Raw genomic sequence first — 117295 nt, 5'->3', positions numbered from 1 at the left:
TCAGTGTTGTTCCCACACATTGTATAGAGCAAATTCTGTGAAAGGTGTAAATGCTTGTAAACTGTAGCAATTTCTATTGTTTTGTATATATAATGTATTAATAAAAATGTAAGCTGTATGTATTTTTTCTATGTCTGTACTGTTTTCAAAATTGTTTATAAAGGTTCTATTTTATACGAGGATTGTGTCAGCCTGTATTTTCAATTTGCTTGAATATCAAAAACATTCATATACGTAGCTTCTACAGAAGGCCATATGAGGCCACACTGGTATTAAACTGGGCAGAGACACTTGTACCTTACTTTAGTTGCCAGTCAGGCAAGTAGAAACTGGGAGTAGAGACAGAACTAAAAAGATAAAGATAATTTATAATATTAATAATTTATTTTTTTCATATATAATGCTGTTCAGGATTTCATATTTTTTTGTTTAGTCATTCAGAAATTAGGTCTTCCGTTATATCGTGGAAAGGCTTTCCCAGCATATATGGGTTTGTAACATCACTATAGTTATCTAGCATAGGTAAATGCTTGTTATGTACTAACACTGATACTACAGTTTATACTTCACTTAATCATCAGCCTAGAATATTGTCTCTCTTTTTTAAAAAAACAAAAAACATTTATTTTTATTGGTTTTTAAGCAAGGAGGGGGAGGGGAGGGGAGGGGAGGGAGAGAACAGGAGGAGGGAGAAAAGGTGGGAGGTTCCCTGTCTGGGAGACCCATATGAGCGTTAAATAAAATTCAGGGCATGTTGTACATATTTCACATTTTATTCATTATTTCCATCAGAAAGGATCAGTCCTTCTATAATCAATCCAGGGCCACCATATTTTGCCAAATTTGTTGTGACAGCCCCTGGCTAAGTATGAGGCACAGTAAAGTAAGGCTCTGGTAAGGAGGCTCTGAAACTTGTACGTTATGGCTTCATAATAAAAAACTACCAAGTATACAGCATTGGAGGGAAAATGGGGGGGGGGGTAAAGTGTTTGGAGTGGTATGATGTAATAGTTTTCCAAAAATGCTGAATTTGGGACTTTGCCAAGTCACATGGAGATAGTCCATCATCTCAGTCTGGCATCTGAGACAGTTGCTGTTTCTGCCAAATCCATGCAATGTCACTGGTGTCAAATAGACCTGATGTATGAATTAGTATTGTATCAGTCTATTCCAGGAGTATATTTATTGATATAGATTGGTAGCTTTTATCTTCATTCAGGTCTCCCATTGTGTCCCACCAGAAGTGTTTTGGCCCCTAGAGGCGGCCTAGGGGATGCCTCCCCACCTTGCCCCTATGTGCTTAGGTTTTTTGCATTGGAGGGGGCCCCCTTCCTGCATGGAGGAGTTCTTGGAGCTGTTACCACTAGCCAGTAAATCTAGGTAATCATTGCATACTTACTTACACGAGGGCACCCACTCCGTTTAGAAGAAGGGAGGTTCCATTTAAACATTCGGAAAGGATTTTTTACAGTGAGAGCTGTGAGGTTCTGGAATTCCCTCCCCGAATCAGTCGTGCTGGCTGATACATTATATAACTTTAAGAAGGGGCTGGATGGATTCTTAGCAAGTGAGGGAATACAGGGTTATGGGAGATAGCTCTTAGTACTAGTTGATCCAGGGACTGGTCCGATTGCCATCTTGGAGTCAGGAAGGAATTTTTTCCCCTCTGTGGCAAATTAGAGAGGCTTCAGATGGGGTTTTTGCCTTCCTCTGGATCAACTAGTAGTTAGGCAGGTTATATATAGGCATTATGGTTGAACTTGATGGACGTATGTCTTTTTTCAACCCAACTTACTATGTTACTATGTTACTATGTTACTAATGGGTAATCGTTGCATTGTCTTTTTTAAAGCAGACCTCTGTGTTGGGTGAAAACACACGGAGCTACTAGTAGCAACTACTTGTCACAGCTACAAAATAGACAACGGTGATCATTTACTGATAACTGTCTCTATGTGTGTTTTATCAGAGGCAATTCTCATTATTGTCTATAGCAGGGTATTTTCTGGTGTTTAGTAGCCATGACAAGTAGCTGCTACTGAGTAGCTGCATGGTGTCTTCGCCCTTACAGGTGGGCTCTGGTTTCATCCATATTCCAGAGTTTGCAAGTCTCTGAATCTGAAGCAGGTCTGCTTCCAGAACAGGCATGAATATGGAAAAATATGGGGAAAAGAGAAAATAATTAAAGCTGTGTATGTAGGATGTAGATGTGTATGTAGGAAAATGCAGATTTTCATTTTGCTGCATAATATATATATATATATATATATATATATATATATATATATATATATATATATATATATATATATATATATATATATATTCAGAGGTTTCTTATATACATTCTAAAGTTGCTGTAATGTTAATGTAGACAATGTTAATGTTTCTGTAATGTTAATGTAAAGACAATTACTTGTAATTGGGTATAAACTTTATGTGGGTGGTAAACTTTTCACACTATGCTAATAATAAACTACAGTAATGCACAGTCACCTTCTTTCTAGGGTCTGGATGTAGAACCTTAGAAAGACTTTTTTTCTGTGCAGCTATAATAACAATTCTCCGGTTTCTTGGAGATTACCAAGATGTTTTGGTGCTTACTGAATAGCATCCAGATCCATAATTTTAGAGGAAATGTTAGGGAAAAAACTTTCACCACTTGCACTCAAATACAATGGAAGAATCCCATCAAGCATGACTAACAAGTGGAATCATGTCAAAAGGTGCGTGGTAGATAAATTTCATTTAAATCAAAGTGAGGTTTTCAAACCATTCATTGGCTAACAAGCATGTGTTTTCTTTCATGTGTAACCTGTGATGGAAATATCCCAGTTAGAATGATTAGTGAGGTGTGCAAAACCATCTTCCATTTAGTACATATTTTGGAAATACCATTGCAATTGTCTACTTACCAGTACATTGCCACAAATGAGCTGTCAGAATGTAGCTATAAGTAGAAGATGTTTGAAACTCAATATCTATGTACAAATAACAGCACAACACCTTTTAAAGAAAAATGTAGGTTATTAGCTAGTAAGTGGACCTTTGCTTTGCAATAATAAATGCCCTTTTCCCCTAAATTTCCCCTAATTTTAGTTAAGAAGGTTCCCGTCAACTAGTACAGGTATGGGATCCCTTATCCGGAAACCTGTTATCGAGAAAGTTCCAAATTACGGAAATGGCTTCTCCCATAGACTCCATTATAAGCAAATAATTCTAATTTTTAAAAATGATTTCCTTTTTCTCTGTTATTATTAAACAGTACCTTGTACTTGATCCCAACTAAGATATAATTAATCCTTATTGGAGGCAAAACAAGCCTATTGGGTTTATTCAATATTTAAATGATTTTTAGCAGATTTAAGTTATGGAGATCCCTTATCTGGAAAACCCCAGGTCCCGAGCATTCTGGATAACAGGTCCCATACCTGTATATCCATTGATTGGCTTCTTTCAGTCTAAAAAAGGTAACTTTCAAAAGCAACCCCTTTACCTGTCATTGGTTAACATATAATGGCAAATTGTGCAGAAAAAATGGTTAACAAGATTTATGGAAACCTGATCACACATACCTTTTATACCTGCATGGGTGGTATAAATGCCCTTTACACTTTCTGTTTTACACAGTGGTGTAATAATCAAGAACGCAGACCCAGTGGTATCTGGGACCCGGGGGGGGGGGGGCGTCAGAGTTTTCTTACTCTAATGTTGCATATAAATCCCCACTCCCTGCCAAATCCCAGGTAGGAGAGTGGGCAGGGAGAAGGTATCTATACGCAAGTGGGCAGGGGGAAGGAGCTGGGTAGGGTTTGCTACTCTGTGCTGGGCCCCTCTCTGGATTTTTTTGTGGGGTGGGGGGGCAAAGCAGAGAAGTTATGCCACTTCCAGCTAATCTCTTTTTCTTTATAATTTTTCCTTCTGCACACAAAATAATATTCCTATATGGTTATGAGGCTGTTTTCTTTTCTTGTTTGCTTATAGTAAGATTGTAAGATTTTTTTCTGGGGAGACAGCTGGGCCAAAACCAAGGGAAGGTATTAGCCTAGGATGCAACTTTTGTGGAAGTTGCCATGGGTTGGTGAAGACTAGGGGGCGGATAATAGCCTTGAGTAGTGATGAGCGAATTTCCCCCCTTTCGCTTCGCCATAAAATTTGCGTAACGGCGGAAAATTTGCAAAACGCATTTGCCACACATTTTTTTTTGTCGCCGTGTCTATTTTTCGTCGCCCACACTTTTTTTTACTCAACCGCGTCCTTTTTTTACACAACCGCGCCCTTTTTGGCACACCCAATTTAGCGCACGACAAAAAAAATTCCACAAGCCGAATTTTTCCGCTGCAAATTCTCACTGAAATTTCGCAAAAACAATTCACCAATGACGAAATGCGGAAATTCACTGCGAATCCATGCCTGGCAAAAAAACTAGCCTTGAGCACTCATATCCTTACACTGGTAGACAGACACCATCATTTGTAATTACAGAACATAACTTTTGTGTTATATAACTTCAGATTTATTGTTTATATATATATATATATATATATATATATATATCTGTATATATATACAGGTATGTATGTATATATATAATATACACAACGTAGCCAACGTAACTTATAATATATATATACCTTTAAAAGCATGGGCTGCATATGGGAAAAGCAGACTCACATATTTAAGAAATTTTTCAAATGCTGTTTATTACTCCTGATCCCAGAGCAAGCAGTCTGAGTATAAGGTTGCTGTTTGTTTTGATATGGAAACAGGACATTGCTTACTGAGATGTTAGCAAAAATATGTCATTTTTTTGTTTAGCTGACTTTTGGTCTTTCAATATTTTTTTCCCATGTATTTCTCATTATTTATGCACCATCATATTACATAGTGCATTACATACATTCACACTGTGGGGCTTACAGTCTAAGGTCCCTATCAGAATCATACACACTATGGTACCCACTGATCCATCATAATTTATTTTCAAATACTACCAGCCCCTGGTTTTACATGAAAGCAGGAAGAACATATCAACAAAGTCATCTGGTAAATCTCTTTAGAACTATTCAATACACTGGCAAAACTTCAACTGCAATTAATAATTACAATACTACTACACTACATATCTCATTCTTACTTTTCACACATGCCAGTGCATGCCAGTGTAAGTAAGCCAAACAGCCCACTAAAGTGTAGCCTTTTAATAGAACAACTGACAGATTTTGCAAGATCTGTATAGGAGCCACGCCATTGCTTTGGGTGAAACCAGACTAGCCACCCAAACATACTGCTTTGTGATGGCAACCATGTATTGAAAAGACAGGCCTGCAGGGAAATGTTAGCAAGCTGAACTGCATTCTGTCCAGTCGCACAATTGTTGTGAATACAACAACAACTTAAAAGTACTCTAAGCCACTGAGACGATGGCTGAGACATTAGTTTCTGGCAGCTATTTGACAAGCTAATTTGTCATACAACGCACATCCATAAATATGCACACATTTGTGTTAATGATAGCTTTTGTTCATTCCCATGGACATTACCAAGAAATATAAACAATTGTTCTGTCTCCAAATGTAACAAGACCAGAAGGATACACAGGTCACAGCGTACAATGATTTGATCCCAATTACCATCCATTATGGCTTCACCTGAAATCTGTCATTTTGTCAAGCTTTGTCTTTGTTAACTCACAGAGATTGCTCAATATTCTACATTCCAACACAACTTTTGCTGACAACCCCACTATAACTACCGTTTCGGTGCTGCACCAAATGCTTTTCCTTCATAGAATTTTTGACTGTGAATTATTTTAACATCTCACTTGCTCACAGGAAATAAAAAGGTTTGTTTTGTTGAAATGCAGATCACAAGTTGGATTCTAATACAGGTATGGGACCTATTCTCCAGAATGCTTGGGACCTAGCGTTTTCTGGTTAAGGTCTTTCAATAATTTAGATCTCCATACCTTATGTCTACTAAAAACATTCATTAAACCACTTAGTTGGGATAAAGTACAGTGCTGTCCAACTGGCGGTCCACGACCCCCTCTGTGTGCCGCCCCACCTGTCTGGCTGTTTTGATGGCTTACCTTTGTGTTAGCCATGTAAATGTTGTAAATGTTTATCAGTACTGAGATTCAGGGCAGGATTTCTGAATTGGGCGCCCCGAGGCCGCCCTCGTTCTGCTGCCCACCCACTTTAATTTTGCATGCGCACACCCGCTTTAGCTCACCGCCCCCCCCCCCCCCGTGCACCACTTCAGTCATATGAAGCAGTGGGCAGAGGACCCTGCGTGTCCGTTTCCGATGCGGCTGGGCGGCATGCCGTCCGTAAATTCCTGCCGCCCTAGGCATGGGCCTCGCAACTAATCTGGGCCTGCTAAGATTAACTGGCCCCCTGCATGGTTCACACCTGAGATTTAGGATGTAATTCCCCTGTATTGTTTCAACATGTAAACCCTTGTGTTGTTTACACCTTTTAGTTTCTGCATTGTTCACCTCCTGCAGTGTTCACACCTCAGGCTCAGACTCTAAGCACCCATATTGTTCACTTCTTCACACCTCAGACTCAGACTGTAGGAGCAGTGCCAGCATTGTGTGTATAGCAGGCAGTATAGTGCAGGCAGAGTATGGAATACACAGGCAGCATAAGGCAGGCAGAGTATGGCACACACAGGCAGCATAGGACAGGCAGAGTATGGCGCACACAGGTGGGGTAGGGGAGGCAGAGTATGGCAAATACAGGCAGCATAGTACAAACAGAGTATGACACACACAGGCAGCATAGGGCAGGCAGAGTATGGCACACACAGGCAGGGTAGGGCAGGTAGATTATGTGACACACGGGCAGCGAGAGTAGACAGAGTACTGCCTGTGTGTGCCATACTCTGCCTGCCCTATGTTGCATGTGGGAGGAGAACCTGGCAGGGGTTTGTTCTGGGAGTTTTTTAGCAGTTGGAAATAGCCATTAAATGGTCCCTAAGGTTTGTAATTATATGCTGGGGGTTGCTGTGCTATCCACAGTTGAGGAGAGGCATATGGATTTAAGGGTTTGTCTTAATATGACATAATATAATTCTTTCACATATGAATGATGGTTGATATCGCCGCAGTGAACACCAACAATTTGGGTTTTTGCTGCACTACCATAATTAATGTGGGCATGCTCTTAAAAGCTCTTGTGATAACATGGGTGTGGTATGAAGTGGGTGCAGTTTAAAAAAGGGGAGCGGTCAAAATTGGCTTCCATTAGTGGCCCTCCAGTATGTATGCTTAAAAAATTCTGGCCCTCGGCACCACAGAAGTTGGACAGCACTGCTCCAGATAGTATTTTTATTTGTCTTTCCTTTTATTGATGGTATCTGCTCTTCTAAAAAACTTTTAAAAAGAAGGTTGTTTTATTAAAATATTAGAATAATTTGAATCTGAAACATAAAACAGAGCTGGAGTTTCTCAGCCCAACACACAGTTTGTCATACATCTCCCATTTAAGTAAACAGGAGTGCAAAGTGCTTTTAAAAAGTACTGGTGCAGGATGTGGCATGTATGGCACAACCCTAAGAGTCTGAGTTATCAATAATTACAATTTTGGCAAAATTACAGTTGTAAATTCAAACTAAATTAGTGAATGCAGTGCTTAGCTATTTTTTCCACAATCAACTGCTATTTTTTAAGGAATACAATTTGAGATTTTCTGGAATTTGTAGCCATTCACAATTGATCAGCTTGCTTGAAAATGCATGGGAAAATGCACTTTAAACTTATTCCTCAATTGTTGTCATTCAACTTAACATAATTCTGATTTAGCCATGCATGAACTATTTGTATACATGCTGTGTTTTTTATTTATTTTTCACTTTAAGTATGTGAACAAATTCAAAAATAGGAATGTAATATATTTCATAGCCTTAATGTCTCTGTTTAATATAATTTAGATGTAGTAGCTACATTATGGTTTGCTTGTTTAGTCTGTGCTTGTTGCTGTTTCATCTTTTTAACATCCCTGGTGTAGATACTTCCATCAGTCAATTGTAAGCACTAGCAGGAACAAGAGAAAGAATGTGGATGTGTTACCTGTCCATACTGACGATCTGATACTGTATCTGCTGGCCAACTAACCCCTTTGTCACCTTCACATTATTTGATAAACATGTTTCTTCATTTTTGTTTGATGTCTATGGAATTCAGAACGTAGTCCAAATAAAGACAAAAGCATCCTTTTCTGAAAGAAATTACTTCCTTACTTCTTTTCCATTTGACAAAAAAAGGAAAAAACAAAATTAACCTTGCAAAAGACTAAATAGTTGCATGAGGGTACTTCGAAAACACAGCTAAAAACGAACTTAACGTCTTGTCATGTTTCATCAAAGTCAACTGATGGCCTAAACTGAGGATTCAAATTACAGGAGCCTTAAGAACAGTCATGGACATGGCATGGCAGGTTATGTGTTTAAGGGCTTTATCAGTAAACATGTTTTTAACAAACATTTTAGCAGATATATATTCCCTGGGATTTGGTGTGGGATTAAGCAGAAGGCTGTTTTATTAACAGTATTCTTATTTCAAGTCTTCTCCTTTAGTTTCATTTCTGGGCCTGTCAGGTCAAACTGGGTATGCCCGGTGCAGTGTGCCAATTCACCATTTGCTGAAAAGGTTGCCCCCCTCATGCATGGGGGGGGGGGGGGTTGTGCTCCTTGGTGCTTATTTACCCAGTACTTGCATTTGCACCAAGATGCAGAGTGCAGACATTTCTGTTCTACAGTAGACTGGAGGAACATGGCATCTTAAACCCCATTGAACCCTATACTTTTATGTCTTAATAATACTTAAGCTATGGGGCTGGTATTGCGTCTCCCTCAACCTGCCCACAGTGTCGGACTGGGACTCCAGGGGCCCACCAGAAAACCTTGGACCCTAGGCCCACTTTCCTTTTTCTCCTTTCCTCACCCAACCTCTATATTCTGCTAGTCTCTTTTATTTACATACTAGCATCTATTCTTTCATCTATTTCTCCTCTTACTTCCCATTCAAAAATAATGAATGACACTGAAACAGGCCAAATGGTCAGGAGCACAAGGGCCCATTTACACCTGGGCCCACCGGGAGTTTTCCTGGTATCCTGGTGGGCCAGTCCGACACTGCCTGCCCATCATGAATACAGTAAGGAATGTTCGGGCCCTTGTGCTCGAAAATTCATAGCTTGTATCTGTTTCATAAACTTTGCAGCCTAGCCTGCCAAACTTAAATGATTCCTATTGAATCAATAATACAAAATGGGATTCTTATAGACAGTCAGACATTCAATAGCACTATATACAGATTAGCCTAATTTAGACTGCACTTTTAGGGCTCTGGTACACGGGGAGATTAGTCGCCCGCGAGCAGGGAGTTTTGCCGCGGGCGACTAATCTCCCCGTGTACCAGAGCCCTTAAACGGTGTCCAGTTAACAGAAAGTGTCCCTATAGTTAAAGGGGTAGTTCACCTTTAACAAAGTATGATACAGACAATGATACAGACACAAAATGTAATTGGTCTTTGGAAAAAGATGGATAAGAGAGAGCATGTATAAAATGAAAAGACATTTTTAAAAAATGGCAATGAATTGCAGTGTCACAGAGCAATAGGTGTTTGACTTCCATCAATGAACTCTAAGGAGAATCCTGCAACCCTCAACTGCCTTATCTGCAATCCATTGGCCACCATGAAACCGAATGATACCACTGCAAAGCGTATCCCAAAAGAAGTACCCTCCATGTGCCACTAGCCCTAGCTAATTACAAGCCCTATAGGAAGGACACTACATTTGCATAAATCATTAATTATTCTGCTAGCGCTAAATAAAGAAGGAAACAAAAACATTTGTCCGTGCACTTATAATTGGAAAACACATCTCTAATGGTTTACATTTTTCACAGCACTAATGAGACTAAGAATGATTCTCAGTGTTCTTTTAAAACAGTTTCTTCTTTCAGGATCAAAGCCTTGGTGTAGAGAAATACTTTTTGGATCTTGAATCTGTATATTTTTCTTGACAGTGGTAATGATGTGAGATGACTCCTTTCACTGTGAAATTAATCAAATCTTTAAACTAGGATCTTGTTCTGCTTTGTTAATATTGGCTGCACTGATAGTATGATAAATATCACTGCTTCCCAACAACTGGGACTTTTTTTTCCACAAAACAAAAAACTTGAATTAATCAATGCTGTCTCTTTCAGGTACATTTCCTTTGGGACTAATCCATCTACAGACATTTGGTTTGAAGCTATTGTAATATGTGCAATTACAAAGTTCCTTCAGCTTTATTACCTTGTGACAGATATCATGAATTTTGCCAGCTGCTTGTGGCAGAGCAAGGGCTACTTTTGACTCCCTTTTATTTTAAAGCAGGACAATTCTGAAAATAACTATAACTAGTATAATAAATAACTATACCTTTTTGCTGGTATATCTATACTTGGTGCCTGCAAATATATAAAATAAGATGAAAATCACCTATTTGGCAACTGATAAAATACATTTTTACCCAGTGTGCCAGCCCAGATATCATTATGGACTGTATAGGCAGATATGGAGAGAAGTGCTGACTAAAATTAAATGCCGCACCCCAAGTTAGAGACCACTTAAGCCCAGATTTTGCTGAGCCTCATATTCATTCTGATCTCTAATTTATTACACTGAAGGCTTGTTCTTCACATGTACAATATGGACTTTTAAAGGATATAAACCATCTATAACATTTTCCTAGCCATTAGGATGCTGCTTGTGGTGCAGTTCTAGCTCCCCTATATATAGCATATTTCAGAACTGTCCAATTTATTACATGTAGTGGGCTAATTCATTTTTATGCAGTGTGCTTAAGGGCCAGATTATATTAATATGATGATGCATAAAATTAAGTTTGTGGAGCTCTAGAGCAGACTGAGGGCCATTAAAGGGATCCTGTCATAATTTTTATGGTGTACTTTCTATTTCTAAATGTCACTGTTTACATAGCAAATAATTTACTCTACTGTTTAAAATTTTATTCTTGAACCAACAAATGTATTTTTTTAGCTGTAATATTGGTATGTAGGCAGCCATCTCAGTGCATTGTGCCTGAGTCTGAGCTTTCAGAAGGAGCCAGTGCTTTACATTAGAACTGCTTTCAGGTAACCTATGGTTTCTCTTATTTCCATGTAACTGGAGGAGTCCCAAGCCGGACTTTGATTTCTTAATATTGAGTACTATTCTGATATCTGCTGGGAGCTGCAATCTTGCTACCTTCCCATTGTTATGCTGATCGACTGCTGGGGAAAGAATGGGAGGGGGGTGATATCACTCCAACTTGCAGCGCAGCAGTAAAGTGTTACTGAAGTGTTACTGCATGTTATCCTATGACAGCATTCCTTTCAAATCCTTTGGAGGGACATATTCGGCCCTCGGGCCTACAGTTTGACAGCCCTGGCATATTTTAATGCTTAATAATATATTAGAATATATTCAGAACCCATATGGGCATTCCTCTTCACTGAAAAATGTTCTCACGCAAGGTAGTATCCTAGTGAGCACTGCAATATTCTTTTCTGTCTCAGGAACTGATTTGCACATGTCTTAAGGGAAGAAGACATGCTGTCTACTACAATAGTGCATTTTTTTTAGCAAAGAGGAGCACCAACCTAACACATTGGCCCTCCCCAGTGAAAAGTAACATAGTTAAATAGCAGATAACAGATGAACTCTATATAATAGAATTGTTTTAGTATGAAATTACGTCTCCCATAGATGACAGAGCACCCGACATTACCTTTCCATCCCCACATATAAAGCTCTTTACATGCAGCAAACTTGTACAATCACATAAAAATGGTAAAAGCTGGTAGAATAAACAGGGCATAGGTACCAAAATTCAGGGACACCTTGATACCTAAAATACAGACCCAGTAAATCAGACCCAGTAACCAGTTCTACAGCATAACTACATTTTGCAACAGCCAAGTGCCTTTTTGACTGTATGTACCAGCTGGTAAAAACTTGAAATTCCTACTGCTCAAAATAACGAAAGGGGGAAAAAATATGACATTTAATATAATACACTACTTCAGTCATTTTCTCATAAATACTAATGGTATAGTTAGTTTGTTTTAAGATATTACTTCAGCAATAACTCAAATAGATTCATTGTTTTCTTTGCTTGGTAAAGTACTTTTATTAAAAGCATCTTCCATTGTCATTGTGATATTTGTCATCCACAGTTGGACAATCTTTATTCATTTATAAGCTCATTCGGGACATGGTTTTTCATCAGATGAGGAGGCTTTCCAGCCCACATGACATTTTGTATGTACAAAGTGTTCACTAACAAATCTCACTTATTGTAACAAAGCTCCTGTTAATGGCATCTGTAAATTCAAGACCACCTGTGGCTCCCAATTGAATGAGCTAAGAAGGCACTACAGTAGAAACAGCACCTGACCCAGTGTCATTGTCATATATTTAGTTGAAAGTATTGAAGCCTACACATCCATCAGCGTTTAATGGAAAAGTTTCACAGGCATTGTTTCAAATAAAAAACTGCTTATAAAATTCAAATACAGCACATCAACCAGCTGAGTTCCTCTTGGTCTATCTTTACAGGGCTATGCTAGAAAACAACCAAGAAATGTTCCTTTATGGCTTTTTTTTTTTAGCAAAACCCATATTTCAGTACTACTTATTAGTATTTTAGTACTTCATAAAGGAAATGTTATAGATAGAAAAAGTGAAATGGATATTGTAAAAAAAAAAAGTAATTCCAGAAATAATATTTGCAGGGAACATACTTTTAATAACATATAAAAAACACAGTAATGATAAGCAAGTATGTTTAGACTGCCTGGACTGAGATTCAAAATACGCATTTCAAGTGCTCAAAGAGCCCTGCACAGGACCAATGCAAAACATCTGTCTGCAGCTGTGTTCAGCTGCTCCTCTCTACCTTTGCCAACATATCTTTATTGGCATTTCAGGCCTGATGTTTAGAAATGTTAAAGTTTTGGTTATAACGGAATATAGCTTATCAACATTTATGTTTATAAATTAAAACCACAGTATAAAAGGAGAGGTCAACAAATTTGTCTCTTGACAAGAAAACTTCATCTGCTTTCAAGGATGTGTCCATCACTCGACCCCTATAACACTTTAGAGCCCTTGTGTACCACCACCACAATGCTTTTATAGTAAGCTCACCCCTTGCATGTATTATTCACAGTAATCTCTGTAACTCTTGCTAACAGGAAAAATAAGATGTCATCCTTACTCTCCTGGTACACAAAATCATTTCCTAAATTCATTCTTGGTAAGCCAAAGGAAAACTTTAGAGACTGTTCAGTCATCCACAACTTTTTTGCATAGACAAGATTTTTCTACTATACAGCACTGCTTACATAAAAAAAGATTTACATACATACATTTTTTGTCTGCTGATAGTAGTACTGCACATGCAGGTCCCGACCTGCAATCTGGGGATTCTGGCAAATGCCAGAAGGGCTGCTGTAAGATGCCATAGACAGTCACTATTCAATGGACTGGGGGGGGGGGTCGCTGTTTGGGCCACAGTGTAATTGAAATGCCAGGGCCTATTTTAAATCCAAGTCCAGCTCCATAATATATATATGGGCTACTGGAGCAAAGTACCCTCTGTGCAATACCACTGCTCACTGTATGGGCTGTCAACCACGGGGTGCAGTTAATTTAGACCAGGGGTCAGGATCCTTTTTGGCTGAGAGAGCCTTAAACAACACATATTTTAAAATTAATTGCGTGAGAGCCAAACAATATGTTTGGCCGCGGATGCTTCGGGGCAAGGTAGGGTGGGTCAAAAGGATGCCAGATGCGGATGCGATGCAGAGGAGGGCGTAGAACACGTCTTCTATCTGCCAAGCGAAGGAAACGCCCCCCGTTATTTTTTTTTTTATTAAAGATTTGGCAGCGAGCCAGATGCAGCCATCAAAAGAGCCACATTTGGCTCCCGAGCCATAGGTTCCCTACCCCTGATTTAGACCAACCTGTTAAATATTAGGAGGCTGTAAACTTTTAACTGACTGGTATAAAGCAGTTTGCTGTAGGCTGATGTAGAACTTATGCTGTGATACTGGTTGCATGATATTCAGTTGTGGAACTATAAAGGTAGTATAGCACTCCATTCTGGAAGCAGGTGAAAACTGTAATGGGTCTTTTTGCCACAGACAGGCTAATATAGCTTAACCTCTGACCAGCAAGACAAGAGTGTGCGTAACAGGACACCATACGCTGATTCCCAAGTCAGCAAGCAAAAGTGTCTGTATTACAAAGATTGTCAGTGACCTGCATCGAGTGTGTACATGCCAAGAAAATAATTTCAAGGTCATTTCCCAGCTATTTCTTTGGTGCAACACATCATAAATCAAGAGGCACATCTGGATGTCACCGCAAGTACAAAAGTCAGGACTGAGGAAGAGGAAAATCTTTTCAGCCGTTTCTGGAAAAACCACTCTGGAACAAATACGAAATGTAAAAATGACAAGAGAAATGTCATCCCAGTGTTTGTCAGGGTTTAACAATTTTATTCAAATTGTCCTATTTATTGATGCAATGTATATTTCAAAGAAGTACTGTTACCAAACTATACAAATCTCAAGATCAGATGGTCACAAGGAAATTGTTTCTGTGGCTAATAATCCCTATCCACTATTTTAGGATCCAGCTGAACCCTACCAAACCGAATCCAAATTAGACTAAGAAAGCTGTGAGAGCTGTGAGCGAATCACACAGTGAAAAAATTTCAACTTTTGTGTTTATGAGGAAAAAAGTCACTTGATTTTAATGATTCAGATTTGGTTCAGTCAGGCACTTGGATTGGGCTGAATATGAATCCTGCTTAAAAAAGGCAAATCCCGAACCAAACCCTGGATTTGATACATCCCTAATTCCTGAGTAGAGATGTAGCGAACTGTTCGTCGGCGAACTAATTTGCGCGAACATCGGGTGTTCGCAAGTTCGGAAGTTCGCGAACTTTTCGCGTATGTTCACAATTTGGGTTCGCGTGGCGTTTTTCCGCTGCGTTTTTTTTCGGCCTAAAACCGCTGCACAAGCCACACATTTGCGTTTTTCAGCAAATCCCGTTTCCATGAAGCTAAATAGTGCGAAATAGCAAAAAACGTCGCGTATTTCCGCTAGGTCTGGCAGCTGCCTTTGCGTATACATAGGAATAGCTTGCGGTTTTACGCAACGCAGTGTCAACAAAGTATTTTTCAGAGAAATTTTTGCCCTTGATCCCCCTCCTGCATGCCACTGTCCAGGTCGTGGCACCCTTTAAACAACTTTAAAATCAGTTTTCTGGCCAGAAATGGCTTTTCTAGGTTTTAAAGTTCGCCTTTCCATTGAAGTCTATGGGGTTCGCAAAGTTCACGAATATTCACACTTTTTGGCGTAAGTTCGCGAACGGGTTCACGAACTTTTTTTTTGAGGTGCGCTACATCCCTATTCCTGAGCTACAAATGTATCATCTACGTTATCCAACTTTTCATTCACTATGAAAAGCTGCTGGTCCAAAAATAGCCATGCGGCAGCAACATTTTTAAATTCTATAAAATCAATTCCATATTTCATCCCCTGGGGTGATTAAAGACATCTTCAATTCTTCACTCTTTGTGGGTAGATTTATTAAGAAAAATCTACATTTTGTCCTTAGGGCAAAAGGTTATGAATTTTGGGGATTAATACCCTACCCTATTAACCAATAGTAAACAAAATAAAAGAATATACAGAATTATACAGAATAAATTGCTTCCAATTAAAGAACTCCACAGCCTACAGTAATAGCTTGGGCACATGCAAAGGTACTGCAGATTAAATGCAAACTTTTTTGGTTCTTAAAGAGATGTTAAATTGCCATTAAACTCAGCTACAACATGCGGATAGACATGCTATCAGGTGTGATATCATTGCCAACTGTGTTAGGCTGTGCCACAAGGTATCATGATGCAGCACTGGTCCCAAGTTGGATATGGTTTTTGGCGCAAGCACATTCCCAAGATGAGTGTTTTACTTGACACATTCTTGACACATAAACTGATGATGCTAAAAGGCATTTTTGGAGACAATGTAGATGAAGATACACATTGGAATGGAGACAAAGCAAAACATTTTTAAAAAACCTTCCGGGCCCAATATTGATCCTATTTTTATGTGTTTTGAAGAGTGGTGTAAAAACAATAAATGCCATCTGAAAAATGCGCTCCATGCATTTATCAGATAGAAACACTGAAGATAGCTTGCATAGCTGCCAAAAAATACAAACTTGTCATAACACACTGACAGAAAAACACACAACCTGTATCATAAATATAATAGGGTAAATGTAAGTCTACTTAACCTTTTGTTAAAAAAGGTCAAAATATTTGTTATCCTTGATGTTTCTGTGCAAATATTACTGTCTACATGTTGAATATAACCCCCAGTAAGAGTATAGTGCAGAAACTTTAAAAAGATAAATATAATTAGGGCACAATTATGTATTAATGGGAAAGCTCGCTTTCAAAAAGTGTAATTTTTAAATAGTACACCACAGCAATTCAGTCAGGGGCTAACTCTCTAAACAGTTTGACACAATTCTTGATACATTTCTCAGCAGCAACAGCTAAAATGTCTGATGAGCATGCTCCCCAAGCTTTATTAAACTCTCAAATGGAGCAGCTGTTACACTCTGACATATTAGTTACTAGCTTGGGATATTCTTCTGAGAAATATAATAATTAATAAAGCAATAATATATTAAAGGGGAACTCCGGTTCCTGAATTAAAATTTGTTAAAGAGCCCCACACAATAAAGAAATTCCTAATATACCTATTACTGTAATTTATTCCTTCAAAATATGAATATGTACCATTCAAAATATATCATCCTTCAAAATATGAATAAATACAATTTTTAAATGCTGAAATTCAGCTGCAAAACAGTTCTCTTTCTGCATCATGCTCCTGCCAGGGGAGGAGGGGCTTGATGTTACACATTGTAACAACTTCTCCACAGCTTACAGATAGCATGCAGGAACTACATAACCCATAATGCATTGCACTGTGATGTTCCTTTTCTTATTGACATCACGTGTGTGGGGAATTGTGGGATTTGGGGGATGCAAGCTGAAGGCAGACTGAGGATAGTGGAAGTAGTCAGCCAGATCAGCAGAAGAACAAGGGGGCCAGGCTTAGGTAACTCTTCCAAACCATATTATTAGGGATGCACTGAATCCACTTTTTCAGATTCTGCCGAACCCCTGAATCATTCACAAAGGATTCTGTGTTGCATAGTGTATTTGTGTTTCCAGTATATTCAGTTATGAATACTATTTAGTGCACTGCTTCATAAATAAAAGATGTCAAAATATAAATAACAACTGTTAAGATCTTCATGCCTATTTAAAACAATGTAGTTCTTTTTACTTTTCATTTGCTGGTCAGAAGAATATTTTCACACCAGGCATCTTACTTGCTCTTTAGTTCTCATCAGATTTTAATAGGAAACAAAAACAATAGGAGGGACAGTTATTGTATTCTGCACACTCCCAAGTTAGCATTGCCTTGGAAAAATTACAGTCATACAAACATTTACTCCTCTCCTGTGATGCTGAGTCAAGATTGACTTTCTTAATGCCACTGTTTCAAGATGGTGGCAGGACAAACATGCCTTAAAGGAGAAGAAAAGTCATGTCGACATTTCACTGCCAATAGATTCGCATTAGTGCCACCTAGAACACTATATTTATTCTGCAGAAAGCATTACCATACCTGAGTAAAGAGCCCTAGAAGCTTTCTCTGTTTGTTTAAGATTGCAGCTGCCATTTTAACTTGCTCTTCATAGCTTCCTGCTGCAGCTCTAGCCTATAGCTCAGATTACACATTTCTAAGGGAGGGATGAGGGAGTTCTTAGCATTCTTGAGGGAGGGGGGAGCAGGAGAGAGAGCTGCCAAACTCTGCCCCAGTGAATGAAGGATATGTCTGAGAGAGGAAGCCAGATACCCAAGAACATGTTTACAAAAAAGAAGAAAATAAATCATGTGTTTCTTTTGATAGAGGACCTAGACCTTTCTGATAAAGCTTACTTAGTTTTTACCTTTCCTTCTCCTTTAACAACAATGTAACTTTGCTTTCCCATTGACTCCAATGCACATTGGTGGCATTTTATTGTTTCACAAATATTTCTTCACTGGAAGTTCCCCTCATTACTAGTGAGAATCTACTTGACTGGTAACATGACTCTGGGACACAGTAAAACAAAGAGAAGAACATGAGACCCTGCTCGCACACCCTTAGCTCTCCAAGAAAAATGTGCTCGGTGCACACTGCTTGGAGGGATCAGCACCCTCCCAAAACACAATAGCAACAAAAAAGCACTGGCAAAGTTTTGGGGCAAAGTAACCCCTTTATCAAGCATACAGATCTGTGAAAGTGACGACATTTTATGTCCAAATCATTTGCATAATTAGCATAATTAATTATCACATTTGAATAAATATTTCAACCACACATAAATATAATATAAATATACTTCACTAGCAGCCTCGTGTAAAAAATGCAAACAATGCATAGAAAAAGTGCAATAAGTGCATATAAACAGTTTTCCCATCAAGAAACACAATTTAAAGTTCAAGTCTCCTGACCAAACTGAAATCAATTGTTCAAGTGAACGGCAGGCCCCACAGGATACTAAAATACAAACCATTTTTACCATATTAAGCTAAAATTGTTACAATACAATTCATGTATCAATTAGTTACAAAAAACCAAGAATCTTACCCTACACGCAGCGGAAAGAAAGTATCTATCCCTGATGTGCAACCAAGAGGATTACTTATCTGTAATAAAAACATACATAATAGTAAATGGCCCATATTTATAAAAAAGATGCCATATTATATTCCTCCTGAGTGTGACTGATTCCTCTGTGATCTTTTTGTTTGACCCACAAGATGAACAAGGAGATAAACACCTTCAATGCCTACCTTTTCATGCAGCACTGTACTAAAATAGGGTTATGAAGAAGGGGAAGGAATACCCACCTAAACATTGATTTAGGACATTAGCTTTATATGCAGGAAACTTTCTCTATAATACCTTTCCAAAAAAGAGATCCCATACATTAAATTTCATATACCATGTATCCCTATGTAAAGGAGTTTATCTGAGGGCAGCTCATGTAGGGGGCTGTTTAGGAATGTGGGTTCAAGACACTTCTGGGTTACCAGATCATCAGAAAGTTCTTCTCCCATTCTCTATAACTTTGTCTGATCCTCTTTTCTTCCACTTTTGTTCAACACTTTTTTCTGGCTTTCTTCACTTTTATTATCAACTTTACCTCACTATGGGGCCGATTCACAAAAAGTCGTTAACACTTAATGCATAGTTTTATCCGTTTAAAAGCGAAAAAAAAGTTAATTAAGCAACGATTCACCAAAGTCATTTTGCATGCGTTACTACTCATATTCATGTGCAAAAATCTCAATTATCACAAAGTGTTATGTTCATCGCATTTCAATAATTATCTAATAGAAATAATACTAACGCATAATTCACAGAAATATTTTAAGCATTAAAAGCATGAAATATTGTGATAATTTGTGCTAATATTAACACCTACTAGGGGTAGGTGTTACTAAAAAAAACATTGCGGTTTGTGAGCGTTTGTGAAGACAAGAAGGAGTTTGCAGTCAGATTTTTGTTAGATTGTGAAGAAGAGAATCAAGTATGTGATTGCCCTAGAGTGATGCATGCTTGAGTTTTCAGGGAACCTGTCATTTTCAGAACGGTAGTTTTCAGAAAGTAATGGTTACATGTGAATTAGCGTGTGCTAATATCGCATGCTACGATATAACGCATAAATATATTGCATGCTGTAAATTATTGCTTAAAAATATGTCATTGCAACATAAATAATGACAATAAAATTGCTTCTTAATTAAGTTTCTTTTTTGTGAATCGATCATTAATTCTCAATATATAAGAAGTGATAATATTTTTAACGCATGCTAAAAATAACACTTGTTTTTTCGGCCTCTAGTGAATCGGCCCCTATGTCTCTTCTGCTCCATCATGTTCTTTCTAAGCCTTAATTAAAAATCCACCCATGACCTTAAGGTAGGCGATATTGAGCTGATCTGATTGTTTGGCCCCATGCAGTATAAGTAGATTGTTGGGGCGAGGACCACAACAATGAGAGGATGCGTTCCTCTACCCTGAGGGGTTACCTGGCTAATTTTCAAACAAATATTGGTTGGAGAGGCAAGATGGAGGGCCCAATATACGAGCCAGTAATCTGGTTACTTGGTCTATTGCCAGATTTTATCAGCCCATGTACGTTCTGAATATACTTTACTGCACATTTGCCCAGCCCAGCTACAAGGGATACCTTGGACAGGAGAGAAGATGGTGATGCAGCGCTCACTAAAATAGTGCTCTGGACTGGCGCAATAGAGGAATGCCAGCCTGGGGTCTGGTTGGTGCCTAAGAAACTGACACCACTTACCTTCTTACCTTCTCCTTTTATGCAGTCAAGCGTAATAGGGAAAATGTTTTCTGTTGATAGAGCTTATTTGTTTTCTCATCAAAATACTAACATCAAATTTGGAATATTCAAAACAAGTAAATTATCATACAAGCAATACATTAAGTGAAAACCTCAAAATATATTTTTTTACACAGTTTTCTTCAAACACATCCCAGAGAGTTATCGTGCAAAGGTATCCCACAAATGTTTTTAACTGGTTCTCTGTGCAATAGGAAGACATGACAAGTCAGAGAGAGACAAATGAGGTGTTCTGACAACTTTTGACAGCCATTCTTTGTTTCAAATTCTTAGGGTCACATGGCATGGACATATTGCGAAATAAACAAAGTTTGGTGCACACTTTGAAGGAAACCAACCCCTCCTTCCATGTAAATGAATCCTTTGTAGCTTGTGGACCAACATTTCTATACACACCTCTCAGCCACAACTGTTGATAAGAGGTGATGTTTCTCTTCTTAGTAGTAAGGCATTCTAGGGATCCAAATGGTATCAAGGTAGCCCCTTTACTGATAACATTTGTCAAAACAGGTATGTACACCTAGAAAGGAAAACACCTTTAACTTAGCATGTAATCGATCTCTGGAACATGTTGCTACTTGATGCTGCAGCAAGTACTAGCGAAAATATAAATTAATATAGAAACAAAACACAGGAACGCTAAACTAAGTAATGTTAAGACCAAAATTAGTTCTAAATATAAATATGTAGATAGGTTGCTATATATACACTACTGCTAGTGGAGGGTTTCAAAAGGAATTAAGTGAAGAGATGTGAATCCAGAGTTCTGAGCTACCCTTGAAATTTGAAGTTATTCCAGGAGAACATAAGCCATTAAAAATCCCAGTAGCCTGTAATATTTAGGGGCTGATTTACTAACCCACGAATCCGACCCGAATTGGAAAAGTTCCGACTTGAAAACGAACATTTTGCGACTTTTTCGTATTTTTTTTGCGATTTTTTCGGATTCTTTACGAATTTTTCGTTACCCATACGATTTTTGCGTAAAAACTCGAGTTTTTCGTATCCATTACGAAAGTTGCGTAAAAAGTTGCGCATTTTTCGTAGCGTTAAAACTTACGCGAAAAGTTGCGCATTTTTCGTAGCGTTAAAACTTAAAAGGTGCAAAGTTTCGCGTAAGTTTTAACGCTACGAAAAAAGCGCAACTTTTTGCGCAAGTTTTAACGCTACGAAAAATCGCCAGATTTTACGCAACTTTCGTAATGGCTACGAAAAACTTGCGTTTTTACGCAAAAATCGTATTGGTAACTAAAAATTCGTAAAGAATCCGAAAAAATCGCAAAACATACGAAAAAATCGCAAAATACCGATCATTACGAAAAAAACGCAATCGGACTCATTTCGACCCGTTCGTGGGTAAGTAAATCAGCCCCTTAGTGTATAACATTTAGCTTAAAATCAAGCAGCATTTTTTTGCTGATGATTTATCTCTTTCCTAAAAAAGCAAATCCCTTGCCCATTTTAAGTCTCGCCAGCTATGAAAAAGAATTAAAACATCTTTGTGGATTTGTTACCTGCTTCACCAAGGATCATTTATAATAGTGGTATTAGCACAATGCTTAAGTGCTGTAGTGCCATGTACTAACCACATTATTGCTACATTACCACATTATTATTCAAATGTGTAACTACCCTCTGCAGGGACCCCCGCAAAAAAAAAAAGAAAAGCCCCCAACCTGCTTCATCTGCCATGGCCCCACACAGAAAGTACAGCAAACCACATAAACACTCCAGACCCTTTTCCCAAACCACACAAACACTCCAGACCCTTTTCCATGCCCACCCCTGGTAATTACCCCACTGTTATTATTACTATTTTATTATTATCATGCATTATTAACATTATTGTATTCATAAAACGTAAACATATTCTGCAACACTGTGTAATAGGAGGGTGTACACATCAAACATACAGATTATCTAAAAATACTGGCTGATACAGGTGGTAAAGAGGACCCTGCTCATAAGAACTTAGTCACAATAAAATTAGCACAATGAGAGAATCACAGTTAGCAACTTGCAGTGACATATACAGGCTGATTCATCAAAGTACAAGTTTGAATCCCGAAATGGGTAAAATTCAGATTAGATATAATTTTCTGATGATTGTAAATGTCACGAAAAATGCTTACGAAAAAATCATATTAGTCACAATAATATCATATTGGTGGTCCGAAAGTCACAAAATTTTCGTATCCGAACAATCATACACAGCGGGAAAACCTTTCTGACTGATCCTTCTGTGCATGTTTTTGGAAGCCTCCCATAGGACTCAATGGCACTCTGCAGCTCCAACCTGCCCAAGGAAAGTCACGATACCGAAGCTTGAATGAATCCGAAACTTTTGTACTCGGCGCGTCAAATACGCACAGTGCAAAAAAATAAGTTATTTTTGTATTCGGAAGCGATCGTACTTTGATAAATGGGCCCCATAGTGTATCATGAGGGAATAGTAGGCTATATCTGGGTAAGCCTCTAAAGACAGAATGGTGCCCCCAGATATACTGAATCAGCTCTAGCAAGCCATGGGCTCAGGACAAACAAATTTGGCTGCTCTAGACTTGACAACTAGTAATACTACTTAGGTTGGCCTCAGCCTTGTACTTGATGCAGGATTAAGAGTTATTATAAAAAGAAAATTGGAATGTTTCCCCTTTTTGTTTTATAGTGTTTGTCTCAGTCAGAATGTATTTATGATGACAATGTTCCATTTACTTGGTGTATGCTTTTGAGAAGGCGTGTAAAATAGTCACTAACGTCTGTTATGATTTCATTGTTACAGTTATAAGTATGATGACTAACTGAACTGACCAGTATAGCAGGATAAAGGCTTGTGTGATGTGTAGGTAATAGGTGGGTTTGCAGTGTAACTTGCATTTCAGTGTTGTGCTTCATCCTGCACCTCTAGCTGGGAGAACAAGGTTTACCTGCTTAGAAGTGATGACACAATAGAGACTGAAGCTGGCATATCATCCGGAGAGCAATTAGAGCACCTGCATTCTTGCAACACTTTCAAAGCCTTAAGGAACATGTGTTAAGTGCTTTTACGATTTTGTATTGTCTCCTCACTTGACTGTCTGCACCTCATTTCCATGAAATGCTTAAAGTTGAAGTTCATGAGATTTTAGATTTGTGGTGAAAGGAGACAAGTTGGAAAGGAAACTTTAAGAAGAAGAAAATTAATTCTAGGTGCAAATAAAATAAACATGAAAAATGTAGTGCATTTGTTAAAACAACTTTAAAACTCTATTAGGTGGCATTCATAAATTACATTTAATATGTATATTAACTATTGTCATTATTTTTTAAATTCTGTCCATAACAATATATATTGTAAAGTCAGAATTTATATATAATATAATGTATGTTATAGACAGAGCTTTCACTGGTGCTTCAAGTAATGGCACTTGGGTCAGAGGATTTTAGGGATCGCATCATGAGATTCAACTTGTGCCTGCACCCAAAAGCATTGCATACGCTCAGGTGCAGGCACATGTAGCCAATATCCGCCAAAAATGCAAAGTCTCACTTTTTTTGGCAGATATCAGCTACATGTGCCTGTACCCGAGCGTATTCAATGCTTTCGGGTGCAGGCACAAGGTAGGAGGATTTTACAGTAGTGGGGCGTATTCTCGACAAGCGTTTTTTGGCTTGCCGAGAATACTCTGTGTGTGGAATTAGCCTTTAACAGCAGTTACAAAAGTAGCTAATGATTTCCTGGTTGCTTAACACAAAGTCATTACTCTTTGATTCTATTGGACCTGTGCTGTAAACACAGATATATTATTTTTCTGCCATCTACAAATGTTCTCCTGCCTGGAATAATTATTATAAGGGCACCTGTCATAGGGTCAGTGCAGGTTAAAGAATATCTGACCTACACATCAATAATAGTCTCATTATATCCCACATAGACCATATAATAATAATAATGCCATATGTCATAAAACATCATAAAATACAAAGGAAGCGCAAAAAATAAATAAAAAAAACAGTGTCCAACCTCCTACATGTTTCTATATATTTCCTTGCCATGAGACTGTCATAGTTAAGTGACACTGGATGAGGAAGCAAAGCTAAATAACAATTCTCAAGTAATATACAAGGGTCATGTTTATGGTTAAGGATATTATCTTGTCAGACATACAGGTACAGATACCTCTCCAATTCCTCTCCTGTTTACTGTCTTCACAAGTATGGAAAAAGAAATGTACAGAGGTAAAAAGTTTTTAAACATATTCGTTAATGGAAAAAGTTTGATTTGCATTGTAAATGAACCAGTAACTAGCAGAGGCAATGCAGAATTCTAGCTGCCAGTTAGTAACAATCATTGTCCGTGTCAGATAAATGATATATGTCACTTTAACAATCAGTCTTCTGAATTCCAGAGAAGAAACAACTTGGCATGATATTTGCATGGTTGACTGAGAAGAAAATCAGTTCATCTTTCAACACAATTTAAATATACTTTCAGGTTAACAGGTTACAGGATGCACACAAAATGTTTATTAACTGGTTTCTGCCTTAGTGTCTCTGATCTTTCGGCACAGGTGTATTCCTGCTCTACCCTATGCTTCACCTCTCAGAACCCATAAGCATTTACTGAATCTCAGCAGGGCTTCACTTTATCTGGATATAATGGTAAAAACACATATAATATTAAATGACTGCATAAACGGAGAGGCCTAGTCAATATAAATCATATTCCTGCATCAAATATTCTATACCCTTACAATGCTGGGATAGTGCTTACAAATCTGTGATAGTTACCATAAGTTTCAAGCATTTGCTAATTACAGTGATGACTAAATAAAAAAGTCATTTTAACTCTGTGTCTATAAGGGATCTCCTCCTGGTGCCCTCACATGCTCTAAGAATATACAGGCAGGTTTATTGGTTACTGGTAAAAATTGACCATTGTGAGTGGGAATGTGATAAGGACCAGAGTGTAAGTTCTATCAGGCTAGGGACTGATGTGAATGATGTACAGTATGCTCTAATTCAGGGGTGGCCAATACGTTGATCCCCCGTGGATCACTGGTGGACCGCGATGAAGCTGGGGATATGGAAGTGCTGCATGAATGCGTACATACGCACCGTGGAATGAAAAAGTCTGGCCACCCCTGCTCTAATTGAATCTGGCCCAAAAAGCTATGGGAAAAATGTACTTAAACTGGAAGAAAAGTTTTTTCTTCTCAAACTGAATCTCATCATAAACCACAAAATATTGCTTTCTTGTAGAATTGTCAAACGTAAGGCCTGGCTGAAAAAGCTAACAATTAACAGGGAGAGAGCTAAATCCAGTGCTGCAACTCAGAATGTAAAGATGCATGATCATGTTTTCAAGAAAATTTTTCAAAACTCTGCTGTTTCAATTTGTCTCCTAAATGAAAGCTGTACCAGGCTTGCAAATGTGATTTGAGCTTATTGATATATAATAATGGTTTGGACTGCCCTCTGCTGTTCACAGCCTGCATCTCTCCTGGATTTCGTACATACTTTTAGCCCAAAAAAGCGCCATTCCATTTAAAGGGGAAGTTTATGTCTATATATAACTTTTTCAACATGGTCAATAATAAATAGAACTTATCTTGAAAATATAATGTACCTATAAAAACAAAATCCAAATTTTTTTCAGGTAACTGTGCATGAGTCAATATTCTAGTTTAAATAGCACCATTGTTCTCTGTAGTGCTTTGCAGAGTAAAGGGATAAAAATACAAAACATAACAGTTTGCACATATAGACAGTTCCAATTGGATATTGTTAGAAGACAATAGTGGAAGATCTCTTTTCATGAGAACTTGCAATCTAAGATTATAGAGTGATTTCAGTGTTAGCCCAGGGGGTTATTGTAGGCACTTTAATGGTGCATTTTGAGGTGCTTAAAAATGAAAAGAGTCTGAAACAGCCCTATGTAACATTGCCCTTAAGGGGTGTGTAGGAGATGGAAAATAACTAACTTTCCCTACTGTGCTGGAAGTCCGATGGAGGGTGTGAGGTAGTAATATGCGGGTCAGGAAAAAGTCAACCCACACCCAACCCCAACCTGCAAAACTTTAACCCACTCCTAACCTTAACCTGCAAAATGTTGCCATTGTAGGACACACACCCAACACATACCCATGTCTTCACACTACATACACTACTCCTGCACACACTTGTGTACCACCTCAGTCCAACCCACACCCAAACCAGCAGTAGTCTCCCATATTTAAACCCAATCCCATCCAACTCCTGGGGAATACTGTAGGTCCCATGGGTTACGGGTCAACCAACACATCACTAGTGGGACATATTCCCATTAGCATTAGTGTATTATGGGTATGCCTTAGCATCTCTAGTCTATAAAAGGGGACCAATGCCATAGTTCTTCTTCGTTAGATAAAGATGACAAAGCTGATACTGATGCATTTGGCTCTGTCTGTTGCACCCCTTTTACCAAGGCCACCCCCCAGTCATTCTTACAGCCTCAGTGCCTCTAAAGATTTTGCCTGATTCTTTGCTTTTCACTGGGGATGGTGCCCAACATCTTAGATATGAATGTAAGCCACCCCATCCACATCTAGCGGAAAGCCTTCCCAGAAGAGAAGAGGGTAAAAAGCAGCAAAGAGAGGACCAACTCTATATTAATACCCCTGGTATTGGAGTGAGGCACAGTGAGCAAAGTGCATTTTCAAGCATAATCGCCATGTTTTTTTTCCCGCAATACACAGTTTACTTTGCTAGAATTCTGGCATCATTGCAGATGCAAACAGGCAATTCTCTTGACGCACTTCCATTGCAAAACCTCAAATGCAAATTGCATCCAAATTGGCAAAATGAATGCAACTGTGTATGCAAATCAGGTGTATTTGCTCTGAAAAGTTTCAAAATCTGCCTGGTGTCATTTCTGGACATCACTGGTGGCATTTTCAGTGTTTGGCATGCAAGTGATATCTGTGTTCGATTCTTTAGGCACAAGTGTGCAGCACCCAGTTTGGAACAGAAGGCATGAAAGATTAAGCTGCACCAAGCACAACTATACAGAAGTGCAAGGAAAACATTTTGACTCAAGTACATTTAATGAAAGCGGTACGCAAGTGGAACACAACTGCAGGGAGAAGTGGAAGCTGCTCACAGCACTTGCAGATGTAAATAAGCCCTTATGCATCAGCTTTTAACTATTACCATTTACAGCACCAAATCAAAAAGTGAAGATTTTTTAGCAATAAAAACATGTCTTTAGCTGTTTATGCAAGAAGAAGAGCATGTTTTGGTTAATTTGAGGTTTTGTGGTCACAACTTCCTGCAGCACAAAGCCATGAAGAATACTTTTCAAATAAATGTAGTGTTTTCTGTTTGTGTAATAACATTTGGAGAAATGGCTTTTTATCATCCACAGATATCATGGTAATAGCACGCATGACAAGAAGATGCCTCTTATAACACAACTGTCCTGTTAATCTCACTGCACTGTCACTGTAACTAATTGTGTTTGGCACAGAGATATGTTATGGTAGACACAGAGTTACAAGTGCATGGTGAGCAGGAGGTGGGAACATACACACACACACATACAGCATCCATCTGTAGTCTGTAGGCACAAGTACATGAGGATGCGTCGACCACCCTATAGACAAGGGAAGGGGGGTCCTTTAACACGCTTCCCTTCAGCACATGTAACAAGCAAATATCAGTAGGCAAATACACACATGGGGATGGGCAGGTCACCCTACAGGAAAAAGGGGAAGTGTGTGCAGTACCAATCCCTTCGTCACAAGTAACTCATGGCTGATTTTCACTTTGGGAGATAATCTTCCATCTAGATGTAAAGATAAGAGGTTAACAGAATGTAAATCAGAGACAAAAGGGCTTCTTGGACTAGAAAGAAACAAGTAAGGTAATGGAGAGATAGAAAGGAAAATAAGGCAAAAGAAGCAGAAAAGGAGACGGGAGAGGAAGGAAAAGAAAGACAAGTGGGACATGGTTAGGGTGCTGGAACAAAGTCGATAATCATATTCCTCATATATGCCAGTCAATGCTTCAGTTCCAGGAAATGTTTGGCCACTGGTGTGTCACCCTTACCCGTGGCCAATGCAGTTCTTATGGCTGCACAATAATTGGCCATTCTGTCCCTGAAATTGGTGACCATCTTTTCCACATAGATCAAGCTCAGGGGCATTTAATGATATATAGATAATGAACTTGGATGTGCAGATAACTATGTATTTTATATGAATAATTTTTCCCGAATGTGGATGGCTAAAAGTCCTGCCAACAAGTAGTGCAGTCAATGGTTATAGTGTTCTAGTGACTGTTTTGGTGGAAGGGGGGTATGTGATCAGAAACGATAGACAATTATCCTGTTCTTGTATAGTTGGTTTGTCAACATTTACAAGTAATAAGTCCTGTGTCAATAGAATTGCTTTTTCTTTGCTACTGAGTAAATATATATAGGAGGAGCAGTTTTGGCCCCCGGTGCTTAAATGGAATATTATTGAATTAAAGAGAGTCCAAAGAAGGTGAATGGTAAAGGGCATGGAAAATTCCAGTTATGAAGAAAGACTGGCCAAGTTGGGGTTGTTTATGCTGGACAAGAGAATAAATTCTCTAGCACTTTAACTACCAGTTGGTCCTTCCTGCAGACACAAGAGCAGCCTAATATTCAGAAAGGATTTTTTACAATGAGAACTGTGAAGTTGTGGAATTCCTTCCCTGAATCATTCATACTAGCAAATACATTATATAGCTTCAAAAACGAGTTGGATGGCTTTTTAGCAAGTGAACCAATTCAGGGTTTTTGAAAATAGCTCTTAGTACCAAGATGATCCAGGTACTGGTCCAATTGTCATCCTGAAGTCAGAAAGGATTTTTTTGCCCTGTGAGGCAAATTGGAGAGGCTTCAGAAGGTTATTTTTGCCTTCTTCTGGATCACCTATCTCACCTAGACTGGTTTTATATAGACATAAAATGTTGAACTCAATGGAGGTGTGTTGTTTTTCAACTTATTATGTTACTATAACCAAATTGCCTGTTCTATTATACATTCAACCATAACCCCCATACTCATTACTAGTCTGTTTCGAATTGTTGGCACTAATGGGGGCTATTCTGCTGCCATAGTCCACCTCTGCCCTCCTAGGAGGCAACAAGAGAAAACTATTTATAGTCCTCCTTTGATCATAGATGATAAGATTCTTCTGGCGCATAAGTCTATGAAACATGTCAGGTTGCTATACGTAGACTATTTGTAGATTGTAAGCTCTTTTGGGCAGGGCCCTCTTCACCTCTTGTATCGGTAACTGATTGCTTTATATGTTACTCTGTATGTCCAATGTATGTAACCCACTTATTGTACAGCGCTGCGGAATATGTTGGCGCTTTATAAATAAATGTTAATGTAATGTAATATGTTTGTTAAATAGTCCCCATTAGTCCCAACAATTTAATGCAAGGTACTAATCGGTATAGGGGTTTGAGGTGATTGTATACAGTAATGGATATTTTGGTTATAGCAAGGCACTTTAAGATTTAATAGCCAGTAGTTCCCTTTTTGTGCGGTTCCCCTGATGTGCTTTAGAAACTGTCAGGTGCAGTTCCAGCTTTGCTCATTGCCTAAACGAAGTGATTCGCTTGTTTATTAGTTGTTTAATCTGACCTTGCTAATTCGTTATCCTTTGGTACTGCTTTGTTGTTGAGTTCCATGATTACTCAAAAAGGAAAGGTGAGGAAAGGGTAATTATATGAACAAAAATCAGCTTACAGCTATGTTACCAATGTGACTGTAACAAATAACGGCACTCTAAGAAAACTTGAACAGTTTTTTTGCTAATCTAAGTGTAAAGCACCATCTAGTGTTTCATAGTTGAAACAAACATGCAAAAGAAGTCTATTTTAAGTTAATGTCTTTGTGTAAAGTAAAATAATAACACAAGCTGTGTTTACTAAGGTTGGAAAAGCCAGTACAGGTGTTGGAATTTATAAGTGAAAACTTTGCACAGCAAGTTAGGAGTGCAGTTGAGTGAGCTGAGTAGAAAATCTAAAGGAACCTAAACCTAAATATCTAATTTTTCTGGATTAATTTGCCAAAAGAGTGGTTGAGGCTCTATCCAAGGGCCTCAACCACTCCTAACCATCTAATTGTGTAGCCAGTGCATGGGCATAGGCATCAGGTCCCCCATTCTGACACATAAACAAGATTTTGCCATGATACAAAGCTTGCCTTAAAGGACAATGAAAGGTTAATATAAATTAAAATTAAGTCTAAAGGCATTCTTTTTAAGTACTTACTGCATATCCTAATTCCCAGATCCCTGCTTGCTTCTCTGAGATATGGTGCTGGCAGCCTACAGCAGTGTGAAGACTAAAGTGACATCACTGAAATATCTCTCCCCTTCCTGTAGGTGCCAGCGGCAGCCTTCCTATTCTCTGAGCATGTGTGTAATTTGATCCTGTCTCCTGTTCTGAGCTATACATGCCCACCAGCCAATCAGAAGCAGATCTGGCAGAGGGGAGGGGGGAAATGAAACACATGTGCAGTATGAAGCAAGGAGGGAAAGGGAGAATACCTTTTTAGAGATGGCTGCCTGTTCTAGAAAATGTGAAGTAAGTGTGACTGGGTAAATATTTGATTAGGTGAGCCAAAAGTGTGGCGTTTTTACTAAACAATAGGAGGACTATTGGGCAGTATGCTTTTAAAATTTTGACTTGCATTCTCCTTTAAACACTCATTTACTATGTGTAACAGCTAATTCTCGTAACATAGCCCCTGCACGTTAATGGAAAGCCCCTTTTAGCAATCTCCCTACTGGACCATTTTAGTGATGATATTACAAGATATTGAAGATCTGTTAAAACATAACCTTTATTACTAAAGCTAAAATAAAATAAAAATTAGCACAATCAACTCCCCAATGTCTGTGGTAGGAAACAACATGCTTACCAGTGGCCATCAAATCCTAGAGTGCTTTGCATTCAGCTTTAACCCCCATACCAATTAGTATCTCCTACCATTGCTGGAACTGTCAGGTGCAGTTCCAGCAATGGTAGGAGGTAAATGGAGAAAACCTTTTATTGTCCTCCTATAATCATAGATGATAAGTTTCTTCTGGTACATAAGTCTATGAAATATGTCAAGTGGTTATAGGTTGACTATGTCTGTTAGATCCAACAATTTAATGCAGGGTACTAATAGGTTTGGGGGTTTGGGGTGACTGTATACTGGAAAGGACAGTTTGATTATAGCAAGGCACTATAGAATTTGATAGCCAGTAGTTTCCCTTTTGTGCGGTTTTAGCACACTGTCTCCTAATACAGGACTGGGTGATTTGATGGGGACTTTTTACATTTTTTTTCTTTTATTTAAGTTTTGTAAACTTGTAGTAATGTATGTATGTATGTATGTATATCTTTATTTATAAAGCGCTACTACGCTAGTAATAAAAGTAACGTTTTAACAGATCTCCATAATCTTTTATAAATACAATTCCCGAATGGGTCCACTTGCGGGAGGTCTAGCATGAAATTTTTAAAGTTTTATGGTAATCAACTGTTCATTAAGTATACATTGTATTGCATAGTGCTACTATAGGTTTTCATTCCTGTTTTTCTATTAACTCTATTTGGTGTTAGCACATTCAGTGTTGTTTTCTTTAGTATTGCCCGGACTATCTCCTATTATCAATAAACATAGATGGAAATGGTTGATGATATCAACCGTTTGGCCAACAACCAAGAAGTTAATTATAATGTTGCTGTAGACAAAGTTTAGGGAACCAAGCTATCTCTATTACCTAGGCACAGCAAAGGTCTGTGTAAAAACACATTTAGTAATATTAACCTCCAGATAATGAAAACATGACTGCTCAGGCAGTACAAACAAATGTCCAAGAACACAGGAATGTTTACAAAGACAATAGATCTTCAGCAATCGGCAATGATCAAATTCCCACTTCTTTTCAGTGTTGTGGCTGAGACTTGTCTGCTCCTCATTAATCACTGGGACCTCAAAGTCGTCTGAAAAGAACAAAACAGATTATTTAGACACTTGGCTCAGTTGTTTTTGGCTGACTTTCTTAGTGTAAGTGGTATTATATGATCTTAAACCTGCTTAGTCATGAAGTATACAGTATTTATCATCTTAATACTCCTGGGAAGAAATTACAAATCACAAATCTCTTCGGGGAATGAACGTGTTTCTCTTTTTTTGAATGCTGATACTGGCTATTTTTGATGAACTTTAATAAACGTGAATATTGAAAGGCCTGACTTTATTAAATTAACCTCCACTCTTCATGAGTATTTCCCTCAGTATGCTTCCTGCTGCCCAGTGTTTGTGTATTTTTGCATATTTTTTTGTTTGGTAAATTCAACCTTGCTCAGTGTTTATGTATTTTTTATTTACTTTTTGTTTGGTGAGTTTTACCTTTGACTTTAATTAATACAGTCACAATGCTTTGTATGGTTAGAGAAGGCTATTTGCAATACAGTATATAGAAGGTACTGGAGCTAGCATCATCACTACGGGCCGTGACAGACGGGGAGATTAGTCGTCACGCGACAAATCTCTCTTGTCGTGGGCGACTAATCTCCCCGAAATGCCATCCCACCGGCTAGAATGTAAATCACTGGTAGGATGGCATACGCGGCGCCAAAATAACAGCTTTCACCCAGTGGCCATTTTTTCTCTGATAATTAATCAGATACATTTAAATCCGCAAACAGCATACACACACAAAGACCCTTATTCAGCATACATTTCATCAAGAATACAGGCTCACACAGCAGAACTGTCTTTGATAAAAGTCCTTTGAGCTGAGCTCAGATGAGGAGGTTATGAGAAAAAAATTGAAGCAGACAGCTAGAGCTGATTTTCTATGGGAACCAGCAATGCCATCTCTTCACTGGCTACTAGACTGGATGGCGTGCTTAGTAATTTGAGTTGAGAACAAGTGAGCATGCCCAGGAGTCAACAGCCAAAGCAAATTCCTGAGGGAAGGGGCTGAGGCAACTTCTGCGATTTCCGCAAATCTTGCCGCCGCATCCTGGTCCCCAGTGCTCCATATGTGAGCAAAACTTTAGCGTGACTGGGCGGCATGCCGTCCCCAAATTTGTGCCGCCCTAGGCCCAGGCCTTCATGGACTCGCCACAAATCTGGGCCTGATAAAAACCCGGTGTACTGGCACACAGAACCTCCTGTAGGCTCCCAGTCCATATAGGGCAGGAGTGGGCAAAATTTTTGGCTCAGGGGCCACATTGACAGGGCTGGGCCAGCGTTACGCTGTCTCTGCTCGTCAGTTTAAGTCTCGCGTGATGACACTTGCGGAGTCGGCAGGCCAGATTAAAAAGACCAATGGGCCGGACGTGGCCCGCGGGCCATAGTTTGCCCACCCGATATATTGACTACCAAATAGCCAATAATAGGACGTATTTGGCACCACTAGAAACTGTTATGCTTGTGATGCTCCCAACTCTTTTTTACATTTGAATGTGGGTCATACGTAAAAAAGGTTGGGGATCCCATGTAATAATAAATAGGCCCCTTAGTGAGCCCCCCATACACTACTCATCGCCACAGTTGGCCATAGACATGCCAAGGGACACCACACAGTGCACCATGACACCCCGCAGCCAAAACCTATATTGTAACCTATACAGGGCAGGGACTCCTTCCTCTTGCTTCTTTAACACATAGCTCTCATCTCTTAATGTTACTGTACTGATTTGTATTTAATTGCATTTATTACTGTAATGACTATATAACTCCATATAATGATGACGGAGGAAAACCAAGGCATGACTCTGCTCGGAGGGGAGGCCAGAGATGACGTCGCACCGAGGAGGGACGAAGCATGACATCACAGGGAGGAGGATGAATAGGTGAGGAGGGATCTGGCAGGAAAAAGTAAGAGGAGAAAGTATCTGACAAGGGAGAGGGAGGAGGATGATATGGGTAGGCAGGACCTGTCAGCACAAAGTAAGAGATCACAAAACTGTTTCCAGCGATGAAATAAGAATTTATTACCAAAACAGAGATTTTAGAGCTGGGAGAAATCAGGGCACACTTTAGATTTTTAGACAGACGTTGAAGCGAGCAGCAGCTATATTCAATTGCAAGGGCTGTTGTTCCTAGCAAACCTTAGCTCCGCCTTGACGAGCTCTGCTCCTCCCCCTAATATCTGCGGGAGCGTCACAGTCTGGCAGCTGTTACCAGGGAGACGAGTGACACGCACTGAGGAGAGAAAACGGGGATCCCAAGTAGAAATCACATGATCATTACCCCAAGTGTGAGTGCGAAAATTCCATGTAGGAGATAGCAGGCCTGGGCAGGTGGAGGTGAGTGGGTTTGTGAAAATAAAAGCGAGAGCCATTATGCTTGTACACTGATAATCGGCGAATGTAGAATTCCCTAACACCTGTCTGCTGTAGGAACAGTCAGCTTTATAGAATCCCGTATTCTTAACGTTTCTAACAGAGTCACCGGCATATATATTTACGTATATGTGTTACTGTAATCACGTATATATCAAGGTGCTTGTTTGTCATATGCGTGTTTGTCTAATGTTTGGCCATGTATATGCGTGCATAGGGCGGAGTTCATGGACTAGATTCCGGGCAATACTCCTTTAATATATTTTTGTCACAGAGAGTGCAGGCTATTATTGTAGGAAATGTTATAGTTGGACGTTTCATAAATGCTTCTGCGTATGTGCTCAGTCTCTTGTATAAGCGCATTGAGTTTTTAAAATGCTATTCTGTTGTCCTGCACTGCATGGAGTTCCTACTGCCCTTGTGCTCATGGGGATGATTGGCTTGGTTAGCTCCCATTGCACATTGCTAGTTAGTGAGCTCCCATTGCCCATTGCTAGTTAGTGAGCTCCCATTGCCCATTGCTAGTTAGTGAGCTCCCATTGCCCATTGCTAGTTAGTGAGCTCCCATTGCACATTGCTAGTTAGTGAGCTCCCATTGCACATTGCTAGTTAGTGAGCTCCCATTGCACATTGCTAGTTAGTGAGCTCCCATTGCCCATTGCTAGTTAGTGAGCTCCCATTGCACATTGCTAGTTAGTGAGCTCCCATTGCCCATTGCTAGTTAGTGAGCTCCCATTGCACATTGCTAGTTAGTGAGCTCCCATTGCACATTGCTAGTTAGTAGCTCCCATTGCACATTGCTAGTTAGTAGCTCCCTTTGCACATTGCTAGTTAGTGAGCACCCATTGCACATTGCTAGTTAGTGAGCTCCCATTGCACATTGCTAGTTAGTGAGCACCCATTGCACATTGCTAGTTAGTGAGCTCCCATTGCACATTGCTAGTTAGTAGCTCCCTTTGCACATTGCTAGTTAGTGAGCACCCATTGCACATTGCTAGTTAGTGAGCTCCCATTGCACATTGCTAGTTAGTGAGCACCCATTGCACATTGCTAGTTAGTGAGCTCCCATTGCACATTGCTAGTTAGTGAGCACCCATTGCACATTGCTAGTTAGTGAGCACCCATTGCACATTGCTAGTTAGTGAGCTGCCAGGAAAGAATGGCAGATTGAGGGATTTCACAGTATCCTGGGCAGTTTCCTTTTGCCACTTTTTAAAAAAATAATATCAACTTTTATTACTGAAAGAGTGCTTGCCATTTCTGTTTCATGTTACCTCCAGCTATGGGTTCTAGGCAATGCACCTAGGCAACTTGAACATAATGGTGAATGCGCTACTTTCCTTCACTCCTTCATGTACCTTTACATTGGCTGGCCTGTAAGCGTGGGACCTGGGGTTTCTTGCACCCGAGTAAACTAATTTTTAAACCTTTTTGAGTTTCTTGAATGACTGCTGTTCCATGTGTCAAGCCTAAGATTTTACATGCCCTGGCTATTGAATATTGGAGTCTGGAGGGATTTTTTTCCCCTCTGAGGCAAATTAGAGAGGCTTCAGATGGTGTTTTTTGCCTTCCTCTGGATCAGCTAGCAGTTAGGCAGGTTATATATAGGCATTATGGTTGAACTTGACGGACATGTCTTTTTTCGACCTAACTTACGGTGTTACTATGTAATAGGTATGGTCAGCATTGTTTGCTTTACTTTTATACTGAGCCACATTAATTTTGTTGTGCTAAAGTTTAGGGGGCACTAAGATGATTTTTCAGTGGGGTAAATAACTAATAATAAGTTAGGCCAGTGCTTACAGTTTTTTTCCAAATATTGCCCAATGTACAGAAATTTTGGACTGGTACAGTAGAAGTGTGGGTTTGGGTGGCTTTTGCAAAACTTGTAAGGTTGCATATGATTGGTTGTGGGTTACTGAACATTCTAGATGTGGAGTGGGCTCAAATTTTCTCTACCGTGTAGATTCACAATAAACATATATTGCTTATCCTGTGGGCCATAAATATTTCTTTGAGGCCACGTCCAGTCATTGAGGCTTGAGTTCTATAAGAATACCAAAGTAGAGACACTTCCCAAGTAAAAAGGGTGGTCCAAGTGCCACATTCCCAGCCAGATCCTCAGCAAAGGGAATGGCAATATGTCAACTGCAAAAATTGGGCACACACGGACTACAAAAATAAAAGTAAAAAAACTTTATATATGACTACATTATCATCATTATTATCTCCATATGATGTACGCATTTCTTATAGTCAGGTCAAGCGGTGATGAACAAGAAGTAACAAAAACTGTTGTTAGTAGCACTTTAGGTTTGTATCACTCTCTTTAATTCTTTGCTGAACTGGGCCATGTTATTGAAGAACCTATAAATTATATCTCTGGAAATTATTTAAAAAGTGCCTTGAGTGGGACAGTGCTGAGCAATGAAGGGTAGAGTCAGGACCATCCAAAATGGGGTATTGTGACGTTTTATAGTAATCTTTAAAGCAGCTCTAGGAGCGCTCACCAAAGATCGTTTTGTTAGGCGAAATCCAGTGGCACTTTTGAGCATATGTCTTGTGCCTTATTGCAGGTTCTCACTCGAGTCTTGTACCTCTGCTGACACATACTCCAGGCTTCTTGCAGGATGTCACCTTAGTTATGTAGAGTACATCTTTTATAGATATAAAAGCATTTACTTAAGGGCAATTGAAACTATCTAAATGTAGTCTGATATGTTTTATATCTAAATAAATGACCTCCATTCACCTCCAGGAGCTTATCTTCTGTTGTGCTCATTTTGCCTTTGTGCTTGCTTCCATCTGTTCTTTGTGTAATTCTTTCTATAATCTTGTGTAAAGCGCTTTACTGTAGAGTATGTCACTAAACCCACATGTCAGCCTCACACAAGTGGATTTACTTGTTACTTTTTATATTAACCTCATTTTATCATTGCCCTGTATATTTTGTTTGATTAGCAGGAGAAGTTTCCCTAGCCATGTCCCATTTTTCATTTTTACATTTTAATTTTAGCAAGTCATCTGAGCTGCTCCTGATATTACTTATTATTTGCACTGTCTTTTGCTAATAATTGGAGTAATGGTAGCAATAAAAATAGAAGATTGTATTAGCTCAGACCCTGGGTATATGTTTACTGTTTATTTGCTTATATACATCGCAAATAGTATATTCTAATGGAACCAATACAAACAATAATGCCTGCACACAAATGCTGTTTCAGTCTGCTGATCTGATTTATCAGGTGGCATCATTATAAAAACAGTGTATTCCAGTGTCCTTATAATATGGTTATAATATACATTACTTGCCCTTGCCAAGAAGGTAAACATTTTTGAAATGTTTAAATCCTAAGATTTTCCACAGTTTATCAAATATTATATGAATATGCTGCCTTTGGATTTATATGCTTTTCCACACTGATGTGATATTATGCACCTGTAACTAACATGCAAACTGTACTAAGCTTGTTATTTTAAAAACGGATTTTTAGGCTGTCAGTGGTTCCCAACCTGTGGAGCTGCCCCCCAGAAGGCCATTAAAAGTAATAAGGGTTTCTTAGAGTGAGACCCAGACCAAATGTAGGACCTCAAAGTGGTGGATTTAACATAAAAGACTAGAATATTTTAATACAGGTATGGGATTTGCTATCTGGAAACCCATTATATAAAAAGTTCTAAATAACGGGAAAGCCATCTTCCACAGACTCAATTTTAATCAGATAATTCAAAATTTTACATAACATAATACTTTTTTGTAGTAACAGAACATTACCTTGTACTTGATTTCATCTAAGAAATTATTAATCCTTATTGGAGACAAAACAATCCTATTAGGTTTATTTAATGTTTTAATGATTTTTGAAGACTTAAGGTATGGAGATCTAAATAACAGAAAGATCCCTTATCTGTGTGCATTACATAAATTTAAGGTGGCCATACACGTACCAATAACGATCTTTCCTGCGACCAATGACCATTGGTTGCAGGAAAGATTGTTCGTTCCCTCCATTGACATTCAGGGCTGAATTGTCAGGTATGGACGTACAAATAGTAGGGATTCTACCTCACCTGATGATTCCGCCTTTAACACAAATTTTGCTCGGCACCTTCAACGGCGCCTATTTAATATCTTTTGACCCACCTGATCGACAAGGCGACCGATATCCAAAGCTTTTGCAATATTGGTCGTCTCATCAATTCACCATACACACACCGAATATCGTACAAAACTAGGTTTCGGCCAGCTTTAGTTTTAAACGTCTGCAAACTTTCATTGTAATGAGAAACTTCAGTTACATCTGCAATATCATTTGCTTGTAAATTATACCATATACATTTTAGTTACCGTGGAACCAACTCAGTTTCTATATACATACTTTGTTATGTGGACTGTAAAGTAAAATATGGCTTAACGTGTTCTTTTTGCCTAGTTGTTGGCTGAATGTTTGTACATTGTACAGTTACCTTGATGTGTCAGGAATAAGGTATAATGGCAGTGATAATTAAAGATTATATGGGTATCATGTCACCTAGTGGCAGAAATAGATATAATCTTGTGGTGTAATGTTTTACAGCCAGTGTAAATGCACTTTACTGAAACACAAGTAGGTCCATATTGGTATTAAAGAGCTGTATTACATTCTTATCATTTGGTAGACTTGTATACGTAGATGGGGAACCAGAAGCCAGTCTTGTTTGTAAAAACAATAGGTAATTTGCCAGTAAGCTTTTTGAGCAACAACATCAACTGGTTTCACACCTAAGTAATACACTTTATGGATATGGGTTTGCACTTAAATAATTTCAAGCACAGTGGTATTATTAAAAAATAATTTCCTTTTATAGAATAGTTCAAAATAATGACATAAGCAAATTTAACAGTACACATTAAAACAGTTGACATAATCATGCAATACATAGCACCAAAACTGTGCACAAAAAAAAGAACACAGGGTAGTGAATATACTTGCAAAAAAAAAAAAAGAAAGCCTTTTTCAAGGGAATCCTGATGTGTATAGTAATGTGAGAGGCATAAATACCCTATTCAATTGAGATGCCAAATTTTATCACTGCATGCACCCTGCTTGTTTCCAGGTATGTGACGTCATGTCATTAGCGTTCGGATTCAGCCGAATCCATGCCTCTGGCCGAACCGAATCCGAATCCTAAAATTCACGTGACTTTTTGTCACGTAAACACGGAAGTTGAAAGTTTTTACCATTTTTCCCAGATTTAACCCTTCCAAAACCTAATTAGCATATGCTAATTAGCATTTGGTTCAGTATTCGGCTGAATCCTTTACGAAGGGTTCGGGGTTTCGGCCGAATCCAAAAAAGTGGATTCCATGCATCCCTAATTTCTTCACATCCAAGTAATGCCGGTTCTGAACTCTAAAATGCTGAGTTCCATCCTGTAATAATTTAGTAAATTTATCAGTTTACTAGGTTAAATAACCTGGCAATCAGCACTAAATAATTGGTGACTCCAGAAATTAAATCAGGCATCACCTGATCTTATTATATGGACTAGCCTTTTGCAGGTGACCCTAGAAGTAGGTGCTGACCATCCTCATGTGTCACTCACAGCAGACTATACATAACTTAAAAAGTTTAAAGGACATGTAAACCCCCCACACAAAAAAAACTATTACTGAACAGCCTTTTTGAAATCTTTAAAATACCTAGCACTCCTGTTCAAAGGTTAATAGTAAGGCTGCAACATCCCCTTAATCACTTAGGATTCCTTTTCCTTCTCTAACTCACTCAGCCTCAACCCTTAGGAATTGACTTTGGCTCTTGGCTAACTGAGCATGCTCAGGTTACCAAATACACCCTCCAGTCTAGCAGCCAATGAAGAGATGGCACTGTTTTTTTCCATAGAAATTCTGCTCTAGCTGTAGCCTCGGCTGGAGACATCAAGAAATGAAACTGAATATATATATATATATATATCAGGATACAGTTTAATTTTTGTGGGCTTACTTATAGAGGTTGTATTATGTGAAATAATGAACCTGTGTAATTTTTGTGGGCTTACTTATAGAGGTTGTATTATGTGGATAATGACCCGTGCCAGTGCTAATTACTTGCTCAGGACACAGCATCTTTGTCAGGCAGTTTGGTAGAAGAGCACGTAGAGGTAGACCTCTCCTACACCTCCCACTATAAACAGCAGAGACTGAAGTAGGTACAGACCTGTGGAGGAGTGGCAGGAGTGCCGTAAGTCCGGGCGCAGTAACTGAATCGGTAGGCAAAGGCAGGTCAGGCAGGCAGAGGTCGGTTCAGGCAGCAGGAATCCAAGGAACAGGCCGGGTCAAATACAAGAAACGAATACCAGAAACGCTCAGTGACACACTAGGAAAGCGACAATCACTTCGCAGGGAGTTGCAGGCCTCGGCGTCCTATTAAGCAAAATGCGCATGCGCCAAAACTTGCGCGTGCCCATGTTACGCCACTGCGACTATTCGCGAGCACAGCATTGCGACTATTCGCGCGCACAGCAGTGTGACTATTCGTGCACACACTGCCGCGACTATTCGTGCGCATGCGTGCTACCGGAGCACCGCACCGCTGAATGTCCTGAACACGCTGACCCCTTAGTTGGGTAAGATCCTTACAATCTCTGTGTTTTGTACTTGGAACCAACACAGAATATTGTGAATAGTGTATTTGCCCATTCCTTATCTGTGCATTAATTATGTTTTCTCTTTTTGGGACAGGTCGGGATGAGAGCCTCATCATTCTTTCATGATTTTTTTATTACGGTGCTTGGAAAGTAGACTACATCAGCTTTTCTGAAACAAAATGCACATCTCTAATATACTATTTATTTGACTGTAACTTCTGGGGGAAAACAGAGGCATTTTCTTACCTGTAATATCCAAGACACTAAAGAACATTTTGAAAATGAACCGATATACAACCATGAAACAACTGGGTGATGGCACTTATGGAAGTGTTTTGATGGGGAGGAGCAATGAGTCTGGAGAACTGGTAGCTATCAAAAGGTAGGTTGATTTTCCACTGGAAAAGCTTTTAAGGGTGTAGTCAGACAAAGCATGTAGCTTCTCTCTGTCCTACGCTTTTCTGCCAGGCTGAGAGAAGCGGATCCACTTGATCACACTACGCTACTGTGTGTCTGCCTTAAAGGCTATGGCAAGTGCCCGAGTGTGGGCACACAGAGCGGAGAGCATTGGAGATGGGCCTGGAAAACGTTTGCATTCGCACACACAGAGGTGCATACGGAAGCGGATCCGCTTCTCTCAGCCTGGCAGAAAAGTGTAAAGCTGACCTTGCCCTAATTATATATAAATATTTAGCAGTTGGTTTCTTGTTGGTAAGGCTAAGCCTTCCTAAATTTTTATTATTCTCACCAATGCCTTTTTGTGTTGGGGAAGGAAATCATAGTCATATCACATCTGGAGCAACAAAAGTAGTATTTGCTTAAAGAAAGCACCCCTCACTATGCAAACACAAAAAGTATCTGTAGAGGTGATGCCACACCACTGGGATCATCAAGAGTCGGAAAATTTGCCCCTGAGCAGTAACTAATAGCAACCAGTCATATTTTCATTTTTCTACCTGCAAGTGTTAATAAATGAGCCTGCAGGTGTTTTGATTTTAGTAACTTATACCAGTAAGCCAGTTCCCATAGATAGCTTCCCATTAATGCCATTGATCCCCTGTGCTTATTTTTTGGCTAATAAACACAGGGTAAGAGCAAGCCACATGCAACCTATTGATGTCAGTGGGAGGTGATCTGATGCGAGTAGCAAGGGCTAGAATGTCCCATGAAATACCAGTCTCATACTTTTTATTTGAGAAGTCTGACGGATTGTTTTCTGCCATAGATAAACAGATTTTTAATGAATGAAAATTATTTTTTAAAGGATGAAAAGGAAATTTTATTCCTGGGAAGAATGCATGAATCTGCGAGAAGTTAAGGTAATTGCATTAATATTTTTTGGAGATACTTGGGTGGGTATCTTTCTGGGAAGATGCAGAACTAGAATTACAGGGAGTGGGCATAGTTTACAGTACATTTACATCACTTAGTTTACAAGCATAGTTTACACTAGTAATATTTAATGTTGGTCTGTTTTATGGTACTTCTGAGAAATGCCAGTTTAATCTTGCACCTTAAATCAAAAGCCTAGCAGTAAAAAGTAGCATGAAGAGCATGGTACAGAAGAAGAGTGCTTCACATGGAAATCTTGACTGCCTTGGGGCTGTTAAGTGTAATTTCATGCAAAGCTTTTCTCTGTAAGAAATTAAACCAAAGGACAGATTTAAAATACAATTTTCATGTGATAAACAATGAAGTTTTTTTCATTGAATTGCATCTGGCTCTATGGGACAATATTTAATCGAATAAGAAGAGAAATCTTTCTCATTTAATTGAATCTAGCTCATTTGTTGATATCTCCACTAAAAAGGCAGCATTGTGGAAGAGGCATGATGTTTTTTGGCAGATGGGGTCAAGAGATTTAGGGGCTGAATAGTAGTGGATTTCATTCTGTCACACTCGTGACTTTTAATATCTTGCTGCTGGAAAATAATATAATATAATATGTATTTTTTTCTCTTTAATACTCATATAATAAATATATTTTTTTCAGTCTCTGAAGAAACTTAATCATGCCAATGTGGTTAAACTAAAAGAAGTTATCAGAGAGAATGACCAGCTCTTTTTTGTATTTGAGTACATGAAAGAAAATCTTTATCAGCTGATGAAAGATAGGTATGGCTACCTTACTGTATTTTGATTTGCAGTTTTCCTTTGGAAATGGTAGGTTGCTTTGTTTCATTACATACAGTTAGCAATGCAGATGTGCAACTTATAAAAGATAGGAATGTTGGTTTCATGCACACAGTACATCCCAAAGCAACAAAATAGTCATTTCTCAAAAAAATAGTCTTGTACCATGTTAGCCATAGTTCAGAAAAAGAAAAAAAAAATATTTTGTATACTGGCTGATATATGTATGAATAAGAATTCATGATTTTGAGAAAAAAATGACTTTTCTTTATTTGGAATTTTCATGACGCTACAAATATAAATGTATTGAAAAGCTTGACACCCTGCACAGTTGTTTAAAGAGGGGTAAAAGTTCCATGTGCAGTTAGGAAGCATGTGTCCAAGGAACAAGAGAGCCTTATATTATAATTTTATAATTTTTTATACATGTCCTTGTCAGATTTCTACTTTGTTGTAACCACATCCTGTTTTTTCTCTGTGCATATACTGTATATATCTTCAGTTACTGTTTCAGACACTGTAACATCATGAATATGCCAGATGAAGTGATTACTCTTTTGCATTCTTACATAAAGCAGCTAGTAAACAGTATCATATTATCACAAAACGTATTTAATTACATCATCACTTGTCTAATAAAATTCACCTAAATGGTATCAATTGCTCTTGATATGAATTTTTTTTTACTCATGAATATAGTCATATACAAATAACAATGTGTAGGAGAAGCCAGCTAAAGGTATATTGAGCATCACATTTTTACCAGGCCCCAAGCCTGATTATCCACATTTTGTCCCCTTTCTTTTAGCAGCTAAACAGAATTTACCCATCAAGAGACACATCTAGCAATAGCAGTAATTCCCAGTCATGCAAAATACATTTTGTTCATGTTTTACACTCTAATAATAGCCTATTTTTTGCCAGCTTTCAGCATCTAAATTGTCCCAGAGAGCTCCCCTACTTTCCTAAATCACATTTTTAATGTTTTAGCCCCCAGCTCCCACAACAAATGTAATTATCTGAATAAAACCCTATCCATCAATCAGATTTTTAATGAAAAAATTAACCTTTAAATCACTCATATAAACAGGACTCAAAATTTCCTTTGCAGAGTACAGACAACAAGTTTATTTTATTTTAGTGTTTTTAGTGTTTAGTGTTGTACTTCCTTAAATAGTTGGTTTTTAAAAGTATATCTATAAAAAAAACATTATTTTATAACAATATAGATATGTTCAATGCAATTCAATTTAAAAGTGTTAGCCTATGATGTTAGATGGCAAGCATTATTACCAGCTTCATTCATTTGCCACTATGTTCAATTAGAATTAATTCCCTAGGCCTTGGAGTAGACATTAAAGCCAAAACACTCTTATTTATAAACTGCCCATCCTTTTTTCTTAAAACATGAAACTAAAGCTTAAGAATCACTGTTACCCCTCTTGGTTAGCAGGAATGGAATGGGCTAGATAAAACTTAAAAACTACAATTATTGTATATGTCTTAAGATTCAATTATCTGCACCATACTAAGGAGGAAATGGAAACAGAAAAAAATTGCACAAATAAGAAAAGAAATGTGCATTTTGCAGTGTAATATTCTTTGTTAGACAATTATTGCATTGCAAATTTTAATTACAAGTAGCTCACTTTTAGGGCATGCTTGAAGGTGCTGTAATATTTTGTAGGAAAAATAACTTCAGTAAGTTTTATTACATTACACTGTGCACTGGTTATAAAATTCACATTCTTCCTGCCATTGGTTGCTAAACAGTTTCTAGGTTTTCAAAAGATATACTCCATTTACGTAAAGGAATACATTTTCACATTGTAAATATTGCAGAAGCACTTATTTAGACAGATTTCTGCATTTATCTGGGGAAGCTGTAACTATTCATAGAATTCTATTCAATAGCAAGCTACAGCCAGCCAGCAAATCTTAGCCTTAGCACACGCACCTGACTCTTATCATAAAGGTGCTCTAGAACTGCAGAATGTCATTAGAGAAAATAAAAAAAGCTAACAAAAACTAAGCGTTCCTACTCTACAAATTCACGTTTTATCTTACTGTACTGCCCACTTTGTTATAGTAAACATATTTTATCAACATCTATTTCACACCTTGTAATCACATCTCTGCATCATAATCCTTCCTCTCTTACAGCTAGAGGTTTTGCTAGATATTTCTGAGAGAAAATAGACACCATTATAGATGAGATGCCAGCACCTACCATCACCCCTTTCACACAAATCACCCATCCCCAATCATGCCACACTGTTAAGGTGACCATACACGTTAAGATTTTTCTCTCCATAACGACTAATTTTAGTGCGATCCAACAAATCCGTCAAATTATCATAAGGTTAGTGGGCACCAAATGATCACCCATCTAGCAATTTTTTAGATAATTGATATCAGTCAGATAATTGATCGGGCATGTTTGAAAATCTTCGTAGTTAGCAGTGAAATGTGCCCATTGTCCAATTGTTTGCAGGACCAAGCCGGTAGTTTTTCTAGCTTCAACTAGACAATATCGCTTAAAATGGTTGTTTCAGGATAAGCTTGGACCTATGATAACTAAAAAACTTAACATGTATGGCCAGCTTTACAGCTCTCCCCAGTCAGTGTGGAGAAGGAAGCAGCTTTACTTATCTCTGCCTTACAGCCAACCTTGTGCAATCTTGAGCTCACTACTGTAATTTTTCACTACTATCTACTCACATTTTTAACCTCCCTTCTCTCTCCACTGAAATGCTCCCTTCTGACTTTAAACATGCACTAGTGACACTTTTGTCCCCTTCCAGCTACAGTTGTTCATCTTACATTCTCTATCCATCTAAATCACTAGTTCTCTGCCTGAAGCTGGCAATACACACAAGGTTTGAATGTCAATGGAAGGGTACGAACGATCTTTCCTGCGACCAATGGTCCTCTGATGCATTATTCCCTCACAGTCATAAACTTAATATACTTTCCAACATAAACTTCCTCATGCTGCTAAATACTATTATATCATGCGTCTCACATCCCCATCCTTATTTATTGTAAGCCCTTGCAGGCACTGCACTATTTGTAGTAAGGCATATGTCATTAATTTATTGAAACATACCATTTAATAGTATTTATTTATGTGCAAATACAATTTAAACTTTGTGTAAATTTGTGAATTTATCTTTTTACAGAAATAAGTTGTTTCCTGAGTCAGTCATCAGAAACATAATGTATCAAATTTTACAAGGTCTAGCTTTTATCCATAAGCACGGTAGGTTCCCAGCAGGGAAGCAGTATGCTTTATCTTCTCTAGTTATGGCTTCAAAATACATTACGGTTAAAACCAAGCCTTTGTGGTTTTATTCTCTGCTCTAAAGGCCTTTACTGTCTTCTCTGGTTAAAGTTATGCATTCCATATTCTTTTTTCTCTAGTTAAAATTATGCTTTAATTTAGCTTTCTGGGTACAGAATTTTTAATTCATTGCATTGAAAATGTAGCTTATATTATTTGTTTGCATTTATGATAGTTTACTTTTTACTAATGGTAATTTACTAACACACGTTGGTAGTAGTAGTGAAGTGCAGTAGCCCATAGCAATGACTCTTATTCAGAGGCATCGCCAGATGTGATTATTTTTTTAGACAGTGGCAGGACAGCAAAAAGGTGGAAAAGACAGAACTGTGTGACTGTGACAGTATCATTTTTATAATGTTTAATGTGCTGTAGTGTATCTCTTGTTCAGAAACAGATGTATTATCCAGGGCTTTAAGCACTTCAGTGTGTTCTCAGTACGGCGCAGTAACTGAGTGCCTCTGAAAGTGATATGCTTAGATATCTGTTAGATACTGCCTGTTAGCTGAGAGCTGTGGGAGGTAGCCAGAGTATACTGTGTACCTAGACAAAGGGGAGCCTACAACTGCAGGTGTAATGTTGCCAGACTTCTTGAACACCAGTACATCTGTGAGAAGGTGCAGTTATATTTTTATTGAGTTATCCTAGTGCTTCAAACAAATAAAAAAAAAACTGCCATCTATGCATCTAAATCTCTCTCTGTATAATGTTCCATAAGGTGGTCGGATGCATGTTTTAATTAAATCAATGTTACCTACTGTGACATTTTAATTGCTTATGCAAATCTGTATGTCTGCTCAAAACTATTGTGTCTTTTATGTTTCTAACTCAGCATTCATTCAGGGTTATTGGTACCATTTGGGTTATACAGCATGAAGCCAGTCTGAAGCTGACCATGCACTATGAGATCCAAGCGGATTTTTTCCCTTTTATGCCCACCTACAACTATGGCAACACTAACCTTCGAAGAGCGATCGATGAGCCGATGCAGCCCTTGATCCATCAGTAAAATTAAAACTGCTTGATTGACATCTGGCCAATTTTCGGCCAGGTATTTCTAGTAAATAATAATCTGTGAACGCTGTCAACCGTTATTATCCGCTGTTTGATAGTATCACTACTATTTGATATTAGTGACATGGATGTGCTTCCCCCAGTCAAACTATTTTAATGTAAGGATCACCTCACTTGAAAAGCATGCCAAAGATCAAAGGTTTAGTTCACCTTTAACTTAAGTTTAAGTATGATGTATAGAGTGATATTCTGATACAATTTGCAATTGGCCTTCAATTTTTTATTTGGTCAGATTTTTTAATTATTTGGCTTTTAGTTTAGCAGTGATCCACTTTTAAGAGCAAAAGTAGTCAAATAATTCAGAAACTATAAGAAATGAAGATTTCCTGAAAAAAAGACACCGCTACCTTTACTTTTTACAGTGGATCCCAGTTAGGGAAACGTTTTGTCATATTTAACCTCTAAATGGTATCAATTGCTCTTCACATGATTTTGATTTTTTCTTTCTCATTCTGTCTACTTTTCCTGCTATTGCTTTCCTTGACTTTCCTGCTTCAAGAGAAAATAAGATGTTCACTGAGAATGAGATTAGGAACATTATGTTCCAGGTGCTTTCAGGCTTAGCTTTTGTGCACAAACATGGTAAGCATTTTGATCATCCAACAATCCCATTAATAGTTTAGATGTATTTTTAAGCTTTTTTTTAAAAAAATGGGGGCTGTCCATTTGCATCTTAGATGTTAGTGGAGGAGGGCCACTCCTGTAATAACTACAGTAAATACAGGTTTATTTTTGCCATAAATGAAATAGTCTGTGTTAAAATTATTTAAATTACTTTTAAGAAAACATGTGGTAGGTTCTTTTAGTCTCTGTAATATATACTTACGTCATTGTCTGCATGTCAGCATCATGCCTAATGCTATAATCAATCTGAGAACATATTAGTCCATATTGTTATATTGTGTCTCATTGACTTATGTGGTAACAGTTTTACCCAGTAAGAACATATATAATATATAACATTAAACAGCTGTGGGTACCAAGTGCATCTGATTCCGGTGTTGTTCCATATGGTCATAGTGATTGGTAACCTGGCCTTTTGTGATTTGCTTTCTTAGAATAAATACCCTTCCCAAACTCACTCTTATTTGGTATATTAGTTTCTGTTTGTTGTAATGTGTGGCTATAGGCTGCTTTCTCTAAAAAATGTTACTGTATATTCAGAGTATATCTATTATTGGCTTGTTGTATAAACTATAGAATTAATAATATTAATTTCTGCTCATATTCAATCAGGTTTTTTCCATCGTGATATGAAACCTGAAAATCTTCTTTGTATGGGCCCTGAACTTGTAAAAATCGCAGATTTTGGATTAGTTAGAGAACTAAGATCTCAGCCACCATATACTGATTATGTATCTACCAGATGGTGAGTTACCTGTATCTGTACTGATGCTTAGAAAATCTGATCTTGTACTGATCTTTAAGCAGAATGTTGTTAAACCTCTATATATTTTAATAGTGTTTTAGGTGGTAGTTTACCACCCTGCATGCATAGTCTAATTTTATTTGACTGCATTATCCCTTTAACTGGCAACCTATTTCTATTTATTTGTATAACTTTGAACATTGTAAGAGTAACAAGTGGTTGGAGTTTAGGATGGATTATGGGCATGATGGATGGTGAATATCTAAATTACCCACATTTTTCAGTTGGAGGTTTTTGGAGCTACTCTGTTCATTCTGCATTGTCATCAGTGTATTTTGTACCTCGTGCTGAATTTGTGGTGTACAGCACAAAATTAACTTGGTAACCCCTCAGTGTTGCAATTAATCCTGCAACAGTTTACTTTATTGAATATCAATGTTCTTTTTTTAATAGGGTACCTTTTTAATACAGCACTTGCTTAAGTATACAGGCATACAAAATTGTGAAACAAGCCTTAGGGGCTGATTTACTAATCCACAAATCCGAATCTGAATGGGAAAAATTTGGAATGGAAACGAACATTTTGCGACTTTTTCGTATTTTTTGCGATTTTTTTCGTCGCCGTTACGACTTTTTTGTAGCCGTTACGACTTGCGCAAATAGTCGCAACTTTTTCGTAGCCGTTACGATTTGCTCGTATATTGTCGCAACTTTTTCGTATTGAGCGCTCGTAAACGGCGAGCAAAACTTTCAGACTTTGCATGATTTTGGAAGCCTCCCATAGGCAGCTCCAACCTGGCCCAAGGAAAGTCACGATACTGAAGCTTGAATGAATCCGAAATCCGCGACGGCTACGAAAAAGTTGCGACAATTCGCACAAGTCGTAACGCTACGAAAAAGTCGCAACAATTTACGAAAAAACGTAGCGGCTACGAAAAAGTCGCGACAAGTTACAAAAAAATCGCAAAATACCGATCATTATGAAAAAAACGCATTGGGGCGCTTTTCGGACATTCGTGGATTACTAAATGTGCCCCTTACAATGTGTAATTTCTCACTTTTAACATATAAATATACTCCAGTTTGCCTTTCTTGAAATGTTAAATGTTTATTTAGTGCAAAGCAACCTACAGGTATTTTCTTTTTCCACTGCAGGTACAGAGCCCCTGAAGTATTGCTCAGATCCTCTTCATATAGCTCTCCAATAGATATATGGGCTGTTGGTAGCATTATGGCTGAACTGTATACTCTTAGACCTCTTTTTCCAGGGACAAGTGAGGTTGACCAGATCTTCAAAATCTGCCAAGTTTTAGGAACCCCCAAAAAGGTGTGTTTTTCTAATGAAATTAAGTCTTTAAAGGGGAACCCCTTAAAATTATTCTATAATGAATTAAAATGCACGTTGTAAGTGAGGTTGAGCACTGATGTAGGAATTAGGCCTGCCTTGCAGTTGGTGTTTCATTCCAACTGGCGTTCAGTTGGGTGAAAGTAAGGACTTTTTGCCCCTGTCGTCTAAGCAACCTATTTATTACAAACCTTGCTTTGTGCATATGGGAATTAGTGTTTAAAAAAAAGAATAACCTTTACCAAACTGTTGCCATAAGGGCAGTGGCACACGGGGAATTCGCCTGCTACTAATCTCCCCGACATGCCATTCCACTGGATATGCTTCGCTTCGGTCGCCTGAAGTTGGCTCGCAAGAAACTTCGGGCGACTTCGAAAAACCAAAGCGACGCGTATGCCATCCCACTGGTGATTTTCATTCTTGCCGGTGGGGTGGCATGTCGGGGAGATTTATGACGGACGACTAATGTTCCAGTGTGCCACTGCCCTAAAGTAGGAAGTACACTAGCCTTAAGATTATCTTCCATTGGGCCAGGCACTCCAGTCCATACTGTGGAAAAGATGGCCCAAGGCCTTTATCTTTCCTCTACTACAACTAACCATCAGCATTTTGCATTCAGGCTGGTAGTGTTTTCCTGGCATATGACAAACCCAAGAATTTTCCATCAGACTACCTAAAGCTTAAAGAATAAGTAAACCCTTTTTTATCTCTAAAATAAAGTGTAAAAATCTGCCCCCTCTTCCTTCTGAGGTGTCTTTATCACTTGCACCAGAGGATAGTCAAAGAGGAGAAACTTCTGCCCATGCCATTTTATGTATTCTACAGGTATGGGATCTGTTACCCAGATACCCATTATCTCTGAAAGCTCCAAATCCAGTAATACAGTTTTCCATTGAGTCCTTTTTAAGCAATAATGTAATAATAAATAAAACAGTACCTTTTATTTGATGCTAACTAAGAATGCATACATTTCCTTTCCATCTAGAAAACCCTAGGTATCAAGCTTTAGATATTTTTCTTTCCATGTTTGTAGTGAAACCACTAGAAATCTTATAAATTATTTTCTTTATCTTGCCAGAATGATTGGCCTGAAGGATATCAGCTTGCAGCGTCAATGAATTTCCGCTTCCCTCAATGTGTTCCTATCAATCTGAAAACCCTCATACCCAATGCTAGTGAAGATGCTTTATCACTAATGAGGGACACAATGCAGTGGGACCCCAAAAAACGGCCAACAGCCAGTCAGGTATGTAGACTTTATGTTGCAGAACAGTAGTCCTTCCCCCCCATCAAGAGACCCATCAAAGACTTAATACATCCGATAATAAAGCATTGGAATTATCCTTACAGTTATCACCTTTATTTGTTCATTTAACTGTCCTTCAGTGTGCCACAATATGTACTTTAGTGGCTGGGCAGGTGTGTTGGATAAGCCATTTGGCAAGCTTCATAAATGCTTTCAATGTGTAATACAATAGTATAATGTTATTAGAGTGTATGTTCAGTGGACATAGGGGTTTCCAAGTCCTTCTCCCACTTGTCCATAAAGTGTTGTTTTTCTCCAGGTGGTTGTTAATTTAAATGGAATTTTAGCTATGCTATAGTTTATCTGTTTAGGGGAGACATTTTGCAGTTTCAAGGGATGTATATTTACTCTCTTTTGTGCCCAGTAGGTGAGATGCATTTTTATGGGCCAGGTTATCTCCAGCTCGGCATCTAAAGCTGGCCATACACGCACCGATAATATTGTACGAAACCTCGTTTCGTACGATATTCGGTGCGTGTATGGCAAGTCGTCCGATATCGCAGGAAGCTGCTGATATCGCTCGTCTCACCGATCGGGCCAGTTAAAAGATTTTGATCGGGTGCCATAGAAGGCGCCTGACCAAAATCTGCCTTCAGCGCTGAATTGGCAGAAGGAGGTAGAAATCCTATTGTTTCTACCTCCTTATCTGCCGTTTCAGCCCTGAACGGTTTGTGGCTGATTGTACGATCTTCTGCTTCTGGCGATCCCAAATCGCCACATGTGTGGCCACCTTTAGTCTAAATCTTATGACTAGGAAACTTGGAAGAGAGAATGGACTTTTAAGTTTATCAGGGGCCATAAAAAAATGGTGTAAAATCAGGGGAATGCGTTATGCACTATAAATTGTATTGTATATAAGGTGTAAAATGAGGGAAACTTAAAACTAAGACATAACTGTATAAAGAAAGAATTGAATGTATTGCAGCACACTGTCTTTGTAGCTGTGGTGTCAATTAATTACATAAAAAGTGGGACTCATTTGGTAAAGAATAGTCCCTAATATTACTGAAAATGCAATAAGTGCAGATTGCAGTCTCTATTTTTACTGGGAAATAACATATATCTACATTATTTGTAATTTACAAGTCACAAGAGAATTGGCTTTCAGTGTTAACGTCACTTATCTGTTATTATGTATGCCAGTTTAAATATTTTAATAATCCTGTCCCTACGTTATTCACCATTGCCTACCTCTACCTAATGTTGACTTTTCGATACTTTTAAAGAAAAAATAGAACTAAAGCTGTCTAAAATACAGTATTTCTAGCCATATTAATTTTTTGCGTTTACTTCTCCTTTAATAAAAAGGCATATTAAGATAATTTTGACCATTAAAGGGAAAATATACACCACGTTTTGACATGATCATGTTTAAAAGTGCATACAGAGTATCTAACCTGCCAGAAATAAATACATATATACATTTTTTTTACACAAACACACCCAACTACACTGTTTGGAACATAAAAAAACCGCTAGGTGAGCGTTTCCCTGCCCCTGACTTGAACAGATAATTACCCCCCTCCCTCACCTTGTTACAAGTAAAAGCAGTTCAGTCTGGTAATGGAAGTACTTTCTGCTTTGTTGAGCACTGCTGCACCCACACTCTGCCTCCCCAAAGGTCCTATCCAGTTCCAAGCATTTTAAGATCTAAAATGTGTATGACATACATCTTTTATATGTTCGTGCATAAAGGCTTTAAGACACCCATATTTTCAAGTTGGACAAGCATTGGGGCCTCCAGTCCAGTATGTCGAGCAGAAAAAGCCTTTGAACAAAGCACCAAAACCCCAGGAACCTCGCCCAATATATGTAACAAAAATGCAGTCTTCATCATCATCTGAAATTTTAGAGAAATCATCACCTGATACACCACCTGCAACCAACCGACCTCTACAGCAAATTCAGGTGCCACAGAGTACAGATGATATTCAGCTGCCATCCAAAACTCAGCAAGTGGTTCTTCCCAGCATCAGCAAAACTATTTCTCCGGTATGTAGGAATTATAACTTAAATATACATATTTTTTTTTTATTTACCCCTTTCTGTCATTAATATTCACAGTTCACAAGCATTTAGGTGCCTTTTTTTGATTTTGCTACAGTTTTTACCCGAGAAACTTTTAAGCAGGTAATCATCTTTTGTGCTATAACCCTTAGATCAAAATGTTATAAATGTCTTAGGAACATACTAGACCCACGAGCTTCAATTCTGAGCATACTCCAGTAGGAATGTTGGTTGCTCTACTTCTCTCCATCTGTGTTTTGTAGGCAGGTGGAGACAAGTGGATCCGCTTCTATATGCATCCCTATCTGGATGCACTGAGAGGCACAGCTAGGGCCGATCTATGCTCCAGTGTGTGTAGCTGCGCACAGGCGAAGCTGTGCCTGTCAGTGCATCTAGACATGGAAGCATATAGAAGCGGATCCACGTTTTTGCCTGTCTACAAAATATAGGCAGAAAGAAGAAGCAGAGCAAACGTTTTGTACTTCCTTGCCCTTATGTGAGATTATAAAAACTTAAAATGTCCATTAGCAGTGCAATTCTCATTTGTTATAATGAGAGGCTATGCGTGACATTACTCTTATGACTTTCGGTTGAAAGGCAGAGGCAAGCCAAATGCCCTTGTCCACCTGTCTCCTCTCCTGATGAAATGTAAAGGCAAGCACTTTGGCTGACACACGAGTAGCTGTAACAGACAGACATTGGTGCTTTGAATGCTCCAATGTAAAGTCAGTCAAAATGCCCAGTAATACTGTAAGCGGATTTATTATAGACTGGTATATTGTGCTTGTCTAAAAAAACACCAGTCTAATTTACCAAGCACTTTTGCAATGAGGAGTGATATAACTTAACATTGTGTAAACGGTAACATAGTGCTCTAAAACTCCAAGAACAGAATAGTGCTTGACTGCTAAATATAGACACATTATGGGGGAGATTTATTAAAACACGAACAATCCAAACGTATTTTCGCCAATTTTTGCGACTTTTCGTACGCCCCCGTGCAATGTTTTTATACGCTCTTCAATCTGCAATCATTCGGTATGAAAATTTCGTGAATTTCGGATCTCCAATACGATATTATCATGACTAATACGATTTTTTCGTAAGCATTTTTGTGATATTTACGATCTTCAGAAATTATCGTATCCAATCCGAATTTTTCCCATTTGGGATTCGAAATCTTGTTTTAATGAATCGGCCCCTATGAGTGCTAAATAGACACATGAGAAAACTACATATCAGTCTGCTTAGATGTTTTTTAAACACTATAAGCAAAATTCGAACTGCTAAAAAACCATCAGTTTAAATCAATTTAAATTTTTCATAAATAAATTCATATATATAATATAACCTCAGTGGTTTGTCCCTGAGGAAGAGTACAGTCAGTACTCGAAACGTTGGATCTTTTTCAATAAATTTTTTCACTTTATTGCCAAGTCCTTGTGTGTGCGGCTCTCTGTCCATATATATATATACTGTATATACACACACACACATTTTGTTGCAACAGTTTCGTTTCATACAGGAATGGTCTTGATCTTACATAGCAGTTAAAAAAGCACAGCTTTATCAAGTTTATCTTTTTTGTGATAAGAAATAAGTGTACATGGGGAAAATGTATGGCAATAGTCACAGCTACAAAACATTGCAAACATCTGTACTTCCAAATTATATAGTTCTTCCTAAAGAATTTTGAGCAATGCATATATTAAGTGACATAAATAACACCATATCCGTGTATTAAAGATTATGACGTTATTTTATAAATGGCCTATTCTTTCCTGTAATCCAGAAACCTGTAGCCAATGGACCACAGACCAGTGCTGTCAGCATTAAACATGGACGACGACGCTGGGGTCAGTCTGTTGTTAAGGACAGCTGGGATGAAATTGATACAGACTTTGGAATTTCATATTCAAAGAAACCCACGATGGCTCTAGCAAAGGAAAACAAACCTGAGGATTCGTTATTTGGGTGAGGGTTACATTTTACTTTGAAGAAACACTTTCCTGTGCACAGCTTATTTTTCCTAAGTATTACTTTTTCCTTCATATTGTAGTGACTGACATTTTTTAATAGAATGGGACAGCATAAATACCCTTGCTACATTATTTTTCACTTTTTGCTGTCCTTATTTCATTAATTACCATTTTTTGTATGTAGTAAAGCCATTCTTTTCTGCTTGCTAATAACCCACACAGTTACACCAATATAACTCATATATAAATTTAGGTAATAATTGATATATCCAAACATACACAAGTATGTATGTATTTACTTATATAGTGTTAATGGGATGCACAGTTCTGTACAGGTACAATTTTACAATGTAGAAAAGTATACACATCTCCTATGTCCTTACAGTGAAGCTCATTTCTAAACACTGGGCAAACTGGCACCTGGGCAGTAACCCATAGCAACCAGTCAATGATTGCTTTCGTTGTTCTTTCCTTTCATGATTGGCTGCAAATTTGACCAGTGTTTATAAATGACCCCCAGAGTTTTTACGGTTTTCTCAGGAAGGCCCCTGCCTGACAGGGGACATAAAAACTGCTGTGGAATACTACAGTATTTTGATCACAAAGCAACTAAAGGTTCTAGTGTGCAATGAGCTTTACAATCAAAGAAATCAACTAACAAATGTCTTCATTTAAATGCTTCTGTCTTTAAGTTTGTCAGATCCCATTTCCATCGTTGACGAAAACAAAGGTTCTTCAATTGTTGGCATGAAGAGAACAGATACAAGTCAAACGACTTCAGCCAAGCAGCACTATCTCAGGCAGTCACGATACTTACCTGGTAAACAATGTGTAACAATGCAAATTATGCACCACTTATTTGCAAGATGGGTATTTCTCAGCTAATAAGAAAATTAAATTTAATATAGGCATGTTATTCATCTAGTGACAGCTAGATGTCACTAGATGAAACAATATAGGAATAAACAAGAAAGCTTTCTTGTTTCTTCCTATATTCTTTCATTTGGGGTATTCCACTATTACAGGAAGCCGATGTGGTGCATGGCCAGATGTCTGTGGATTGCTACTATTGCAGTGTTGCAGACTTAAAACAGGTGGTCTAAATAGATGTACATTTGCCAGATTTGGTCCTCCAAGGGGCTTGTGTGACGCCAGGAGTGGCCAAGGCCTCCACAGACTTTTTTTTATTACATTTTATTTTATGCAGATCTGTCTCATACATACATTCATTTTCATTTTCAAACTCCCAGCAGTACACTACCATATTTCCAAAGCACTGCTCCAGAAAGCTGAACACTTTAGATTTTAAGGCAAAAAATTCCACTAACAGGTTTATCCCAGAAAATTATACATTTTTAGAAAGAACAGATTCTGGGGAATCCAGAATAGGCACAACTGTCTGTCTACTCCAAACTACCAAGTTGCAATGCTTTCCTAAATTTATTGGTTTTTATCAAAATTTGGGAATTTTTTTAAAAAATCGTTTCAAAGCTTCCAGTCTATAGTATCTTATCTCCTACAAGCCATTTTGGTCTTTCTCCGCCGGTGCGGAGAGAATCCCTTTGGTACCAATGACGTAGGTACTGCGTTGTTGGCACATAACTGCTTTTTTTGGCAGGGAAAGTGTTAAACAGACATCAGCAAGTAGGAATATATAGGGGATGTTTTATTAACACTGTAAATTTTTGCTCTAGTCTAGTAATCGTGTTCTGTATTGAATGTAATAGAAAAAGTGAATTTGTAGACATACCGGTAGAAAAAAAAGAATTCTATCCTTATTGAATTCAACACTATACATTTGCCGGTGCTCTGGTTCCTTCAAAGGCGCCTGATCAAAATTTTCCATCTGGCCCGAACAGCAAGAAAACCAATATCGGTCACCTCTTTTGCAAGCTACCGGTTTAGACTCTTCTAGAGTAGAAGTACTGGGGTAACGTGCAACTGAAGTAAAATTATGTAGAAAAAAAAGGAGAAAAAAATGGAGACACGCTAGTAGGTGGTCCCTGTATAGACTTCAGAGCTTTGCACCGTTAATCCCAGGAAAAGGTAATGATTATTAACAGGTAATTCACTTGATCAAGATAGGATAGGAAATTAAAACTTAACCTTTATTAATCAAACTTAAAAGGTGAAGTATATCTTAAAGAAATCCCCATTAAAAATCGCCTGGGGTGATGTTCAATAACAGTAAGAACTATGAGGTAGTGTGAGGCTGTTCAGAGTAAACCTGTCTGGTTAAATTCGCTAAATTGTTGCAGTTTGAAAGATAACTTTTGTATCGAAATTCTCTGCTTAAGCAGCCCTGTGGAGGCAGTCAGGGAGAGATTGTGATAAACCTGCAACAATTGTTACGAAAATGTTGCCATATAAGGAGAACTCAGATCGGGTTTCCTTATAATCTAGAGTCACTGCTTAACAGTGTTAAGCAGTGACTCTAGATTATAAGGAAACCCGATCTGAGTTCTCCTTATATGGCAACATTTTCGTAACAATTGTTGCAGGTTTATCACGAATATTGTTTATTCGTAACAATTGTTGCCTGTCAATCGGTGCTGTGACCACTTTCTGTGGGAGACTGAAGTGACACTCATGTTTCATTTCGCTCTGGCTTCTGATCTGAGAGGTTGTCTATGCAGCTCTCATATAATGACTGTTTTAGGAGGTAAAATGCTTTAAAAACATCTTTTTTTCAGCATCATTTCACATTTTGAGGGAGGATGAATATTATAACTGAATACGAACTTAATTTAAAATGTCTCCTTTCAGGGGGAGGGTGCAATCAGTATGGGGATCCTTAATGGGCCCTGTGGTTGTAGGATCTGCATATATGAGTTACGCAACTGGTTATAGTTTAAGTGAAATTATTCATTTTATTTATTTGTTATCTCCAGGCATGAACCCCAAAAATGCAGGGTTAATTTCTGCTAATAAAGATGGAAAGCATGCCACGTGGAACAGTGCCCTAACAACGAAACCACTAGGCCCGATAGGAGCAGGCCTTGGTTTCAGTAAAGCTAATGGAGGTAAACATCAGGTGCTACTGAATGTGATTTCTTTATTCTGGTGTAATAGATATTCAGATATTTATAAATCAATAGTGTACTCCTTAGCTCAATTCTTAAGCCTTGCATAAAGAGGGTAAGCATTGCACTTTGATGCATGGGTAAAGTCATCCATAGGTACATACTCTTAAAGGAGAAGGAAAGGTAAAAACTAAGTAAGCTTTATCAGAAAGGTCTATGTAAATAAAGCCATAAGCACTCACAGAAAACCTGGACTAAGTCCTCTATCAAAATAAACACAGGATTTTTTGTACCTTTTTTGTAAACATGTTCTTAGGGTATTCCTCTCTCAGAATAATCCTTCATTCCCAGGGCCAGAGTCTGCGCAGTTCTCCCCTCTCCTGCACCCCCCTCCCACAAGAATGCTAAGAACTGAGCTATAATTGCTAGAGCTATACAGCTATGAACACAAAGCTAAAATGGCAGCTGCAATCTTAAGCAAACAGAGCTCTTTACTCAGGTATGGTAATGCTTTCTGCAGAATAAATATATTGTTCTAGGTGGCACTAATGTGGCTAATCTATTGGCAGTAAAATGTCAAAATGACTTTCCTTCTCCTTTAAAGACCGCAGCTTATCAGCTCATGTATGGGGCCCTCAGACGGGTCTGGCCAATGTCAATAGGGCAGGTTAAAAAAATCCTATTTGGAAGAAGGGAGAACTTTGGCTTGTTGATGCAGATCTCTCCCCGACGGCTTACAGCCCATCAATTTGATTCGATCTTTTGGCCCTCAGGTGAAATGAATGGATACTGCCTTTAATTCAGAAAGGAACAGTATACAGTAATAGTAGTAGAATGAGTGCAATGTCCAAGAAAACTTTGTACAGACACTGCCACAATTTGTGTTGTTCATATTTGTGCTTGTGTGCTCAAAGTGACTCAAAGTTTTTTTTTCAATCTTGTCAGCAGGCATTTTAGGAGGTTTCATAGGCCCCTCCTACAACTCACCTGGAGGATACATCCCTTCATTTAACAAGAAGGAAGTTGGATCAGCAGGGCAGAGAATACAGTTGGCACCAATTGGAGCAGCAACAAGTATGTGTAAATAAGGCAGAATATTTGAAAAGAGTAGGAGCTGCTTGTTTATTTGACGATGGTTTTGTGATAACCTAAGAAAATAACCTATTTTGTCCTGTATTTTATTTGTTCATATGATTTGGTCTTTTGTATTGGTGGTGCTCCTAAATTATTAACAATCAATATTGACCTTAAAAGTATTATAGTGTAGATTTAGGTTAATCTAAAATTACTTGTCATCTTCCCCCCCACCTAAATATAAACAGCCTTCTAGCTGGTACAGTTAGTGACCCTGACATCTTAAAGGGATACTGTCATGAGTTTTATGGTGTACTTTTTATTTCTAAATTACACTGTTTACATAGCAAATAATTTACTCTGCCATTTCAAATGTTATTCTTGAACCAACAAATGTATTTTTATTTAGTTGTATTATTGGTGTGTAGGCAGCCATCTCAGTGCATTGTGCCTGAGTCTGAGCTTTCAGAAGGAGCCAGCGCTACACATTAGAACTGCTTTCAGGTAACCTATTGTTTCTCCTACTCCACTCCAAGCCAGGCTTGGAATTGTCAGGGTGAACACACATGCAGCGACTAATCCATCCAGCAAAAAAGTTGCTGCAACTAATCACTGTGTGTGTCTTCACCCTTACTATTGAGTGCTATTTTGATATCCACTGGGAGCTTGCTATCTTCCCATTCTGCTGCTCACCTGCTGGCAGGGGGTGATATCACTCCAACTTGCAGCTCAGCAGCAAAGTGACTAGAGCACAGGTCACATGGTTGTGGCACCCTGGGAAATGAAGAATATGGCTAGCCCCATGTGAAATTTCAAAATTAAATATAAAAAAATGTGTTTTTTTGAAAAATGGATTTTAACGGATGTTTTTTCATAACAGTATTGCTTTAATAGTGCATTGAATTAGAGGATACATTTTAGCCAGTGCATTTTTCAGTCCAAGGCCAGTGAGTGTATTCACTGTGGGGTGGCTATCAAATTGGCACCCACAGTGAATAATACTTTCCTTGTGCTTTAATATGTAGCTTTCCTTTCAGGCCCTTTATAAGTCTGTCTTTAAAGGAGAAGGAAAGTCTCAATCACTGTGGGGTGGGGGGGTGCCAAAATGTTAGGCCTGTTCCAAACATAATTGGTATTTAAGTGCAAGCTCAGTAATATTTGTTATAACAGATCTTTTGAATTCATTAAATTATATTAGATTTCTCTTTTGCCAAATATGTATTAAAGGGGGATTTTCATCTGATATTCTAATATCCTCATTGTAAAGACATCTACACTGAAGCTTTTCAATGGCAGTCTTTCTCTGTTAATGCATCAACATCTGTTTGGGTATATACCGTAAATTATCTTGTTTGAACTTGAAAAATTGCTGTTCTGCTGGTTTTATTTCCTAAAAAATATTAGCAAATTATATTGTGTTTTAAAGCTGCTTCTGAACCTTGAGTGGTAAACATTCTGCATGGTATTTTGCTTTTAGAATCTTATTCTAGTCCTCTAATTCTCCTTTCTCTTTTGCTGCTTTTATATTGTTCTCCTCAGCTGCACCTGTTATCAGTGATGCTGTGAATGGTAAAGTAAAACTTACCAAGCCAAAATCTACCACACTAAGAACCTTACCTGATAACGCTGCAGGTAAATGATTCTGTTTCTGGCTTGCACAGACTTTCTTTTTCTATTGCTACATATTACTAGGGGCTGAGGAAAGCTCACTGTAAATACAGAAGACTGGGATAGATACACTGGATGAATATGTTAGAGGTGTTTCACCTTCTAAGCAGCTTTCCAGTTGGTCTTCATTATCTATTTTTTATAGTTTTTTAATTATTAGCCTTCTTCTTTTAAAGGAACAGTAACACCAAAAAATTCAAGTGTATAAAAGAAATTCCAATATAATGTACTGCTGCTCTGCACAGGTACAACTGGGGTGTTTGCCTCAGAATCACTACTATGGTTTATATAAAGAATGCAGCTGTGTAGCCATGGGGGCAGCCATTCAAAGGAGAAAAGGCACAGGCACTTAGCAGATAACAGATAAAACACTATTGTATTCTACAGAGCTTATCCATTATCTGCTATGTAACCTGTGCCTTTTCTCCTTTTTCCAGCTTGAATGGCTGCCCCCATGGCTACACAGCAGCTTATTTATATAAACTATAGTAGAGTTAAGGTGGCCATACACGTGGCGATCTGACGATGTTTCGTACGACCATCGGTCGCACGAAACATCGTAAGATCCGCCACACACCATTCAGGGCTGAATCGGCAGGTAAGGAGGTAGAAACAATAGGATTTCTACCTCCTTCTGCCGATTCAGATCTGAAGGGAGAATTTTGGTCAGGTGCCTTGTATGGCGCCCAATCAAAATTTTCCGACTGGTCGACTCGCCGACATACCATACACGCACCGATTATCGTACGAAACGAGGTTTCGTACGATAATATCGGTGCGTGTATGGCCACCTTTACTGTAGCAAATACACAACTTTTACCAGTGCAGGACAACAGTACATTATATTTCTTTTACTTTAAAACTCTTAATTTTTTGGTGTTACTGTTTCATTAAATGTGGTCCGATCCTCTCGTTTGGCAAGGTCTGAAGGACCCGAATCGGCAGCTGCTGAATCTGCCCGTGTATGGCCACCTTAAGTCTTTGCAACTTTCAAATGGGGGTCACTGACCCCACCAGCCAAAAAACTATTGCACCATTGCTCTTTGAGGCTACAATTTTATTGTGATTGTTACTTTTTATTACTTTTCAGTGTGTCTTTACCCTAAATGTTTAAATGACAGTGGTTGTCCGTGCTTACATTTTAATTGGACTTCTTCTGTGTGTACCCATGCTACTCTCTGTTAATACTGTGTATATCTTTTTCAGATTATGATGCTTGGAAACCAAAAGCTGTACGCTCTCAGATGCCAGCTCCACCTTTCAAGCCAGCTGCTGGAAATCTATCTATATTAAACCGCCCTCAGCCACTGCAGGCAGTCCATGGAAGAACAGACTGGGTAGCCAAATATGGAGGCCATCGTTAAGAGTTGATGGATTTTCATGTTCCAAGGATTGGTTCCAAAATCGAAAGACTTGTTCTGGGGCTGTTTCTCATTAAATTGGAGCTTTGTGAAAATCTACCTGCTGAAAGTTACTGAAGAGCATACATCTACATGTACAGCATCAATACTGTTAAAAAGAGCCTATATGTACTTATGCAAATGAAATCTCTTCTCTAAGGGAGAGGTAATCTGTTTATTAGTTTAACTTATTTATTTTATTTTGTTCTGAAATACAGTAGATAGTATGAAAGCATTGCTTCTAATGCACAACTGACCATAAAGTAACCCTTCCTTATTATTTCTATGTGCAGCTGCCTTATTGCATCAAACGTAATTTGCAGATGTCAGCAATATTGCACTGGGAAAGTTCAGTGGTTAGCAAGTGTATTGTTTACAGGGAATATGTGATAAGTTTACCTCAGGCAAAGCAAACAGTATGGCAGCTTGCATATGTATGTATGTACTAAGAAAGTATGTTCTGTACACACAAACTATAAGCCCTTTACAGTCAATTTTAAAAAAAAATGGCAGAAGTAAACTATATAGCAAGTTTTTTCTTTAAGGGCAACAATATCCAAATATTGGTGATACTTAGATGACATGCTTCCTACCTTCAGTGCATTACAATACTGACATCAAGGTTGACTAGCAGCTATTAATATCATACAGTGGATGTGTCTGTATCTTCATATGAGAAACTGTCAATCCTAGCTTGCTGTGCTGTGTGCGTGTCCCTTTATATATGAGACTGGTCTAATCAGCCATGCAACCATCTTTTTTTTTTTTTTACTACATTTGCATATTATACTCAATATCAGCTCAGCGCTTTACTAACAGAAATCATGCTGAACTTAATATTTGTTTAACCAGTTAACGGATCACCCTCTGTATGCTGCCAGCCTCAATGCATATGTGCTTCAGCCATTCAGTGGAATACATGCCAGATAACTCTGAAATTTGGCTAGTTTTGACCACTTGTTAATAAATTGCCTGCTGGTCGGACAGTGTGGATCTTGCCTCGTGTAGGCCACCATTACATTTACAAATAATGAGCAATTCACTGGTTCCTAGCAGGTTAGTTAATAAATACAAACTCATTTTAAAGGGGTAGGTGTCCTTTTATTAGTTAACTTTTTTAATTTGTTATAAAATGGCCATTCCTTAGCAACTTGTGAACTGGTTTTCATTTTTTATTTTTGTTATAGTTTTTAAGTTCTGCCTCATTCCAGCTTTCAAATGGGGGTCACTGACCACAGCAGCCAAAAAACAAATGCTTTGTGAGGCTACAATTTTATTTTTATTGCTAATTTTTATAACTTATCTTTTTATTCAGGCCCTTCTTTATCCATCTTCTAGTATCTCATTCAAACCACTACCTAGTTGCTAGTGTCATTTGGACCCTAGCAACCAGATAGCTGCTGAAATTTCAAACCAGAAAGATGCTGAACAAAAAGCCAAATAACTAAAAAACAACAAACAATAAAAAAATGAAGACCAATTCCAAATTGTCTCAGAATATCTCTCTTTTTATCATACTAAAAGTTAACTTTAAGGTGAACAACCTCTTTAAAGGAGAAGGAAATGTCAATTACTGGGGGGTGCCAAAATGTTAGGTACCCCCCAGTGATTGTAATCACTTACCTCATACCCCTGATTGTTAGGAAAAAACAGCACCGGCCCAGGGTACATGCAGGCAAGCGCCCCTCTTCCGTCGTCTTTCTTTGCGCTGGCTGTGCATGTGCAGTTGTATTAAAAGCTGAACTTAAATAAAGAAGTTGGCTTATTGACTCTATTGCACATGCATGGGCCTCAGGATTGCAGAGAAACAAGGAGGAAAGAAGAGGATTGCTTGTCTGTATGTACCCCGGGCTGGTGTGATTTTCTGCTAATAGGAGCACCAGCCCAAGGTATCAGGTAAGTGATTACAATCACTGGGGAGGTGCCTAACGTTTGGCACCCCCCAGTGATTTTAACTTTCCTTCTCCTTTAAGTTTAGTTATTTTTATGGAGTGAAAACAGTTGGAATCAGATTATTAAAGAGTGGTAATGACAGTGATATGGTGAAAGCTAACTTTCTTGAGTCCTTAAGTCCCATATGTTAAACACTGTATTAAAATTAAGGAAATGATCATTATTCACATACCTGATTGATTGGGTGTTAGAGCTCAGCACTGCCACTGACCTCTAACGCCCCAAAATAATTGAATTCAATTGCTCAAAGCAGTCTAATAAATTCCAACATATTGGCTCATGTAAAAAAAGTTTTTGTTTTTTTTAATAAATGTGACAATTCAGTAATCCACTTTTTCTTGACAGCTGTGAAGTGTTAAAAACTATAATATAATTCAACTTGCTGAGAATCCATTAGGATTCCGCATTTAGAATTTCTTTAAATCTGCCCCTGGGTACTAAATATAAGGACTCAATAGTATTTTACCTGTCTTATTTTGTAGTGGGATATACAGTAAATACCTGAAGCACATGCATCTTTATACTGTACTCAGGTGTTTGGGAGATAAGTTTATGTAGTGGGCAGTTATTGGTAAATTCTTATTGTGAAATGGTAATAGCATGATACTTGATGTGCCAGCAGGGCCTAAGTCCCAAGAGGTTTAGGCAAATAGAAGAAAAGCAATGGCACTCAGGAGCTACAATCGGGACTAGCCCTTTAGATACTTTATTACGGAAGTGCAACGTTTCGGGGCAAAGGAACCCCTTTGTCATGCTTGACAAAGGGGTTGCTTTGCCCAGAAACGTTGCACTTCTGTAATAAAGTATCTAAAAGGCTAGTCCTGATTGTAGCTCCTGAGTGCCATTGCTTTCTTCTATTTGGATTCTTTGGGAGGGTGCCGATCCCCCCGCAGCGAGCACCGAGTGTGAATTTTTAGGAGAGTTAAGGGTGTGCGTATAAGGTCTTCGTTTCGTTTACTAAGAGGTTTAGGCGCCATTGGCAAACAGTCCAATGAGGAGTCCCCCTATTATTTTAGAAGTCAATATGCAGGTGATTCTGCAATTGTGCTTCGGTAGCCTCCCCATGATCCTCAAGAGCAGGTCCATGACAGCTCCCCTCTTTGCCTACTCCTAATGACAGCTTGCAGTGTCACACACCTGTTCTCAGTCAGCATATGTGAGACAACAGATGCTTCAGTTACTGTATGGAGAAGCCCAGTGTAGGCAACAGGGTGAAAAGCATCTCAACTACCAGCAAACACATACAGTGCAACATTAAAGTAAAACAGACTCTACTTACTTCAGCATTTAATCCTTGTTTATAGATACATGCTGTAGAAATGTTTAACTTCTCAAATGTATTCTTTTAATAAATGCACAGTAGATAACAGGGTTTATAAAAAAAAAAAAAAAAATAGGTTTGCCAAACAAAAAAACCCCACTAACTTTTGCAAACCGCAACTCCCGCACTCTGCCAGGAATGCTGGAAGATTTAGCATTTTTGAGAGCCTTGTGCTTGATCCTTGAAGAGCCAGGGAACATCAAATCTACAGTGCTTGTGCATTGGTAATTTTATACCAGTTCCATATATTTGACAGGTGCCTGGCATTTAAGCAACAGTTCCTCAGATACAAATGGCACATATCTGGCAGAATAAGAGAGCTGTCTACAACAGCTAGTGGGACATGTCTGGTACACCTGCTTTATATAACCCCTATTATTAAATCTAATTTATGCTTTGCCAGGGAATTTAACCATCATATGAGTGGACAGCACAGCTATTTGGGAAAAATGTTTACAAGCACAACATTGAATGTTTGAGTACAACCCTGTTGTGCTATGACTGGAGCTGAACATATGAAGCAAAATCTTACAGTAATTTTCCACACTTTGTGAAGTAGAAGGTAATAGGTTGTTATGACATATAACTGATCAATGTTTACTGTAGAATATATTTATTTAAACCAATGCATTAAATATATAAATAACAGTGTTGACCACTTAAATATCACACTGTGAACAGGGCATACAGGGCCTAGGCGACGAGAGACGCCCAGGAATAAATGGCAATAATATAAGTCAAAGAGAGGACACGACCCCTTATTAACATGAGTTTAATTAATAGGGCTTGTGTTGAACGTAGAAAAAAACATAGATTTTCCAAGGTTAAAACAGTAAATAAAATGTATGTTTAGTATAAAGCACTATTCATGTTAGCTATGGGGGTATAAAACCCCTATAAATTAATGTATCTGTACTCCAGTAGGATGGATATTCACACAAGAACCTTGTGACTCTTGGAGCTTGGGATATTCCTGCCTGTTCTAACATTTAACTCTTGTATTTTTAACAAAAATGTAAATCAGTAGGGCAATGTACATTTTTACTCTTGACATGTTTCTTCACGTTTATAATATTAAGTTGTTAAATATATATATTTCTAAATGGCTCAGAGCTTTTTGATAAAATAGTTTACTGTATAAAATGTTTCATATGGTGAAAGTTTATTTATATCAGTACATGTTTAAAACAGAGTATTTATACCTCAAAATGTTGGCGTTATGTATTATCCACAAGAGGAACGCTCCTTTTTATTAAAGTTCTCAAATCATGGAAATCCAGCTTTTTAATCACTCTTATGTGACCTTCCTCAGGAACATTCGCTTGCTTGTGAACAAAAAATAAAAATATCAATTTTGGATGTCCAGAGCTTTGAAGTTACATGAATTTTGGATTCAGTCTGGCTGAACACTTTGGATTCAGCCAAATCCTGCAAAAAGGTTCTAGGGTTCGAGGATTAGAGCAGTAACTGGGATAGTAAATCCTGAATGTGCCAACAATGGTAAACACTCTGGAAATGGTATCCTTTAGCCTTTAATACTACACTCGTTATACTAGAACACTAAACACAAGCCATTTTGCCTTGTTCAGCAAAATTGGCTGCCCTATGGCTTTACAAAACCTTATTTATATAAACTGTAGTTGTATTTCTACAGTAAAAAAAAAATTTCACCAGTGCAAAGTAACAGTGAAATTTAGTTAAATAGAATAAGTTAAATAAATTGAAAACACTTTTTTTGTGTCACTATTACTTTAAGCATAACAAATCACCAGTTTCATTTTATATTTACATTTTTTTATTTCTTCTCTGTATGAGATTTTCTGTACAGATGCATTTATAAAATACAATAAAAAAAAAACCAAACAAAATATTTGTATTTACACACCAGCATTTCTTATGGTCAAATACTATGAGCAGGAATTCCACAGTGCTTGTGCCATAAATCTATAGCTTTGCTCACTATTGGGTCAGTGTTGTCTTCTGGAATCTAACAAAACAATTAAAAGGGAGGTCAGTTCTGCTTGGCACTATTTCATTTACACTATATGAGCATCAACATTTTGCTACAATGGTTTAATATTTATAAAGGAGATATACAACAGCCTATCTAGAATAAAAAGATAGATAAACTCTATGCACAATGCCTTGCAGTGTTAAGGGCCTGGGTTCTATTCCAGCCACGGCTATATCTGCAATGGGTTTGCAGGTTTTCCCTGTATCTGTGTGGGTTTCCGCCTTTATTTATGTGCCTGCAGTGTAACAATCAAAATCTTGTAGCTTTTCAGTATAAAATGTTTATGAACGACATTATAATAAAAAGAATGTGCCAAAATATGCCTTAGGATCCTTTAGGCAGGCAGGGCACCATGAAACATTTATAGATGTATAAACTACAGTAAGTGCTCAGTATAGTAACAAACTCACCTTCTCCAGAAACTTATTTATGCTCTCTGCATTATTTAAGGCCGTGACTTTCAACTTGTAAGTTAGTAAAATCTCCACAGCAACAAATACTAGAATCTTGCAAGATCCACTGACAAGTTTGTCCCATACCCTTTACAAAACAGAACAAAGTATCATCATATATTAGTATAGTTTACCAAAATCATATAAAACAGAAAGAAAGTTTTTAGGGAATGGAACATGGTACATACTGTCCCCCAAGCTTAATCTCCACCAGCTCACACAAAAAATAGAAAAAAAAACCCTTTGCACTGGTGTAAATTGCCGTCAGTAAAACATTTCTATCGCACTAGAAAATGCCTTCTGTGTTTTCTTCCACTGACAAGATTCAAATATTTTACAACCACTGTTTCTCACAGACACCAATACAAAGGTATTTTAAAGTTCTGTTGCCTGTGCTAAAGGAGATTAAGCAGGGGAGACCAAACATACCATACGCCATCATTCCTAACCTTCCCAACTCTCAGAAAGAGTAAAACGCCTTGAATTCAGGTCAGCTAAAGCCCTAATGCAAAAGTCAGTGAAATGATTTGCCAATTAATTAAACTGAATACAGCAAGAGTTCCCAACTGTACCTCTGTAAGCTGGATGCTGATAAACACCCAGCAAAACACTTCTTGAACCAAAGATCATAGGGAAGCTTTTCAAGTGCACTGCTGACCTTGAGATGGGCAACCAACCTGCTATCTTCTAGATTCAAGTAATGCTCAAAAGCTTTATGCTGCAATAGAAAAAAAAATACATTAGATAATATATAACTATTAGCACATTATGTTAACAAAGATACTTCTTTGTCATCAAAATTCTCTTTGTGGGTTGATACAATACTAAAAAGCATGCTTCACAGTCATGGCTGCCTTTCGAAATCACAGGGCCCTATACAACATTATTATCAGGGCCCCCCTGCCCCTGCAAGTGGCAGGCCGGCCCCATCTGGAGGGTGCTCCTGGTGCTGGCAGCCATGTTGTATAGTGCGCATGACCATAATAAGTGATTCTCCCAGTAACTTAATGCTAAGTTTGAGTAACGGTCATAAGGAGGCCAAATGCACAAATCTAATGCAATTCAGTAGAAGCAGCCATGTGGCTCAGTGCAGAGTGTGGGCCCATAGCAGAGGTACCTATGTACAGTAAGTTTACTTGGGGTCCCATCACAGTAGTACTTGGTCTGCCTTTGCCACCACCCCCAAATCAGACAGCCAAGCCAATGCTTATTTAGGCTAGGAACAGGAGCACTGTATGGAGCAGGTCAGGGTTTCAGGAGTACTATATGGGTGCATTTTGAATATCGGTCTTATCGCTTTTTGCTTAGAATACTGCCTAGTGTCAATATGCAGTTTCTAGTGTTTTATCTACTGTAATCCTGACCTCGGGTATACTACTATTTCAGATGTTTTACCATCTAGCTTGGCTGTTACTTATATAACTTGATAATGATAGAGAATTAGTATAAATATTGAGTGCCCAGCAAAAAAAATTGTGTTTTGGATAGATGACAATGGGGAAGGGATAGTGGTGTGTTAGTACCACGTATCACCATGTAGCACAGGAGTTCTGGGATTTATTTTGCCCAGGGCACAAACTAAGTGGTGGTTATATGCTCTCTCCATGTTTAGGTGTGTTTCCTCTGATTTCTTTCACACTTATAGAACATACTGGTATATAAACTGGCTCTGATTAGTGGCCAGACGATCGGTTAAAGAACTGACTGCACACATTCCTACTTCCTTTCTATGATGAATACACACTCCCTTACCAGCTGAAGCTTGGAATCCTTAAACTTTGAATCAAAGTGATTTACAAAATTTCGAATGAGCCAATAACAGTCCACATCATCATCCACCATCTCCTCCATTGTGCTTGCTATGGCCAAGAAAATGTCATCCTCTGGCTCCTAAAACGCAAATGATCTTTAGTTATGACAAAGCTACCTTTACTCAATTCACTAATGATGGCTAGGACAATACAGCTATACCTGTACAATATAAAACAGGGTTATAATTGAGAAGCAAGGATATTAATCAAGGAGCAAGGTTTTAAAGCTATATATTTTTTTCTTATGTAGAGAATTTTATAAATGCATTTTTTTTTTTTACTGGTTTTCATATACATTTGTACCCTGAGATTGGGCTGTCGGAACTGTGCATAGTCATCTGAAATTGAAGGTTATGAGCATACAGAAGGGCCGCTGTTAGCCTGTCAAATAATATAGTAAGTCCATGTAACAAAATGCTTTTAGTTTACTTGGCTGAACATACGTGAAATAACTCTTCTCTTACCATAGGATAAGGCTGACTCTGAGAAAGCTTCCCAGTCTCTAGATGATACATATAGAGAAAAACCTCAATCTTGGGGGTTGCCTCACTGATGAAATGGATAACTTGTAGGGCATGGTAAACATCCTGGTACTGCTCCCTCCTATACTCCATTACCATAGGATGAGATTCCTGGTGTTGTGGGAGTATACCTTTAATGAAGTAAAAATATCACTATATTTTGAGTAGTAACCTTTAAGTAAATGATAGCAGCTACACTTTATCTATACACTATATATATATGAAGTAGTTTTAAGTATACCTAGGAGTACCTTCCAAACAAGAATCCTGTACATGGATGGAAGAGGAAACCTCTGGCTGAAAGTGCAAAGCTTCTCAATATCTGAAAGGATATTAAAAGATTGTTAAAGGGAAACTATACCCCTGCAGGAATAATATAATAACAGTTCACATAAAATCAGCAAAAAATATTTACTTTGGTTGAATCATGCTGGCTGCCCAAAAACCTGCAGAACTATGTGCAGAGATAGGCTGGCAGAGGTGGGCATTCCAGATGAAACCATTGTTAGAAGGAATGTAGATATCCTCCATTATTCATTACAACAAGCACTTGCTTGGCACTTTGACTAAATTTGAAAACACATAGGAAAATGGCTCAAATGTTATCCTATGGTCAAAAATAAATGTTAATTTGGGATCATTTCTGTACCTCTGTTAAGGTCAAGTTTTATGATTGTACAACCTTTGTCTTGAATGACTGTAACAGATACAGTACTGTATAAAATGTGACATTGATCTTACGCTGCCAAGAATTTAAGTATTTTTTTTTTTTTTTTTTGTTTATTCAACTTTTATTTTGTTTTGTATCAAGTACATACAGTTTCATATACATATGTAAATACTTTATCCATTTTGTTTCACATTCTTGTACATTCATAACATATATTGCAACGTTGTATTTAACATTTATTTTGTTCCTTTTCATGTAGAGTTATATCTTTAGTTTACTTTGCATAGTTATTACCATCGAAATAAAGAAATGAAGTAACAAAATGAAATAAAAGAGGGCCATGGGATAAACAAGTGAAAAAGAAAAGGAAAAAATAAAGGAAACTTATATGAAAGTAATGTGGTATTCACCCTTTCTTAATTAAGATGTTACAGTTTTATCTATTTTAACTATCTTTCTCTTTTCTCCCTTCTTTAGGTAGCTGCTGCCCGTTTTTACACATTCTGGTAAGTAGGAATTTAAATAATTTTATAAATAGTGGTGGTAGATGGGTGTAAGAAGATAAATTTAGAATACTTTTATGACCTAAAGCAGCAGTGGGTTTCACTGTTTTTATTACAGCAGTGCCATAAAGTGTACATAAACAGATTCCTTACCCAAGCGGTCATCCTTCAACAAAATCTCCAGTGACTTTTTCTCTTCCACTCCTCGGAACCCAACTTTCTCATAGTATACAGAACGGAAATTTCTCTGCGAATCCTCTGACATTATCTATAAAACATAAAGACAAATTTTCCAAAACACAGTACCATCTTATCAACTGGAAGCAGGTTTTCAGCGATTATAAAGTTAAGTGTAATGTGTCTCCTGTTACATTATTTATAAGGACATGTAAACCCCCCCACAAAAAATGTAATCAATGAACAGTCTCTTTGAAATCTTTAAATACCTGCCACTCCTTAATAAGGCTGCAGTATTCCCTTCTCCTGTAACTCCTAGGCCTCCCTTAGAAATGTTGGCTATGGAGCATGCTCACTTCTTAACTCAGGTTACCAAAAATACCCTTCAGTCTAGCAGCCAATGAAGAGATGGCACTGCTGGTTTCCACAGAAACTCTGCTTTAGCTGTGCATTCTGCTGAAGAAACTTTCTTCTACAAAAAAATGAATTATGCTTTACTATATTGTGCGCTTGTTGTAGCATTGGGCTGGTTTGTTGGCACAATAAACACTTTCTACACGGAATTGGAGTGCTGTAGGGTGTTTATCAGTGAGTTATTGCTTTTTTTTTCTAACCATCTCTCCTGAACGCAGTTTAACCCTTACAGGGCACAATCCATGCAGGACTGTTTATTGCAGTAAGTTCTGCCTGTGTAAGCCTGCATTCTTTATTGCACAAACTTTACAGCACACGTTAAGGGTGCTGTTTGCAGATGTAAATGTCACTGATGTCGTCAGAGGGAAAATGGCAGCCGAGTGACAACAGCTATTTGTTTTAGGAAAATGTGATGGTGAAACAGAGGGGATATATGCAGTACAAATTGTGTGGTTTGGGTGGGGAGATGTGCCCAACTTATACATATACATGTTAGAAAAATGTATAATTTACAGATCAATTGAACAGGAACGATTTAGACAAACACTGCTTTCAACTGCAACTACCTATACAAATATCTTTGTTTAATGAATGTAATATAATATAATGTGTTTTGGAAAATTGAAACAAATTAATATCTAATGTATAAATAAAATGACCTATAAATAACACACACACACACTCTGTGCGCCAGAGTTAAAAATGTGAATGAATGAAGGAACCTGAACTGCATCAGTGGTCAGTATGGAGAAGGATGGCCGCATTTCTCTACTGATGTAATAGTCTGACCTGGCAGACACAATGGCTCAAACATCCCTGGCCAATAGAATAGAGAGCTGCATTTAAAAATGTGCATATAAACACAATATGTGTGCTTTGACGCACTCAGCATGCATTTCTAACGCATAAAAAGCCCATGAGTAAGAGCCCATAGCCCTTCCAGCATGTGGAAACTATTCCAGCCTTCAGTCAAGGCCTTGTTGAAGACCAGATATGGACATCCATGTGATACAAAACGTCTTTTGTAGGTTTATACACTCACATCTGTAAATATGATCGGCTTGCAACCTACTTCCGTCTTCTTAAACGTCACACAGGCATTGGACGGAAGCTCAAATGAGTCAAAATAGAATGCACGATTCTTTCGTGAAAGTATTCGAGACGCTTATTTTTCTAACTCTGCCTGAACTGATGGTGCCTTGCTTCTTGCACAACATTTTGCACATTCTTCACTTTGTGGAGCAGCATGCCCTTTATGGCTGACACTATGCTCTCTACTCTGAAATGCCCCTCTGTTACGTCGGTTACTTTTGTGCCGCTAGGACCGCCCCCCCATGTAACAGTACTCTAACGCGCTGTATTCCGCAGAAGCGAGGGCGTGGCTAGAATTAACACGTGTGACGACTGAATCACGTGACAGCTAGCTTGTCTCGGCGGTGGGTGTGTGTGACCTGGACCATCGCAGTGGGACAACTGTGACTGAACTGAGCGTGTGTGTCTGTAGCGTTGTCTTCCGCTGCTGTTAGGTGAGTCGTAGCGCAAACCAAACAATAGCCTTATGCGGAGGGGTAGGATTTGGCTAAAGACTAGGTGCAAAGTAGGCAGCTTTCCTGGCCACTGTGTGCGGGGTTCCAGTCTGCAGGATATCTGTCTTGACCTGTCTTGTTTTATAGTTTTTCCGTTTCAAGCTGTATTTTATTTATACAAATGTGTACTTACATATACATACATACTTACATTGTACTCCTTTTTCACCAATAGCCATTATTTTTTAATTTTATTGTGTTTCCTCAACCTAACATTCTGTTCCACTACAGTAGAGCATTGCGAATTGCTAACTCATGCTCAGTCAGTCAGGCACACACAGAAAGAGAGTGTTGGTTTTAACTGGGGGGATAGGTTAGGTTGAGGAACTGAAATGAGTCTCTAAATATACAGGTGTAAATTGTAAAAAGAAATATAAGCAAGACTATTGATTCAGATTAACTAACTTTCCTTTACAGTTTTGTGGACTTTTAAAAAGGTGATAGTTCCCCTTTAATGAGTTGCAGTGTGAGCAGCACAAGCACTGGTGATAGTAGTTGCACAAGCTTAGGGGTGGGTTGGGACATGTGTTTCTGTTAATGCAAGATAAGAGCTACATGAAAGACTTTTGTGCATGTTAGTAAGGGGCATAACAGTACATGAGTGGCACCTGATAACTCCTAAACTAGGGATCCCCAACCTTTTATACCCGTGAGCCACAGTCAAATGGAAAAAGTGTTGGGGAGCAACACAAGCATTGAAAGTTCCTGGGGGTGCAAATAAATGCTATAATTGGCTGTTTGGTTGCCCCTATGTGAACTGGCACTCTATAGAAGACTCTGGCAATTACACTGGGTTTCTATTCAATCAAAACACTTGCCTCCAAGTAGTGCTGGGCGGTATACCGCCATTTACAGAATACCGGTTTTTTAAAAAAAACTTATATGAATATTTTTATAAAGGTGCCCCCATACTGGTGTAGCGCCCCGTGCGTACTGACGTCATGTACGCACGGGGCGCCCGTGCATACGGACGTCATGCACACACGGGGCGCTACACCGGTATGGGGGCAACTTTATAAAAGGGATCGGCATCGCTGGAGGAGCCCGAAGGAGAAGGCAAAAAAATATTTTATGCTTTATTCGTTTTCTCCTTGTTTTCTTCCAGAGACCTTTGTGGGGAAAGCTGCTGGCTGTGCTGTGCGACTGTTCTTGCTGCACTATGGTTTAACATAGAGCCCTTCTTGTTTCCATAGTATTGGCTGCAGCATCAGCAGCTCTTTCTTCTGTAAATGCTTTATAATGCTGATATTACATGCCCCAGTCAGGGTGGAGAACATCTCTTTGTGAACAGCTGCATACCTAAAAAAAATACCGTCAAATACCGTGACACCGATATCATTTTGAAAAATACCGTGATATAAATTTTTGGTCATACCGCCCAGCTCTACCTCCAAGCCAGAAATTTAAAAATGAGCACCTACTTTGAGGCCACTGGGAGCGACATCCAAGGGGTTGGTAAGCAACATGTTGCTCACAAACCACTGGTTGGGGATCACTCCTAAACACTTGTTTGTTTAATTATCATAAGATCCCTGTTCGTTAGATATTAATGTAAAGCACTGTGTAATTTGCTGGCACTATATAAATAAATTATGATGATAACTTAGGAGAATAGAAATGGCAAATAACTCCAAAATGTTCTTTACAGCCAGGGGATAGACTATGAAATTTAAAACTGACCAACAGCACACAAACTTACTGGTCTAGAAATCAATTCAGATTACCAGATCTCCGTTCATAACCTAGGGGACAGATTTCTAAGACACGAGTGCTCGGAGCATTCATTCGAAAGCTCTGAGGGGATTTTCGCTGACTTTTTCGTAGCTTGCGCGACTTTTTTGACGCCCGCGCGACTTTTATGTAAAAATCGGAAAGCTTTCCCCGCTGTTTACAATCGTTCGGTATGAAAATTTCGTGACTTTCGGATCGCCAATACGATATTATCGTGACTAATACAATTTTTTTGTAAGCATTTTCGTGATATTTGCGATCTTCAGAAATTTTCGTATCCAATCCGAATTTATCCCATTCGGGATTCGAACTGGTGATTTCGTGAATCTGCCCCCTAGTGTTGTCATAAGTGTTATAAACATTTCCTTTTGACAATTAAGTATGTCCTATATGATGGGTCTGTCATTTTATGCTGCCTTCTGTGATATTCTTGTATGGCACAAATGTCTAGTGGCAAAGTATCACTAGATATTATTTTTAAATATAGGGAACTATGGGTATACATTTTAAAGGTGAGGTCTTTTGGGAAAAAAAACAAACAAACATTATTGTCTTAGGATGTTCCCATAGAGTAAAGTGGTTTATTTTGTTCTGTAGTCCTTTCATACTATGCATGTATAATCATAGCTGTTTTAATTTCTATTATAACATTGGGCAGTTGTGTCTATTCCTACAACCAGCAACCCTCCTCCATACTACCCTCACTGACTTCTGGGGGCACCTATGCAGCCCTCTTTTTACTTATTCTTGTGATGCTAGCATGCAAACCATGCCTTGTATTCCTTCCCCAGAAGGCACCACAATTGGCAGCCAGCACCACCGATAAAAATAAGGCACACTTAATACAGGTTGTACAATCTTATTGTGCACAGTGAGCACATGGAGTGTCAGAGATACCAGGGTGAGGGATCTCTAAGATAAAAAAAGATTGGCAGCTATTGGGAACAATTCCCAAAACAAGGATTTTCACTGTCACTTGACTGTGTAGTGCTGATGTGCTTCTAGGCTAGATTATGCTTCTACTTGTCTCTGTAATGCCTGCAAAAAAAAAAGACGTTATGCTAAATCTGACCACATCACAGAGAATAGGAAAAATTGCATATTGATCTTCAAATATATCTTAAGTGCCCATGAGCATGACTCTTATTTTTCTCTTTTTTTTCTCACTGTTTAGAATGGGTGTTGACTGGTTCGGTTTTGGTTATGCAGCTCTTGTTGCCTCTGGTGGAATTATGGGTTATGTCAAAGCAGGTATGCTTATTATTTAAACTACCTCAAAGGAGAATGTAGATATTCTACATATGAGAGTGCTCATATTCCCATATTCAAGTATGGGATCTACTATCCGGAAACCCCTTATCCAGAAAGCTCCAAATTACAGGAAGGGCATCTCCAACTTTTAATCAAGACTAATGAGATGCACTTCTTTCTACTCCTTCATTTCTCTGCACTGCTAGGTTCTGTGTCAGCCTGTGTGCATACAATATCCATCAAAATATGCACCCAGGCCAACACATCACCCAGCTGACCACATATTTTCTTAGCTGTCTAAGAAAACACCAATCTGTTTCAAAAACACTTTGGGGGTATATTTATCCTGCTGTGTAAAAAGTGGAGTAAAACATGATCGGTGATGTTGTACATAGCAGCCACTCATATGCTTTGCTTTGGTTTTCTAACTATTGAAATCTCATTGCTGATTGATTGGCCTTGACAACATCTCCTGATATGCCAACCTATGGGTGGGCGATTTTGGGCCAATTCAGTCTTTTGAAAATGGCAGACATAGGCGCAGTCGGATCAGGGACCGTATCAACAAGCTGATGCAGGCCTCGATCTGGCTAAAAAATCAAACCTGCCCGATTTCAGGCCAGATGTCGGCAGATAAGCTGCCGAACTGGCAGATGAAATCGGCCTATGTATGGCCACCTTAAGTGGGATCAGTGTGAATATCACAATAAGACTTGGGGGTCTAGATTTTGTTGGAACTTTAATAAAATGACTGCCTCTTAGACCTAGACTACAGTCTTTACATCAGAAATGTTAATACAATTTTTGGTCTGTATTGAGTATGTGGCAATTCAAACAGCAAACTCACATTTACAAATTTGGGAGTTTAGCTATGTTTTAAGTTACTCTAATAACAGTACCTATTTACTTTCCTTTTCATTCTAGGTAGTGTTCCTTCCCTGGCAGCCGGGCTACTCTTTGGAAGTTTAGCTGGATTGGGTGCCTATCAGATGTCCAATGACTCAAAGAATGTATTACTTTCACTAAGTAAGTTGCAGTTGATTAGTGTATTGCAAGAGACTCTTCATAGCTTCAAAAAAAATACCAGTTCAAATTCCAGTCAAAAAAATAAATGGTGCAACAATTCAAAACAACTATTTGTTCATCATGATTCAGTTTAAAACACTAACAACATTAACAATTTCAATTAATAGATTGTGCTGCCCAACAACTGCAAACAAAATATTTCTTAGTAGTAAAGTTATTATTTTGTAGAAAATATTCTGTAGTTGTTCAGAGGCATGAGTGACAGTTGATGTGTTAATCACAACTAAGGAACTTAAACTACTCAATATTCTAAATGTAATTTTTACCTACAGTATATTAAAGTACACTGCAGATGAAGCATCCACCCCTTTCCCACATAAAGTTAGAACAAACTCCAAAATAACTCTGAAATTGCTTTGTTTTACAAACTATCAGTATAACCACCACTAGATGTCCCCAGTGAGTTGCATAGCGTTATACCTGTTGTTAAAGGAATAGTAACACCAAAAAATGAAAAAGCTTTTAAGTAATAAAAATTTCTCACACAATAGCTTGGGGGACACAGGGACAATGGGGTATAGCTCCACCTGCAGGAGGCAGGACACTAGGGAAAAATAAAAAAAAATGCTCCTCCCTCTCAGCTATACCCCACAGCGCAGCCAAATGTAGATCAGTTTTTTCTCCTAGTGTTAGGAGGTAGGACCAGGCTTAGTATGCCTGCATCTAGGTTTAAAAGTCCAGGATTAGCCTGGATACTCGGGGGCTGACTGAAGACCTCAGGAAGTAGGTCCCTTACAGATCTCCCCCCACCGCTGGATTTCCCCTGGGGCCACTAAGTCACTTCGGTGCGGGCCACCTAGCAGCATTCCTACCCTCTTGAGGGATAGAAGGCTAGCCAGAGGAGCGCTCAGCACTGCTACGGACCGCATCGGTAAGTAGGCAGGTCCGGAGCAGCGCCGGCGGGACCCTCGGGTCCCCCCCCCCCCCCCTCACCATGCGGCCAACCGGGTATCTCTAACCCGAAGCGCCGGGGGCCCCCACATCCGTTTTTAATTTAGGCGCGCACAGGCTACTGCGCTCCCATTGGCCAATACTTCCTGCTCTCTCAGGAACAGGAGCCGTTTCGCGCCCTCCGTCATACCGCCCGCCCACTTCCGCCGCCTCTCTTCGCGCCCTTCTGCTCTGCACTGGCGCAGCTCCCGGGGAGAACTCAGTGTCGCAGGCCTTGCGACTCCTCACTCCTTGCTCTGCGGACAGCGGGTGCCTCCACCTGTAGGTAGGCTCTCCTTTCTCCTGCCTTTTCCCCGCAGCGCAGTTTCAAAGGGGGGATTTTTTCTACTTCTGGGCACTACCGGGGCATCATTCAGCCTAATAGTTAGGCTAATATGGCGGAGGGCAGCAAACAGTTATTCCCCCGGGGCCCAGCCTCTTCGGCTAATATCAAATTCCTGGCCTGCGCCAAATGCAAAAAGCGTTTGCCATCTGGGCACAAGGAACCAGTTTGTGAGGCATGTAAGCCCCCTGAATCTGCTTCTACAGCTCCTCAGCCCCAGGCCTTGGATTCTGCTGAGCCCTCAGGCTCTGCCATCCCTCAACCAACAGACCAAGTCCAGCCGGGCCCCCCTGCCACTAACCAGTTTGCCCCTGATTGGGCCCTACAACTTTCTAGCGGTATTCCCAGACTCGCGGATTCCCTTAATAAGTTATTGGCTAAGCTAGACGCTCCTAAATCCTCTTCACACAAGCGTCATGCACCTCCTTCATCTGATGAGGAGAGTGACAATCCCTTCACGGCAGATTCTCCCACTCAGCCAGATCTATCCCTAAGTGAGGGAGAGCTTTCTGGAGACTCAGATACGTTAGGCGAAGACCTACCCAAATCTTCATCTGAGGAAATTGAGGCCCTTATTGCCTCAGTTATAGAAACTCTCAATCTAGGGGATTCCAATAATCCTTCCGACACTTCCAAACTTCTTTTCAAGAGGCACAAGAAACAATCCGTATGCTTCCCTTCACACGCACAATTAGATAATATTGTGCAATCTGAATGGGATAATCCCGAGAGGCGTTCACAGTCCAACAAGCGCTTCCAACGTCTCTATCCCTTTCCGCAGGAAACCATGGACACCTGGTCTTCACCACCAGTCGTTGATGCCCCGGTGTCACGCCTTTCCAAAAACACGGCCCTTCCTGTCCCTGATGCGTCTTCCTTTAAGGACGCTATGGACAAGAAAATCGAGGGTTTTCTGCGCTCTGCCTTCGCGGCTTCTGGGACAGCCTTGCGTCCTACTTTCGCCGCCGCCTGGGTCAGCAGGGCAATTCAGTCCTGGTCCCAAACACTTCTGGACAGCATCCTCTCGGGAGTCCCTAGACAGGAACTCATCCCTATGATCTCCCAGATCAAGGAAGCTAACTCCTTCATCTGCGAAGCAACACTTGATGCTGCCCAACTAACCTGCAGGGCTTCAGCCCTTACAGTAGCCGCTCGCAGATCACTTTGGCTAAAACTCTGGTCCGCGGACCTCTCTTCCAAAAAATCCCTAACTTCCCTCCCCTTCAAGGGTAAGTTACTTTTCGGTCCAGAATTGGACAAAATCATAAGCCAGGCCACAGGTGGGAAGAGTACCTTCCTCCCACAGAACAAGTCCCGGCCTTCCTTTCGCAGGGGGAGATTTTTTCGTGGCTCCGGATACAGATCCACCAAGCCTTCTGATTCCTCGCAACCATCATCCTCCCGCGGTAAATTCAACAACAAGCCTCGCCCCGCCTGGCAGCCCCGAAAACCCACTCACAAGCAGACGGACAAGTCCACTTCTGCATGACTGTCCGTCAGTCCCATTGCTGCAAACCCCCGTCGGCGGCAGGTTGCAGCACTTCCGTGCACAGTGGCAGGCTCATGCTCAAGACTCCTGGGTCTGCGAGGTCATAACACGAGGTTACCACCTCGAGTTCACAGCCCCCCCTCCTCATCGCTTTTTCATGTCCAGAACTCCCGGGGACCCTCTTCTACTCCAGGCCTTCCAGACGGCAATCCAAGACCTGCTGGCGGCCGAAGTAATCTCCCCGGTCCCCCAGGCAGAGAGATTTCAGGGGTATTATTCCAACCTGTTCCTCGTTCCCAAGAAGGACCGGTCCTTCCGACCGATCCTCGATCTCAAGGGCATAAACAAATTCATCCGTTACACCAAGTTCAAAATGGAATCTCTGCGATCGGTTATTGCGGCCATGGGACCACAGGAATTTCTCACCGCGCTGGATGTAAAAGATGCCTATCTTCACGTCCCCATCGCCCCTCGCCATCAGAGATACTTGCGATTTGCCTACCGCAACCTCCACTTCCAATTCACGGCTCTGCCGTTCGGCCTCTCGTCAGCCCCACGTGTCTTCACGAAGATCATGGCGGTCACTGCTGCAGTCATCAGGTCCAGGGGGATCTCGATCACCCCCTACTTGGACGACCTACTCATAAAAGCCCCGTCCTTCCAGACAGCGGAGGAGCACCTCCGACTGTCCATGAACATCTTACAGGACTTCGGCTGGAAGATAAACCTCGCCAAATCATCTCTCCGTCCGAGCCAGGTGATGACCTTTCTAGGTTTGACTTTCGATACCGGAGCGCAGAGACTCTTCCTTCCCCAAGAGAAGGTCCTTCGCATTCAGGCCCTGGTTCGGCTGCTTCTTTCGTTACCTCAACCATCTCTCCGGTTCTGCATGAAGGTACTCGGATCGATGGTATCCTCCATCGAGGCTGTACCATTCGCCCAATTCCATCTCCGACCGCTACAGTGGAATATCCTCTCGGTATGGCACAGGAACAGGAGCCTCTCCCAGCAGACCCCGCTCTCCTCAAAGACCAAGGCCTCCCTGCGGTGGTGGCTCAACTCCGACAATCTCACTCGCGGCCGCTCACTCGCAGACCCTACCTGGCGCATCCTCACGACCGATGCCAGCCTATCCGGCTGGGGAGCAGTCCTGGAGGGACGGATAGCCCAGGGTTCCTGGTCCCGTTCGGAATCCCTGCTCCCCATCAATATCCTCGAACTTCGGGCCATCCGTCTTGCACTGATACACTGGCAGACTCTCCTCAACGGGCAGTCGATCCGCGTTCAAACGGACAATGCCACCGCAGTGGCCTACATCAACCACCAGGGCGGGACGAGGAGCCGTCAAGCCTTCACAGAGGCCAGTCACATCTTCAGGTGGGCGGAACTTCATCACACCCTTCTCTCGGCCATTTACATTCCCGGTGTGGACAACTGGGAGGCCGATTACCTCAGTCGGCAAACGATGGACCCGGGGGAGTGGTCACTCAAGACCAGCGTGTTCCAAGCACTCACGCAAAGGTGGGGCACACCAGAGGTGGACCTGATGGCTTCTCGTATCAACCACCAACTACCTCGATACCTGTCGCGATCCAGGGACCCTCGGGCCGAGGCAACGGACGCCATGACGACACCATGGTCCTTCAACCTGGCGTATATCTTTCCTCCTCTGCCCATGCTTCCCCGAGTCATCAAAAAGATCAAACGGGAAAGAGTGAGGACCATTCTCGTCGCCCCCTACTGGCCGCGCCGGACCTGGTTCTCAGACCTTCTGTCCCTGTCTCAAGAAGAACCGTGGCATCTACCTCACGATCCGGACATTCTTTCCCAGGGTCCCTTCCTCCACCCAAACCCAAGGTCTCTGCATTTGACGGCGTGGCTACTGAATCCCTGATCCTCAGAAGAAAAGGGTTCTCGGAACCCGTGATCAAAACCCTCCTAGCGGCACGGAAGCCTGTATCCTCTCAGGCCTACCACAGGGTCTGGAGAATCTACCGGGACTGGTGTTCCCAAGAACATGTTCCATTTCAGACCTTTTCGCTACCAGCTATACTGAGCTTCCTTCAAGCTGGCCTTGACAAGGGTCTAGCCCTGGGTTCGCTCAAGGCTCAAATTTCGGCTCTTTCGGTTCTCTTCCAGGAGCGTCTTGCCCTTCTGCCGGACATCAGGACCTTCATGCAGGGCGTCACGCACATCAGACCTCCCTTTCGCTATCCTTGCGCTCCGTGGGACCTGAACATCGTCCTAAGCGCACTACAGGAGCCCCCATTTGAGCCCCTCGCCTCCATTCCCATCATTTGGCTCACTCGTAAGGTAGCCTTCCTTCTGGCCATTTCATCAGCTCGACGCGTGTCCGAGCTGAGTGCGCTCTCCTGCAAATCCCCCTTTCTCATCTTCCACCTGGACAAGGCAGTACTGCGTACCGTACCGTCCTTCCTTCCTAAGGTGGTGACCAAGTTTCACATTAACCAGGAACTCACCATTCCCTCCTTCTGCCCTAATCCCAAATCTCCAAGGGAAGTCGCTCTCCATTCATTAGATGCAGTACGTGCTCTCAAATACTACGTCCACCGCACGGAGGAAATCCGCAAGTCTGATGCCCTCCTGGTCATTCCCACGGGCACCCGTCTCGGGCAACCTGCCTCTAAGACCACCATCTCTCGATGGCTCAGAGAAACTATTCGAAGAGCATACATATCCAAGGGGAAACAGACCCCTCAATTGATCAAGGCCCATTCCACTAGATCTGTCAGTACCTCTTGGGCTTTCAGAAACCAGGCCTCAGCTGAGCAACTGTGCAAAGCTGCCACGTGGACCTCCATCCACTCCTTTGTTAAGTTCTACAAATTTGACGCCTTTGCTGCATCTGACGCACGCTTTGGTCGCAAGGTGCTGCAAGCAGCGGCAGTCTAACTCCGACTCCGCTTCCTGCCCACCTCTTATTAAGCTCAGGGGACTGCTTTGGTATGTCCCCATTGTCCCTGTGTCCCCCAAGCTATTGTGTGAGAAAAGGAGATTTTGTGTTACTCACCGTTAAATCTCTTTCTCCTCAATGGCTTGGGGGACACAGGGCTTCCCTCCCCCGGAAGCGGATTCCTCTTTGCGCCATCTGCCATGTTATTTATGTTACATTGTTATATTGTTCATTGGTTACTCTGGTTACCTCTTTGTTAGACAAAACTGATCTACATTTGGCTGCGCTGTGGGGTATAGCTGAGAGGGAGGAGCATTTTTTTTTATTTTTCCCTAGTGTCCTGCCTCCTGCAGGTGGAGCTATACCCCATTGTCCCTGTGTCCCCCAAGCCATTGAGGAGAAAGAGATTTAACGGTGAGTAACACAAAATCTCCTTATAATGCACTGTTGCCCTGCACTGGTAAAACTGGTGTGTTTGCTACAATAACACTACCATAATTTATATAATAAGCTGCTGTGTAGCCCCGGGGGCAGCCATTCAAGCTGGAAAAAAGGAGAAAAGGCACAGGTTACAAAGCAGATAACAGATAAGTTCTGTAGAATACAATAGTGTTTTATCTGTTATCTGCTATGTGCCTGTGCCTTTTCTCCTTTGAATGGCTGCCTCCATGGCTACATAGCAGCTTATTTATATAAATTATAGCAGATTTTCTGAAGTAAACACACAACTTTTACCAGTGCAGGGCAGCAGCACATTATATTTTAGTTACTTTTATACACTTTCATTTTTTGGTGTTACTGTTCCTTTAATCTGTATTGAAGAAGTTGTACAAAGGCTCCTGCTAGCCAGCTTTAATAAGTTAGCCAATAAAAGGTATTACATACTTCATATTTTCTGGCTTTTGCTGGCACAGTCCTTTAATCTCTCTCAGCTGTCGCAAAGCTTTTACTAAGAGGAACTCCCGGCAGTTGACCCAAGAATGATTTCTAATAACCCACCTAATGGTATTTTTTTTATATATGTGCCAGCTGCATTTTACTAATTACGGAGGAGATATTGATTAAGTAGTTACCAGCTGAAGATGAGTGTGCAGTTCCTTTGTTCCCTCTTCTTGTGTGTGCATGGGGGAAATTATGTTTTTTAGTAGAGTAAGAGATCATAATGTAGGTGCAGTGTCTTTAGCCAGACCAGGCTGTTTCTAACAGGTTCTCTGCTCATATCTTTTCTTTTTTGTGCCTGCACCCAGAGCCACTGCTTCGTCTCTGGAGAGCAGATTTCAGCACCAAAATCTACTCAGTGTGTGTGTGTGCACCCAGGCCAAAGCAGTGGCTCTGGTGCTGACACACAAAAGAGAAAATACGTTATTGGAGAAGCTTTTTTTTTTGCCTGCTCTTATACGCAGGCTGGGAATCTGCCTAAGGTGTAAAGGGTTGTTAGATGGATTCTGGATAACACTCAATACTTGAACTAAAGTTGACTTTTCAATGTTTTACCAAATTAATTTACAGTAAATATAAACTAAACTTAAGATTCATGAACAAAAATTAGGATATACTAGTTAAAGCCATAGCATAATGGTACTTGTATTAGTTATATTAAGTAAGGTTAGTGTTCAAAAGAGCTACTTCAACATAACAAAAAGCAATGTATGTTTGGTGTTTGAGAAAGAAAACCTGTGCCAAAATAGTAAAGGTTCCCCATTTCGAACCTTCTTGCCCTTGCTCAGTTTTCAAGAAAAGTACAATCTCCAGTGCCTTCACCTATAATTAAAAGGTTCTGTGCTTTTAAAAATTACCTATTATAATAAAACACTGCACCAAGGAAACTGCTTTAGTACTTTATTTTCTTTAAGCTTTGCATAACATTATATAGGGCTCTGTACAAGTTATGTGGGAACTTGGCTATCATCATTTATTTACTTACATAGCACCAGCAAATTATGCAGTTAAATTATGCATTAAAATGCCCCTTGTATGCACTACACAAAGGGTGTGATACAAACCCCCCCCCCGAGTCATTTTACTCAAAAGCAGGGTGTAACTATTAAGGTAACGGAGTCTGCAACTGCTGGGGGGCCCAGGAACTATAGGGGCCCAGTGGGATTTTAATTGATAAGCTGCTGCAATATAGTTTTTTTTTTTTAAATGTCTTGTTCCTAAAGTTTAAGGGCTGAATAACTTGTCATTTCACTGATGCTAAGGGGCACATTTACTAATCCACGAACGGTCCAAAGGCGTCTGAATGCGGTTTTTCCGTAATGATCGGTATTTTTGCAACTTTTTTGTCGCCGTCACAACTTTTTAGTATTTTTCGCGACTTTCGTCGCCGTCGTGAAAAAATCGGATTGGTTTTTCCGTCGTTTACAATCGATCAATACAAAAAAGTTGCGACGGCAACGAAAAGACGGCAAAATTTTCGTTTCCAATCTGAATTTTTGCCATTCGGGATTCGAATTCGTGCTTTGGTAAATCTGCCCCTATATGTAGGAGATAGCTCATATAATGCAGTAAATACATTACAATATAAACAGTTGTTGCTAATCTATAGTAAGTAGTTCATACAAATATTAAACACTTAATAAGTCAGCTGATTTATTGGGAGTCAGTAAAATTTGCCTAAATGCAAATTGGTGGTCAGTGGAGTTTGTCTCAAATTCAAACCCTAGACACCTTCTTGTCCCTGTTACACTGCTCTGACTCCTCATTGCTTGATGCTTAAGTTACAAAAGTTTTTATTTGAATTATACAAGGTTTTAGCCAAGTAGTGGAAGTTATGTTACGTACCTTGCCCTACACGGGCAAGCCGAACGGTTGCAGTTGCTGAGCCTAGTAGGAATACAGGCATGATGCTGTACTTATTAATGGATAACTTAGATTGCGGTTCCTTCTCTTGCAGATCACATCATATCTCTATGTGCTTTAATAAACAATGTTTGGATGTAAAAGTGCCCCCTCCAAAGTAACAATATAACAATATGAGATCTGTTTTGTTGTTTGCTTTTAAAAGTTGCCTCTGGTACATTGGCTGGAGTCATGGGATTCCGATTTTACAACTCTGGAAAATTCATGCCTGCTGGAATAATTGCTGGTGCAAGGTATTGTACAAAAAATATTCTTTTTGCATTCATTTTGTCCTCTATAGTAACTGAATTGGTTTAAATTAAAAAGTTCTATATATTTTAAAAGAGAAGGAAAGTCACAATTGCTGGGCACCCCAAAGTAATTGTATTCACTTACCTGATACATGTGACTAGGCTGTTTTTCCGAGCTCCATAAGGTGATCCTCTTCCTGCTTCTTCTTTACTCACATAGGTGCTTTTGTGCAGTAGAGTTAAAAGCCAAACATTAACAAAAAAGATGTTTTTTTTTTCACTCTACTGCACATGCATCTGCCTGGGGGTAGAGAAGAAAGAAAAAGCAGGAAGAATAAGATCGCTCCATGGTTCTCTCTGGAGGAACCCCCGGGCAGGGCAGTTTTTGGTAAACGAATACAATCACTGGGGGTGCCTAATATTTGGCACCTGCCAGTGATTTATTTATTTAGTGTTATTTATATAGCACTGACATATTTCCACAGCGCTTTACAAAGATTATTCATCATTCACATTATGCACATTTGAATGTTATAAAAAGGCATATCATATTTGGATCTAGCTTTTGTATAGGTTTGTTAATGATTAACCTTTATATTTGGGGCCTTTTTAGACTGCAGTTGAAAATGCTTTTTGTGGGGAGTCTTAATGGACAAGATAGTATAAAAATCACAAATTGTGAGATGCCTCCTTAGGATTCTATAGACACTTGCATATAAAGCAGTTCGGTCACCTAAATATTTTTACTGAATTGCTCCCTCTTGATTTCCTCTGGAAATAGTCTGCCTCTGAAGATGCACTCGTGTTGGATGATTGTTGCTCAAAATCACTGTTTAATGCAAGCAATAAAAATCAGACTTTTTTTTTTCAATTGTTACTATAGAAAAACTGTTTTCATCCAGTTACTATAATGGTAATGAGTTAGCCAATAATTAATAATGGTGACATTTTTGGAATACATTTTTTAGGTTTTTCCATCTTCATTACCTGGGGTTATTTGCATATGAGTAGTTTAATTACAAACAGTTATCACTTTATGTGTATAATTTATTTCTATCCCTAACAGTCTCTTAATGGTGGGAAGAATTGGAATGAAGATGTTGGAGAAACCACAACAGCCATGATGTTACTGATGAAGTCAATGTTTTCTTCCCCCCTATAGTAAAAGTATAAATATTTTTACAATGTGGCCATTAAATATTTTGTAAAATAGATGTATTTTACCAAATGTTGCTTTGGTGTCATTTTTCAAACTGCCACTCTTTACTTAATAAATGTAAACGTTAATTTAATATAAATTGCTTGTCATTTTGCTAGACTGATTTTGGGGGTTGAGTGGTTGTAGTAAAGTTGGCGCAATAATGTTCTAATTTTGAGAAAAATTCAAGAGGGGATTTTCCTTTGTGTTTGCTGGAACAAATACACAAATTTTGGATAGAGTATCATCTTAAATAGGTTACTATGTCCCATTAGTGATATGGTATGCCTTGACTTTTAACTCTAGGGAGGGAATTCACAAAAGTGGAGATAGCCCTTTTTTTGGAGTAAAAGTGGTGGAAAACACTTTCTCCAGATTCACAAACAGAAATCCGCCTAAATTCAGACTCTGCCTTTCTTTCATCTTTCACCAAAAATGGAAAAGTGGCAGGTGCAAAAAGCCTCATTAACATTTTATAAACAAGTAAAATACTGATTAAAAAAAAAAAGGTTAATTTATATCTTATATATAAAAAGTTTTTACCTCACATTTGCATTATTATGCTAGTTTTAGCTTAATGAATGAGACTAAGTTACGAAAAAAATTTGTGGCATATGTGGTGAAAATGCAAGCTTTGAGATGCATACTGTAGCTTTGCAGTTTGGTATTTTGCAGTAGAAAAACGTATTTACCCATTTTGAATATTGACAGAATGTGTACTTTTCAAAATCATGAGGTTTTCTGGGGTCGACTTATATGTTTGGCACTTTTGTCACACCAAATCAGCCAGTATGTTTTTTAGTAGTAGAAATATACAGTGGAGGAAATAATTATTTGACCCCTCACTGATTTTGTAAGTTTGTCCAATGACAAAGAAATGAAAAGTCTCAGAACAGTATCATTTCAATGGTAGGTTTATTTTAACAGTGGCAGATAGCACATCAAAAGGAAAATCGAAAAAATAACTTTAAATAAAAGATAGCAACTGATTTGCATTTCATTGAGTGAAATAAGTTTTTGAACCCCTACCAACCATTAAGAGTTCTGGCTCCCACAGAGTGGTTAGACACTTCTACTCAATTAGTCAACCTCATTAAGGACACCTGTCTTAACTAGTCACCTGTATAAAAGACACCTGTCCACAGAATCAATCAATCAAGCAGACTCCAAACTCTCCAACATGGGAAAGACCAAAGAGTTGTCCAAGGATGTCAGAGACAAAATTGTAGACCTGCACAAGGCTGGAATGGGCTACAAAACCATTAGCAAGAAGCTGGGAGAGAAGGTGACAACTGTTGGTGCGATTGTTCGAAAATGGAAGGAGCACAAAATGACCATCAATCGACCTCGCTCTGGGGCTCCACGCAAGATCTCACCTCGTGGGGTGTCAATGATTCTGAGAGAGGTGAAAAAGCATCCTAGAACTACACGGGAGGAGTTAGTTAATGACCTCAAATTAGCAGGGACCACAGTCACCAAAAAAACCATTGGAAACACATTACACCGCAATGGATTAAAATCCTGCAGGGCTCGCAAGGTCCCCCTGCTCAAGAAGGCACATGTGCAGGCCCGTCTGAAGTTTGCCAATGAACACCTGAATGATTCTGTGAGTGACTGGGAGAAGGTGCTGTGGTCTGATGAGACCAAAATAGAGCTCTTTGGCATTAACTCAACTCGCTGTGTTTGGAGGAAGAAAAATGCTACCCCCAAAACACCGTCCCCACCGTCAAGCATGGGGGTGGAAACATTTTGCTTTGGGGGTGTTTTTCTGCTAAGGGCACAGGACAACTTATTCGCATTAACGGGAAAATGGACGGAGCCATGTATCGTGAAATCCTGAACGACAACCTCCTTCCCTCTGCCAGGAAACTGAAAATGGGTCGTGGATGGGTGTTCCAGCACGACAATGACCCAAAACATACAGCAAAGGCAACAAAGGAGTGGCTCAAGAAGAAGCACATTAAGGTCATGGAGTGGCCTAGTCAGTCTCCGGACCTTAATCCAATAGAAAACCTATGGAGGGAGCTCAAGCTCAGAGTTGCACAGAGACAGCCTCGAAACCTTAGGGATTTAGAGATGATCTGCAAAGAGGAGTGGACCAACATTCCTCCTAAAATGTGCGCAAACTTGGTCATCAATTACAAGAAACGTTTGACCTCTGTGCTTGCAAACAAGGGTTTTTCCACTAAGTATTAAGTCTTTTTTTGTTAGAGGGTTCAAAAACTTATTTCACTCAATGAAATGCAAATCAGTTGCTATCTTTTATTTAAAGTTATTTTTTCGATTTTCCTTTTGATGTGCTATCTGCCACTGTTAAAATAAACCTACCATTGAAATGATACTGTTCTGAGACTTTTCATTTCTTTGTCATTGGACAAACTTACAAAATCAGTGAGGGGTCAAATAATTATTTCCTCCACTGTATGTCATGAAATACATATACACAATGTACATTTTGGGGTCTCTACATGCGAGATACTATAGGTGATCCTATGCACAATAGGTTTCAAACTTTTTGGTGGACACCTGGCATATATGCTTTATAACAGATATGCTGTATATTACTAAAAATGTTACTGTCATACAAAGTTTAAGACAAACAGTTACAAATTGTTAGCTTCTGGTGTATTGCAAAATATCTCAAGGATGTCAAAGCATTTATGCACCCTTCCTAATCTAACAAGTACATGTTAAAGGAGAAGGAAAAGCTAAGTCACTTGGGGGTGCCAAAATGTTAGGCACCCCCAAGTGACTTGAATCGCTTACCCCGTACCCTGGGCTGGTGCCCCTGTACAGAGAGAACAGCACCAGCCCGGGGTACCTGCAGCGCTTCCTTCTTCGCCGCGCGCGCAGTAGAGTGAAAAGCCTAACTTTAACAGAGAAGTCGGCTTTTTCACTCTACTGCGCATGCGTCTGGCTCACAGTCAAGGCTGAACGGAGCAGGGAGGAGGAAGCGCATCGCCCCAGGTGCCCCGGGCTGGTGCAGTTTTCTCCTAATAGGGGCACCAGCCCGGGGTACGAGGTAAGCGATTCAAGTCACTTGGGGGTGCTTAACATTTTAGCACCCCCAAGTGACTTAGCCTTTCCTTCCCCTTTAAAAAAACTTAATGGCTTATTTATCAGTTTTCAAATCTGTGAGTTTGTTTTTCGAAAATCGATTAAACTCGCATATCGAATGCTCGCTTATTTATTACTGTGACTGTTTCTCCAACTACCACCTACTTTATTACCACATTGTCCATAATGTAAGTAGTTTGTGAGTCCAATGTTATTGCCACATTGGCACCGGTTTCACGAGTATGCAATACCAGATGATCATGCTTCGGCCACTGGGTTGTTCTCCTTGCATCCTGCCTTGTCATTATTCTTCGTGATAGCACAAATTGTTGGCATCATTATTTTTTTTCTCTCCGCTTCTAACTAATCAAAGCTATGTCTCTTTCAGTTATGAGGCTGTGAACACACACAGCAACAAGAGGTCCTCTGCAGTCACCCATTATAATTATATATAGGACATTAAGACAACTTGTCCAGTATTGTACAAGTGATACCTATATTGGCTAAGAACAATACATTGCAAGCTTTCAGAGCACCAAGGCCCCTCTGTCAGACACAATTGGTATTTTGTGTGTGTGATATGCAAAAAATATATCGTATATGCCTATTATTGCATATCAAAAATAGAAGCTACTTTCCCTTGAGTTTTCAACTATTTAATTAAGAGAATAAACATATCCAGATAATAAAATGTATTAAATTGATACAGGAATTTAGTTATTTCATTGGTTTCTTTTTCTTCTGTTTAGTTTCAAGTTTCCTCTTTTTATGTATGACTTGTGTTTCACCTGCTTCCTTATTTTCAGCTGTTTTGCTTTGGGTCATTTTCTTCTTTGGTCTGTCACAGTCTTTCACTGGAAGACAATGTTGAAGAATTAGCACCAATACAGCTAACAAATCATATTACCTGGTTAGTAAACATGGTATTATAACTGACTTAATTTTAAAAATCATTATAAATAAAATGATTTCCATTTCTATTCTCAAACTTGAAATTCTGCAAGTTCTTTCCCCCTGCAAACCAAAACTGTTTCTCTCTGTGGCTTTTAATCATGCAGATATCAACAACAGACAGTGTTGGATTTCTACCATTAAAGGGTAATTGATAGAATTTCAGTGTTTCTGCATTCCCTGCTAAAATACCAGATATCCTTGGGATGACACTTTAAAAATTCCCATATTTTCGGGGCAGTAGATTACCAACATTTATAGGCCGCAGCACCTTGGTAGTTACTAAGTGTGGTTGAAGTCAGTTTGCTGTACATTCTTCTCTATGCCAGGTTGCAGCAACCCAGCTGCCTAAAGGTTAGAATTTTTGGGAAACTAAGTATGGTGTTCTGAGGGGAAAAAAAAGTGCCAAACCCCTGATACAGGGTCTGGCACACAGGGACCTGTACATATAGGCACCCATGGGTCCATTCCTAGAAGGGGCAGCCCAAAGGTGCAGAGATATTTAAGAGCGCAATACCTGCGGCTAAATTTGTCAGCAGAGGAAAGGTGGTGCCTGTTCCTTTTGCAATCGTCACATGCACAGTACGCAAACTGCGATGTGAGTGCAAGATGCTAGCTTATACCAGTACTCTATCTGTATGTGCTTACCAGTTGAAGCAGTGACATCTCTGTTGGCCTCTTCCTTATGGTCTACGGCACTGGGAAGCCACACTGAGAGACAAGTAAGTCTAGCTGACGTGCTAACTTCACAAAGCAATGATGGAGGAGTCTTTACCTGTAAATTGAATGTGTGAAGTCATAAGCTACAGTGTTTGTAATGTTCAATCTACTTAAGGATCTGGTAAAATGACAAATTCTGACCACTACTGGTGGAGGGAAGTAATTTTGAAGCATACACTCAAGGCCGTATTTACCATACCAGCTTTAGGCGGTGCCTATATAGTAAAAATAAAAGTTCAAGAAAAAAAACCCAGCCCACTGACAAATACTTGTAGCTGATCCAGCAGCAGGGCTGAGGGGAAGGTGGGATACCTTGTTCATCTGTGATTGGTGCATTCAAAGTACAACAGGGCCATCTGTACATGCACAGACCACAAATGAAAGGGAAGGCTGAGATCTAGACTCTAGGGCAGCACCAGACCTATATACATATCTTCCTAATTTGGCAACAAAAGCACTGGGTCAAATCAGAACAAGACAATCATATGTCCCCTGTGCCACCAACTGATCATAAAGGGGGACTATGGAGACCCTCTCCCCAAGAGGACCACATTAGCCTCAATGCTTTTATCTGACAGCATTTTCTAACAGCCCAATAAGGTTGATAACTTGCAAATAAGCTTGCCAACTTCACAGTTCTACCCATGAGTGAATGGTACTTGTGTGGCTTTTTTCATTGGGATCTAAAAATGATTGTTATTAAAAACCATGTAAATAGAGCCTGGATTTTTTTCATGTATACACCCATCCCCTGAGTATGCAAACCAGCAATTAAGGATATTGAGAGAAATATAATCTAAGCAAATGGGTGAAAGTTCACATGGAATTTCAATTATCAACAAAACTAAATGGCATAAATTGTTCTTTCAGTACTACGGTATTTCTGCAAGAGGATTTAGAATGCAATTTGTATAAGCTTAAGGGGACTTTATCCATGTTGGAGCTAACCTTTTCCGTGTCAATTCCCCACATCTTAACAAAACCATCACTTGATGAAGATACAACAATGTGTGTTTCCTCCAGTTCAAAGACATGAAGATTCTTCACCCTAAGACAAAAGATATACTAGAAGTTAAATGCTATTGTGTACTTTTTGGAATATTATTTAAAGGTATAGCTGGCCATACATTGATCGATAAAAGCGGTCACCTTGGCCCCTCCAGACCAAGTCAGGCAACATATTGTCCAAATATATCGGACAAGTTTAAAAGTTCCGTTGGACTCCATGCACTGATGCATTCCTTATTTAGACAGGTCTCCATGGGCCCACAGTATAATTTGGCCATTGGCAACCATACCTAAGAAGTATATTTGAAACAATCAAGACTGTTTAAAGATTTTATTATGATGTGAGAATATCTGCTGTTTCAACTGGCAAATTTAAAAGCCATGATAGAAATGGGAAGCAGAGTGTCCTGATGTTACTTGGAAAAATATCCATACGAATATAATTATGGCGCTATTGATAGAAGGATTTGTAGATTAAAACTGGTCATAAGCATACTTCTAAAATCTTTCAGTACATGTATGCTGGCCTGACAATCCTGACATATCTATGTACCATGGATATTGATTGGCCAGTTTGACCACCTTTCCTTTGCAGCTCCACCACTTCCTGCTGGCACAAATGTTTGCACTGTTAGCCTGCGCAAACAGAACAAAAGGAAGGTGGTCATGTATGTTTGTATGTATAACTTTATTTAGAAAGCACTACAAGAATATGCAGAGCTGCACAAATTTACAGTGTAGAAATGTACACACAGGGGGGATAAGCATAATAAGTAACAAGCATAGTAAAAAGTATAAATATACAGAGTTTAAGTGCCATGTGCTAGAAGACACAGTAGTAACAAGCCCCTGCCCTCTCTATATCCATCATACAGTGTATGACATCTTGCATGATATCTGTCCATTTATCACAGACTGGTCGCTTTGATACTGTACAGTGTCTACCAGTGTGAAAGGCTGCCTTAAGTAATTCTTTGAATTGCTACATCCATGCAAAATGGCCAGATTTGGCTGAAGCCCTGGAATAGTAGAAACTCAAGCTTTTTTTTTTTTTTTTTTCTTTCTATCTATCATTTTGTGGACAATGGGGTGTCTGATCACAAAAAATCGTTCATTAAGCTGATTGACCCTGGACTTCCTGAGTCCTGGTACCACACAAAGCATACAAAAATATGTCTCAGGAAAGTGATGAGTATAGTGTGCAGTGTGTGCATCTCAAGTATGTCAACTTTATGATTATGTGTTTTATATTTTAATATCACTATGACTACTAGGTACTTACGGCTATGGAGAACACACACTATGAAACTGAGAATTAAAGTCTCAATCACTAAGGTGTGCCAAAATGTTAGGCACCCCCAGTGATTGCAATCACTTACCCGATATATAGATCCAAAATTATCCACAGCTACTTACCTGATACCCTGGGCTGGTGCTCCCCGAGAAAAGGAAGAGGATCGCTTGGTTGCATAAACCCCAGGCCGTTGCAGTTTTTGGCTACCAAGAGCACCAGCCCAGGGTACCAGGAAAGGCATTACAATCACTGTTGGGGTGGGTGCCTAACCGCTGACTTAAGGGAGATTAAGTGGAACAAACACAGTACCAAACTTAAGAAAAGGGTATATTATTCCTTTAACCCTTTGCATTTAGGTGAGCATGTCCCAACTGTACCTGTTTTCATGAGCTTTAAATTCGCAGACACATTTTTGAGATGCTGTATCATAAAGTCTGATTACTTCCTCATCCCCAGCCACAGCAATAAGAGCATCCTATAAAACAGAAAATAGCATGAGGCTTATAAATATTGTGTTAATTAGTATTTGACATTGAAGAACACCTCTAAAGCATGAAACCCACAGAATAAAAAATTAATGAGTCATGCACTTAAAAAGTACAAATTACTGGAATAAAAAAACCATTATACTGACTGGAAGAAAGCATCTTTCCTAGCACATAAATACACCCTTTGGACTTGAAATTGGTGAGTGCTTTATAAATATTTATCAATACTACAAATAGTAAAGTTAGAAGTACTGATGACAAATTTGTGTAACTTACAGTTATAAACTGTACAGAAGAGATTCTTTTTGGGTTATTAATTGTACCAATTACTGCTGCAGTCTCCAGCTGGTAAACATCAACCTTGTCATGAATTACAACCACATATTTGTCTCCACTGGGAGACCACTGGACAATGTGTGCATCTGGAAGACAAAGAGATTTGTATTTCCACAAACACAAAAATGAAAGGAAGCATGGTAAATAATATATTTATGGCATAAACACTTAGAATGATTTTTTAAAAATGACTGGTATAGAGAGAAAGCCTATAATTAACATCACTTACTTTTCTTTATATTCTTAATAAAAGCTGAACGCCCCTCCACAAGATTCCAAGTTCTGTAAAAAAAAAAAAATAAATAAAAATATATATATATATATATATTCACTGTGCATCACACCATATCTTTATAGAGAGATGTATTTCAAAAGCAACCCCTTCAGCTGGTCTTACATGAACAATAATATTTTATATGTTTAGTGGTATGTGTATGGCCCTCTGATCCTGATAAATATCCATGTACTATGAATATGGGTTGATTTAGGAACTAGGCATGTTTGGTCTGTTGATGTTGGCCAGTGCATAGTGGACCGCTAGAGGAGGAAGTAAAGAGGAGTTTCAGTTCCCACCTGGTACCATTGTTTGTGCTATTGAACGAGCAGAACAATAGAGAGGCATACAATGCGTGGCCCCAATTACACAGTACACGCTTCATCTGTCTGGCCCAGGGGCTGATCAGCCAGGGAACATACCTGCCTTTACTACTCAGCATTATGTACACTACTTGCAGAATCTATACAGGTAATTAGATTCACCCTTTTGTAAAATGTAGAAAATATTATTTTAGGGTCAGTGTCAAAGCTAATTGAACATTACCACCCAGTACTAAAAACAGAAAATAAATCAACTTATTGGATATGACTGACTTATCGTAAAATACTAAAACAAACAGTAGCTGATTGGATATATTGGCAATACACGTAAGGATTTTTCTTTAACGACCAATTCCAGAGCAATCCAACAAAACCTTCAGTTTATCGGAAGGTTAGTATGCAGTGATTATACATCTAGCAATCTTTCATCTGATCGGTCAGAAAAATCGTTCAGGCAGGTTTCAAAATTTTAGCTGTTAATGAAATTTTCCATTGTCCAATTGTTTGCAGGACCAAGCAGACAGCTACAACAGTTTTTCCTAGCTTCAGCTAGTCAATATCACTTGATGTAAAATTAATTTTAAACAATCGTTTTACGTTAAGCTTAGTCCTACGATAACTAAAAGATATCAGGATATCAGGGGACCAAGGCTTTATAAATGGGATTTTAGCTAAGTTTAAATAGGAGAAGTCTGTATGAATGATTCTGGGTTCTGATGCTTACATCACTTAAGCATAAATGGATACATTACCTTAAGGTTTTATCTGTCCCCACCGATAAGGCTAACTTTCCCGAAGGATGTATTGAAAGGGATAAGACCTGTCCTCTGTAACAAAAAAAAAATATTGTGTATTCAGACAAAAAAAAACAAAGCATTGTACTGATTATCTGCTAATAATCTTGTTATAAAAAACAAGTGTACCCCTGTAGTTTGGTGCTGTATTTAAAAGTTATGATTCTGTAAAACAGTCTGACTGCTGTTCCATTCTAACTGACATTTTAGCATAAATAGTATATACCGAAATCTATATAGTAAATAAAATACACCTAAAGTTAAAATGGGCTGTATTTTTGTCAATAAGCAATTAAACACAGAACACCACTCACTTGTGTGCTTTGAAGGTTTGTTGGCACTCCCACTTTTTGGTATTCCATACACAAATCAATCCATCTTCTGCCCCACTTAGCAGGTGGGTGTTACCATAAAACTGTAGACAAGTTATGGTACCTAAAATGTCAAGGTTTCCTCACTTAGAAGCATACAGAAATCATACACAGACAATAACATATAACAATGGAAAAAATACCTATCATCTTGAAAGAAACCAAAGCAGATAATCAATAATATTGTTTCAGAAAGGCATGCATCAGTCAGGGTCCTTTTCATACAATAATCAAACTCTTCACTACACAAATGCTCTGTGGAAAGATGTCTCCTCTATAAGAAGAATTTGTATTCACAAATTCCACAATTTCGCTTAGTTTTGTACCTTGTCTTCATTTCTAAAATGACCTTATTTAAAGCAGTACTCCTAAATTACTAGACAAAGTAAATTACTGACTGGAGCCAGATTTACAAGGATAAGTTATACTGTGTGCTATTTGGAATAAAACAAAACAAAAAAAAAATCACAAGCAGAAATCCAACATATGTTTAAAGGAAAAGTAACACTAAAAATGTACCTTGTACCCCGGGCTGGTGCCCGTTAGGAGAAAACAGCACCAGCCCAGGGTACCTGGAGCGATGCACTTCCTCCTTCCTGCTTCATTAAGCTGGGACTATGAGGTAGGCGCATGAGCAGTAGAGTGAAACGCCGACTTCTCTGTTAAAGTTACGCTTTTCACTCTACTGCGCATGCACGCGCGGCGATACAGGAAGGAGGAAGCGCTGGCAGCTACCCCGGACTGGAGTGGTTTTCTCCTAACAGGGGCACCAGCCCGGGGTAAAAGGTAGGTGATTAAAGTCACTTGGGGGTGCCTAACATTTTGGAACCCCCAAGTGACTTTGCCTTTCCATGTCCTTTAAAGTGGACCTGTCACCCAGACATAAAAAGCTGTATAATAAAAGCCCTTTTCAAATTAAACATGAAACCAAAAATAATTTTTTTATTACCACATCCAAACCAATTATAAAAGCATTTTAAAATCCCAGCGGTCAATCATATAATGCCTGCCCCGCCTCTATGCCTTAGGCATAGAGGTGGGGCAGACAGTTACTTTCACTTTCAATTCAGAACTTCTCAGATGTTGCTGCACTGCTTACATTCCCCCTTCCTCCTCACCATCTAATTGTGTAACCAGTGCATGGCCATGGGTATCGGGTCCCCCCATACTGGCACAGAAACAAGATTTTGGCAGGATGCAATGCCTGCTTTGATAACAGTGTCCACAAAATGGCCCTGCCTGCTTGCTGCAATTGTGAATTGCAAGGCTGAAGAAAATAAGATTAAAATAATTTATTTAGTGTAAGTAAAGTTTATTTTGCTTGCCAAACACAATAGAAAACAATTTGAAATTATTTCTTAAGGTGACAGGTCCGCTTTAAGTAAAAAATCTATTCTACCCTGCCCCAATGATTGCCCTATCCTGCACACCATTTATTATTTTGAATGCCTTATTAGAAAATACCTGCTAAAACTTGGCTTCCGGGGTCATCATGCCCACACTGCCAATTGATCGATCCTAGCCCGACTCCTTCCTATACAGAAGGAAGGCTACGATCGCTCAATTGATTGTCGCATAGTGGATTCTGCCCTGCATCGCCGTATCGCCCTATTTCAAATAACCGGAAGCCAAGTTTTAGGTGACTCCTATCAGGCTTCAAGTTATCCTCTAACAAAAAAGAACAAAGTTATAGGGTTAAAATCTGCAGCTGAATCCAGGTCATTAAAACTTACCATTGTGATGCAGCAAAGCTCCATGTTCTACCTTCTTCTTCATATCATAAATCTGAATAGTTTCATCCTTGCTCCCAGTGGCTACAAATCTATTATTTACAGCAACCACAGACAGAGAGGCAGTGTGGGCATGATGAGTGAAGTCTGCAGAACTTAACCATTGCTGGAAAACAACAGAAAATTATTTAAAATCAAATCTCATGTAGAATAAAGGTGCAAGAGTGAAAGTATATTTTATGTGTATATATATATTATATATATATTTACATACACATACTGTATATACAGCCTACCAGGTTCTAGAGTTTGTGACCCTACTGACACTTTAAAGGGGTGGTTCACCTTTAAGCTAACTTTTAGTATGTTATAGAATGGCCTATTCCAATTTTCAATTGGTCTCCATTATTGATTTGTTATAGTTTTTAAATTATTTGCCGCCTTCTTCTAACTCTTTGCAGTTTTTAAATGGGGGTCAAAAAACAGCAGCCAAAAAACTATTGCTCTGTGAGGCTACAGTTTTATTGTTGTTGTTACTTTTTGTAAATTTCTTTTCTATTCAGGCCTATTCCCCTATTGAAATAGCAGTCTCTCATTCAAACCACTACCTGGTGGCTAAGGTAACTTGGACCTATTTCTACATATTGATAATGGGTGAGTGCAGAGAATCTTTTGCGGTTGTTTATATGTATTTTGTGGTCACAGCCTCATTGCACCCCCGCCTAATGGTTTACAATTTAGTGGTTGAGCACAACTTTCCCTTTTTCTTGTGTTATTGTTTATACAGGAGCAGTGGCCAGCTCCATGTTGTAGCCCCCACTCTTCCCAGCTACAGTCAGGTGATCCCAATGGAGCCAATAAAAGGGCAACCATATGGGAGTTTTAACCTTATAAGCAAGTATGTTGCAGGTAAAACTTAGTACCTTTGCTCAGTACTAATCTTTAATTACTTATATAGGTCAGTGTAGGACTGGCCAGAAGGGATGACTTTGACGTAGTTGGCCAGCTTGAAGTATATTGCAATGTATGGACAAACAATCCCTCTTTTGGGTCTGGGGGGGGGGGGGAAGGCATTTCTTAGTAGCTGAATGCACAGAAATGTCTTAATGTCCTATTTCTACATATTGATAATGGGTGAGTGCAGAGGATCTTTTGCAGATGTTTATATGTATTTTGTGGTCACAGCCTCATTGCAACACCGCCTAATGGTTTACAATTTAGTGGTTGAGCACAACTTTCCCTTTTTCTTGTGTTAACTTGGACCCTAGCAACCAAATAACTGATGAAACTCCTAACTGGAGAGCTCCTGAACTGAAAATGAAATAACTAAAAAAAAAAAACTACAAATAATAAAAAATTAAGACCAAAACTAGGCACCGCCATTGTGCAAAAAAAAAGCCTCTGTAGCAGGGGTCGGGAAACTTTTTGGCTGAGAGAGCCATAACCACCACATATTTTAAAATGTAATTCCGTGAGAGCCATATAATATGTTTGGCCGCGGATGCTGCAGGGCAAGGTAGGGTGGGTCCCAAGGATGCCGGATGCGATGCAGAGGAGGGCGTGGCCTGCGCTCGGTGGATAGAAGACGTGTTATAAGGCTCAGAACACGTCTTCTATCCGCCGAGCGCAGGGGCAAGGTAGGGTGGGTGCCATGGATGCCGGATGCAATGCGGAGGAGGGCATGGCCTGCGCTTGGTGCCAAGTGCAGATCACGCCCCCCGTTATTTTTTTTTTATTAAAGATTTGGAGCAAGCCAGATGCAGCCATCAAAAGAGCCACATCTGGCTCGCGAGCCATAGGTTCCCTACCCCTGCTCTATAGGTACAGGTATAGGATTCCTTATTTAAAACCGTTATCCAGAAACTTCTGAATTACAGGAAGGCTAACTCCCATAGGCTCCATCCATCAAGGCATCTTGTATTTGATCCCAACTACAATATAATTAAATCTTATTGGGGGCAAAACAATCCTATTGGGTTTATTGAATGTTTAAATAATTCTTAGAAGACAAAGTATGGAGATCCAAATTATAAAAAGAACCCTTATCCCAGGTCCTTAACATTCTGGAAAACAAGTCCCATACCTTGAATCCACATAGCTGCACTCAGCACCACTACTTTTGATGCCCAGGGCTAGAAGATTTTCAGGGCAACTGCATTGAATACATGTCAAAATGCACACGCAGCTGCACTAATTTGATGCAAATGACACAACTGGTTCAATAGTACAGGGTAGTGCTGGGGAGCACAGGTATAACAGTACAGGGTAGTGCTGGGGGAGCACAGGTATAACAGTACAGGGTAGTGCTGGGGGAGCACAGGTATAACAGTACAGGGTAGTGCTGGGGGAGCACAGGTATAACAGTACAGGGTAGTGCTGGGGGAGCACAGGTATAACAGTACAGGGTAGTGCTGGGGGAGCACAGGTATAACAGTACAGGGTAGTGCTGGGGAGCACAGGTATAACAGTACAGGGTAGTGCTGGGGGAGCACAGGTATAACAGTACAGGGTAGTGCTGGGGAGCACAGGTATAACAGTACAGGGTAGTGCTGGGGGAGCACAGGTATAACAGTACAGGGTAGTGCTGGGGGAGCACAGGTATAACAGTACAGGGTAGTGCTGGGGGAGCACAGGTATAACAGTACAGGGTAGTGCTGGGGGAGCACAGGTATAACAGTACAGGTATAACAGTACAGGGTAGTGCTGGGGAGCACAGGTATAATAGTACAGGGTAGTGCTGGGGGACACAGGTATAATAGTACAGGGTAGTGCTGGGGGAGCACAGGTATAATAGTACAGGGTAGTGCTGGGGGAGCACAGGTATAATAGTACAGGGTAGTGCTGGGGGAGCACAGGTATAACAGTACAGGTATAACAGTACAGGGTAGTGCTGGGGAGCACAGGTATAACAGTACAGGGTAGTGCTGGGGGAGCACAGGTATAACAGTACAGGTTAGTGCTGGGGAGCACAGGTATAACAGTACAGGTTAGTGCTGGGGAGCACAGGTATAACAGTACAGGGTAGTGCTGGGGAGCACAGGTATAATAGTACAGGGTAGTGCTGGGGGAGCACAGGTATAATAGTACAGGGTAGTGCTGGGGGAGCACAGGTATAATAGTACAGGGTAGTGCTGGGGAGCACAGGTATAATAGTACAGGGTAGTGCTGGGGAGCACAGGTATAATAGTACAGGGTAGTGCTGGGGAGCACAGGTATAATAGTACAGGGTAGTGCTGGGGAGCACAGGTATAATAGTACAGGGTAGTGCTGGGGAGCACAGGTATAATAGTACAGGGTAGTGCTGGGGAGCACAGGTATAATAGTACAGGGTAGTGCTGGGGGAGCACAGGTATAATAGTACAGGGTAGTGCTGGGGAGCACAGGTATAATAGTACAGGGTAGTGCTGGGGAGCACAGGTATAATAGTACAGGGTAGTGCTGGGGAGCACAGGTATAATAGTACAGGGTAGTGCTGGGGAGCACAGGTATAATAGTACAGGGTAGTGCTGGGGAGCACAGGTATAATAGTACAGGGTAGTGCTGGGGGAGCACAGGTATAATAGTACAGGGTAGTGCTGGGGGAGCACAGGTATAATAGTACAGGGTAGTGCTGGGGGAGCACAGGTATAACAGTACAGGGTAGTGCTGGGGGAGCACAGGTATAACAGTACAGGGTAGTGCTGGGGGAGCACAGGTATAATAGTACAGGGTAGTGCTGGGGGAGCACAGGTATAACAGTACAGGGTAGTGCTGGGGAGCACAGGTATAACAGTACAGGGTAGTGCTGGGGAGCACAGGTATAACAGTACAGGGTAGTGCTGGGGGAGCACAGGTATAACAGTACAGGGTAGTGCTGGGGGAGCACAGGTATAATAGTACAGGGTAGTGCTGGGGGAGCACAGGTATAACAGTACAGGGTAGTGCTGGGGGAGCACAGGTATAATAGTACAGGGTAGTGCTGGGGGAGCACAGGTATAACAGTACAGGGTAGTGCTGGGGGAGCACAGGTATAACAGTACAGGGTAGTGCTGGGGAGCACAGGTATAACAGTACAGGGTAGTGCTGGGGAGCACAGGTATAACAGTACAGGGTAGTGCTGGGGGAGCACAGGTATAACAGTACAGGGTAGTGCTGGGGGAGCACAGGTATAATAGTACAGGGTAGTGCTGGGGGAGCACATTATGATTTGTACAGGTTAGTTAGTTATGAGCTGAATATGTATGTGCAGTTTGGGGGGCGCATTCTAATGTACAGGGCTGAAGAGAGTGCACACAGGTTCCCCTACACCAAATACAGTTCAACAAATGGTTCCCTAGCAGTTTCCATAGCCTGTACAGTAAGGCAACACAGAACTCTAGGCTATTGATAAACTGACCTAGCAGGAAGAAGCTCAAAACAAAACTCAGACAACTCTTTGTTTTGTCACTTACCTCCCCTTCCCGATGTACCCGATACCCAAACAGTACTTGTTCATAACAGCCCACCACCAGCTCCATGTATTCCTCCATGCTGGCTATGAACTGCCTCTCAGCAAATCGTGATGTCACATCCATGTGGCTGTGAGAAAAGAGGGAGGATATGATGTCACAGGTGGGCGTGTCTAATAGGGATGCTTGGGGGATAGAGGTGGCGTCATTCACATAGAGAATGGAACAGTAGATTATGAAATGGAAGTGCAGATTGCTGATAGCTGCCCAGGTGGAGGATCCTGCAATTTATACTGTCTCTCTCCCTCCCAGTGCCTTTTTAATGTAGCTGTAATTTATTGGGTTCTGTAGTCACTTCCCTCTCCCCCACCATGCTGGTTCTTTACTTACCCCCCCCCCCCCCCTGGAGCTTCTGATGGGCTTGGAATTTAGGAAGTGTACTCCCCTCTCCCCCATGACTTCTGATGGGACTTATGATTTACAGACAAACAGCAGAAGGGGTAGGGTTTCTGAAGCAATGCTCGGTTCTTTACTCACACAACCACCTCCCCTGTAGCTTCTGAAAGGCTTTGAACTCACTCCCCCCCCCCCCTGCCTACAGCTCTGTTCACAAATTGATGTGAAAGGTGCACAATCAGTATAGAAGGAACAGGGAGGGGGGTTTTCTGAACGGAGCTGTAGGCATGGAGGGTGGGGGGCGGGTTGGGGGAGTGAGTTCAAAGCCTTTCGGCTGATGCCACACGTGTTGTTTTTACGCTGCGTATTTTCTCAGCCTCAAAACGCCGCACAAGCCACACAGCCCCTGACTATGGCGTTTTTCAGCCTAGTACTGGTGACGTAGCAAATCCCATTTCCATGGTGCTAATAGTGCGAAATAGTAAAAAACACTGCGTATTTCCGCTAGGTCTGGCAGCTGCCTTTGTGTATACAATAGAATAGCTTGCTGTGCAAATACTGGCGTATTTCGGCCAACGCTTGAAAAATCCGTGCTAAGGCGTTTTCTAGCGTATTTGCGCATTGTGTGGTTTGCTTCGAGTCTTTTCAAGTTATTTCTATGGATGATGATATTGCAATATTGTGGGTTTTTCAGCCGCTGAGAGAATTCGAAAATATGCAGCGTAAAAACGCCACGTGTGGCATCAGCCTTCAGAAGCTACGGGGGGGGGGGGGGTTGTGTGAATAAAGAACCGAGCATTGCTTCAGAAACCCTACCCCTTCTGCTGTTTGTCTCTAAATATATCGCTGCCTGTCTTATCCTGTGCTAAATTTCTGGGGTCAAATTAAAAATGACTGTACATGGCATGATTCACTGCGCATGTGTGAGATTTCAGAAGAGAGACACACCATTTTTACAACATGGTGATTTCCAGCGGCGTTTTTTATGTAAGTTAAAAAAAGTGTCTTTAGCAAGTAATTTTCATCCTGATAAAACTGACCTTGGTGTGTTTATATGTGATAGGCAGGTCAAGACTGAGACTCAAAACAGGCCATAGCATTTGAAGAACACAGAGGCCTCTAGTTATGCCCCTAAACACTCCAAAAACATATAGGAAGGTTGTATTGGCTCCTGATAAAACTGACAGGCAGGTGAACACAGAGAGTCAAAATTGGCCCTGGCACTTCAAGTACACAAAAGCCCAAACAGCCCCCTAACAGCAATATAAGATTGTACAGCGCTGCGTACCCTTTACAAATAAAGTTATACATACATACATATAAAGGGGCCGATTCACTAAAGTCTGAAAAACGTGTGATATTTATAGCATGCATTAAAAATATTACTTCTTATATTTTGCGAGTTAATGATCGATTCACTAAAAGGACACTTGTCTGAATTAAAAAGCGATGTTATTGTCGTTATTTATGTTGCGATGACATATTTTTATACATGCAATATATTTATGCATTATTTCGTAGCACGCAATATTAGCGCATGCTATTATGCACCTAGCAGTTACTTTCTGAAAACTACTGTTCTGAAAATTACAGTCTGAAAACTGGAGCTTCAAATATGTCTGTGAATTATGCGTTAGTAATATTTCTATACATTAATTACCTCAGTTCGATGGAAATAACGATTTGCGATAATCAGGATTTTGCGCATGACTTTGATGAATTGGTACTTAATTATCGAACACTTTTTAACGCATAAAACTATGCATTAAGCGTTAACGGCCTTTAGTGAATGGGCCCCAAAGACTATCTATGACTTTTTATAGAGACCCTCTGCTTTAGTCTGGTATTTGCCAGAATCTAAAGATTGCCAATCCTGGTGTAGTGATAGGGACCTTAGATTGTAAGCTATACAGGGGCAGGGACTGATATGAATGACATAAATTTCTGCAGAATTTCTTGGCACTCTATAAATAAAGGGTAAAAAAATTGTATCCCAGGACTGGCAGCATGCACTGTTAACTCTTATAGGGGTAGTTCACCTGTATTACAGGGGTATAGGGGTGCGCACAGTAATGATCGGTAATTCCTCCTCTCTGCTACGTGAGTTCCCTGACTGGCAGAGTGAAGATAATTTATGCAGCGCTGCCAGTGCAGTTAGATATATTAAAAACTATTGGGTTTTTTTTATTAAACCAAATTGCAAATATCATGTAAATTACTATATCTCCTTATTTTTTAAAAAAAATTAATTAAGGTGAATGACCCCTTTAAACAAGCTTTTTAAATTCTGCAGTGACTGATTCATAAAAGGGGTTTTCAAAATAATATCAGAGGAAACAATTTACTCTACTTGGTATGTGTTCCAGATATAATCAATCGCTGACAGAATAATACTTGTGCTTTAAAGAGGTGGTTCACTTTTGAGGTAACTTAGTATAATGTAGTGAGTTTAGCAGCTCTCCAGTATGGAGTTTTGGCAGCTATCTGGTTGCTAGGGTCCAAATTAACTTACCAACCAGGAAGTGATTTGAATGAAAGACTGGTACATGAATAGGAGAGGGCCTAAATTGAAAAATACTTTATAAAAAGTGACAATAACAATATAATTGTAGCCTTACAAAGCAATAGATTTTTGTCTGCTGGGGTCAGTGACCCCCATTTTAAAGCTGCAAAGAGTTAGAAGAACAAGACATATAATGCAAAAACTATAAAAAAAAATTAAATAATAAAGACCAATTGAAAAGTTGCTTAGAATAGATCATTCTATAACTTACTAAAAATTAGCTTAGAGGTGAATCACCCCTTTAACTATTGTAATTTTTTTTTAATGTTTTGTGCCATATTTTTTAGACAAAATTCTTGGATGTTCCTAAGTTTGAGATTAAACCACGCACTATAGCTATTTTTGTGGGTGCACTTGAATGTAGTAAGGAACTAGGTTAAGTAACGAGAAAAGACATACACTTGATCAAGGCACACCATGTATAGAGTTAAAATAAACCTTTATTTATATAACTTCTAAAAGAAATTGGTTTAAAAATATGTTCGGGGGACGGGAAAGATTAAAAGAAAAAGCAGTCCTATGTTTGTTAGAATTAGAACAGTTTCACTTTCTATATTGCAACATTGTAACAGTATCGCAAAGGAAGAATCTTGCTCTGCTGAAATTGCTACTAAGAGACAGTAAGTGTTGGGGGTCTACTAATCTAACATGGATAAGTCACACTGTATCTATTGTGAGCTACTAGCATGTATTAGTAAGGCGAATATAGGTTTCACCGCGGTGATACCTTGAAAATCCCAGATCCGCCCTCTGTTATTCACACCCAACTAACAATGTATGGGAGTTATAGTTAGTATTCCCGGGGTCAGGGTCTGACTATATTATCACGGCCTTACAGGGAAAATTAGTTGTTTTAATAAATCCAATAGAATTCTATTATAGAATTACGCCAGAGTGAGCTGAGTTAACAGTTACATTGCTCACTGCATACTATACCGGGTTACAATTAACCTTTATTGCGTCACTGTGCTTCAGTGCTTGAAATTAAATCATTGATCAGAACACAATTATTCTTTATTCCGGACGGCGCAGTTTAACTCTTAATAATCTCTAGAAGTCATTCAAGAGTAGCTGGGTACAAATAGAGTTCTTTAACTTGGCCAATATGTTTACCGGAATTAAGTACATAGGCTTACTGTATAGTCTACCTGACCGTTTAGCACGGGGAACTCCTTGTCCGCACTTCCGCTTACCAAGTGCGTCCCGACAAGTGAGTCATCCGGCACCGAATATATTACAAGCCCGACTACCCGTACTATCAGTTAGCTATAGGGTAGACGCGGGACCGACTTCCACTACAGGAGCAGTTGGATAGGTATCTCGTCGGCCCAATTAGTATGCAATCCACAGGTCGGCTTAACACTAAGAACTAATTGCCGATACTATAACCAACAAGTGCGCCCATGGTACTATCTGTGTCACTAGTGCGCCTACCTAGCCAGAGGTGCTTTCACCGGCGAGGGTCCCCCAAATGACCATGGGTTCCCGTCTAAATATTCAGTGCCACATATGTCGGTCGGTGAGTTGCTTATTGTATGTGATCTACTCACCCGCCTCAGTGTTTAAGTGCAGGTGCTATCGGATCCGATTATATTACAAGAATATCAAGCGGATTTTCTCCCCTTAGTGGTGTTCTGGCCGAATTATAACTCCCATTAGTATTACAGAACACAAAAGGGAGCCACTATTCATGTCCCTTGGCAGCCAAAAGCTGGTGCCATCAACATTAACTGTCCCTATTTGATCTAGAATTAGCCATTATCATTCAAGTTAGCAAAGCATAGCAAACAACAAACAACGGGCTGCAACGCCGACGCGCGTTTCGCATATGATGCTTTATCAAGGCGAACATCAGAGCCTCCGTGGGAGTTGTTTAAATATGCTCCCCCACCAATCATACATGTTCAACATTCTCGCGTGAACTACAATTGCTCTGAGAGGTTGCTGTTTCTACAAGAACGGAGAAGAGGTTAACAGCAATATAGCCCCTTGCATTTTAGATATCCTAATGATGTTGTTTTTGATTTATTATAATAAAATTATTTAAATTTTAAGTAGTTTTAAGGATGCAATAATTAATTCCTCAGTCTTGTGATACTCATATTTGTTAGTTGGATACTATTTATTAGTAATTATCATGATCTTATCCCGAGGAGAATAAGGTACCCTTTACTGCTGCAGAGATTAATGATTACTTATCAACTGAGAGAAAATAATCATACTTGTTTGTCTGTGTTATATTGGGAATTCTAAAAAAGAATTTTTTTTTTTTTTTATATAAAATACAAATTCCAAATTTTAAAATCAAATAGTGCATAGGTCCGAAATTAATGTGTGTTGCTTATAATCATGTGCTGCTAAAAAAGGCAGTATACTTAAATTTGTGAAGGTTCCTGGATGTGATGATATTATATGAAATTTCAGATCCATTAAGTGTGTGCACAAATTAGTGTGTGTCCTTGATAAAAAATATGTATAATAAAGTGTGTGAGGGGGAGAAAAAATTAATTGATCCCCTGTGAACGAAAATCACTCAATCAGTGTATCATTTTATAATGATTGAATCGGAAATAAATTACCGTATCATATGAATGTGCATTTTAAGGTAAGTGATCATGTGCGTAAAGGAAAATTGGAAAATTAAAATTTGAGTTCCCAAATGATTTTTTCAAACACAAACTGGTAATCATCTTAAAAAGGTAGAAAAGTCAATTTTCTCGTTAAGTCCACTCGGAGCTAAAGTGTTCAATGTATAAATCCATTTACTTTCACGCTTTAGTAGGAATTCAGATATGTTGCCCCCTCTAATACCCAGGGACACGTGTTCTATTCCCCAGAACTGCAATTTTTCTGGATTTGCGTTGTGATACATCAAGAAATGGCTTGCCACTGTACTAAGGATTTTATTCTTTTGCCGATCTTCTTTTGCCATATTAATAGTACTTACATGTTTTTGTATCCTCTTGTTTAGTTTTTGCGTGGTCATGCCAACATACTTTCTATTACAAGGGCATTCTATACAGTATATCACATTAGATGTCTTGCAATTGATATAATCATTTACATACTGTAAATTGCCAAATCGATCAGTGAAGGAGTCTTGGTTTTTTACCATGCTGCAAGAGACACAGCTTCCACATCTAAAGGTCCCCTTAACTGGGGGCTGGCTCCTAGTGAGATGATCACCCAAATTTTGGCACCTCCTATAACAAAAGGGAACTGTTTCAGGCAGGATAGATCGTAAATCTGCATCTTGACGTATCACTGGCCATAATTCCTGAATTATCTGTTGTACCCTATGGGGCTGATTTACTTACCCACGAACGGGTCGAATGGAGTCCGATTGCGTTTTTTTCGTAATGATCGGTACTTTGCGATTTTTTCATATGTTTTGCGATTTTTTCGGATTCTTTACGAATTTTTCGGATCCAATACGATTTTTGCGTAAAAACGCGAGTTTTCCTATCCATTACGAAAGTTGCGTAAAAAGTTACGCATTTTGCGTAGCGTTAAAACTTACGCGAAAAGTTGCGCATTTTTCGCGTAAGTTTTAACGCTACGAAAAATGCGCAACTTTTTACGCAACTTTCGTAATGGATACGAAAAACTCGCGTTTTTACGCAAAAATCGTATTGGTAACGAAAAATTCGTACAGAATCCGAAAAAATCGCAAAACATACGAAAAAGTCGCAAAATGTTCGTTTTCAAGTCGGAACTTTTCCAATTCGGGTCGGATTCGTGGGTTAGTAAATCAGCCCCTATGTGTCTGTGGGCTATAAGTTGTTATAAATCGTAATTGTTGGTCATCCTGGGTTTTCACCGGTTTAGTTTTAAGAAGATTGTCTCTATTGGTAGTAAGTGCTCTATGGTATGCTTGTTTCAAAGTTTTGTTAGAGTAGCCTCTATCTTTCAGTCTGGTTTTTAGCTGTTCTGACCTTAGACGAAAAGTTTCAAAAGAGGTACAGTTACGTCTAAGTCTTAGGAATTCTCCCGTTGGTACGGATCTTTTTACGGTATTCTTATGATAGCTCTCAAAATGTAAGATTGTGTTAGTAGCGGTTTCCTTTCTATACAGGTCAGTGGTGATATTTGATTGCTCATCTATGCCAATAGTTAGGTCCAAAAAGGCGACCATGTTTTGTGAAATATTTTCGGTAAGTCGGATGTTTAAACTGTTAGTATTCAGAATAGTAATGAAATCATTCAGTAAATTAAGTGGTCCTTCCCATAGGAACAGGATATCGTCGATGTACCGAATCCAAAATTCTTGGATGAGCACTTTAGGATCAGTGATCATAACATTTTTTTTGAGGTTATGTTGCAGAGACAACTCTATGGGGCACATTTACTAATCCACGAATCCAAATCCGAATCCTAATGGATTTGGAAACGAACATTTTGCGACTTTTTCGTATTTTCTGCGATTTTTTTGTCGCCGTTACGACTTTTTCGTAAATTGTCGCAACTTTTTCGTAGCCATTACGACTTGCGCGAAAAGTCTCAACTTTTTCGTAGCCGTTACGATTTGCTCGTATATTGTTGCGACTTTTTCGTATTGAGCGCTCATAAACGGCGGGCAAAACTTTCAGACTTTGCATGATTTTGCAGCTCCAACCTGGCCCAAGGAAAGTCACGATACTGAAGCTTGAATGCATCCGAAACTTTCGTACTCGGCGCGACGGCTACGAAAAAGTTGCGACAATTTGCACAAGTCGTAACGCTACGAAAAAGTCGCGACAATTTACAAAAAAGTCGTAACGGCTACGAAAAAGTCGCGACAATTTACGAAAAAATCGCAAAATACCGACCATTGTGAAAAAAAACGCATTCGGGCGCTTTTCGGACGTTCGTGGATTAGTAAATGTGCCCCTATAAGTTCGATTTTTAATGTTCTATTTTTTTCGAGGTTTCCGTATGTGTTTTTTGGCAATATATGATTGTTTCGTTTTTTTTCTCAAAAAAATTGAGATAAAACTGAGCATAGTAAAATATGTATATGTAAAATTTATGACTTTTTTTGACTGACAAAAAGTACGCCATGTTTAAGCTGGCGAGAACCATTGATTCCTATGGAGGCTTAGAATAGAGAGAAATAGAATACTCAGTGACAGCCTGTCCTTGACACATTTTCAAGGGGAAGTTAAATGGATTATTGTTTTCTATATTACACACTTTCAAGTGAAACTAAAACACATTATTGCTTTCTAAGAATGAGGGCAGATGTACTAGGCTGACTCTGTAGTGTATCTTCATGATTGATTTTTTTTTGTTTGGACTGACAGCTGAACAACTGGAGCAGCATAAAGTAAAGAGGAACTACAGATCCTCTTTACCTACTCATCTGGCAATGCACCATGCACTAGCCAACAATATTGATGTTACACAGATACCAGTCATTCCCTGGATACACATACAGAAACTAGGCCTACAGCCCCCTTTGTGTGACCCCCCCACCTGTCTGGTCACCCTTCTGTAAGCTGTAAATAGTATCATTACTGATCTTAACTGCCCCCCTGCATTGTTCACACCTCAGACAGACTGTAGGAGCAGTGCCAGTTTTGTGTCTCTGTATGTACTGCTTGCCCTATGCTGCCTGTGTGTATGGCGCACACACAGGCATCATAGGGCAGGCAGAGTATGGCACACACAGGCAGCATAGGGCAGGCAGAGCATGGCACACACAGGCAGCATTGGGCAGGCAGAGTATGGCACACACAGGCAGCATAGGGCAGGCAGAGTATGGCACACACAGGCAACATAGGGCAGGTAGAGTATGGCACACACAGCATAGGGCAGGCAGAGTATGGCGCACACACAGGCAACATAGGGCAGGCAGAGTTTGGCACACAAAGGCAGTACTCTGCCTGCCCTATGCTGCTTGTGTGTGCCATACTCTGCCTGCCCTATGCTGCCTGCGTGTGCCATACTCTGCCTGCCCTATGCTGCCTGCATGTGCCATATTCTGCCTGCCCTATGCTGCCTGTGTGTACCATACTCTCCCTGCCCTATGCTGCCTGTGTGTGCCATACTCTGCCTCCCCTGTGCTGCCTGTGTGCCATACTCTGCCTGCCCTATGCTGCTTGTGGGAAGTGAATATGGCAGGGTTTTTTTCTGGGAGTTTGGTAGCATTTAAAAAAGGTCATTATATGGTCCCTAAGGTGTGTAATTATATGCTGGGGGTAGCTGTTCTATCCACAGGGGAAGAGGAGGCATATGGATTTAAGGGTATGTCTTAATATGATATAATATAATTCTTTCACATATGAATGAAGGGGGTATCCCTACAGTGAGCATCAACTATTTGGTTTTTTGCTGCGCTACCACCATTAGTTTGGGTATGGTCTTAAAACCTCTTGTGTGTGGTTTGAAGTGGGTGCGGTTTAAAGAAGTGGAGGGGTCCAAACCTTTATCGGCCCTCCACCATGTAGGCCAGAAAAATTCCTGCCCTCAATACCACAGAAGATGGACAGCACCGTTCCTGGCAATTCCTGTAAATAAATTCCCATAGCTTTATACTGCTAGCTGTAGTTGTTGACGGGGGTAACTACCGTATATACTCGAGTATAAGCCGAGTTTTTCAACACCAAAAATGTGCTGAAAAAGTCACCCTCGACTTATACTCGAGTATATATACGCCCTGCCATTTGGGAAGTACTTGCCATAATGCTGTGCACTCCCCTGTACGTGCTCCCATCCTGCTGTCTTCGCTCCTCTGCGTGTGCTCCCAGCGTTTAATCGTGAGCTTCAATCCTACTCTGTGTGCACTCCCTTGGTATCAGTGATTCATTCCAACGCACGTGCTTCAATCTAACTCAGGTCCCTTTGGATGCAGACACGTATGCACGTACGCAAGCAAACACGCACGTGGGTGGGCATGCGCGCGTATGGCTGTTTCTAGGTTTCAGCAGACGCGTGCGTGTTTGCTTGCATATGTGCATACGTGTCTGCATCCAAAGGGACCTGAGTTAGATTGAAGCACGTGCGTTGGAATGAATCACTGATACCAAGGGAGCGCACACAGCATAGGATTGAAGCGCACGATTAAATGCTGGGAGCGCACGCAGAGGAGCGAAGACAGCAGGACGGAAGCGTGTACAGGGGAGTGCACAGCATTATGGCAAGTACTTCCCAAATGGCAAATTGAAAAATGCTAGTTCCCTGGCTGCCAAGCATTTCCTTATGAAGTGAAAGGAAAATGGTAGTGGACAGTAAGACTGGCAGTGAATATGTACTATGTGATATTATATGAGAGGTAGTGATGTGCGGATTGATACTCAGTATGGCAGCTTCCTTAGCCGTCCCAAACTGACAGTTAAAAAAAATAAAAAATAATAAAAGGTTAAACAATAAAAACTATGAGGCAAACTTTTCTCTCTCCAACTCCATGCTGTTTATGTATTTAACCTAGTCCCATAGTAAAATAATTTCCCACGCTAGGCTTATACTCGAGTCAAGTATAAGTATATACGGTATGTGATGGTGCCAGTTTACTGTAGCCAAAAATCTGCCTTGCAGCAAGTGTTTAGTCAACTATTAGGGCACTTAACTGAGTTTGGATCTGGTGTCCTTTTATATTTTTATATTTGTCCTTTATGTCAATATATGTTTAAAGACGAAACTTTAGAATTATTGTAGGGAAAAAAAATAAAGCTGAGAACAGAGTCCTTCTATTTACAATTACAGTACACTGAATTTGCTTTTTGGCCTTGGCAAATGTCGTATCTAAACTTTTGATGCAATAAGGTAGAAAAGAGCCATGTAAAGAATAACCTATATTGATTGTCTTATTGTAAGTTTAAATATTGATAAGGATGAGTGCAGAAAATTTATTTTTTGGCTGTATTGGTCATATTTTGCCCAGTTTCAGTCATCCATTTTTTATGGATGAATACGGTAAGAATAGTAACAGCAAAAATCTGATTGGAAGGGGTGGTAGGGTTGGAGGAAAAGTTTTATATATATAAGTACATATTATTGGGCTTTCTATTGGAAAACATAAAGGGGACCTGTCACCCAGACATTAAAATCTGTATAATTAAAGACCTTCAATAGATATAGCAGCACACATGCTATAGTCTTTTCCACCAGGGGTGCACGCAGCAAAATGTTTTCACTTAGAAAAAGAAATTGCAGCATTGGAGTTTTTGTCTTGTTTGAGAATCTCTGCAGCCAAAATTATCATCTGAAAATATCCAGTCACAACAAGTAACCCACAGTGACTAGTGAGCTCTAAAGTCCATGTCACACAAGGAGATTTGTTAGCTTATTGTAGTTACAACTTTTATAACAAATCTCCATCTGTGCCAATGGGCAATAATGCCCCAGGGCGTGTTGATCACTGCTGCTTATGTCAATAATCAACATACTTGATACCTACCACTGATCCCCTCCCACTAATTTAAAATGGAAGCACCACTGTTTGCCCTATATGGAGGATTATGGCTGTAGAGATTATGTTCAACATAATATTCACATTTTTTTTTCAAGTTATATAAATATTGGATTTATTAATAAGCATTTTTATTACTAACAGCAGATTACTGACTGGCGGAAATGCAAGCCAAATGACTAAGATTTTGTATTGTCTATTTTAAGGCTAAATGTGTTGCGGCCATAGTAAATGTGACTCAGATCTAAATACTGGATGCAGATCTGATTTGGCCACCTATACTTCTGACCTGTTCCACTGGTTGCTCAGCAGATTAAATATTTTTTTCTGGACATTACATAGTTACATAGTTACATAGTTACATAGTTACATAGGGTTGAAAAAAGACCAGTGTCCATCAAGTTCAACCCATCCAAGTAAACCCAGCACACCTAACCCACACCTACCAATCTATACACTCACATACATAAACTATAAATACAACCACTAGTACTAACTGTAGATATTAGTATCACAATAGCCTTGGATATTCTGATTGATCAAGAACTCATCCAGGCCCCTCTTAAAGGCATTAACAGAATCTGCCATTACCACATCACTAGGAAGGGCATTCCCCAACCTCACTGCCTTCACCGTGAAAAACCACCTACGCTGCTTCAAATTGAAGCTCTGTTCCTCTAATCTAAAGGGGTGGCCTCTGGTGCGTTGATTGTTTTTATGGGAAAAAAGAACATCCCCCAACTGCCTATAATCCCCTCTAATGTACTTGTACAGAGTAATCATGTCCCCTCGCAAGCGCCTCTTTTCCAGAGAAAACAACCCCAACCTCGACAGTCTCACCTCACCTAGTTTAAATCTTCCATCCCCTTAACCAGTTTAGTTGCACGTCTCTGCACTTTCTCCAGATCATTAATATCCTTCTTAAGGACTGGAGCCCCATTGAATTTGATTTCATAAAGATCTATAAATAGGTGCCTATTCTTGCACAGGTAGTTGTGAAGTAAGAGAGCTACCACACTTCCTGACAGCTATTTACCCCCATATGTAATAAAAGGTGCAAAGTTTACCTAGGTGCAGTTACCCATAGCAACCAATGCGATGTTTGCTTTATTGTATAATGGTTTAACATTTTAAAAGGCAAACTTCTTAATATGATAATTTCTTGTGAAGAATCCCATCAGACTTTAGACAATCATGGCCTAGCAATGAAATATTAGGTATATTTGGTTATTCTTATTTTTTCCCAATTCTTACCGCTTTAATATAACCCAAAAGTATATCTGTAATATTTTGTGCATTTAGCTACTCTGGGTTACTTATATCTTACTATAATATGTCATTTAAACTGTTTAAATTACAAATAAAAAAAGCAAACTTCTTGTGCTTTTTATAACATATGGTGGTTAGTATTGTATAGATGTATATTTTCTAAACAACG

At 39.6% G+C, this 117295-nt stretch overlaps 5 protein-coding genes across 11 annotated transcripts in view; 3 read left to right on the top strand and 2 right to left on the bottom strand.

Moving 5' to 3' along the window:
* Nucleotides 1-180, top strand: part of gcm2 (glial cells missing homolog 2) — a 12182-nt gene extending 12002 nt beyond the window's left edge. The window contains exon 6 of the mRNA XM_002932668.5: nucleotides 1-180. This exon is cut by the window's left edge and continues 1093 nt beyond it. The gene's annotated coding sequence lies outside the window, so the exon portion shown is untranslated.
* Nucleotides 181-34476: 34296 nt separating this feature from the next.
* On the top strand, nucleotides 34477-63663 carry mak (male germ cell associated kinase). 5 transcript variants are annotated; one of them, XM_012964951.3, is made up of 15 exons: nucleotides 34477-34896; nucleotides 41654-41941; nucleotides 42824-42878; nucleotides 43553-43674; nucleotides 48609-48691; nucleotides 49346-49478; nucleotides 50634-50805; nucleotides 51902-52069; nucleotides 53825-54121; nucleotides 55929-56110; nucleotides 56808-56935; nucleotides 59007-59138; nucleotides 60087-60212; nucleotides 61752-61844; nucleotides 63087-63663. In XM_012964951.3, the coding sequence occupies exons 2-15, from the start codon at nucleotides 41841-41843 to the stop codon at nucleotides 63242-63244; spliced, it is 1950 nt and encodes a 649-aa protein (XP_012820405.1). In that variant the 5' UTR covers nucleotides 34477-34896; nucleotides 41654-41840; the 3' UTR covers nucleotides 63245-63663. The 5 variants fall into 5 exon arrangements, with proteins under 5 accessions (XP_012820405.1, XP_012820404.1, XP_012820406.1 ...); XM_012964950.3 differs by having other exon boundaries at nucleotides 60084-60212; XM_012964952.3 differs by lacking the exon at nucleotides 48609-48691 and adding an exon at nucleotides 46875-46954.
* A 4036-nt stretch (nucleotides 63664-67699) lies between these two features.
* On the bottom strand, nucleotides 67700-74441 carry tbc1d7 (TBC1 domain family member 7). 3 transcript variants are annotated; one of them, XM_031903380.1, is made up of 9 exons: nucleotides 74159-74395; nucleotides 72679-72793; nucleotides 71594-71674; nucleotides 71296-71483; nucleotides 70773-70910; nucleotides 69593-69738; nucleotides 68979-69108; nucleotides 68440-68541; nucleotides 67700-67879 (listed from the first exon to the last, which is right to left on the bottom strand). In XM_031903380.1, exons 2-8 carry the CDS (start codon nucleotides 72788-72790, stop codon nucleotides 68455-68457), a joined length of 882 nt encoding a protein of 293 aa, XP_031759240.1. In that variant the 5' UTR covers nucleotides 72791-72793; nucleotides 74159-74395; the 3' UTR covers nucleotides 67700-67879; nucleotides 68440-68454.
* Nucleotides 74442-74458: 17 nt separating this feature from the next.
* tmem14c (transmembrane protein 14C) lies at nucleotides 74459-88830 on the top strand. The gene is given in 5 exon segments (NM_001078956.1): nucleotides 74459-74642; nucleotides 77608-77684; nucleotides 78609-78710; nucleotides 87454-87541; nucleotides 88605-88830. Coding segments are annotated over 4 exon segments (324 nt in total). The 5' UTR covers nucleotides 74459-74642; nucleotide 77608; the 3' UTR covers nucleotides 88663-88830.
* Nucleotides 88831-92433: 3603 nt separating this feature from the next.
* On the bottom strand, nucleotides 92434-104644 carry pak1ip1 (PAK1 interacting protein 1). Its single transcript, NM_001017054.3, is given in 10 exon segments — nucleotides 92434-92647; nucleotides 93393-93519; nucleotides 94413-94512; nucleotides 96144-96241; nucleotides 96531-96676; nucleotides 96820-96872; nucleotides 97940-98014; nucleotides 98296-98416; nucleotides 100086-100248; nucleotides 104513-104644. Coding segments are annotated over 10 exon segments (1098 nt in total). The 5' UTR covers nucleotides 104591-104644; the 3' UTR covers nucleotides 92434-92510.
* Nucleotides 104645-117295: the final 12651 nt, after the last annotated feature.

The sequence above is a fragment of the Xenopus tropicalis genome, chromosome 6 (assembly GCF_000004195.4).
Source record: "Xenopus tropicalis strain Nigerian chromosome 6, UCB_Xtro_10.0, whole genome shotgun sequence".
In the NCBI taxonomy this organism is placed as follows: Eukaryota; Metazoa; Chordata; class Amphibia; order Anura; family Pipidae; genus Xenopus; species Xenopus tropicalis.
This window is presented reverse-complemented; position numbering and strand designations above follow the sequence as displayed.

What these genes read in the sequence shown, in the direction of transcription:
- tbc1d7 (XM_031903380.1), bottom strand. Translation starts at nt 72,790, where the DNA reads ATGTCAGAGGATTCGCAGAGAAATTTCCGTTCTGTATACTATGAGAAA. An exon ending in AGAGTCAGCCTTATCCTATG is followed by an intron (nt 70,911 to 71,295) that starts GTAAGAGAAGAG and finishes TTTGCGTTTTAG; the next exon opens with GAGCCAGAGGATGACATTTT. An exon ending in TAAATAAGTTTCTGGAGAAG is followed by an intron (nt 68,542 to 68,978) that starts GTGAGTTTGTTA and finishes TTGTTTTGTTAG; the next exon opens with ATTCCAGAAGACAACACTGA.
- mak (XM_012964950.3), top strand. Translation starts at nt 41,841, where the DNA reads ATGAACCGATATACAACCATGAAACAACTGGGTGATGGCACTTATGGA. An exon ending in CCTGAGGATTCGTTATTTGG is followed by an intron (nt 56,111 to 56,807) that starts GTGAGGGTTACA and finishes TCTGTCTTTAAG; the next exon opens with TTTGTCAGATCCCATTTCCA. An exon ending in ACCAATTGGAGCAGCAACAA is followed by an intron (nt 60,213 to 61,751) that starts GTATGTGTAAAT and finishes TGTTCTCCTCAG; the next exon opens with CTGCACCTGTTATCAGTGAT.